Genomic DNA, 121,896 nt, shown 5'->3' with positions numbered 1-121,896 from the left:
CACAGGTTAGACATCCCAGTGAGCTCGCAGCCTGACAGCATGTTGATTCTCCTGAGACCTGACAAGGGACCAGCTGTGCTTCTCATTTATGTCTGACGAGCTCACTGCAATATCTCTCTCTACAGAATCAGTAGCCTCATACCGATACATCCATAACACTACCAGGAAGTAACTTAATAAAGAACCCACTATATTCTTAGAATATGTTTAGGATTTTGTGTCTGCATCTGGTTCAGTGGGCTTAGAAACGTCTCTGAGAGTGACATGAGTTACTGTGCATGTGAAAGGACGGAGATTGGACTCCAGTGTTTTCTCTGCTGAACAGTGTTTCTTTTTACGGCTCCATTCATAGTCTGTCATTTGGTTATCAGGAACAGACCCTTTGGACTGACCGCCAGCTGCTTCCTGGAAGCATTCTTCTCCTCTTTGGATCCCTTGTCTGGATGGATCTTACGAGGCATCTGTCGAATGAAATAAACAACTTCGGTAATAAAATGTGGACTCCACTGTAATATACTATATTCATATATCACCAATGAGCTCTGGCATTGATGGTAGGTGTGTGACATTTGCATGTGTTTGTTGCTGCATCTTGACATGTCGAGGAAATAAGGATATTGCCAAAACTTAAGTGTGTCAAAATCAACTGCTGGGTGCATTACTAAGAAGCCACTCCAATGTTTACATACCCGATTAATTCAGTCAACAAATCTCATTTAGTAGATCGGTTCACTGTTGCTTTGGGTCTTTTTGTTCGGTGATTTATCGACAAATAGAGAATATCACCAGACTTACACTTTAACTTGCATTTCTATAAAACGGCCCAAAATCTAGAGAAATACTCTCCAAGCAGGTTTTTCTTCTTTTAATAATAATACTAATACTAATGTTTTTATTCTCAGGGTTTGGTTGTTGGAAACATCACACAGCCTGGTGTTACAGCAGACAGTCAGAGAGCTGCATGTTCACAACACAATGCTGTGAGCTGGACAGAGAACACGTCCTCTATTGTGGGCAGCAGAACTTCCAGAATACTAACATGTTTCTTCAGACAGTCCTCATTGAATCTTATGGTTGTGTATTGGCGTCCAAAACACAAAAGCACAGGTGTGTGTAAATAACACCAGTATCTTTCATAAACTGCTCTTCAGACATTGAAGTCTTCCATGTATTTCCAGAAGTGCTCATGAAACAACAGAAATGTGGTGCTTGCCAGGGTGTCGGGTTAAGGATTGTGGGGTCAGACAATTTTCTGCAGGAGTTAGCTTGAGCGTATTCTACATTAAATCTACGTTATTTAATGAACCTTGCTTTGTGGTGGCTGGCTAGTCTTAAAGTTCACCGGTTTACCCAGTCAGAGCAATGAATGACTAACTGGCAACGGCAAAACAATTCTACAACATGTGGTTGGTAGTAAAGTCCCACCTTGAAATTTCCATTAATAATTTTAAACACCAAACAATTTAAACATGCGGTCCTTCCTCCACTGCATGATAGACTTGTTTTGTCATGTATGCCATGTGAAAGCTGTTAACAGCCGGAAATATTACCAAAACATCAATTGTGTTAAAATGATTTATTATAACATTTGTCAAAGTAGTTGTTGCTTGCTCCTGTTGTCCTTCATAACAGGATGTGGTTGTGATAAGGACAACATCAGCTTGCTTCTCTGTCTCAACAGCTCCTGCCGCACTGCCCTTGAGCACAACACCAAACCAGCTGTTACTCCAGTTGAGATTCCAACAGTCAAATATTACAGTTACTTTGTTAATTTCCTCTGTCAGTGAGCAGGTTAAACCAAGTGTCCCAGTGCACTCAACAAGTACAAAATACACTCAGTAGATCTCCGTTTGTGTGGAAATCCCTAAGGGGGGGGGGGGTTAAGCAGCTCAAAACACCTCCTTTAAAATGCTTGTTACAGTGTGAAAAACACACGAGCCTGCGCCAAACCATCAGTAGAGGAAACAAACGAGATTCAGGCACATGAATAAACATGAACACCTCCACTTGTCCGTGCCTCTGGCGCAACATTTCACCCCGTTTCCAGGAGAGTGTTTCGGTCCGGCAGCCGAATGTCAAATCAGCTGTCTCTTCCAAGACCTTACCAACAAGATGGATGTTTAAATCACAAGAAATCTGCTCCCACTGCCAAAACTCACCCGCACTTGGCTTGTGGTTTCATGCCATTGATTGATTTGAAAACCTACTAATTTGTCCATCTCCATTTTTCAGAAGTGCGCAGTGGGATGGTGATGATGTGTCGCCAGTTGTCCGCTGTTGGATTTGTCTCTCAGCATGGTCAGCGCCGTGTTGGAGAAATCCCTCAGAATGTCCACCGTCTCCCTCTGCAGCAGCAGAGACTCCTGCACAAACTCCTGCTGGCTCTCCACCAGCAGCTGGACGGACTGAGCCAAGATCTCCAGAGACTGAGACACCGAGGTCAGGAGCATCCTGCTGGCCCGCTGCTGCTGGAGGCCCTGAGAGGCCATCTGCGCCACATGGTCGTGGGCCCTGCGGGAGGACGCTCCGGACGGGAGAGGGTCGGACAGGTTGGAGCCTGAGGTGGAGGGGCGGTTGGGTGGGAGGGCCGAGGAGGAGGGGGAAGGTCCGTGAGGGTTGGAAGACAAGGTTGCAGTAGAAGCAGCAGAAGCAGCAGAGGAGGAAGATACAGCAGCGGTGAGAGCGGGAGCACCAGGGGCGGGTTGGATGGAGGAAGAGGGGGGCGCAGGGTGAGGGGTACAGGTATTGGCTGCGACAGATGTGGAGGATGAGGAAGGAGCAGGGAGGGAGGAGGCAGTCGTGTTGGAGCTTGGTGGGGACTGTGACGGGGGAGGGGCAGCAGAGGACGAGGCGGCGTCCGAATCAGACGCGGAAGGGAAAACCGAGGAGGTGGCTGCCACAGAGGAGGAGGGTCTGGGGGAGGTGTGGTTCTGACTGTTGTTCCGGGAGTAGGTGTGGACTGGTTTCATCCTCAGCAGGGCGTTGTCAGGCAGGGGGTCCAGGGAGGTTGAGGAGGGTGGGGGAAGTGAGGAAGGGTAGGAGGAGAACATGGAGTCGTCGTTTTCTTCATAGTCCACGGTACCATCTGGTAGATCACAGAGGGACAAGGAAACACGGCAGTCCATTTTACAACACTTGCAACTCGATCAAAACTAAAACATGTATTTGTTTTCGCTTTTTCACAAGAAACTACTGAAGTATGCGTATTATAGTATGTCAAAAAAAAGTCATAGTATAGTAACTAACTATTAAGCAGAATTTCGGTCCGATCTACTTCACACTTGGGTGTAACTGGGGTGATTTTTCAAACCTGGTGCTAATTGGACACGAGTCCCGCTCAATACTAATAAACGAGAAATAAATAAGCACACAGCGCTCTGCGTAGTGGCGGGGGCGGAGCTTCAAGGCTCTATGGGCTCGAACGTCTCGTCTGCAGCGGTTCACTTCCATAAAGCCCAACGAGCACAAGCGGATAGCCCACACAGGACTCGTGCACTCTGACATTGCAACTCAAATAGTGTTAGAAATTAGTAGGCAAAAACAGACACAAATTACATGCTAGAATGCTGTATAGTTAAATGAATAATAATGAATTGTATATATCGTAAAAAGTTCAATCAGAATCTGCAATGTAATGTAATGCGTTTAAAAGCTTTTGGGGCCTTTTGTAAATTATTTCGGGGTACACTGATTTAGATTAGTAACATTATTTCCCACCACCACCACCACTGAAAACACCAGCTGTATTAAACTACAGTCTTACCTCCATCGTCAGCCAGGTCAAAATCAGAGGAGGAGTGGAAAGTATCGCCTGCAAAACATCGTCAAGCAGTAGTTAGAAAAGGTGAGAACACCTCAAAACTTAAATGCAATTTAGTAGAAAAGAAATTCAACATGCATTAAATCAAACTGCTGTCCTCGCCCCCCATGTTTATTCCCACTGTCGTCACTGAGGTGTTGTCCAGTTTGTAAATCACGACTAGATTAGAGCCCGTCTGTGTCTTGTAGTTCAAAAGAGCAAAAGTTTTCTTTTCTTGTCTTGAAAAATATAGATATTTTTTCCACTGCCTGAGATTGTCCCGTTCTCCTTCCTACTGTGACGCTCAGAAAAAAGGGTTAAAAATGCACAAATCACCCGTCACACGTCAGATAAATGTGTACGAGTGAAGTGTGCACCGTGTGGCCGTTTAAAGGGTTAGTTGGGGTTGTGTGAGGTACTGATCCATAGTCAGCGTGTTCTACCTACAGTAGATGAATGTCGGCACGCCCACAGTTTGGAGAAACATACAGGAGAAGCAGCAAGTAAGCAAAGTAATGTACTGCTGCTAACAGAGGGAGCAACAACATGTATTTTGTAAGTCTGTATCCGAGTAGTCCACGCTATCTATTGAATCTTTCTCCCCTGTACCGTGCCGTCAGACAGCCCTTACTGACTGTAGTGACTGATTCCTGTAACTAGCCACTCGGCTGGGTGCGGAAGAAGATCGTGTTTTCTTACTCGCTTCGACATAAAGATTCCAGGCTTTTCGTATCTTTGGGTGAAGTTCCCGTTTAATTAGAGTTCACAATTGACAATACAACTTGATATCACTTAGCTTCCAGGGCCCTATTCCTCGTACGTGGTTGAACTAAGTCGATCAAATGTCCTATTATCCAGCTTAAATTAACTCGATGATTGACATCAGGCTATCTCGGTTCCTCAAAGGCTGATCCGCTCAAACAATCTCGTTAATTTGAACCAGATGTCAGACAACAGGATCGTTGCGCGTGTCCGTCCTACTTCAAAAGGGGGAAGCGTCGATCACCGAAACCATGATTTTCTAACAGTACAACGGCAAATAAACTCAAAGAAAGAGCCTCTTTTATCTCCACTGACGAGCAGGAGATGATCATGAACGCATACGAAGAATTCAAGACCATGATCATGGCGAAATCTAACGCTGCGAGGGCTAGACAAGAAGCATGGCGACATATCGCAGACTTCGTTAAATGCGCAAGTGTTGGGAAAATGTATCAGTTAATTTTAAGTGCCTCATCACCTCAATCAATCAGATGATATCTCTTTAAATGTGCTGCTGGCAGTAGGCTTAATGGAATGCATCATCCAATGAGATCTATAGCGAAAATAATTATCTCAACTCTTTCAGAATAAGTAGATAAAAACAAGCCCAAAGAGTATCTAATTGATACGAATTAATAGATACTTATGAGGATATATGTACTGTATGCGCTTATGTATCATGTATATATATGTGTGTATATACATGTATGTGTAGATTACCATATAGAATAGGAGTTTGAATATGTGTGTGTGAATCTGTTTATGGGCGGATCAGTATGTATGTATTATTCATAATAAGCAGTGAAAATAAATTGTGTGTGATTCTCTCTATTCTTATCATGAGTCCACCTTAATCATGTTCTACAACAATGATATCTATGGTGTACTAATAATACTGTCATATCATTATGAGTGCTTTCAACCATCATGTAGTTCAACCAGCCATCAAGAGGACACGGGAGCAAGTAAACACTAAGCACACACACATTATTCAGAATGGTGAGTCAATACAACATGTGCCATGGTGATGTAATGAACACATCCATAAGTTTCTTAAGCGCTAAATAAACTTTATGAACAGCACGGCATGCAGCGGCTTTCCTGATGTTCTCCGCGTCACCGACACTGTACAAACATGAACCACTCGCAAAAAAGCGCGAGGCTGTGATACAGTCCGTGAGACAGTAGATGGCGTGTGGTGTTCAATGTACGGCTCGAATCGCTAGCGCTCGTACAGGAAGTCATCATGATGTGATAACGGATCTTGGCGATCTCGAAGAACTCTCTCCCTATAAAACGCTAATATGACTAATATCGCTTCCTCATCGATGGATCTCTGAGGAAGGGAGCTGACACTTGTTTCCGGGGGAGTGGCAGCTTATCCAGCGGATCTAGCTCAAGCCTGCTCTGGAGCAGGTTCAGGCTTATGGATGTGTTGCTATGGTGATTTTTCCAAACGTGCTTCGAGGAACCGAAAAGCCTCACTTATGTAATCTCATCCTGGAAATTATCCGGCTAACTCAGTTAGCCACGTACGAGGAATAGGGCCCTGATCTCCCTCTGGTGTGTCTGGTTTTTCGGTAAAAACCGTGCAATCTCCCCGTCACCCATGCATCATCACCTCTGTCAGTTGCACCTGTGCCCCATATATAAACTACCTGCCACCCGTGGTCAACCTGAGATAGGCTCCTAATTCAAACATATGTAGCCCTGGGGTTAATAAGTTAGGTTTTGAAGAAAACAACTTAAAACAATATTAACGGTGTGCTCAATGTGTTTTGATTGGTTGTAGGTAAAGGAGAGGGCGGGGTTAAGAAAGAAGCGGGAAGAAAAGAGAACCACGAAGGAAGGAGGAGAGAGAAGAGAAGTGAATAGATAAAGAACGCCAGAGTAATGGGAGGGTAGTTAGTTTGTTTTTGAATGTTTAGTTCTTACGAGAACAAAACTGTGGACAGTTGGCACATTGATTGTTTTATATCAGCAGATTTTGAGGGTTTTTGTGAAAAGTTGTTCCGTTTAAAGTTAAAGTGTTTGAGTCGCTGGATCTGAGGACGGACGGTTGGTGTTTTTTTCGACGAGGACTTCACCGCTGTTGCCGTTACCTCCGTTTGTGAATGCGTTTTTTCAATTTTGGACTACAAAACTGTTTTTTGTTTTCCCTCCAAGACTGAACTGTTGAGGTTTTAGACTTTCATGGATTTTGCTCGGCTGAGGATCAGGACGCGGGAGTCAGCAGCGCACCGAGCTTACAGGCCTGCAACGTTTATTATTTTCACGAGTGAGTGAGCCCATTGGTTTAGAGTTAAGCATTGTGTTTATACACTGAGTCTGCTGTAGTGTGTTATTGTTGTTTTGTTCCCTGTTCCCCAAAAGGGTTAATATTATTTGAACATTTAAAAAAAACACTCACTAAACTTTTATTTCCTTTTCATCCCCAGAAAGTTGTCTGTGGTCAGTTATTTAATTTAATGCTAAGTTTAACAGTTTATTTGTTTATTCAGAGGGTAATTTAAATATCCCCCGAATCAGGTAAACCTTGGAGGTAGCTACCTTAAGGTACTGAACTCAAACACCCCATCCCTCCAGTGTAGGGTCACCTAGGTCTACTCTCTATAGAGTGAAGGGGTGCTACACATAGAATACACAGACATAACCAATGGCTCCCACACTGAGAGAGAACTGAAGCAGTTATCTACAACACTCCTTTGACATTTGATCTTGCAGAACACAGGAGTTCTACCATTGTCTCGATCGGTTAGTTTGTATTACTTTGTGACTTCTGTGTTTTAAAGGGTTAGTTCGGATACACCAGACATTCCCTCCTGTCTGTTTCTCTAAACTGGGGGCGTCCCAACCGCCATCTACTATTTAATATGCTGACTATGGATAATTACCTCATACAACCCCACTTCAAAAAATCTGTACTATCCCTTTAAGGCACGACAAACATTAAAGGCAGTGACTCACTCTAGCAGCCACTTTGGTACATGATGTTAAGATATCTTTTTACATCAGTGGACACAAGAACAATGTCCTGGCCTGTCACTGTGCATTTGTTATTATCCAGCTGTACTCACCACCAGGTTCCTTCTCTGGTGAGGAGAGAGGAGACAGGTCGTAGGGGGCTCCTCCAGGTATAGAATGGGAACTGTCCGTCAGGCTGAGGTAGGAGTAGGAGGGAGGGTTGATGGGTGGGCCTTTACCATAAAACTTTGAAAAGTCTTCGTCTTCGCCAAATTCCAGATCACTGTCGCCATCTGACAACCGACAAGCGGAAAGTAGTTCATTCATTAGGAACATTTAATTGAAATAAATGATTTTTCTGTTATGTAGGCATCTCTGCCCTCCTGTCCATTTCCATATTCTGTCATATGTTTTTTTTGTAAGACCTTTGTGTTCTTTTTTACCAAAACAGCGGTTTGATCTGAGCGTGTCCCGGTTTGATCTGCAGGACTGGTAGAAAGGCAGACTGATTGATTGTATCAGCTAACAACAGCCTGATTGAGCTCAAATACTGTGTCTTCTGACTGAGCTGGTGTACATGGAGCAAACAAGCAATGCTGTTAAAACCTCAACACAGCAGTGTTGAACCACAAACGCACAATAAGAAAAGAATCAGCCTCTCTATGCTGCTGAGTCAATTAACTCTAATGGGAGAAGTGAACATGAACACAGATTATGACCAATTCTTTTGCTCAATGGTCACCAAAGTAAATATTTATTCATTTATTTTCACAAGCCTCTTACCTTCCAAACATTCTGACACTAAAATCTAAGTTTTCAAACACAAATCAGGAGAAATTTAACTTCTCTGTCTCAGCAACAAACTCTTGTGAGATCTGACAACTAACGTTCTAGATCGCACGAGGTAACAAACTTCCTGAATGCTAGACATGGCTGTTAGCTGTGTAAATACCTAAAGTTAGCAAAGAAAAATCTAAATACATTACGCTAATATAAGCCAGTCTGCTTTCATCCATCCACAAGACGTTCACAACACTTCCAAACGAGGAGGGAGGCAAAGACGCAATGATCGCCCACTTAGCAGACAGGAAGTGTGAACAATTTCAAACCATGGACGGAGCTTGTAATGAGTCATCTTTGGTAATACCTACAGTAGATGGCAGCTCTACAAACTGGGGGCGTACCGATCGCCATCTACACACTTCAATGGAAAACTTTTAATATCAAAATCTGTCTTATGCCTCATTCTATGTAGTGAGGCTTTCACATACAGTACATTCACCACAAATACCATTTAGATTTCACACGCTCTCGGCCTGCATGTCCTCACCTCCTCGAGGACTCATCATTAGTATCTTGTTTACCATCCTCTCCACGGGGCCCATGTTCTTCTTCCGCGTGTTGCTGCCGTTGGGGCCCCGGAGGGCTATGGCGCGTCGCTTTCCATCACATTTGAGGTCCGCCCATTTCTTCATGATCTGACGCACCTGTGAGACAATTAAACCTCCTTTAAAAAGTTTGTCACTGCGACACAAACTGATTCATCCGAAAAGTAACACTACTAGAAGTGCTAATCCTTCATCCTCTGGGGCCCCTAAGGATTCACAAGATAAATCTGAGGGGTCGTGAGATGGTCAACAGGACAGAACATTTTTTTCAAATCTCTTATTTTTCAAATTTGGGCTGTTTCTCTATTAAATTAAAAAAGGACTATTTTACCTTAAAAGGCTTCAATAAATAATTCAAATAAAAGGATCCGAGAAGGAAGGATCAGTCATAACCCGTTAACAAATGCAAGTTGTTCCAAGTAGACAAATCTTTGTATCTATAAAAAGAACAAAATTATGTCCAAGAATGTACCTTAAATCTAAATAGTAAAAAAAAAGGAATGAATAGCCTGTGAATTACCACTAACATGACTAAAAGTAGACAGTGATCACAAGAACAAACCTCTCTGTGATTCTCTCCCAGGCTGTTTATCTGATTGGTGATTTCAGCCCAGGTCTGTTTCTTGGATTCAGCAGAGACTCCTTGGTTGAACTTCCCTGCAGGGAGAGACGTCATCAGTCCTATACAATGAAACATCTTACATGCTCTCACAATTGTGTACACTGGGGCTGGAGCGACGTAATAGATTAGAAGTCGATTTGCATGGAATGCGTGGAGTCGCACTGTTTAAGTTCCCCCCGTTCCCAGGCACGCAGAAAATGAGTCTTTATACGGATCTGATATATATTTATATCACAAATATTGATAATCTCAAATATTTTAACTTCAGACACTGACACATATCATGCAATACTAGAATTCAATACTATACATTTATGATGTTATCTTTTTAATGATATTATAGTCTTGTATTGTGCTATTGAGTTATCATATTCTATTATAGTATTGCATTACTTGAATAAAAAAGTGGAAAATGAATATTAGAGGTTAGGGTTATTATTAGTTAACCAAAGGATTAAAGAGGCACCACACTACATCCAGAGCATTGATAGCAGGCGTCACTGTGTTGAGAGGCAATCGAAATGCTCCCAAACCCATATCATGCACCTTTAATCGAATAATCAGAAACTAATCAATAAACAAATAGTCCTTAGTTGTAGTCTGCCAATAAAAGCATAGCAATTTCGCTGACGCTTTCAAGCATTGCTGCGAGACATGAATTTGTAAAAGAGGCAAATAATAAATCTGCTTTAACTGAGAGTCATTTGGTCAGAAATTATGACGGCGTGTTAGGCCCGTTGTATGTAAAATGAAAAATAAATACAAATACAAATGACGGAGCCGGGGGAGTAGTAGAATATTCTGTGAAAAAGCTCCTAAGCAAGTGTTAGCCTCTGAGTGAAGCATGTGTTGAACAACAGATTATGGTGAATTATGTCCTTAGAGTTTGTTTGGGAGACGTCTGGAATACCCTGCTGAGCACTGCTGCTCCTGTGAACTGACCCTGGATAAGCAGATGAGAATGGATGGAGAGTACTACAATATAATACGCACTTGCATGGAAAGCTCACCTTTTTTATCCAAGGCCGATGATATTAAGCTTAGTAATAACTAGTATACTGTGAGTAAAGCACCTTCTACAAGCTCAACCCCAAAGATCCAGCAAAACCAAATGAGTAAAGATAATCTCCTTCCTAAAGCCCTCACACTCACACTCACACTCACACTCACACTCACACTCACACTCACACTCACACTCACACTCACACTCACACTCACACTCACACTCCTTCCTACTCACGGAGGATGATGTATCTGTTCCTCTTCACCGCCTCCAGCAGCAGTTTCACCTCATTGAAGGAGAACCTGGGTTTGAGTCTCGGCCCTCCTCTCACTCCTCCCGCCTTCAACTCTTCATCGTCCTCACGCCAAGAGGCCGACATGGCTCCACCTTCTCCTCCTTCTCCTCCTTCTTCTCCTCCTTCTTCTCCTCCTCCTCCTCCTTCTCCTCCTCCTTCTCCTCCTCCTCCTCCGACGGCCTACTACAACTCAGTTTGTAGCCGACTATAAATTACAGGTGTGTCTGGTTCTAATCCACCTGCGAGTCTGGACTGAAGACACCTGTCTGACTGCACGGGGCCTGCAACGAATGAGAGACAGCGAGCGAGAGATTGAGGGAAGAGAAGGAGAGAAATGAAAGAGAACGAAAACACAATGTTAAAAGATGAACTGAGTAACTTTAAGTCAACAGAAGTAAGAGCTCTGATTCTCAAGCACACAATATACCAAATGTTTCACTCTACTATACACTTGTCCAAACTTGGCACCATCATTACTTTACTGCAGTGCTTTTTACTATGAATATATATTATATATGAGAATAATATATTATACTAAGTAGGGATGTCCCGATCAAGCATTTTTACTCCCGGTCCGAGTCATTTATCTGCCGATAATGAGACCCGGTTCCGATTCTTCTATTTTCCAAGATAATACAGCTGCACAGCGCTCACTTCAAGTAGCCTACATTCAAGTTACTGAAATCCATCCAATGTATGTGCTTGACAATTGCATAGCTCTGTGTTGCATTAAGGGGAAAAAGCTTTTCATTTTGATTTTAAAAGAAACCTGTGTAATCTTTTTGGTGTGGAGTGAGTTTCTCTCCTCTCTCCATTGGCTGCTTCAGTGCACCCTGTGCCTGAGTCAGCTACATGAACAGGGCCCTGTTGCAGAAGGCAGTACTTGTTGGACCTGCCAAGGGACTGCAGATGCAAATTAGCTTAAGCTACAATCTGGTACAGTGCATCGAATGGTGACATTTATATTTTAACTGTACATGGTCCCTTTTAAATAAATAAGTCAAATTCATTTTATTCTGTGTTGTTCTTTAATTCATTTACCAGACTTACGTTTCCTAAACGGATGATAAAGGGGTGACATCTGACTGTAGCCTACATTACATGACGGGGACAAAACACAGGGCCAGCACCTGAAGATGATTTAAAATATATTTGAAGAGAAATATATATAGCGATTAAAGACGTAGACATTGTTAGATCACAACCTAGTCTGGTAATAATGCGTTTGGGCATTTAAAGGTTAAAATACAGTGGATATTTAATGTACAACTACTTGGATCAACAGCGTTCAGTGGATTTATTTCTGTTCCTTCAATTATGTAGTAAAATGTAATCAGAAACTGAAATGCTGTTTCAAATAGACCAAACGCAGCTTTTTTAAAAACTCAATTATTAGAAGAATTATGTTCCATCAGTGACAACTGACATCAACTGTGTGCACAGAGTGACAGCGTTATATATATTTATACAAAAGAAGGACATGCCTGGGTCTTTTCTTAGCTGAGGAATGCTGTGTAATATTGAAATGTGAGGGGATGAGGGCAATGACTGATAGTAGTCACTACAGTCACTACACAGCAGTAACTTCAGATAGCCCTAAGCAACATCCCACCAGGATTTACATTGTGACATACAGTAAAACTTGACACTCGCTGTTATACCCTCAATAGCAGATACCGATCAACAACGTGCTAACATTACTACAACAATGAAAGGAAGTATAAAGGCCAGCCCACCTAGAAAAATAGCACTTTAGGAGTAAAAATGGTCAGAAAATAGTAAACTATTAACATGCTTTTTGGTGACACTCTGAAAATGACAGGTTTGTGCCTGTACTTTCACTTTTTGTGTTGTTTTTCTCAAATGTTGCTTTGGACGAGTATCTGCCAAATGAAGAAATATAAATAACGCATTACTTTCTTTATTATTAATTTTTACTGAACTGAACGATTACCAGTGAAATTAAAAATTTCATCTATAAACACAGGACATTTAAATAACAAATACAATGTGGTTTCTGTCCTGTGGGTCATGTTGTCCGACACTTGGTGGCAGTATAAAACAGTATTCAAGTGCAATATTTATTTATTTTTCTTTATCAAGATAAATAAAAGCATGTCTCAGAGCCAAGATTGCACAACTTTTAAATAACAAAAAGTAGAGAAAAGGAAGCCGGTGCACTGGTTTAACCACACTTTGATATCCTTCAGATAATTTAAAGGGGTCAAAAAGTCATGAGCTCAAAAAGGATTTCTCCAGACTCGGTAAAACAAATGAATTCAGACAGTACTATACCGTTGCTCTTTTCACACGAGTGCCACTGATGACTAAAGGTGAAAACGGGCCCTACATATGTAGATTACAGATTCAGATTTACTGCTTGATATCTTTTTAGCTGAGTCACAGTTATGCCCTCATACTCCACTAGAAGCAGTAACACACTCTGTGCACCATCTCCAAAGTCCCGACATCTAATCCTAACACCAGAGTTGGAGTCTTCTACATTGGTCGAGATCTCAAGAAGTCTCTTCCTCATCTAATGCATTATTTCACTCTGTTTTAGACAAAGAGATCTTTTTGTTTCATTTCAAGGTCGATTCAGAACACAACTGGTTCCTGTGCCTCAAAATGACTTCCTTTATTTTATACTTGTAATTGAACGAGTCCCCGGGCTTCAATACATCTCAGGTATTTGCAGCTTTTATGCTTTTTAAATGTTGACTGTTGGCATTAGTTGTTCCATTTTCTAGATTTAGCATGTTCCACATTTTATCGTAGGCGAGTCATGCAGTGTGGGACTCTTGGTCGTGACTCTGTCTCAGTCACAACCTGGTCTCGGTTTGGGTGGTCTTTACCTCGACAATGTGAAAAAACTCAATTCACCACAATGGGAAAAAACACGCCAAGGCTGGAGTAGAAAACAACATGGAACAACACAAATACTGTGATTTGAAAATCCCAAAGAAACAAAAGTAATGTTTTCACAGGAGTGTCCCTACACTGCTGGTTGGATTGTAAAAAATACCTTAGTTAGAATTACACCCAAAGATGAGTAATGTTGTATTGTTTGGTGAGAAGCGTTCCATCTATAAATTAGAGGAAAAATGTAATTCAAAAATTAAAATGTCTTCACAAAAGCCCTTGTACACAGGCCCTTAAATATCTACACAACATTACCGTTAAAAAGTTGTGATTTGTCTAACTTAATTGTGACCGTTCTATACAGTATGTCTGAATGGTGTTTCATGATTGTAGCTTGCAGAAAGTCATCATTGCATTGAGTTACCGGAGTACACAACACTGTACAATGGTTCAGACGACTGAAAGAGACAAAGGTCCCTCTGAGCAACAGTTGAATAAGAACAGAAGAAATCAGCAGTCACTGGTAACAGAAACTAGAAGCCTAGCATCTAAATAGGTGTCCTTTTCACTGCCAAGCGTAAAACAAACTTATAACAAAGCTTATAACGAGCTGGAATTAAGAGGAAACGTGTTGCTTTAGCAAAGCTCTTCTTCAAACCTCCCAATAGAAATAGAAGGTTGGTGTAGTGTTAGTTAGCACTATTGGAATATCAGCTCAACATACTATGGACTGACAAATCTCAGTCTAACCCTAAATGGAAGTTTGAATCATTCTGTTATTCTTCTTTAGGGGCCAAAGCCATTTGTCTGAATTATAGTGTTTTTTTATCTCTACTCAAATAGTTATTGAAGGAAAGAAATAGTTGTTAGTCTTTGTTTTTCTTGTCTATTTTGTATATATTCTCTCAATCCTTTGAGATGGTACATCTCAATGGGTTTCAACCTAATAAATCAATTTGAACCCAAAATACCTTGTTAGGCTAGTCAAACTTCTCACATCAATGCAACATTAGTTGTATTATTTTCAACATTTTCCTTTTTATTCGTCTCTAACTTAGCCATTCACACGACAGTATAATGTTAATACATGAAGTCAATCACTGTATACGATATGAACAAGTCAATAACTATTGAGAAGAACTTCTTAATATGAGATGATTTAAATCGTTTGCTCTGACCACGTGGTCCGTCTGAGCTAATCAGCTGTGAGCTTCCAGTCTTTGTTGAGCTCGTGCCTGCCTCTCCCCCTGCTGCTCGTGCCTGGCGGCTCACACAAGGAGCAGCCCTGGCCGATTCCGCCATCGCTGTACGCTAACGTCACACTGCGTTACGTTAAAACAGTGACACGGGAATCCACGGCGAGTTTCGGAAAAGATACGTGGATTTATCGAGGATTCAAACGCGCGTCTACAACGCGGCGTGTTGTTTGTGCGCCGACTAACAGCAAACGTTACACAACTATTGGTAGTCGAGCTCGAGTACGAGATGTCCTCTTGCTCCGGTGCTATGCTCTTTTTTTCGTCATCGTAGCTATCATTGTTAAACGTATTGCTGCGATAAATCACGCGCGCGGTCTGTTATCGAGAATTCTTTGCGGTGTGCGGTGTTAAAAAACGCTGAAAATAATTACCAGGAAAAATGGCGTTGTTCTCTCCCTCCCCTCCTTCCTCCGTCGGTTCTCCCGAAAGTTCGGAGTGTCGAGAACAACGGAACTGCGCAGACTCCGAATTTTTTTTTCTCTCCCTTGAACGCGCAACATTTTGTAGTTTGCTGCGCGCCCCCAGCTGCCCCAGATACAGCGTGCACCAATCACTAACAAACTCAATGAAATCTAGCACAAAACGCACAAATTGTGCGCAAGGAACACTATTGTTAGTATTTAATGAGAAACTGAAGATCAAACATCCTCGCGATGCTGATAATTCCCCCAACCCCCCCCCCCCCAACTCTTAACCCAATATATTCGCCCACAGCCAGGGCCCGTTTTTAAGCTTAACTTTTCATTTGAGCATTTCATCACTATTCATGCTCTGTAGTTGCGCCATTGAACGTACTAGTCTTAAACCAGCTGTGTGACAAGCATGGAGGGCTGCATAGGTCAACAAAGGTCATCAGCTAATTGTACTAATATATTAATAATAACCACACCATTAAACATGAACCATAGTATCTTATTTCTAACATTAGGCCCGGTCACACTACAATGTCGGTCAAGACCGGATGTAACAACAGTGATACCTCCACTTCCACAGCAGCTAATGAAACAATGTGAGCCCATGGAATTGGCTTTAATGAAAAACACACACAACAAGCACAAAATAGTAGCATTTCACTCTCAGAAAAGGTCTTGATGGTGTCAGCAAAAACCTTGATAAACTCAGATTCCTTTTCAAACGATGGAACAACATTATAAAGACACCACCAAGTCATCATCATTTCACCACCATTTTATATCAACGTGGAGAAGAAAGAAGATGGAGAGGCCACGGAGAAAAGCAGGTTCCATGTTCGTCCGCTTGGTGTCGCCAGAGATCTTCCTCTGGAGACGAATACGTGTTTCTCTCCTCTGGACGATATCCAGCAGCGCCTGCAGAGGGCGCCATCACGCACGTGTTTCACCCTCTATGGAGCGTTTTAGAGTAGAGAGGGGGGGTATTTTTTCCATTTTGGAAATTTGGTCATATATCCTGCACACATGACTTATTAGAGCTTTTTTCCCTTTTTTTAAATGATCTGCCCGGTAGAAGTTAAATGCCCGACCCAATGGAGGCGGTCTTCGCAGGGTTGTTTTCCACATGTTCACCTTTTGTGGAATGAGTTCTTGATTTGACTTGATTCTGCTCTCTGCTGCTGCTGGTGGTGATGGTGCCACTGCAGTGACCACATTTCCCCTACAGGCATCATTAAAGCTTCCTATGATAAAACACTCTGCCGAGTGACCGCAGAGGCCACCTTAAGGGGGAAACAAAGAGTGAAATGCAAGTGACGAAGGCCTTCCCGTGAAACAGTTATAATAATCCTATGACACGTAAAAGGATTTTGTCATATCAGGATCAGACTCCCCATCATGACGAGAGTAAACAGGAACACAAGATAATTAACACCTTACTAATGAGAATCAGTCCCCATAGGAATACCCCAGCAATAATGTCACACGGAAGAAAAAACTACTTAAAAAAACACCTATGTAAAGCAGAGAATAATAGCTGCAACACTTTGGCAAAGTATGCAGAAGCATAGGCTAATAGTAATTAGTGGAGAAAGAGTGAAATAAAAGAGCGCTCCTTCTATCGTTTAATGAGGTTGTTGGCTTTCTGGTTGGCAGCGTCGATGCGGGACACGTTGAGAATAGCCTGCAGAGAGAGAAAAGAAGAAACAGGAAATGTAAATGAGAACCCGAGTGACGGAACCACTGGAGCTCTCTGTCTATCTCTCAAATTTCAAATTTGCTTTATTGCAATGGCAAGTCTTCCAAAGGCAGGTTGTGCAAACCTACAATGTTACGAGGGTAACCAAAAAATAAAGCAATGGTAAAATATTACTACATAGTATGCTATTAAAATATTAAAAACTCATTACTGAAAAAAAACTATTAATGATTTTTATGCATCTCTTAAAGCAAGCCCACGAAAACAGGAGTGTGCTGCTTTCATCTCTTTGTCTCTTCTTCTTTTGCAGTTTATGCAGTCCATAATGTATTTTGTGAAAACTGAACCCTTATGAAAGCACACAAAGGGCCTGAAAGGTTGCAGATGTGGATATGAAAAAGTACTGTGGTGGTATTTAAAGACTCCAACAGTGTTCGTTTCTGGGTTTTTAAATGGAAACGCCCACTCAGTTAGCAAAAAGCTAAAGTAAGGTATCAGGTTATGAATAATGTAAACTGATCAACCATAGCTTTAAAGAGAGCAAAATTACGGCTTCAGTTCCCCACCAGAAATGGTTTTCTGATGGCAAGGTACAGCGGCTTCGGAGGGGAACAGCAGAAACCTTTGAGTGTACGTTATATTTAGAATATACAGTATATCACCGTTTTACCTTGCTGTCAGACAGCCCTTTCTGATGGGGAACTGAAGCCGTTGTATCAGTCGCTTCGAAGCCACCGGACTGCATTTAACCTCTTGAACCCTAGGCCTACCCTCAGCTCGAAAATTGTAACCCATACTAAAAAGACTGTAATTCTGTAACTACAAGGTCTATTTTAATAATGTTGATAGTTCAATAACACTACGAATTGTGAGATCTGTTAAGATGAGTAAATATTGTGTATATGTTACTGGTTAATAGTAGCTGAAGACAGAACACAGCAAACAGGGAAAATTCCTAGGTTTGCCTGAAGAAAAAGCGCTTTAAGTTTTTTAATGAGGACCTGGCTAGCCTAAAAACATTCCCAATTCATAGCAAAAATGGTGCAGGTGCCTTACAAAAAGATTTGGTGTAAATAAAGTGAAGCAAACCCAAGTTATAGAAGTTTATGTACGAAAAAACACGCCAAATTCTCATTTTGGAACCAGGAGTTGCAGTTGTTCCATTGTACTTTTACATACTATATAACTATATATTTCACTATATTTCACTTTGTTTATCACTCATATTGTACAATCTATCATAACAGAGCTGTTTGGCATCATTTTGAGCCATTTTGACCTCTCTGGGGGTCATCATATCTCTCCTCCATGCAATTTCCTCGTCTCTGTCTGTGTCTATGGAGCGCTTGATAAGCCTATGGTGGGCGGATTTTAGCATGTGACCCCTTGTTCGAACCGGGTGGTTATTTCGTGCCGCGTGGTTATTCCGTGCCGCCCAACCTCCCCAAGCCCCAAGCCCCTATATGATTCGCCGGCCAGCAAAATCACCACCGTTTTGTCTCAGATGAACAGAAAATCGCCATTTTAGGTTTCAGACACTCACAGTGAGCTAACGAAAACATTTATCATTTGGATTAATTTTGGTTTTCTCCGTTTTCGCCCTGAAAACCATCTCAAGGTATGATGCGGTTCTAATGTTGGCAGTGTTAGCGTTGTGATTTGTGTGGCTTTTGGATGTAACTTTTGAATGCTTTCACGGAGAGAAATTTGGATGTTATCGCTGGAATCTGTGTGGAATGCTCGTGCTTCCTGATGTGTGATTTGCCCGGGGGGATGCAATGGCCCCCATTTTGGAAGCATTTTCTGAGTACTTAGATAGCCGGTGGCTGCGTAAAATACATGATATTGTGGCGGATATTCTTAGTTAGTTAGTATAATAGTTTATAATGGTGTTTGAAGTGTGTAAAATGGTTTACATGATTAAGTTGCTGAGACTTTTTTCATAAAAAACTTTTTTTTATGTCTTTATGAAATTTGATTTCTATGACGCTCTCTTCGATTAAATGTTTCGCTCTGAACCCCAAATGGGACTCGCTCGGGTCCGAGAGGTTTTTAAAACAAGTTAGTTTGACCTCGCAAAACTTGCATATATATATATACAGTATATATATATATATATATATATATATATATATATATATGTTTTCAGGTTACGTGGTGGGAAATGTTTTTTTAGAGGGGCTAGGGAAAACAGCATGTTCGGGACAAAAACTTACTTCGACCAAAATTTAAATGTTTAGATTTGAGAGATCAGAGTGATATACACAATCCTCAAACAAATAAAACTAAAACTAACAAATCTTCCCTTTAATGGTGATTGGTGACCTATTCAGTCAGATTTACTGAATTTGTAGGAACTTTGTAGTCAGTGATATGCAGGTTAGGTGATATGGGGACCAAAAATTGGTGGTAGATGTGAAAGTGAAACTTGTCTGTCACGCTCCCACCCCCTGCAGCCCTGCACAGGCAAGCATGATTATTTTTTACGTTTTCTCATTTATTTCAGTTTGTAAAACTCATTGTCTTGGTGGTGATTCTTATCTGATTGGGTTGTATATTTGTTTTATAACATCCTGTCTGCAAACGGACATTTTCAGTGAAAATAATTCTGGTAATACTGTCATCCGATGCTGCTTGGTAATTTTTTTGTGGCCCACTGTGATGTTTGCTGACACTTTGTGAAACTTGCTAAGTGTTGTAATGTGGCAGTAATGTACCTTTCCCTGAATGCGTTCGATCTGGACGTTCTGTGTGTCTATCTCGTTGCCCATGTCCAGGGCCATGCTCTTCAGATTCCCGATGATGCTACCGACGTGAGACAGGTTCTCCTCCATCTCGTCCTCCCGGGCATCGTTAGTCACCCTGAGATAAAGCAGAGTAGAGTGTGTGTGTGTGTTTGTGATTATGTCCTGTGTTTGGCAGCTGCCCGTATGACTGATGACTGCTGGTATTACATTACATTACACAGCTGCCTCTCCCAACACAACAGACAAGCAGCCTACAATAACAGTTCATTAAATGCTCCCTCTCTCTCTCTCTCTCTCTCGCTCTCTCTCTATACCTTCGTATGTGTCCTCCGCTCATGATCATTTGCTCCCTCTCATCAACGACTCGGGACGACGGCGGCTGATTAGACACAACGCCGTCCTGACCGGATCCTCCGCCCCAAACTGCCTTGTACGCCCCGCTCTCCTCAAAGGCCTTCAGTCTGAGAGAGAGAGAGAATGTCTTTTTATCGTTCACTTGTTAAATGTGATGCACAAGAACCACACTGCACCCATACTGACCTTACAGCTGCACTATGGACTTTATTATTTTATAGAAATGCAAGCTTTAGTGGAAAAGTGTCTGTTAGGTAATGCATGCATGGAACCTCTCCAGTGTGGGTACAGCAGTGGTCCATTTATACAGTAGAGATGACAAACCAGTTGTAAAATGATATCCAAACAGCTGAAAATCAATACAAGCAAAGCAAGCGGGCAACAAAAGAAAGCTAAAGCAGGAATAAAGGGTGTGGTGGAAAAATCTGACACCACCTACTTATCACAGGAGCAGAGGCCACAGCACTTGCCCAGGTCAGTCAGGTTTTTCTCTGCCTCCTTCATATCAGAGTTGATCTGATCCAAGCCCTCCTCTATACGCTCCAGCTGCTCTATGAGTGGAGAGAGAGGAGGATGGAGGGGTAGGCAGGAGGAGAGGGTGAAAGGCAGAACAAAGGTGGACACGGAGAAGGAGTGGAAGGACGAGCAGGGGAAGGAAGACAGATGGAGTGGAGTGGGAGGGAGGAAGGCGGTGGAAGAGGAAGGTGAAAGTGTAAGAGGGGGAAGAGGACGTAGCAGGAGAGGAAAAGGAGGAGATGTGGGTGGATGGAGATGATGGGGAGAAGAAATAGCAAGGAAAGTGGTAAGCGAAAAGAGAAGGAGAGAGGAAAATTGGAAGAATAGAGGGAGGAGATGGTGGAGGGGAGCGGCAAAGTAAAATCACCAACTGTTTCCTGAAAGCCCCGCAGCTGAACTTAAAAAAACAAACAGTTACCAGCTACTGAACATGAGATGCCCACAACTAAAAAAACAAAGAAATCCACTGACAAATCATAAATAACATCACTAGGCCACACGTGGCAGAGCTGTGCCACAGTGCGTGTCGATGTGCCGGTTGTTTGCACCCTGACCTCAGGGCCCAGTTCCATCATGTTTTATAACTCAGTAAACTCAATTGAAAAGCAGTGTATAGTATTTTGAGATTGTTCATGAAAAAGTTTTTTTGCCGAGTTTTCTTAAAATAGTAATTTAGTGCTTGTATGAAATAATCATGTGTATGAATTTATCTACTTATCATTTCTTATGTATTATATTCATATTTGCCCAGAGTTTGATTTTGAAGTACTGGGCAACAAGTTTCACTTTCCACTTACTTTATTTAAGGTTTTGTGTGATTTTTTTCTCTCATGTCCTTAATAATTAAAACTCCTCAAGGGTTAATCGTGGAATACAGAAAAGTCCAAAGACGTCATGCAAAAATAACTGAGAGCACAACATTTGTAGAAAAGATGGCTTGGCAAATGACTTAAGCCCTTGTTGATTAAATTAACAGCGATGAAAGTGTACGTTGGACGTCATTAAAGCATCATAAACTGTACATCATCTGGATGGTCTTAGTTACTTTGATGACAAGAGTTAATGTTTTGTCGACAGACAGCTTTTTTAACCCGATATCATCAAAATGTATCATTTTTTGTTAATCATGGAAATAAAACATATGTAATATGGATGGATGGACAGACGGATTGATGGATGGATGGGTGGATGGGTGGATGGATGGATGGGTGGGTGGGTGGATGGATGGGTGGGTGGGTGGATGGATGGATGGGTGGATGGGTGGATGGATGGGTGGGTGGATGGATGGATGGGTGGATGGATGGGTGGATGGATGGGTGGGTGGATGATGGGTGGATGGGTGGATGGATGATGGGTGGATGGGTGGATGGATGATGGATGGATGGGTGGGTGGATGGATGGATGGATGAATGGATGGATGGATGATGGGTGGGTGGGTGGATGGATGGATGGATGGATGGGTGGGTGGATGATGGGTGGATGGGTGGATGGATGATGGGTGGATGGGTGGATGGATGATGGATGGATGGGTGGGTGGATGGATGGATGGATGAATGGATGGATGGATGATGGGTGGGTGGGTGGATGGATGGATGGATGGATGGATGGGTGGGTGGATGGATGGGTGGGTGGATGGATGATGGATGGATGGGTGGGTGGATGGATGATGGATGGATGGGTGGGTGGGTGGATGGATGGATGGATGGATGGATGATGGATGGATGGATGGATGGATGGATGGGTGGGTGGGTGGATGGATGGATGGATGGATGGATGATGGATGGATGGATGGGTGGGTGGATGGATGGATGGGTGGGTGGATGGATGATGGATGGATGGGTGGGTGGATGGATGGATGGATGAATGGATGGATGGATGATGGGTGGGTGGGTGGATGGATGGATGGATGGATGGATGGGTGGGTGGATGGATGGGTGGGTGGATGGATGGGTGGATGGATGGATGATGGATGGATGGGTGGGTGGATGGATGATGGATGGATGGATGGATGGATGGATGGGTGGGTGGATGGACCAAATTCTAAATATCAAAATCCTTATTCAAGCTAATTTAATGGAACTGGGCACCAGTATGTTGCTGTTCTTTAGGCCACCGTAGAGGTGCGGTTCCCAGAAACCAAGACCTACTTCCTGATTGGCCAGATACACAGACCACAGCACTGGGCCATGTCTGTCAGGTTCTTCTCGGCCTCTCTCATGTCCCTGTTGACGGAGTCCATTCCTTCCTCAACACGCTCCAACTGCTCTGTGAGGAACGGGAGTTTTATGGCACTGGGTTTAATGGTCGTAACAACAGTAGAGACGGACAGTAAGCTGTCGATGGTTTCAACCGACTGACCTGATTGGTCAGGGACGTGTTCAGACCGACATGTTCAGACTATTCTGACAATCCTCATAAATGAAAGCTCATATTTGAGATGTCCTTGAGTGTTCACAAGTTTCATACAACATGTGAACTAACTAAAAGGTCTTATGAATCATTCGTTGGACTGACTGGAAAGACATCGAGAAGTTAACATGTCCATTTGGCAATAATGAATCTGCAAATTCACTATTGTATGACATTGCAGCACAATAACAATACATGTTAAACCTTTGTAAAACCGGAACTGAAATGCTTGTGTGAACAGGACAACTTTGAAGTTGTTCGACAGCACGGCAGTTTGTCCTGCTTCCCGTCTTTGTGCTGGGTTTTAGTCACAGAACTACTGTAACACAATCAAGCTTGCAGAGATGAAAGTATTATTGATCTCTTAGATTTTAAGCAATACTGAAATATCAGAGCAAAACTTGCTCCGTCTTTAATGGTAAACACAGCTTTTCTTAGCGTACAGTTGAGAATACAGTGAACAAGACTAAACAAAGGAGAATTTAAAGAGGGACCAAACATAACTGATTACCTCCTTGTTCATCCAGCATAACCACAGCTCTGATCCCAGCATCTTTACTCTGCAGGAAGGAGCACATACAACTATGTGAATATAGAATACACATTACTATCAAGCTGTTATGGTCCAGAATTTCTCCTTTTCCAGGCAGCCATGGGTTTCTATCTGTGAAAATCAGCTCGCAGACACTTGTAGATAGATTATATACGATTGTCATGTGGTGATGCCGTCTGTCTCAAATGTTCAAGCGTCCTTGAATGCAGATTTCAAAAACACTTCAGGTCATCAATGTTATAAATTGTATATCTGCAGCAAGTTCAAAGTGACTACCAGGATGACAGACAACATAAATAGCTGTACTGTAATTCTTTTTCAAGATATTTGGGGTTACTGTACATGTACGTCTGACCAGGATGTAGTCTTTCCTATTGTGTCGTCTCAGCTCTTGTTTTCCACGTGTCAAAGCCCAAAATTGCTTCCCAGCAGCCTAAACTCAATCACATCCCAGCATCTGTCTTGTTTAAAGATATCTCTGGGTGTTTCCTCTTGTGAAAACAACTTATGTAAAGATGGCGCCGCTAACATACATAATAAGGATGAACTTCATGATGAGGTTCTCTCTCTCTGGCTCTCTGACTGTCTGTCTTTATGACTCTTAATCGCTGCAGGCCTCGCTAGTTATGTATTTCTATATATAACAATATAAGATTGTGTGCATGTACCTCCTCAACCAGCTGCATCATCCGCCTGGTGCTCTCCAGGGACTGAAAGACACAAAAAATGGATGCTTCAACATTCAATATTATCTACGGGCAAACATATAATTCACCTTGTATAAAAAAATGTAATTAACAATAATAAATTCACTATTAATGGATGTTCAGTTGGGTTTAAATTAAGCAATTTTCCCAATTAAAATCCTCTGGAAAAAATACAACAAATTAATGCCATCTTTCATCAAGTCTTTTTCTCATAATTTATATCAAAACACCTTTTTTTCAGGAAATAACTGACCTATAAAGTGTAAAGTATTTTTTTACTTAGAGTTTATCATTCCCAAACATTTTCTGAAGGAGAAAACATTATAAATATCGTTACGTGTTGTGTGTTTGTGCTCTCCCTCTGATTACCCTCAGTGTCCTCTCGGGTGCCGTCCTGTCCCTGCTGTGGGTGAGCCATTTGAGCATGTCATTGTTGACTGTGTGGGTCCATTGCCTAGAACCAAGTCAGGTAACCAGTTCTTGCTAACAGTGATGTGTGTTGCCACTCGTTTTCCTGAGGCCATGCCCTTGCGTAAGATCACGACGCCAGTAATCACTAAGGCACTGACGAAGTTTTTTACCACCTTTGGACTACCAAAGGTTGTGCAGACTGACCAGGGAACAAATTTTCTATCCAAGACCTTTAGGGAGACCTTGCAGTCATTGGGTGTTTCCCACTCTGTGTCTAGCGCTTACCATCCAGAGTCACAAGGTGCGCTTGAACGATGGCACCGGACTCTGAAGTCCATGCTACGAAAATACTGTTACGACACCGAGAAGGACTGGGATGAGGGAGTACCTTATGTGCTCTTTGCCGTGCGGGATGCGAAACAGGAATCCCTCAGGTTCAGTCCTGCGGAACTTGTGTTTGGTCATGAAGTGCGTGGGCCGTTAAAATTGCTGAAGGAGAAGTTGATGTGTGGGTCTAAGCCCAAGACTGATGTGGTACAGTTTGTTTCCGTGTGTAGGGACCGGTTGCAGCGTGCGGCCGGGTTGGCGAGGGAAGCCCTTGTTTCCTCCCAGGACAACATGAAGAAGAGGTTTGATAAGACTGCTGTTGAGCGACAGTTTAAGCCTGGTGATAAAGTGCTAGTGCTGTTACCAGGGGCTGGTTCTGCCCTCTCTGCCCGTTTCTCAGGTCCGTATGTGGTGGAAAAGAAAGTGTCAGACACCAACTATATGATTCACACACCTAAGCGCAGAATGAAGACAAGGTTGTGTCATGTGAACATGCTCAAACCTTATTTGTACAGAGAAGTTGCCCTGGGGGAGCAGGACAGAATTGTGGGGACTGCTGCCCCCGAGCTGGTTTCTTCTTCCATGATTTGTGTGGAGGCCATGGCTGACGATGGTCTGGCAGTGCCCTCTGAGGGTCAGCAGTGTGGCAGACTGACCAACTCTGAGGTTCTGTCCAGTTTGAAGTTGCATTTGTCATACCTGACTGACCTGTGTAGCCCGGCTGTTCCATTTGTGTGGACCAGTGACTGCGGTCATGCATTTAAGGCGGCTAAGTCTCCTCTGCAGTGCTCCGGTGTTGGCGGCTCCAGACTTCTCACGTCCCTTCGAACTGGAAGTCGATGCTAGCGCGTCAGGAGCTGGTGCTGTGCTATTGCAGGACGGAGGGGGGTATGTATGCCATCCTGTGGGTTACTTCTGGGTGAAGTTCAAGCACCCCCAGTTGAACTACTCCACCATCGAGAAGGAGACGCTGGCCATGCTTCTAGCCCTTCAACAGTTTGAAGTATATGTGGGCTCCAGTTCCACGCCAGTGACTTATGTGGTTATAACCTCAACATCAGGCACAAGAAGGGGGCGGACAATGTGGTGGCTGATGCTCTGTCCCATGGGTGAGAAATGTTTTGCTTCATATAATATGGGTCTGATGTGTTCTGGGGGTGTGTTTGTGGCCAACGGATGTTTGGTTTTATGGGAGGGGGTGTTACGTGTTGTGTGTTTGTGCTCTCCCTCTGATTACCCTCAGTGTCCTCTCGGGTGCCGCCCTGTTCCTGGCTGACAGGTGATTGAACGCGGCTGCGTTCGAGCCTAACTAGGCCGTGGTTAAAAGGAGAGGAGCGCCACACGGACGTGGTTGGAGCACAGCCTAGGCGTGAAGCTGGGGAGCACCATTGGAGCACTCACCCTGTCTATGAATAAATATCGCGTTAAACCATCCTCAGTTGCCCTTGACTCTCTTTCCCCGGTAAACAAACGCTGTTACTCCCCGCATCCCCTAGATGCCAAACGGGGAACGTAACAAATATATATACAGTATATACTATATATGTGTGTGTTTGTATGTAGTCATTATATCAACTGCTGCTTTGACCTGAACCCTGAACTGCGATTACACTGTACTCTCATACATGGAAAATTCCTCTCCAGTCTTTCCGACCCTTGCTGTGTGTGTGTGTGTGTGTGTGTGTGTGTGTGTGTGTGTGTGTGTGTGTGTGTGTGTGTGTGTGTGTGTGTGTGTGTGTGTGTGTGTGTGTGTGTGTTTGTGCGTGTATGTATTGTGTAAATATCATATTAATCCCTGGGGTCTTCCCCACCAAGGGGATGACGAGGTGACTGCTTTGACCTGCAGTAACCGTTAAACCCTGTGGTGTGTGTTGTGTGACTGAGTGTATAAGCTCATCCATGCCTGATGTCTCCTCTGCAGATTGTGTCACTGGGAGACCAGTTGTCTCTATGGCAACCAGGTGAGCCAGGTGTCCTTACAGGGACACTCCCCTCAGACAGCAGGTTGCGAGACATCAGCAACATCCTGTCTCCTGTGTGTGATGTTCAATATTCTGTGTATTTTTTTATTTATTATAGTAAATGTATAGCAAACACATTCTCATAAGCAACATAAATAAACAACATACATAAATATTGTTTATAAATGTCTGAAAGGGTGTATGAAGAAGTACATACTTTTACATTTTGTAAACAACTGATGATGCAGAGAATACAGACATTAAACACCAAAGATGGCAATTGCAACCTGAACAAATTGACTTTCCAGATCTGTTTCCTATTAGTGAGGAAGTAGAGTACATGGCCCAATATTTAGTGGCAGTATATAGACATGTATTTGGTGGAGAAGCCCAGCGTGTAACGTTACACCAGCGATCACCAGCAAACAAGTCGCTAGATTCTTTGTTGTCTGTGTTCATGTCCACAACGTCAAAAACCAAGACAGAGACTCAGAGGTTTGACCTTATTGAGCTCTTAGTCTGGGCTCTCCCCTGAGACCTGTTTGCCTTGGGAGACCCTACCAGGGGCTACTGCCCCGGACAACATAGCTCCCAGGATCACTGAGCCACTCAAACTCCTCCTTAACCACGTTAAGGTGGCGATTTGCCAGCAATATCTTGGTCAAATCTTTTGAAGGAGCCCATCCTAAAACCACAAGATGCACCAGTTTGGTTTGACATTTAGAATTACTGTAATTGTAAACTGTAATTTGAAGGGTTCGCTGGTGGGAAAAGACAAAGCTCCATAATGAGCTGAATCCACCAGCTCCCTTTTTAATGAGGAAAAAAGCGATCAACTAACTAACAGCACCGTATGCTGGATTTTAATTGATCAATTTTGGTTCGAAGCTCATCCAATCGCCTTCCCATTACTTTATTAAGCCAGTGAAAATGCACATTGAGTTTTGCCAGAATACAGTGAGGGAAATGAAAGCTGGGGCTTTGCGAGGAGACTTTGGTCAAACACAATTACAACTAAAGAGTCTATTACAATGCCTGTTTATCTCACACGTTATCTGATACCTTCATATTCTAAATGGGGAAATCCATCTTGCAAAAGTGGGTTTTTTATATTTATAAAAGCAACTACTTAAAATGGAGGGAAGCCTTAGATATTCTAGAAAAGTGTCCATTCCTCACCTCATCTGTGACCTGATTGGCTCTCCTCTGCAGCTCCTGCTGCTCTGTCAGTATGGGCGGGTCTGACGCCATGTTGTCCGTCCGTCCGTCCGTCCGTCCGTGTGTGTGTGTGTGTGTGTGTGTGTGTGTGTTCAGTCCCAGGTGACCAGATTAGGCTGCAGCATCAGGTGGTTTTGGCACCTGGAGAGCAGAGTGACACCATGATTATTTATAATGACTGTCAACAGATTCGACCAGAAAGAAGAGCCGACAGACCGACAAGGTTCTCATCTACATAAAAACAGTTCATTTAGATTTACTTTATTTCACCAGGATAATTCACTGGATGCTGCTTTATGAGTGTACATATTAAAAACAAACAATAAGACAACAAAAACTTCCCATTTCCATTTGAAAGCCTATAGATTGTTTTCCTGTATAGTGGCACCATATTACTGGAGGCTGCACTTGAACGCAGCATTCCTTATGAGATTACCACAGATTCATGCATTTTCCGAAGGGAGTTTCTGTTTAAATGAAACAGGTTTCAACCAAATATTCTACTTTGTGCAAAGATAAATCCAGATTTTCAAGCTCAGACTCCATGGCCTGTGCCAGAGAGAAGTACAGTATTTACAGTGGGTACGGAAAGTATTCAGACCCCTTTAAAATGTTCACTCTTTGTTTCATTCAAGCCATTTGATAAAATCAAAAAAGTTCATTTTATTTCTCAATGTACACTCAGCACCCCATCTTGACAGAAAAAAACAGAAATGTAGAAATTTTTGCAAATTTATTAAAAAAGAAAAACTGAAATATCACATGGTCATAAGTATTCAGACCCTTTGCTCAGTATTGAGTAGAAACACCCTTTTGAGCTAGTACAGCCATGAGTCTTCTTGGGAATGATGCAACAAGTTTTTCACACCTGGATTTGGGGATCCTCTGCCATTCTTCCTTGCAGATCCTCTCCAGTTCCGTCAGGTTGGATGGTGAACGTTGGTGGACAGCCATTTTCAGGTCTCTCCAGAGATGCTCAATTGGGTTTAGGTCAGGGCTCTGGCTGGGCCAGTCAAGAATGGTCACAGAGTTGTTCTGAAGCCACTCCTTTGTTATTTTAGCTGTGTGCTTAGGGTCATTGTCTTGTTGGAAGGTGAACCTTCAGCCCAGTCTGAGGTCCAGAGCACTCTGTAAGAGGTTTTCTTCCAGGATATCTCTGTACTTGGCCGCATTCATCGTTCCTTCAATTGCAACCAGTCGTCCTGTCCCTGCAGCTGAACCCCCCCCCCATAGCATGATGCTGCCACCACCATGTTTCACTGTTGGGATTGTATTGGGCAGGTGATGAGCAGTGCCTGGTCCACACATACCGCTTAGAATTAACGCCAAAAAGTTCAATCTTGGTCTCATCAGACCAGAGAATCTTATTTCTCATAGTCTGGGAGTCCTTCATGTGTTTTTTGGCAAACTCTATGCGGGCTTTCATATGTCTTGCACTGAGGAGAGGCTTCCGTCGGGCCACTCTGCCATAAAGTCCCGACTGGTGGAGGGCTGCAGTGATAGTTGACTTTGTGGAACTTTCTCCCATCTTCCTACTGCATCTCTGGAGCTCAGCCACAGTGATCTTTGGGTTCTTCTTTACCTCTCTCACCAAGGCTCTTCTCCCACGATTGCTCAGTTTGGCTGGACGGCCAGGTCTAGGAAGAGTTCTGGTCGTCCCAAACTTCTTCCATTTAAGGATTATGGAGGCCACTGTGCTCTTAGGAACCTTGAGTGCTGCAGAAATTCTTTTGTAACCTTGGCCAGATCTGTGCCTTGCCACAATTCTGTCTCTGAGCTCCTTGGGCAGTTCCTTCGACCTCATGATTCTCATTTCACTTTAATCAGTTTAATTAAACACAGCTGGACTCCAATGAAGGAGTAGAACCATCTCAAGGAGGATCAGAAGAAATGGACAGCATGTCAGTTAAATATGAGTGTCACAGCAAAGGGTCTGAATACTTATGACCATGTGATATTTCAGTTTTTCTTTTTTAATAAATTTGCATACATTTCTACATTTCAGTTTTTTTCTGTCAAGATGGGGTGCTGAGTGTACATTAATGAGAAATAAAATTTACTTTTTTGATTTTAGCAAATGGCTGCAATGAAACAAAGAGTGAAAAATTTAAAGGGGTCTGAATACTTTCCGTACCCACTGTATGTATTTATTTTTCCTGTGATTAACAAAAATGTATTTAATGTTCAATATAATACATTACATTTGAATGTAATCAAGTTCATCTTGCGTTCAACCTACTGTTTTATTATGATGCAAAATAATTAGTATTTTCGATGAATAACTTCCCTTGTGATTTGAGTTATTGGGATGAATAAATAAAACTGACTTGACTCTTCAGATCATTGAATAAATACAAGGTGAGCTTAAGAAAATCACAAAATAATTTCAGACTCAGCTATTACTTCCTAAAAATGAAAATGAACACTATTTAGCACTCGTGAGTGTTTACTGTAGCTGCAGGGTGACCATGCCGGTAATTGTAGGCTTCCAGGAGCTGGTTGTCCTGAAAGCTAACCAGTTAACACCAGGCATGCCAGTTAGTTAGATAGCCGGTAGCCAGTAAAATATTACAACAGACCTGAAAGTGCACTGTAAAGTTGAATCTGATCCTCTCGATCCATCTTCATTCACTTTGAGCAATAAAAAGCTGTTACATTTATGTTTGAAAAAGCAAATAGCTGCTAATCTGGTATTTTCCAACACTGATTCCTGTCTGTTTTCAGAGATCTCTGGAAACTGGATATCAGCGAGTTCATTTCACTTGTTAGTAGAAATAGTTCAACAACATTTTCAGAATTACTAGACCAAATGTAAAACAAACTTCCAATTTTGAAGTCTGACTCAAATGAGATGCTGTAAAACCAGACTTCTTCCATCAGGAATAGTTGAGGAATTTTAGTGGGAGTTTATGGCCCGTTCGTATCTCTGTATCTCATTTTCCTGGACAAATTTACAGTTCACAGTCTGGTTGATAAAGAGTTATTAGCTGCACATCTGGCTACCAAACCTACAGTATAAAATCTCTCCTCTCTAAATAGAAGATCAGACGTCCCCACAATGCGAGTGTCCAACCAGGTGTTGGGTCCTCACAGTATTATAAAAACAGGCCCCCCTGCCTACTGCAGCTCCTCCGCACACCCACTTTTCTTTTTCAGACATTGTGTTATCAGACTGGAGCATCATCATTAGGGCTAACCACTAATCACCACCTGCTGCAATAAAGAAGAGGAAGGAGGGGCAGCGGAGAAGGACAGAAAAGAAGAAAGACGCTTGATGTTCTTTGGTGCAAACTGGAATCACACAAAAACAGAGAAGAGATTGTAACTAAAAAATATATGGATTGTATGCCACTGATGAAACGTTTAGTCTGAAAAATGTACAAAGCAATGAGACATGTCCATCTTAGTTAGCAGATCTCATGACCAAAGGTATTCAATGCATATCATTACATTTGATGCAACCAGAAAATGTTTGGTATTTTTCTGGCTGACAGTTTAACTAATCACTTAATCAAAGTGTTTAAACACTAAGTAAGACTTTCCTTCTGCCCAAAAACACTCAAGTGCATTTCACACAGTCCAGATCTTTGATCTCTACTTCTATTTATGTAAATGCAGCAATTTACTTAAGTTAGTTCACAAGTTCCGGGTGTGATAAGTGTAAAAGTTTACTTGAATGTATCTAACAATCAGTCCGGATATAACGTGCCTGCTTTCTACAACATTCAGATTGCCCTTTGTCCTGCAGACTTTTTGCATGTTTGTGACTAACAACAGCAACAGTGGAAAAAGAAAGCAATACACAATCACCATGACTGATCGTAATAGGCTCAGACAACAGTCAAAACCCCAACATATTTCTCTTTAAAGGCACAATGAGGAGGATTTATTGCAGTTTGCAACATTCAAAGTTGGCCACTCCTCCCGTGGCTCAACGAGGGTTCGGGTGCAGCTCGTTCCAAAAACATTCCTGATACGTTCTCATCAATGTTTTGTATCTTTTATTTTTTTTTCATGTATTATCATGTATCCCTGTAACCTGTTGAAAACGCGGAATACGCGTCTGAGTATCATTATCACCCAGTGAGCACGGTGTGTCATAAATCCTGAGTACCAGTAGAGGTCGTTGTGTTATGTAACGATATGTCCATCAATGTATAACTAAAAGTAAGGGGGGGTTACCATGCCCATGTCATGCCTCACGAGGAAGGCACCCAGGGGGGGTTGAAACTTTCCCCCGGTGTTTCTGGAGTATAAATATTCTAGGTTTTAGAAGATCGAGGCAGTAGTTGGGGAGAAATCCACCAGGTCTTTACCTGCGTGGGGTTAAAACTTAAATCTTAGAATCTCCGGACATTTGAGAACAGCTTGCTCACTGAGTTCAGGGTTTTTTACTCATTTTAGGCACTGCACGCGACAAGGCTGACGCCCAAAAACTACCTGAACACAGCAACATAAGAAAGTACAGGATCTCTGCAGATACAAACACCACCACACACTTCTGGTAGGCCAGAAGTGAGGATTGAGAGGGATAATTTTTCTATACAAAAATCCTACCCGTTAGGCATCAAAGTCCTGCCACACTTCCTGGTCAAGTTAACAGAATAAAACAGTTCATGTTAAGTAATCTACAAGAAATAGGAACTTGCAGGTATTTCATTGGCCAACACAGTGCGTTAACATATGATGCAACACTGAGTTGCAGCAAAAGTTGTAATTTTATTCCTCCTTCATTTTATTAAAGTTTTCTTGCAAATAGTAAAATCAACCGAAATGTAATCAAAATCACTATATGGCGCTGTATTTGTTAAAGGTGAAATGTGTGTCAAGATACCATCTTAAATCATATATCATGGTGCTGTATAACACATCATATTCTACAGCTTCAGGAAAACATCTATAGTTGGTACAGAGCCAAGCAAAAAACACAACATAATCATTTTTATATGTTTATCAATTATAATGAGAATAATGATGCAAAAATCATCATTCATCCTTATATTGCACATCATATCGCAATAGCAATATGCTTACAAGCAGCATCTCATGGACGTGACAGGAACTGCAGCTAAATACCTGCATGTCAACATGAGCATCGCACCAATGAGGTGACAGCTGTCTTTGAAGGAGTTCATCTTCCAAAACTGTACATTAAAATCACACCACCATCTTGTCAGGCAGCACGGCACAAAGTCAACAGTCAGAGAGGTCGACCTGTTTGAGAGGCAGCCGATAGTAAACAATGAAGCCTTCCTGCCACCTGCTGCACACTGTGACGTCACCTGTACGCTACACTGCTAACACAGCGCCTACTGCTCATCATGTGTATGAACCTTAAACACTTGGGTGAACTCCCAGTCTACAACCTCTACAACCCGAGTTGGCCGGACAGCGGGCCAACAGCGGCCCACGGGGAATTAAATTAGATTGTTACATCTAAAGATATATTACATTTGCATCATTATCTTTTAAGTGGAGGCTTAGACCATGAACAGAAATCACATTGGCAATTTCTTCCTGTTTTATCTTTACTTACTCATAATCATAATCATAATAATTTAATTGGGCGCTTTTATGCCATGCACTGCATAATTATTATTATTCGAAATTAAATTTAAGAGCAGCAGATACAGAAATACTTGAAAAATATGTGCACACCTAAAGTCTAGGGGAACACCAATACATGACCGACACAGTAAATGTTTAGTAAATGTTTGATAGCAAATTAATTTTCTATAGCACGCGGGGTTTTCTGGTTTAGAAATGTCCTTGCAGTGTAAACATGCTGTTTGGCCCGTGACTCTTTATATTTTTCTGTATATGGGCCACAATTTTAATCGAATATCTGCATTTTTTGATAAACAAGTATGTTGTTCATTTCAAATATGAAATGTGCAGATATACTGCATTACAGGAAGATACAAGATGATGATTGAAGGTAGTTGATGAGCGATGCATCAGGTGGAATTGATCTTTAAAAATAAAATAAAAGCTTGATTCTTTAAAAATCGGTGTAACCGGACAGATCTGTTCCTCTGCTATTAAACACATCACTTACTGTTTACACTGAGAGACATGCAGACTATCGTCACTGGCTTTTACATCATACTCTTTTATAATTCATTTATGCTGATTGGTTAATTAACTAATCCAGTTTGCCATGGCTTTCCATGATAGTGTTCGTTTCAAATCTTTCAGTTAAAATCCTCAAACTATATTTCAACACCTCGCTGCGGCTTTTTAATTTCCACTCCACGTTTTTTATCGAACCACCAACTTGCATTGAGTAGAAGTGAACTCGACAGCAGGCGGGTGTAGAGACTTTAACGATATCTAGCTACATGTATATGTGATCTTTGAATGAAGTCTGCTCTATGGACGCAGACTTAGCCAGCCCTCCTACCTTTCACAGGCTCTTCTTCGGATTCTCTCGTGAGTTGTTGTCCAGATTGTCAAAATTAAAGCCACCGCAGAAACCTGTTGTTCCTCCGGTTGTTTTCCGTCCTCAGCATCCCCTCTGCTCTGCACCGCCCCCCTTCTCCTCCACACCGGCCGGCCCCGCCCCACACCAAACGCACCCCAGCATCGGTTCACTAAAACTCAAAGTTCCTATTAAAGTGATAACTTTAAAGTGTGATTGTGGGGCAGGTACGCGTTGTATCAAAAGTATGTTATACATAGTAGGAGTATTATAGCGGACAGATATGAACATAACATGTGATAATATTGGCTCAATAAAGTCAATACTAACATATACATACTATTGGCTCCTGGGTCCCGTTCCTCGTACGTGGTTCAACTAAGTCGATCAAATGTCCTATTATCCAGTTTAAATTAACCCGATGATTGATGTCAGGCTATCTCGGTTCCTCAAAGGCTGATCCGCGCTCAAACAATCTCGTTATTTCGAACCAGACTGCAGTAACCAGGATAATTGCGCGTGCCCGTCCTACTTCAAAAGGGGGAAGCGTCGAAACCATGATTTTCTAACAGTACGATGGCAAATAAACTCAAAGAAAGAGCCTCTTTTTTCTCCGCTGATGAGCAGGAGATGATCATGAACTCATATGAGGAATTCAAGACCATAATCATGGCAAAATCTAACGCTGCGAGGGCTAGATGAGAAGCATGGCAACATATTAAGTTAAATGCGCAAGTGTTGGGAAAATGTACAGGCTAATTTTAAGTGCCTCATCACCCCAATCAATCAGATTATATCTCTTTAAATGTGCTGCTGGCAGTAGGCTTCATGGAATGCATCATCCAATGAGATCTATAGCGAAAATAATGATCTCAACTCTTTCAGAATAAGTAGATAAAAACAAGCCCAAAGAGTATCTAATTGATACGAATTAATAGATACTTATGAGGATATATGTACTGTATGCGCTTATGTATCATGTACTATATATGTGTATATCCATGTATGTGTAGATTACCATATTATAGAACTAGGAGTTTGAATATGTGTGTGTGAATCTGTGTATGGGCGGATCAGTATGTATGTATGTATTATTCATAATAAGCAGTGAAAATAAATTGTGTGTGATTCTCTCTATTCTTATCATGAGTCCACCTTAATCATGTTCTACAACAATGATATCTATGGTGTACTAATAACACTGTCATATCATTATGACAGTGGTGGGCCATCAGGGCCTGCAAAGCCTTCTCTGCTGGCCTAAACAGAATCACAAAGTTATAGCTTTTTTATAATTTAATAATTTTTCTTAAATACACTACATGTATCATAATTTATAAAAATATTTTTCCCATTATCTTATTTTCTCATTACACAGCTACTGTCTTCCTCAGTTGCTCTGCTTCCAGTGCAGCTTATTTTAAGTAGAGCTTTTATCCAATCAGATTTCACCTCTGTGTCTCTAGGTAAGAAGAGAGGCCCCAGGCCTGCAGACTCACCAGTGCCTCCATGTGCAGTGTAAGTGAATGGGGACGATATTGTTGATTGTCACAGTCTTCAACCAATCAGATCTTTAGTTTGACATGTTGGGCGTATTCTTGGACGTGCCAGAGCCTTCTAGCTGGCTTATAAGCACGTCAGCATTACGTGCGACTCAGTTTTCAGGAGCAGCTCTGCAGTGAGGTGCATGTGCTGTGATTGGTCAGTGGGCGAGCACGTGACTATTGTGAAACAAAACTTACAGCAGACGCTTAGTCGGAGTAGTAAGAGTTCAAATTGAAAGATATGGAAGAAATTACATTTTTTGCATTTTGCTTGGTGTAGATTATTTTTACCTAGCTTTGTTTTTTAACACTCAATGGCTGAATAAGGAGGAGAAACGGATTTGTGAGTTGGGATTTAACTGTGGGATTAAACTCTTTGTCAACAAAGAAAAGAGGATGTGATCAGCATTTGGTAAATCAACTGGTTCGTTTTTTTACATCTAATATCTGAATGGCCCTCGAGTGTGTAGCAGAATGTGTGTTGCTGTTGTTGTTTTTCCGTTAAGCTAGTTAGCCTAGCCTCCCAGAACACTTGCGGAGCCCCAGCTGTTTTTGTTCCGGTTCAGAGGTCACACAGACCGCTGTCTCCTAGTGAGCCAGAAAACATTATATTTCCTACAATTTAAGCTTCTGCATTTTCCAAATGCACTAGTATTATTCAAACGTTTTGTTCGGTTTGTAAGCCTCGTACCGAACGGTTTAATACGAATACGTAACGTTATATAGTTACAGCCCAAGAAACGAATAATAACCCTAGCTGTGGCGCCATCATGTGGTTATAAGGTGGTATTTCAGCAGTGAAGGCCCAGGTATAAAATGCACGGCCCACCACTGCATTATGAGTGCTTTCAACCATCATGTAGTTGCAACCCAGCCATCAAGAGGACACGGGAGCAAGTAAACACTAAGCACACAAACATTATTCAGAATGGTGAGTCAATACAATATGTGCCATGGTGATGTAATGAACACATCCACAAGTTTCTTAAGCGCTAAATAAACTTTATGAACAGCACGGCATGCAGCGGTTTTCCTGATGTTCTCCGCATCGCCGACACTGTACAAAAAAAAATGTAGCCTACCACTCGCAACACAGCGCGAGGCTGCATCCAGTCTGTGAGACAGTCAATGCTCGACTGCAGCGTGTGGTGTTCAATATCTGGCTCGAGAAGGTCTGTAAATAAATGATTCCTTGTCGACAGAATCAATAGCGCTCGTACAGGAAGTCATCATGATGTGATAACGGATCTTGGCGATGTCAAAGAACTCTCTCCCTATAAAACGCTAATCTAACTAATATCGCTTCCTCATCGATGGGATCTCTGAGGAAGGGAGCTGACATATTTTTCCAGGGGAGTGGCAGCTTATCCTAACCCTAACCCTAACCCAAAGGAGGGCTGTTACAATAAATCACTACAATCTCAACAACCAGTCTCTCATATGGACATTCATTGATAACACACAAACTAAAGCTGTTGCCAACTTTATGAAGGATTTTCCCCCCCATGTCGTTGTTGTAACCTGGAAGCTCCTTTCTCCCACATTGAAAGTAAAACATCAGAAGTTCCCTTTTTTTGTTTAAAATGAACAGAAAAAGTATCAGGCAGTAAGTACGATTAGTGATGGCCACAATATCTGAAGTGATTTAAAAAATTCATAAATTCCTGTGTAGAGAAACACTACTAATCCAGAAGAAGTTGTCACACTCACAAACTAGCCGCAACAACACTTAATTGTCAGTTGTATCACTTTATTCGGTTTCTGATAAAAAAAATCAAGACCGTTTAAACTTTGCCCTAATTAAATATAGAAATCTGTAACATGGTTGTTGCAGCACCACTGCCTGGCAGCAGCAGGACAGTGCAACAGCAGCATCGGCTCCACTTTGGTCGCTGCACTTTGGTCCAAGTTTGATTTTTCCCCTTCGCTTTAGCTCAAATGCTGACATTTTGGTCCCGTTACCATGATCACGAGGGGGTTTTCAAACACTATTGCAAATCCACAAGCGCACACACAGACACATGAGAGGGAGTGAGGGGTGAGATGAAAGAAGAGAAGAAGATTTTTTGTTGTGGAGCAGCTTCCCTCCAACACTTCATGAGTACATCGTCAGCTGAAGCCACTGAGAGACAGAAACAAACACACTGTTAGTGTCAAAGTAGCTCTGCAATGTCATTGTTTCCAGTGTTGGAATAAGTATTTAGCTCCTTTACTGCAGTAAAAGTACTAATTCCACACTGTGAAAATACTCCGCTACAAGTAAAAGCTCTGTATTCAAAACCTTACTTAAGTAAAAGTATGTCATCTGTAAAATGAAGTTAAAGTAGTTAAAGTAAAAGTACTCATTGTGCAGTAAAATGTTTCCTGTCAGTGTTTTACTATTATATATGATGTTTCTGGATTAATATCAATGCTGCATTAATGTGTATGTTACATTTGACATGTTTTTAACTCCTTTATATTCTGTCGGCTGGTATAATCTACAGCAATGCATCATATTCTATAAGATCATCATATGTTTGTGAGAACCACACATCTCTAAAAAGAACAAACAGCCTGTTTTCAGCTTTGTGACGATGCATTTTCCAGCTGATCCAAGAGGCTTTTAAAGAGTTTATTTGGCTGAAGAAGTAGGAGGAGGACGTTCTCAACACATAAAGGAACACTTCATCCTTCAGTTTATCACAAATATTCAACATCAACAAGTAGTAAAAAGTAAAGTGTAAAAAATACAATATTTCCCTCTGAGATGTAGTGGAGTAATACAGTACTTGAGTAAAGGTACTAAGACATCCTTCAAACCACTGGTTATTTACAATAAAAATCCTATTTTCAAACCCTCACTTTTATAGTTTCAGGTTTATTTTCTTACTCAAGTCTCACTAAACGTTCTTACTGCCCGGCCTCCAGATGACAGATGATCTGACTTGATAAAAATGTTGACACACAAAAGTGTCCCTTTAATCATTACTATGCGGTCACAGCACTTTTTCAGGTTCGAAAAATCATTCCATCTCTATTTTTATTTACAGTTAATATTGTCCTAAATGATGCTAGAATTGAACATCAGTCAAAGCTCAGATAGTTAAACTCAGTGCTCTCTGTGGTAAGGTTTATAGGACACGTTGTCTATCAGAAAGTGTCAGATATGAATAAAGAAAACTATCCCGAGGAAAGATGTTGTGCAGCCGCTGCAGTACAGTGTTTAGAAAAACCCTGAAAACAATTGATTATTGCACTTCTCATAATAATGCATAATGCTAGTATAACTAACAAAAAGAACACATCGTAGACCGCTGTATTGTAATCCTAATTAAAACCATTGTTTCCTTCTTAATACCTGATACTATCTGATAGATCATTTTTACTATTGATTTACCACAAAGATTACAATACAGAGTTAATGTTGTCTTTTTGTTGTCGTTGTACTAGCAGTATTATGAGAAGTACAATAGACAAGTTGATTATAATTTGTATGGTGTTTTTTTTTCTTCACCCTTTGTACTGCAACTGCGGCACTAAAATTCCTCTTGGGATGGATAAAGTTGTCTCTAATCTTAATTTAGGAGAATTGATTGAAAGAAAAGAAGAGTGAAGTGAGCTAATTACCTCCTTGATGTCCAGGTCGATGGTGCCTCTGTTGTCCTTATCCAGGGTCTTAAAGGCTCCTGCAGAAACCACACACACACACAGACACACACATATCATTTACCATGTCTGATGACTCAATACAATCATATTAATCTTTAATATTTTATCAGTAAATAATGATTATTTTAAAGATTTAAACTGAAAACCCTTTAGTCTGAAAACCCATCATCACCCACTGAAAACCCATCATTACTTGATGTTAAATGAATACAGCACTTTGGCAAATCCATATTATAAGGAACAAAACATGATATTTATTATGCCTCTTTACAGTTGCAGAGAAAAAGCTGGAGAGCACTTTCTTTCTTTGGACATTTCATTCAAACTTTGAGGCTCTTTGATTAAATGAAGACGTATGATGATTTGCGACAAACTTTAAACAAGCTTTCAGAACCTTATTTTAAATGATTTTGATTGAGAAGACATACAGTCTGTCTGGTTGATTTTGTATAGCAATGTGTATAAAATGATGCATGACACATACATATCATTAGGGTGCAGTGATGCACCTTTAAAAACAGAAAGCAGAGAGGCTGAGGAAGGTGAGGATGAAGAGGGGGAGACTCACTGCACATGGCGTCGAGTCGCACCAGGCAGCCAATGAAATTGTCAAAGTCCATGCTGCCGTGCTCATCACTATAGCGACGGATAATCAGCTTGTAGAGCTGGTCATTCAGAGGGAAACCTGCAAACACACAGTTATTTGGAAACTTTACACTCTGTTCACACCAATGTTCCTGGTTATTTAAACACACACACACACACACACACACACACACACACACACACACACAGTTTCTCACCTGCAGCCTTGAAGGCATTTGGCAGTTCATGAGAGTTGATTGTACCTGAACCATCTGCATCGTATTTTAAATAGACAGCCTGGAGAAAATAAACAACAAACAAATAAACAATGCGGTGAAACAACACAAACTGTTTTCACTGTTATATCCTGAAAAAAATCTAAAAAAGGGTCAAATGAAAGAAGAAGACAAACGGACCTGCCATCTCTTGATGTTGTTCCACATGTATTTGAACTCGTGGAAGCCCAGTTTACCTGTGCTGTCACTCTGAAGGGAGTCAGGTCAAAGGTCAAGCTCACAAACCAGAGCAGAGTACACCAAGAACACACTCACACAACCCTGCAAACCCAACTAGTAAAGATACAACTACTACTGCTACTACTACTTTACTGCTACTTCTACTACCACGACTGCTGTTACTTTTACTACTACTTATGCTACGACTATGTTTACTTTATAGTCTATAAAAACTATTTCCCATGGGATACAGTTTTATTTGATCTACTCATACTGCTGTTGATAGTCTAACAACAACTATTACTTGAATTACTGCTATTGCTTCTGCTACTACTGCTACTACAGCTGTTACTGCCACTGCTACTACTACTGGTAGTATTACCTCTAGTACTAATGCTGCTACTGCTGCTGTTGATAGTCTTATTTTAACTGTTACTTCCACTACTACTGATGTCACTGTTATTGCCTCTGCTACTTCTACCATTGCTACTATAGCTGTTACTACTGTTACTACTGGATCTATTAGTACTAATGCTGCTCTTGCTGCTGTTGATAGTGTTACTGCAATTATTACTTATACTACTACTGATGTTACTTCTATTGCTTCTGCTACTTTAAATGCTACTGCTACCTCTATTTCTACAACAGAAATAGAGCTAATTGCTACTTCCACTATTACAACTGCTAATGGAACTGCTCCTAGCGCTGCTGCTACCACTGCTTCTACTGCTTCTGAGTTCCCTACTCCTGGTACTACTACTACTGCCACTGCTGCTGGTGCCACTGCTATTTCTAGTGCTTGTAGTATCACGGTGTTAGCACCATGTTTAGTGAAAGGATACGTCCATGACAGCCACCATGCTCCTGCAGGACTCAATGCTGAAACCGTCAGTCTTCAGGCCTCCATCTGAAACCAACATTAACTGATTCAACCTTGAAATAAAATACATCAGTAAGAAATACTGGTGAGAACAAAAAGTCTCAGTAGGTAAAACAGTTGCTGTGAGAACAACAGAAATAGAATTGCCAAACAGAAGAAATACCTTCATGTAATAGGAAAGCAGTAAAGCAGACTCACGTTTGCCAAGGACTTTGTTGAGGATGTTCTTCAGCTCACATGGACTCACCTCCATGTCCTGTTAAAACACACACATCAGAAAAGGGTGTTCGTGCTCGGGTTGTTTCTTTCCACAGAGGAAACCCCACAAACAAAGTGAGTCACAGCTGATCTGAGCGTGACTCAAACCAAACAGCTGTTTCCTTTTATTTCCTTTGATATTTTTCCAGCTTCTGACTCACTGCTGAAAAAAACTAAAAACCTCATAACAACTCTCAAATGTTCTCCCTGTTGCCCAAACACTGTGAAGCAGTGCCGTGCTATCTCTGGATGAGTCCTTTCACAGCACCATGCTAGCACAAGCAATGTCTTAACTCATTCCTAAAAGACACATCTTTGTGGTGAAACTGTGCAGATTAATGCAACTGAAAAGGAAATGGGCTAGAGAGAAATTTGGTTGAGACGGATTTGTTTTCACATGATGAGCAAGAAGACATTACAAGGTCATTTCTGTTGTGATTTTTGACATAGAGAAGATCCTGTATTGTTTTTGGTAAATAGTCAAACAAAACTGCCACCAAGTGGTGACCTTTGTAGGCCAAAGAAAACTATAAGACTACAACTCCCACGGCGCTCCAGCCAATTAGTCGGGTCAGGTCAGGTCAGGTGTGGGCAATTTGAAGTTGAAGATGCCCACGAAAGACAGTTCTCAAGCGTTCTCCACTGTTTTAACATAAACCTCTGGATGATTTATGTAAGCTTATCATTTCATTTTAGTTTGTCTCTTTTGGTTGTTGTAAAGGCCTATTTTCTTTGTTCTTTCAGCTTAAACAGTCTCAGGCGTGCACAACAGACGAGTCTGAAGTGTTTTAACAAGGATGCGTGCTGGGAAGTAGTGAGAATACGAGTGGATATATGAAACTTGGAATATCCTGCCCGAGTATGAGTTTGTAAACGTTGTTTTAAAATAGTTTTGCTGTTAATGCCAGCAGTTAATGCCAGCTGTTAATGCCAGCAGTTAATGCCAGCTGTTAATGCCAGCTGTTAATGCCAGCAGTTAATGCCAGCAGTTAATGCCAGCAGTTAATGCCAGCAGTTAATGCCAGCAGTTAATGCCAGCAGTTAATGCCAGCAGTTAATGCCAGCTGTTAATGCCAGCTGTTAATGCCAGCAGTTAATGCCAGCAGTTAATGCCAGCAGTTAATGCCAGCAGTTAATGCCAGCTGTTAATGCCAGCAGTTAATGCCAGCTGTTAATGCCAGCAGTTAATGCCAGCTGTTAATGCCAGCAGTTAATGCCAGCAGTTAATGCCAGCTGTTAATGCCAGCAGTTAATGCCAGCAGTTAATGCCCCCCCCCCCAGCTACATCAGTTCATCAAGACTTTTCTCAGTCTTTTAATTCTGTTCAGCGTTTTTCTTCAAAAGTTCAATGTAACAGTGGATGAGTCATTGATACACAAATGGTCACTTTAAGGATAAAGTATTCCTTTCGTGTCAACTAAACTAAACTAGACTAGACTAGACTAAAATGATCAACTTTCCTCCTAATCCACTGTTGATGTTTTCAAACTCAACTTCAATATATTCCGACAGAATCGAGGTTTGTGCCTTTAAAAAGCTCAGCCAGGTGGGTGGAGATACTTTACTACAACCACCTTCATCCTCTTCATCATCACTCTTATTACTGCTGGTGATTTAGAAAACCCGCCCACTGACAGTGGGCTGAGTTCTGGTCTAACTCGTGCACATATCCCTCTGATGAGTCAGAGAAAACCTCAGACACACAGTATATAAACACACACACACACACACACACACACACACACACAGCAAACGCCCCTCAGCTCGGGTGCCACCCTGCCAGACAATGGTAGGAATGCAGAGAAAGAGCTCTCTTTCCAACACTCCCTGGAGCCGACTCTGCTGAGGACACAGTAAATGGAGTCACTGTTTATCTGTAACAACACTCTGGTTCTGAAGTCCAGCTGATATGTTAACATTTGGTTATGAGCATTTAATCCTCCCTCAATGTCCCAGAATGCCACTGTGAACTGAAGAGGGATCTATAACAGAAACATAGCACTGCTTCTAGCTTTTAATACACAATAAGTGATCATTGAAAGATAATGTAAGTGGCATCAGGATTGTAATGTAATGAAAAGAAACATTTTGTATGTTTAAAATTGACTGTGCAACAAGAGTATCAACATTTACAAGAATATAAATTCCACTCCGGAGCTTTCTCTTCTCTCTCTGTCTGATTCAATTCAGAAGGCTGGAAATCACATTTCTGCTTAATGCATTATAAGGCTTCCTGACTGAGATAAGACAACATCCGTCCATCACTGACTGGCGTCTGCTCAGTCTGTCAAACCGTCTCTGCCTGTTTCTGGACCGATTCTCTGTCAATATGATATGAAAACACAGAGTTTCTGCTCTGTTTTGACCCTAAAAACTAAAAAAAAATGCTCAACAAAGTGGACAACAAAGAACACAGTACTTCAGAGTTCAGAGGACAACTTTCTGTTTCCTCCAACTCTCTCTTTCCATTTCTTATTAATGCCTTTCAGCAGCCAATACAGGGGTTGACACATCTTTTTGTTTCTTTTATTTGATGCTATGAATGCAGCTGTCCAGGGCTACCTGTTGGATTTGGTTGGTACGTATTTCACTATTTATAGCTGGCACTTTTAACTGTATTAAAACTAGGGCTGCACAGGATATCACTTCTGTTTTTATTGTCATAGTGATGTCCAGTTGTGCAATACACACATCAAGAAAATATTGCCATATTGCGCTTTGAATACAGCAAGAACATATTAAATGACATTCTGTCTGTAGACACTATTTTGTCTTCTTCTTCTGGTTTTACGGCGGTTGGCATCCAGCTTATTGGTGCATTACTGCCATGTTGTTAACTCTCTGGCCAATCAGACGTTTATTGTGAACATCACGACTCTGCTATTTTTAGAGTTAGTTGAAAGAATATCAGTAGAAAAGTGCACTTTACAATACACATTCTTTTTATTTTATTACTGGTGCCTTTTGTGCTCTGTTCAATGTTAAAGTTATTGGAATTCCTTTCTGTAAAGTTATTTTAATTCAACATACATTTTGTATTATTTGTTGGTGTGAAACAGAGCGGTAGAAGAACCTGCCGGGCACGATGGCGATGAACCAGACAAAGTGAGTAAAAGAGAGAGAGGAGGGGACAGTGGAGGGTGGAGTTTGGAATGCAGCCGACAGCAGGCAGACAGGTGTGGTGAGGTGAAGAAGGATCAGGTGAGAAGAGAGAGAACGACCGACTCATAGAGAGATAGACACATCTTTACTAAACGTGTCGAGCAGCCAAAGCAGGTCAACATTTCAGTTGAGTACTGAAACAGTAATGAAAACGTTCCATCAATGAAAACAAGAAAGTCCTGAAACAGGGTGCAGCAGAACGTCTCCTCCCTCTGATTAAAGAGAGACGGAGGTGTAAAAAGTCACAACATAGGTATGCAGACACATTTCAAAGACATGATTCAATTACAAACGTACACGTACTCCTCAGATTAGACAAATACTGATTGCGTTAAACATACTACATGTTACCCTGTTGTTTATTCTTAATAGCACTGACTAAAAGTACATCAAAGAAAAACTGCAAACTATCTGAAAGAAACTAATCAGCAAACAAAATGTGTCTGATTGTTGCAGTTAAGTTTGGTGTTTACGTGATTGTTTCGGGAAAGACGCACAACAGACCAGCGGTTCTCAAACGGGGGTGGGGAGCCCTGCCAAGGTGTCGGTTGATCGCGACTCTTAGTCGTGTTTAGTGATTATACACTAATGAAAACATAGTTGTGAATACTATGTAAATCCTACACACTGTTCCTTTAAAAACTACATCTACTTATTATCTGCTGAAGAAATAGTGCCCGGACGGTGTTCTCCAGGAGCATCTTCATGATTATTATCGAACTTTAGAGTCTAGTTTTGCAGTAATTACCTTGAACTCTGCACAGCTCCTAACAACGAAAAAGGGATTTTTGATTGAAGGAGGTCATCAGTTCAATTTTCAGCTGAGCCTGAACTCTAAGTGACTGTTATCTGACTGTTGCTGAGCGGTCTGTTACTGCATTTAGTAATTATGTACAACGAAACATGATGTTGTGATTTTATGGATAGTTTGTGTGTTCCTGTCATTTTCCAACCCACTATCAAGGCTCATTTGTGTGCAGGGAGGATAAATAGAAAGTGGGCAGGAACCACAGCTTCACTGGGATCAAATGAAACGTGCGCACAGTGTAACTGGGAGGGAAACAGACCTGAGAACAGACATGATTATTATGGACTCACCTCTCCAGCCAGCTGTTTGAAAACTCTCCGAAACTGTTTCTCCTCATCGCTGTCATGAGACTCGGCGAAGTTCAGAGGTCTGCGAGGAGGAGGCTGCACACACACACACACACACACACACACACACACACACAAAGAGCTACTGTTAGGCAGAGGAATGAGTGTGTGCCCTGGCTGTATTTAAACATTCAGTGTGTTTGTTTTCTTCTGAAATCTTCCACTGGGAGAATTCTGAGTGTCAGTAACAAGCGTTTCACAGTTAAGAGGTCGGGACACAACGTGGGGACGCTTGCTACAAGGACACGGACACAAACAGATTTACATCTAATCTTAGAATGTTTCTCTTTGTTATTGAGTGAGAAAAAAGGCATCAGCCACCGCAAAATATTTCCAATCCACAGAAAAGAGCATCAGTATCTTGAAACATTGCGATTTGCACCGGGAACAGGTTGGAATTGAAGCTACTTACAGCAAAGAGCAAAGTTCAAATTTGAGAGCAACTCTCAAGTGATCACATGATTAATGACATGTATACTCTGAGCCAATCAGACACAAGGATTTAGCCTACGTCTGCCATATTGTTCATTCTTTACAACACAATACATATCAAATATAATTAATTCATAATAGGGTTGTCACAATATCAGATTTTAATTGTGGCCAAAATACTTTGATTCTCTTGGTGGAAACAATAATACAAATCGTCGACACTCCTATTCATGATGTTCAAATATACAAATGGAGGTGAAATAATAGGAAGTTGGCTGAAATGGACAAAGAAAATAAAGTGGACCAGGAAGAGGAGGCGTGTCAGAGGAATCATACAACAAGGGAAGTTTACTGCAACGCTGTCAAGTTCACACAAAGAAGATGCATGAAAGTGACTAAAGAAACGACACCATTCTGAATCATACGCAACTCTGGATCTCGTAAGAAGTTTCATACCTAGTTTTCATTCTTAGTTTTATTTTTTTTAATCTCACAGACGTCTTGTATTTTACTTTTAGCAGTTTGATAAATACTGTACAATACTGTACCTTGATCTTGTGTTGTGTCACTCTCTGTCAACTGGACACAACATGTCAAAACATGACATTTGTTGGTTGAATACATTCTAACAAAGACACATTTTAAAATAGTGCATTTTCTTTTTCCGACACCATGACATACTTGGGTCTGAAGAGTTTATTAAGTGACAATAAGAACATCCATAGAGCATAGCATCAGATGCACACTCTGTGAGACGTTAGGATTAACATGTGTGTTTGAGATTCAGAGGATCAGGTTTTACACTCACAGGGTCTGAGGACTTAAACTGAGCCGGGTCGATGTTGCTGTTGGAGGGAAAAAACAAGACACGAGTCAGAGAGCAGCTGTGAAAAGATCAATCTGTGCATTCAGTACAGAGATAGTCACACGGGTAGCCTAGCTTAGCACAAAGACTGGAAGCAAAATGGACACTGTTAGCTCTGCCTAGCTCCATCAAAGAAAGGGAAATAAAAAAGACCTTTTGTGTGCTCACCTCACAACATCAATGATGCCGCCGATTAAATTCCTTGCAAAAAACATTTTGCCTTGTGTCTGAAAAAGAGACAGAGAGAGAACATCAGCCAAAATAAAACATCGTTTACACACAAACACATGTGGAAACTTTAAAAAGGAATACAACCCTGAAACAATATGTGGTCAACATAACATCAACAATGACAGATTCATGGATGGAGTCATGGTCACTTTGCTTTTTGATCTCTTTGGGTCCTGGTCTTACAGACTCTGGTTCACAATCAAATAATCAATAGATTAAATATAAATACTAAAATATAATGAAGTGAAATAAAACTAATATAATATATCATGTATTGTATTTTTGACACTCACAGAACTACTCTTAATTCAAGTAGAAATCCAAAACATATGCCATGAAAATGTGTCAGTCGACATCTTGAATATTTGAACTAAAAGTAATAATTAAAATACACGATGACATACAGTGTATGCTATGATGATTCTTCTGACCTCAAAGCTGTTTGTTGACTGTGCTGCCGACTAACTTACAGGATAAATATATAGAACACAGTGCCTTCAGGCGGTGCATGTATACAAGTACTTGTACTGCAAGTGTCCTTTTCATGCTGCTACTTCATCACATTTCAGAGAAGAGGGTTGTTGCAGTTATTTTACAGTCGCAGTTACAGGTCATTTTGCAGATTATAATTTTATATAAAGAAACACATAATCGGTTTGTAAGATATGATGTATTCTGATAGACTAAACTACCCAACAATATATTCAGTTCATTATCAATTCATACAGAAAATTCCATCAAATGTTCAAAATGACTTACTTAATCAATCAATCAATCAATCAATCAATCAATCAATCAATCAATCATCAAATCGTTACCAAATTGTTTTTGTTCAATGAATTAGTTGTTTCAGTAGTTTGAGTACAGTGAAGGCTACTGCTCCGCGTTACAACAGTGGACTGAAGTACACTTCACTGCCGCTCCTTAAGTCAAGTAAAACTGTAAATGCAGAACTGGGTCATTCTGTTCAATGCGATATTCTTTTTTTGTTGTACTTTTCCACCACTGGAGACGGGAGTGAACAATATGCAAACTTTGTATCTAGCGTCAGGTTTCACACACACACACACACACACACACACACACACACACACACACACACACACACACACACACACACACACACACACACACACACACACACACACACACACTTCATAAAGCTGCACACACGACTAATAGTTAATCAGACCTGCATTTAAACTCAACACTAGGAGGAAAAATATCTGTTTTTGTATTACTTACTGAGACTTGTGCTTCTGTCGGAGAGAGAGAGAGGAGAGGCTGACAGCGAGCGAGCGAGAGAGGTAAAGACTCACTGGGGGAGAGAAAGAGACGCAGATATTCTGGCAGGAGGACACTCCCACAGCCAGAGTCCAGAAAACCAGTTGAGCAAAAAGATCCGAGTTCTTTTTCAATGCATCATCAACCCCGCCCAAGCCGCACACACACACACACACACACACACACACACACACACACACACACACGCACACACACACACACGCACAAAGAGGTATGGAGAGTCGGCCTCCAGGTCCTGACGTCCGCTCTATTCTTGAGGCGCAAACATTCAACAGACACAGTTTATGATGCATTCAGGGGTCAGCGGGAGAAGTGGGACATCGCCCTCTATAGCTTTATTATAGATGAAAATTCCTCAATTCTGATTACTTGACCGACTTTCATTAACCAATTTACGTGGTTGCTGTTGTGTGTATTTGTTTACTGCACTATAGTGACATGGATGCATTACTGAACGGGCCAACCGGGCACAGGCCCAGGGGTTCCCATGGCCCTCCCCTGCAAAATGTCACTCAAAGAGACACGTACCAACCAAGAAGAAAGTCAAAATGACCACAAAGAGACACAAAACAACAAGAATAAGATGCAAAATTACTACAAGGAGACACAAAACAACCACAAAGAGACACAAAACGACCACAAAGAGAGGCTATAACGATAATGACTGTCCGGAATTACCGGATTACCGGAAGTGAAGACTTGGCATATATAGTATTATTTCTGACATGACGTTACTGCAGCTAACGTAGACATGTGACTCTTTGCTACAACCTGGTGGTCACATAGAACAACTGCATCAGTGGTCTACTAATGTCAGTACAATGGGAGTCAGTATCAACATGTATGGGTTGTTGTTAGTGCAATTTTTAGTATCGGTATAAATATTGTCTCATTTAAGAGCTGTTTAATGAACCGTTGTCATGGCTGGAGATCCTGATATATCATATCTGTGCTCCACGTAGAAACGTGTACAACTGCCTTCCAGTCGTCATAGGGGGGAACTACATAAATGCAAGAATTATCAAGTCAGACATGTTAGTGTAGTAAGACTTTCGGTGTATAATTTCAAAATAAATCGAAATACAAATTATTCGCGAACAGCATTACAAGTAAGGTAACTAACGAGATATTTTAGAGATAAACTTGATATTTAGCTTTGGTCGCTCGGTCGAGCCGGCACGCGCTCCGAACGGGCACGCCCCCCGTTTTGCTCCAGGGCAGCTTGGCAGGAGCTGTTAGGACAGAGCAGAAAGCACGTGCTGTCCAGCGCGTGCTTGTGGCGGGGTGTCTGTGATGCTACAACAGCCGCAAATGAACGATGATGCAAACACACAGTTCACATGTTTTGTTTTTTACTGCTGGTGTTGAAAAAAACCGTAGCTGTAATTTTCAAAGAGTTGAGTCATTGTTTTAAAAATGAAGTAATTGTCTCTTGTTCATCTGTTCGATAGTAACTGTGTCAGCTACTGCCCACTGACAGTGGGGTAAACAGTGAACATTGGAAACTTGTCAACCGGACAGCGTTGACAAAGCAAGGTGACTTTTATGACGTATTTAGTGTAGAAGAAGCTTTGACGTGACACCCTGAAGAGCATCACACGTCTGTTCATTTATGAGCCTTTTGGTAAATACTCTATGCATGTTGTACAAACTAGCAGTTTATGAAAAACACTGGCATTATATACGCGCACCAACACTAACCCTGTGCACCAGTGAACAGCGGGCTGGCCCTGGTAACGTGTTCGTTTTTTGGATATTCTGCTGGCCACAATAGACACACAGTTTGAGTACAAGTTTTGTGATATTCTCTTTAATTGTCAGCAAGTTCTTGAAGAGTAAAAAGGCTAACAATGAATGCATCTACTAACAAGTACTGTGTTAGCATCAAAGCCTGATATATCTTCTTCCTCTTCACCACAGAGCTCCATAGTAAAAACACATGAATGAGCAAAAGGATTTTGTGGAATATCTATAAACTACAGTGCATTCATTTTCTTAGGTACTGTATGAGAACAGCCTGCATTCATTGATGATATTTCTACAAGCAGACGACTAGAGCTTACCCATAATAATCACCTTTAGTTTGGCTGAAAGAAATCATGAATTTTAGTTTTCAGTTTTCTTAAATGAGAACTCTTTATTTTCATGTGCATTGTGTTTGTCCTCTCCTCAGGTAAAGTAGAAATAATGAAAAGCTGAGAACCAAAGTCTTGTTTTGCACTTTAATAAATAAATAAAAATGACTTTACATCATGTGCTAATTATTTGTGTCTCTGTTTAGCAGTGCCTGATGATGTCGGGTTGGTGGGAGGAGCCAGCCGCTGTGCTGGTAGACTAGAGATGAATCTCAAGGGAGAGAGGAAACCAGTGTATCCGCCTCATCCAGAGTACAGGCCTGAGCTTATCAGGGATAAGCGTGGACGAGTAGCAGTATGAGTGGGACCCGACATGGGCAGCTGAAGTGTGCAGACAGCTCAACTGGTTCTGTTGTTCCACTACGAACAATACAGTGGTTCTCTTGCACATGCATAAATGGCGCCCTCCACTTACTGACCTTACATCCAGAATGGTCTCGTTCCAAGGTGGAGATCACCTGTTCAGGTCAGTGTCACTTCCTTTATTCAGCAGTATACATTGAATTGAGTTCCAGTGTGAAGGCCACGAGTCTGCTCTCCTGGACTGTGACAGCTCAGGTTCAGTAACACCTGCTCACCTGTTGGACTCACCTGCTCAGGTAAAAGAGGAGCTGCTTTGGTTTGCCGGACTGGCTCACTTCCTCTACCATTTATTGTCATGTCTGCTCAGATCCAGACAATATCAGGTTGGGGGGCGAGGCCAGCCGCTACGCTGGCACACTGGAGATGAAAAGCCAGTTAGAGTGGAGACCAGTGGCTGACTGTGATTCTGAATGGGACCAGACGTCTGCTGATGCAGTGTGTGGACAACTGGATTGTGGTTCCGCTGTTTCAACATTTAAATTGTATTATCAACAGTTAGCCAGACCTGTGAGGCGGATCAACTCCTCCTGTGTTTAGTCTAAATCTGCCCTGAAGGAATGTGTGTCAACAACGGATGCGTTCAGCTCTTCCAGACTGGAAATCACCAGCTCACCACTATTAATGACACCAATGGTAAAGGCCGTGTTACATTATATAGCTTTACCGATGGCCTGTTGCCACTGCCACCCGGACACAGATAAGCTTGAGCAAGATAAGCAGTTTGAAAAAGGACGGATATTTAGAATATCAAAAAATCCTTTGTCTGTCTTCCTGTCTGGTTCTTGATGTATGAACACGTAGGAGGTATGAAATCAAGTGTTGTCATTGAGGATGATTTAATGTGTGATTTCAAGTCTCTGGGCTCTATTTCCACAGCTTAGTTTAGTTTAGCTAATGATCTTCCTTTTTGTTAACAGATTTGCTGGCTCAGCCAATCATCTCTCCTTCCAGTAACGGGGTGTCCAAGGCCAAGCAGCAGGGGCTCCAGGTGCTCATGGGCTCCGACTTCACCATCACGTGCTCTATCGAGCCACAGTACTCATCTCCTCCACCTCCAGCACAGAACTACACTCTGCCAGCTGTCAATCACTCTGCCCATTTCCTGTTTCCTGCTGCTGACCCCACCCACGGAGGAGAGTACCGCTGTGTTCATCACCTCTATGTTTTCTCCCACAACTTGTCTTCTGAGAGCCAGCCGCTCTGTCCCACTGTCTCAGGTAACTTTACAGACAATCTGAGTTAAACACAAATGATACTGACCATCTCAGCATGCAGCTTTACATCACTAAGTTTGTCTAACTAAAATAAATCATGCATTTATATGACATCAAGTCTAAAATGACATCAAGTCTAAGTTCCACTTAGTAAATTGGTAAATGGTACCTACATTCCTGTTCACTGTAATACTTGTGAGACTACTGTTTCATGCAAAGGCCCAAACCTGACAGTCAAACATTATGGATATTAGATACTTCTGCATGTACCAATAGTGTGTGAAATTAATATTATTATAATAGCTGACAATGTGTTATTTAGCCATTTTTATTCTCCCAAACCAGGGTTTTCACTTTCACTATTCTGTTCTTCTCATGAATATCAGTGCAAAATGCATACAATGAACTTTCTTAAGTAAAGAAATAGGTTACCTTTCTCTGACAGTCAATCCTTATCTTAAAACGTTCAGAAATAGAAATGCTCAGATGATACACAAACTTGATGAAATTTTCATCTTCATCATTTTACAATGTAAAGTGGGTTCATCCATGCCCAGAACCTTTTGAGAGGTCCAATTGATCAGCTATGGGTCTGCTTAGAAGTGTGGTGGCAACGATCCAAAGTGCGAAGGCATCACCAATCACCAGCATGTGTTCATTGAGTCTGTACATATGACATTTCATACAAGACTGCACCGCTTCTCTCAACTTGTTTGCTGGACTAAAATGAAATTATTAAAACACACATTGGGAAGTGGGTTTAGATACATTTAAGGCAGATTTAGTAAATGTGTAAATGCTTAATCTTTACATAATTCCTAGAGTTCTGCACTGACGTAAAACAGGACCCAAACCCAGCTCAGACCTGTTGGACAATGTGGCGCGTGAACCCAGAGACAGAGGCTATATTTGATTTGTATCTTGTTCAAAAACAAATATATATGCATGCATTGTGCTACATCTGTCTACCACAAATATGTATTATTTTATTTGACATATTTCATCTCAATATTTTTTTACTTTGCACTATTTTATGTCTTAGATTCTCATTTTTTTACTTCCGTGATTTTCTTTTCATACATATTCAATTAACATTGTTGGAGGGAGCCTGAGATCTAAGATTGCTTCACAGTTAAAAAAGATAACGAACATTTTGTTTCATATTACAACGGATGCTGCTTGTTTAATAAATCCAAGAATTTAATGACTAATAAACTTTTATACAAAAGTCGCTGCTTTTTTATTGATTGATTGATCAGTGTGACTTGAAGGTCCTGAGACTTGACGTTGAAGCAGCCGGTCACTGAAGGAGCTGTCAGGAGAACTGAAGGAGAACACCTCCCACCCCTCATGGGGTGGGAGGTGTTCTCCATCAGGGATGACAGCTTGACCATCATTCTCCTCTCTCCCACCACCTCCACTGGATCTAGTGGTCATCGCAGGTCACAGCAGGTCACAGCTGGCCTTCTTTACCAGTCTGTTTAGTTTTTTCCTGTCGGCAGTCGAGATGCTGCTGCCCCAGCAGACCACCAAGATGGCTGATGCCACCACAGACTCGAAAAAGGTCCTCAGGATTGCTCCCTGCACTAGAAAAGACCTGAGTCTCCTCAGCAGATAGAGTCTGCTCTGTCCCTTCTGGTAAAGTGCGTTTGTGTTGTCTGTCCAGTCCAGTTTATTGTTCAGGTGAACTCCAGGTAAGATCTCACCATCTCAATATCCATTCCCTGGATGTTCATTGGTACAGGAGAAGAGCATTTACACATGCGGAGAGTCCACCAGCAGCTCTTTGGTTTCCCCTGAGTTGATCTGGAGGCAGTTCCACTGGCGCCAACCCACAAAGTCCTGGTTTAGTTCTAACCCAAATATAATCTATATATATATTCTCCTAGAGAATTGTCTTGTTGCTGCTTAATTGAAAAATCAATTGCATTCAATAATTAAAACCAACGTTTGTTGGAATTTTGTAGGAATGCACTAATGTTTTTGTTTGGTTTTGTATGTTTTGTTTTTCATGTGTTTCCATGCATTACTATTCCTATTATTAATAATGTATTTACTGTATCCAGGAAGTCTCCATATAGTTTGAAGTAGTAGGATAAGAAAAAAATTTATTTCTTTATTATATTTATATAATATCTATTATTTATCTCTAATAATATGTATTATAATTGTTGTTATTAATATTATTATTATATAAGAACTGCAATATCACATAAAGTAAATCCATGGTTAGCACAGTGTTTTTTGTTAGCATAACATTATTATTATGAAGATGCAAATATTATTTTTTGTGTGAATAATAAAAACTTCTGAAATGGTACAAATTTTAAAAAGTTGTTAAAATATGTTGTCTGGTCTTGAGCTCTAATCCGGGTTAATGCTGCTCTTTGGTGGTCACGGTGGTGAACTACATCAACGTATGTCAAGCTAGACACCATGGCATACATCCACTTTCGGTTAATTCGGTAATTCAAAATAAACCTAGAGGGCTCAAGCTGAAGCAATGACTACTGAACGAAAATAAAAGAAATTAGCGTTAATTGTTATCTTGTGGTCACAGTTAGAGACTACAACCCTACATTTGTCAGCGTGAATAATACAGATTATTGTTGTATTTTTAAAATAAAAAACATCATCTTTATAAAACAAATTGTTAAACTTCCCCTGGCTATTGAAAGCATCATTCCTCCCTGCCAACGTCATCCGGAACCAGGAAATGGCCAACTTGTTGTGAGTTGTCGCGTTGGTTTTAGCTGTTTCTCTTGTTTGTTTTTTTTCTTCCTTTGTCACAAATGGCTAGCTCCGCAGGTCTGGGTAGGACCAGACCGGGACTCTGGTCTTTGGCGCTGCTGCTGCTGCTACTGCTGATCGGGACGGTCGGTGCCGTGTCCGAACCGGGAAAATGGATCCTGAACATCGACAGCGTGAGTTTCCTGGTTGTGATGTCAGTGTCGGGGTGTTTTAGCCATGGATGTAAAAAGAGAGCAGTTTTAGTGTTAACTGTTAGTTCCATATGTTAAACAGGTTGGAGAGGAAGTTAAACGTCGTGTTAATGTGGTTCAGGTAGTGTTACTGTGGTATTAAGGTGGTGGTTCAGGTGGTGTTACTGTGGTGTTAAGGTGGTGTTACTGTGGTGTTGTTACGGTTGTGTTAAGGTGGTTCAGGTGATGTTAAGGTAGTTGAGGTGGCCTAACGTAGTGTTACGGTGGTTCAGGTGGTATTAAGGTGGTGTTAAGGGATGTTACTGTGGTGTTCAGGTGGTGTTAAGGTGGTGTTACTGTGGTGTTACTGTGGTTCAGGTGGTGTTACTGTGGTTCAGGTGGTCCAGCGGGTTAGAAACATGTAAACAAAGTAAGCTAACCAGCTAACTACAGAAGTGACACACAGTACATTTACTTACATCTACTTAAAGTACACATTTGAGGTACTTGTACTGTACTTGAGTATTTCCATTTTATGCATCTGTATACTTCTACTCCACAACAATTCAGAGGAAAATATTGTACTTTTTATTCCACACGTAACCATTTTTATAACCTTAGTTACTTTCCAGATTCAGATTAGCAATACAAAATATAATCATCAAATTAGTGTTATTGTTAATGAGGAGGAGTAGCAACATTCATATTTTCTTTAATTTACTTTTCCTTCAGTAAAATTATAAATGCAGGATTTTTACTTGTAGCAGAGTATTTCTACACGGTGGTATTACTACTTTTACTGAAGTACAAGAGTATTTCTGCCACCACTGAATGTCATGATATCAGCTGATTTATGAGAATTTATTCATCTGTGATAATTAATCTGCAGCTATTTTAATAATTTATGAATTGCTTCAGTAATATTTTCTAATTAAAATGATTTTCTGCTTTTCTAGCTATTTATAATCGTGCGTATCTTTGGGTTTTGCACTTATAGTCGAATAGGCATTTTGACATATTATAGACAAAACAATCAATTAATTAACAAAGTAATTGCCATTTTAATCTATAATTGAAATCAACGTTTGTTGCAGTCCTATATCTGACATCAGCTTAAACTAGACTCCAGTCTCAGCTATAACATATCTCTCCATCTATTCATATACTGGTACTCTCGTATAAAGAACATTATCTATATTTGTGTAAAATGTAATGAGCTAAAATCCAAGTATTATCAAATATTATTTCAATATTTTGTCATTTTGTACCTTACAAAACACGAATCGATCCATTAAGCTAATTGGTTCTTTCAACCTTTATTTATATGGGGAGGACCACTGTCTTTTAAAATCCATTAATTATTTTTAAGCTAGATCTTTTTAAGCTGTTACGTGTTTTTCCATCAAATCATGACAGCCATTTTCCAAAAACGAAGAAAAAAAGAAAACGTTTTGAGGACAAAATGATCTTATTAAAAGTATGTCTGGAATAGCATCACGGCCCGAAACTCTTTTTGAAATAATTTGAATCAGCAGATTATTTATGGTCTGAAAAGTCAAAATGAATTAACCGTTAAATCAGCGGGAGGAGCGCACAACAATCGTATTCCCTCCATCTTCTTATTCTGGTTTTAGTGGTTTTAGTAACTGTGAGAAGTTCCTCGTTCTCACAGTTGAACAGGAAGCTTGGCTCTTCTTCCAACCGCTGTGTTTGTCTTCAGAGGCATATTCACGTGTAAAGTCAATAAGCCACAATATATCACTCAGTTGACTAAGATTCAATGAGGGAAGCACTGCTGGTGTTAAACAAACTCTGCTCATGTAAACACGAGGAGAAGATCAGGTATTTCTACAGCTTCCATCAGGCTTTGCAGTGACGAGGTGTTCGGATTTCACTGTACAGTATAGTGGTAGATAATACTTTAGTATAGTGGTAGATAATACTTTAGTTTAGTGGTAGATAATACTTTAGTATAGTGGTAGATAATACTTTAGTTTAGTGGTAGATAATACTTTAGTTTAGTGGTAGATATCACTTTAGTTTAGTGGTAGATAATACTTTAGTTTAGTGGTAGATAATACTTTAGTTTAGTGGTAGATAATACTTTAGTTTAGTGGTAGATAATACTTTAGTTTAGTGGTAGATATCACTTTAGTTTAGTGGTAGATAATACTTTAGTATAGTGGTAGATAATACTTTAGTTTAGTGGTAGATAATACTTTAGTTTAGTGGTAGATAATACTTTAGTTTAGTGGTAGATAATACTTTAGTTTAGTGGTAGATAATACTTTAGTATAGTGGTAGATAATACTTTAGTTTAGTGGTAGATAATACTTTAGTTTAGTGGTAGATAATACGTTAGTTTAGTGGTAGATAATACTTTAGTATAGTGGTAGATAATACTTTAGTATAGTGGTAGATAATACTTTAGTTTAGTGGTAGATAATACTTTAGTATAGTGGTAGATAATACTTTAGTTTAGTGGTAGATAATAATTTAGTTTAGTGGTAGATAATACTTTAGTTTAGTGGTAGATAATAATTTAGTTTAGTGGTAGATAATACTTTAGTTTAGTGGTAGATAATACTTTAGTTTAGTGGTAGATAATACTTATTTAGTTTAAGGTATGGACAGAAAAAACACAAAACCACAGCAGCTCAATTCCAGAACATTTCTGTCTTCTTAATGTTTTATTTTGACAGGATGTGTGAGGTCATAACGTATTTTAAGCATGATAACACACACAGGTCATTTTTACCAGCTGAAGTGTGATCAGTTGTTTGTGTTGGTTTGTTCCAGGAAACTTTGAAGAAACAGAACGTCTTCTTCTTCACTAAAACTCTGTTCAACAGCAGCTTCATCCATCTCAAACGTAAGTAGACAAAGACAAAGACCTAACCCTTGCACCTGAAGGAAACTATGAATGATAAAGAAATGTGGACATTTTGAGAACTCGTGTGTTAACGACAACATCGACAACGTGAATACAAGGAAAGTTCTGCGTATTGTTGATCAAAGAAACCCTGTCCCACATGTATTACGTCATTTACTGCGTCACGTCTCGCACATGTTTTTGTACAGACCGGACTGGGTGAAGATCTCGATGTGACCTCAAAACTCCCAGTTCCAAGACATCAAGTTGTGTAGTGTGAACAGTACAGCAATCTGACCACTTTGAATGTTGTATAGTGGGAATTGGCTTTACATGGCAAACCAAAGATGCGGACTGTTCCTTTAATGTGATTTTTTTGTTTCTTTTCCCCTGCGTGGTCAGCGGTGTCAGAGACCTGCAACTCGTCGTCACCTGTCCAGCTGAACGTGTCGTGGTATCTGAGGAACTCGCACTGCTACGATGAAGTCTTCAGCCTGGACGTGAGACCCGCTGTTTTCTCCTCCACTGTTCTCTACTCTGTTCTTCTCTTGAGCCGTTCAGAACCTCAACCCAACCTCTCAGGTCCAGATTTGTAGCTCTGGTTTGCTCTGACTTTAGGTCTGTAACCACACAGGTGTACATTTAAACACCTAAAACTGACGTATTAATCCATGCAAGCAGGGAGACAGAGTTGTTTAATATATTATTTAAAAAATGAAAGAAAAGGGTTTGAAATAGATTTGAAATATATCAGCATTTCACTTCCATACTTAAATCAGATTGCAAGGGGCCAGAACATAAGTTCATATTCATTTATTTATTAAGTTAACTTTAGTTTATAAAGTTACTTATCAAGTTGATATTCTCTCAAAATATCAACTTCAAATTTTGAATTCCTATGATCACTATTTAAATCAGTGTTATTTATTTACTCATTAATGATCGGACAGCTTTGGCCATAATGTACAGGTCGTTATTGCCAAATCAACCCTGCCAGGGTCTTGAATCAATATCCTGCTTATAACACTACAGAAATCAATCATTGATACAAAATATTGTTTGAAAATGCTATACATTCATACATTTTTCTATTGCTTTTGCTAAAAGAAATAGTTTGCTTGCTGTGTACCATAGCAGTGGTGTGTTATTGGTACAGCGGCTGCTGTCTCTTTGTCATGTGTGATTGTTTGTCCGTCTCCAGACGGCGCGCGCAGGAAAGTACTTCAACTCAACGGAGGTCAAACAAGGAGGAGGAAGTGGATATTATGTTTTTCACCAATATCCTGCCGTCACCTGCCAGCCACACATAAACCCCAACACGGTGATACACACACACACACACACACACACACAGCGTATATAAATTGACTCTCAGTGCAAACAAATAAACAAATAAGTAATGAGTGAGTGTATGTGTATTGTTTTTTTTTTAAGTGGGTGCGTTTGTTTTATGACACAGTTCGACCTGGATGAGCTTGAGATGAAAACACGGCTGACAGAAGTGACACATCAACAGGTGAGACACTTTGTGCTTCTGTCTCTCTGCCCGTCTGTCCCAACCAGAGCTGCTCAAAAACAAAAAGAAGAATCAAATGGCTGCCAAGGCTGAACAGTCCCAGTTCATGTTGCTGCTCCCGTCAGCGGCTGTGTAGCTTTAATGCAAGCCGCTATCATAATGCACAACTGTAAATACTTTCAGTATTCTCCAAGGTGAATCCAGTTAGACAGGAGTTTGTCTTTACAAACTCTACGGGCCTGTTCTGTGATAACAATCATTCATAGCTCTCTGGCCTTTTGATTCCACACTTTCTGTCAGATAACATCGGTTCTTGCTGCCCACGCACGTTAATACAACAGACGATAGTGATGTGTCCTTCCGTGTCGAGGCTTCGAGGCGTGTGTCGAGTAATCCAGATTTTTGTGAAGCGCGTATCGAGGCTTGTGTTGATGACGTATGTGGTGACGTTCGCGGGTTTGGCGTGCGATTCGAAATATAAGGGGCAGCGAAACACAATGGATCCCACCTCACATTGGGTGGACTTTGGACTTTATAGCGCGTTTGTTTGCAATCTATTCGAGCATCACAAACATTAATTCATTCAATTCAAAGCTTCACACACTCATTATAATCACTCTGCCTGTTTCACATTTATTGTCCACTTGATGGCACAGTAGAGCAAATGAAGCACTATGAAGCGGCCCATGAGTGAACCAATTGGATGGAATGCTTCATAAAGCTTCATCTCGCCATCACTAACGGGCGATGTGTTCAGCAGAAATGGTCATGTGCGTGTACGATAACTCTAAAGCGTAGTTATCACGACGGGCCTAGTTGTCAGAGTGCAAGTACGGAAAGCGTAGCTTAGTGTCATCTACACATTTTCAATGTCAGCTGAATATTTAGCTGATTTTGACAATGTTGATGCGATGCAAGAATTTAGTCCCTAAGACTTGGACCCGTTTAAATAATGTTGTCACTTAGACATAGAAACATGGTCCAGGTTTAAATACCAAAATAGCCCTTAAATCATGCAGCCTATATTTCTTCTAAATCATAAGTAAACAAAGTAACTAACAGAAACTTCAAAAACATTTAGTAGAAGAAAATAAGATCCTTTAAGAAAACTAACATCTTTAAGAATCCCTTTGTTTATTATCATTAACTGTTTCAAATATTTGTCTTTTTTCCGTGTGTTTATCAGCCAGTCACAGAGAAGACTTCAGGTCGGAGGAGAAGGAGTGATGCTTCTTCAAAACGTACAAAGCCAAAGGTGTGCACATCCAACAAACTCATCCTGCAGTACAGGAAGCAGAACAGGCAGTAGATACAAAAATAACTGCAGTATAGTAGAACATGACGCGGGTACCGCCAATGAAACCTGCAGCAGAACCTGCGGTAAAGACTGTAGAACGTCCTGTTAAAATGAAGCAGCTCGTAGGGTAGAACACAGAACATTCAAAGCTCCAGTAGAACATTGATTTACAGATTTATTCAACCTTTCTGCAGAATAAAGAGCAGAGCAGGAGAAAGAAAGAGGACACATGGTTCAGGAGAGCATAGTTAGAAGAGAACCTGCATCATGAAGCCCTTATGGGTCCAGTAGAACACACAACAACCTGAATAAATCCAGTTGTTTGAAGGAGATGTTTTCACAACATAAAAAGAGAGATGAATTATGAGCTGTTTACACTAGCTATAAGCAGCTTATAATACATCATTACAACTACTAATGACAAGATTTGTTTTAATCAATAAAATACAATCTTTTATTTCCTTGTCATTTGAACTGTGTATTTTCATGATGAAACACAAACATTATAGGTGATTATAAACAAAGTAAAAGGACAACATTTAGAATTGTTCATGGTTTACTGACTTCAGAGTGGTGGAAATAATTCTTGGGACGGTGGGAAAAAGCAAAAAGAGTCTGGAGCCTTGTAGACCAGCTGCTATAATCAAACAACAATATGGATCAGCAATTAGTATCATCTGCAAAAGTTACATTTGCTCCCTTTTTTTCTTTGGTGCTGATCCGTGACTCTGATCCGTGACTCTGATCCGTGACTCTGATCCGGGACTCTGATCCGTGACTCTGATCCGGGACTCTGATCCGTGACTCTGATCCGTGACTCTGATCCGTGACTCTGATCCGTGACTCTGATCCGGGACTCTGATCCGTGACTCTGATCCGTGACTCTGATCCGGGACTCTGATCCGTGACTCTGATCCGTGACTCTGATCCGTGACTCTGATCTGTGACTCTGATCCGTGGGTTTCATGATCCGTTGCACCACTAACTAGAACACACAGGAACATGCAGTAGAAAATGTTGTAGTATGGAGTTTTAGCCATTTCTTTACATATTTAGTGACTCAATGCTTTGTCATTTTTCTCTGTTTCGAACTAAAAAGACATTTAAATGAAATGAATGTGTTAATAGAATCAGATGATGTTGCTGTGTGTTATCTATTCTCTGTGTTCCTATTGTTTCTGTCCTACAGTTGAAGACTCTCTACAACGTTTCCTTTGACAAAAACCTATGGATTTTGATGTTCTTCATCTATTTTAGATGTTTAAATGTTAGACTCACTGATTCTATTGCTCTCTGTCTCTCAGGCTGCTGCAGCACAGAAGGAGGGGGATTCAGCCAAAAAGGAAAAAGCTGCCGTCCCTCCTAAAGGGGTCAGTCAAGTCTGTTCAGTATGGTCAGCTAAACTTGCTTGTTACAGCAGACAGAGAGAGACGTTGTGACTTTGGGAGGTTCCTGGATATATACGTAGTGTTTTACTGAGCCGTGACGCCTAGCCGGCAATCTCATGTCAGCTGACATTTTTCTGCTGCTTATCCTGCTCCTCCTGTCTGACTCCTTTTCAACACGAAGGAGCAGCCGTGGATGTAGTCATCATGACGTCACATGTTGGTTTGTAGCCAATCATAGTAAGCCCGCCCTAAATCATTCCCTGCTTTATGGTCTATTTGACTCTAACTGGACCGTCATTTATTAAATGAACATCAACATTTAAGCAACTAAAAGGTTCCTTCCTCTCATTCACTGCACCGCTGCGCTCTCTCTCTGCCCACCCTCTCAGCTCCTTCGCAATATCTCTCTCTTTTTCTCTCGCCCTTTTTTAAATGAGTTGGAAAGCCGACAGCAAAGCTTAGCTTTACTTTTGTTTCTATCAAACAAAGAGAAATGCTCTCCCCTCATCTTAAAATGGTCCAGTAGATACTGGGGTACTTCCGTGTTTCTATGAAGCGCTACATGAGTTGAAGCAGCGGCGCTGTGTGTGTTTGAGCAATCGGCTATGGTCATCCCTACAAACCACGCTCTGAAAGTTCCCATACTTTGAGAGAGTACTAGCCCTGACCAGGGTGTCTCCTGGAATCTAATTTACGTTCCTCAAAAGGTTCCCAGTTCCTGGGGAAAAAGGGGCTTATGTTCCAAGTTGACAGAAACATGGTGTCAATTTTCATCAACCTTTCAATGAGTCACTTTCTCTTTTTATCTGCTTGTAAACAATCTCTCAACGCCAAACACAAAAATGTACTCAATAAGGTGGTCAGCAACACTGGCACTGCACAGGAAACTGTTTTTTTAAAACAAACAGTTCTATAAGAAAGAAAGAATCCATCCTGTCTGATTGTTCCTAATCCTTTACATCAACGGTTTCAGTTTCTGCCATCTGGAACCCTCCTCAGACTCCCACTCATTACAATCAATACATTCAAACACTCCTTTGTACCCTCTGCCATCTCTGAGTATTTCTACTGTGTATTTATTGGGTGGTTGTTTTTGGTCTAAGTGTTGTAATAATGTGCCCTAAATGGGGACCACTGGGGACAAATAACGCTATTGATTGATTGATTGATTGACTGTCTTTGTTACTCAGATGGCTGCATCTTCTCACTTCGATGTGGTGGCTGAGAGCTGGGAGGACGGACCGTACATGTTCATCCTGAGTATCAAAGAGATCAAAGAAAAGAGCAGAGCCCCTGACCCCGCTAACCCTCCCACACCCTGGACTCTACAATGTCAGTCACACACACACATACACACACACACCTACCAATACAGTGTAATGTACTACCTGTACAACCATTAACCATTAGAGATTTCCTGTTTCCACTGCTGGAAAGCTGATGATGCAGTGCTGAAAGTGTTCTTAAAGCCAGATGCTAGATTTATTTGCAACATTATACTGTAGGTTCTTACGGATGTTGCCATCTTTACGCTTTTTGCCCCCAGGCACTGTATTCTGACATTTAAAATGACCGTTAATGCAACTTTTAGAAAAATTGAGTGACGCAGTTTTGTTTGACAGATGAGTGTTTGAAGAGTGAGTTATTTTCAAGTTCATTCTGCTAATTACTGCTTTTGCACTTTGTTGCTGATGCTCTTGCTTACAACACTACATGGATCAAGTGTTTTGAGGTTGCACATTACGGCAGTATTGAAACATTACCTAGAGAGCAAACAAACAAAATGGATTTATATAACGACCCTTGCGAATCAGCTCTGAATGTCTCAAAGTGATTTATAATGTTGTGGCATGACCAGCCCTGTGTTCCTCTCAGATGTTTCTCCAAGTCTGGAGTTTGAATGTAGAAAACCAGTTGATCTGATAGCGTCTCTTTGTGTTTGCAGTGCAGATCAGCATGAAGGGTCCTCATGACTACATATCAGCCGCTGAGTGGCCTATGATGGTGGTAAGAGGACACACATACGCAAGACAAAATAACACTTTAGGAACAGCAATCAAACATAGGTTAGTCCATCTTCTTTCATATTCTCTCTAAACAATTGGAAATAGAAATATAGATCATGGGAAATATAGAATATCACCAGATTTATCCTTTTAAAAGATTATCTAACCAAAAGAAGAGTTAAACGCTGTGTAAAACGCCCAGCCAGGGAACACAGGATTAAATGAGCACTGCTAATCCCAATTAATAAATCCATGGCAGAGACTTCAAGATCAACTTCGTTGTCATTCAAACTATTAGGACAAGTGCGCAGCAGAACGAAATAATGATGCATCCAGGTCATGACTGCAGTGGCGGGCCGTGCATTTTATACCTGGGCCTTCACTGCTGAAATACCACCTTATAACCACATGATGGCGCCACAGCTAGGGTTATTATTCGTTTCTTGGGCTGTAACTATATAACGTTACGTATTTGTATTAAACCGTTTGGTACGAGGCTTACAAACCGAACAAAACGTTTGAATAATACTAGTGCATTTGGAAAATACAGAAGCTTAAATTGTAGGAAATATAATGTTTTCTGGCTCACTAGGAGACAGCGGTCTGTGTGACCTCTGAACCGGAACAAAAACAGCTGGGGCTCTCCGCAAGTGTTCCGGGAGGCTAGGCTAACTAGCTTAACGGAAAACAACAGCAGTAAGACGCATTCTGCTACACACTCAAGGGCCATTCAGATATTAGATGTAAAAAAACGAACCAGTTGACTTACCAAATGCTGATCACATCCTCTTTTCTTTGTTGACAAAGAGTTTAATCCCACAGTTAAATCCCAACTCACAAATCCGTTTATCTTCCCGTTTCAGCCATTGAGTGTTAAAAAACAAAGCTAGGTAAAAATAAAAAAAAAATCTACACCAAGCAAAATGCAAAAAATGTCATAATTTCATTCATATCTTTCAATATGAACTCTTACTACTCGACTAAGCCTCTGCTGTAAGTTTTCGTTTCAAAATAGTCACGTGCTCGCCCACTGACCAATGACCACAGAATCTCACTGCAGCGCTGCTGCTAATGCTGACGTCGTTGTAGGCCTGCAGGCCGCTCTGGCGTGTCCAAGAATGTTAAACTAAAGATCTGATTGGCTGAAGACTATGCCAATCAACAATATCGTCCCCATTCACTTACACTGCACATGGAGGCACTGGTGAGTCTGCAGGCCTGGGGCCTCTCTTCTACCTTGAGACACAGAGGTGAAATCTGATTGGATAAAAGCTCTACTTAAAACAAGCTGCACTGGAAGCAGAGCAACTGAGGAAGACAGTAGCTGTGCAATGAGAAAATAAGATAATGGGAAAAATATTTTTATAAATTATGATACATGTAGTGTATTTAAGAAACATTATTAAATTATAAAATAGCTATAACTTTGGGATTCTGTTTAGGCCAGCAGAGAAGGCTTTGCAGGCCCTGACGGCCCACCACTGCATGACTGTAATAAAATAAAGTGCAAATGACAGTAAAAGCAATAAGTTAATACTGTAAGCATAAATGGGACAAAAGAAATGCACATATCAGATACAATTGTACATGTGGGATGAAGATGAGGTATTTCTTACCGATTTCTCACTACTGTCGGGAGCCAGTGCAGCCACTGTCAAGCAGGGCGCCGCCATGAGTAGGTCAAAGTTCAAGTAATTTAAACTGAAACATTCATTTAAAGGGCACTGAAAGCTATAGTTTGGAAGTTGAGGTACTTATCCATAGTCAAGGTTACATGGTTATTTATTGTCTCTGTAATTGTGTCTCCAGTTCTACATGGTCATGTGTATCGTGTACGTGCTGCTGGCGGTGTTGTGGTTGGCTCTGTCGGCGTGCTACTGGAGGGATCTGCTCAGGATCCAGTTCTGGATCGGAGGAGTCATCTTCCTGGGCATGTTGGAGAAAGCCGTCTACTACGGCGAGTTCCAGAGCATCAGATACGACGGCTTGTCAGGTAGGTGAAGACACAGAGGTGGTTTCTCTGGACTGATCTAGGGGTGAACGTTTGACACAGCGGAGCGTTGAGAGATAACACGTTGCAATGTGTCCTCCTGCAGTCCAGGGGGCGGTGGTGTTTGCTGAGGTGCTCTCTGCGGTAAAGAGGACTCTGGCCAGGGTGTTGGTGATCATCGCCAGTCTGGGATACGGCATCGTTAAGTAAGTATTTTCCTTCTCACAGCTCTCTTTGTAGTTTTAACATCATGAGGTTTTCTTGTATTTTTCTGATAAGAAATTAATTTAAATATTTTTTAAATATATTTCCACTTTTGAGACAAGGACTGAAATTTGTGCTATACTACATCTAATGATTATTTTCAGATAATCCTTTAGTCCAGAGGTCTTCAACAGGGGGTCCGCGACCGCTAGGGGGTCCGCGGAGGTACAGGGGGTCCGCGAAATGTTTTTTTTTTTTTTTTTTCCAAACATGAATCTTTCCATTATTTTAATAGTTAAGTATTGTATGCAAGATAACAGGTATGTTTATGCATGGCAGTGGCACTAATGGGTAGGGGTGGGGGAAAAAATCGATACAGCATAGTATCGCGATATTTTGCGTGGCGATATTGTATCGATACATGGAAGCCAAGTATCGATCTTTTATTATATAAACTTTTTGGTACTAGAAAAATAAAATCAATTGCTTTTTCGGTCCACTAGATGGTGCTGAGTTGTTTTCTGGTGAGGTCAGCAGAGCTCCCGGGTCAGTGTGATTGGTCAAAACAAAGATGGGAGACATCGGAGAAAGAAATCAGAAATGCTCCGTGCTCGTTTAAATCAGACGTCTGGACTTATTTTAGATTTTTTAACAAGGAAGGGAAGAAGCACATGGATATAACTCTGTCGCGGCGTTTTTTCACCGACACAGCCGTGCCCAAGCTCTACAGAGAAGTGCAGCTTAAAGTGGAGGAATCTTTGAGTACAGCAGTAAGGGTTGCATTAACTTGCGATGCGTTGACGTCAAGCGCAGTGGATTCCTATGTGACTATAACAGCACAATATCTCACAGAGGACTGGCGACTGCTGTGTCACGTTCTCTAAACTAGAGCAGTACACGTAAGTCACACCGGGGCAAACATTACAGACCTCCTGCAAAATGCAGCACAAGAAAACCGACAACGCTTCTAACGTGGGCGTTAGTGAAGTGTTTCGCTCACACGCTCAATCTGGCCTCACAACGGGCGTTAAATCTGCAAACAGTAGCCAGGCTCATGGGGAGAGTGCAGTGAGTTATATAACTCTTATATCGTACTTATAGAAGTTATAGACACGTTTGCATTCAGTTAAGTTGGACTGTGTAGACTGTAATACAAACGGTTCAGTTTGTCAGGTGCAACATTTATGACAGGTTTTTATGACAGTGTTGGTCAGTCTGTCTGCTTGACAATCCCATTTTGCTGCAATAAAAATGATTGATGTGAGATGAACAGACTGAAAACTTTATCTTATTAGATAAAACATGTTGACACAGTTTTCCTTTGGGGACATCATTTGAAGTTGAAAAAAGTGATAAATCGCAATATATGTTATCGCAATACTCAGCATATTGCAGTATTGTGATAATATCGCAGTATCGTGATAATATCGTTTCGTGACCTAAGTATCGTGATAATATCGTATCGTGGGACCTCTGGTGATTCCCACCCCTACTAATGGGCCATCACTCATTGTTGGTTTCCACATTTATGTTTAAAATGAAAATGTCAATTTCAATAGCTTGTATGCATGATTATCGTGCAATTGACAGACAATGTAATATTTGAATAGCTTAGTATTGAATGCATAATAAACTGATCCATAACACTCTTTTCTGTCCGTCTGTCCACCAGGCCCAGACTCGGTGCGTTGCTCCACAGAGTAGTCGGAGTTGGTCTGCTCTACTTGATCTTTTCCGTCATTGAGGGAATCCTACGAGTCAACGCTGTAAGTTGCGTGCGTGTGCGTGCGTGTGTGTGCGTGCGTGCGTGCCTGCATCTTAACTTTTTTCTCTCTCTAGGATCGAGGCGACCAATCCAGCAGTAGACTTTTGTGTGACATAGTGCTGGCCTTCACTGACTCCTGTGTTGTCTGGTGGATATCCTTTTACATGTGCAAACATGTTGAGTTTCCAGGTTCTTTTATCGCACATAACTTACACTAAATCACATATTATTTTTCAAATACAGGTCTATATTCACTGTCTATCGCTTTTAAGTGTGCAAGTATATGTATTAATTTAAATGATCCCCATTATCTGATGGTCGTACCATCTAGTCTTCCTGCGGTATAGGACGTGCAAATTCTGTGCACAAAGTTTGTGCAATACATATTGCCCTCAAATATTACAGCAAAAAAGGAACAGTTAGGCAACAGAAGATACTGGTGCTGAGAGAAAGTTAGTGTTTTATAATGACGTCCACCACTAAATGATGTGCATTTGCAATAAATTATGATTTAATCTAACGGCTATTAACAACTTTAACCAGGGTTAAAAGCAGTTAAAATCAAGGAAAGAAAAAGGGCGCACTTATGAGAGAGAGAAAGGCAGTGAAAAATGCTGATAAATGCAGCGCGATAAGAATACAGCACTACTCTGCCAAACCTCAAACTTTTGAGCAATTTTTAATGAAGATCCACCACTATTCAATATGCCAACCAGCTGCTGATTTTGTACCAGCTGCCACTAGAGGGTGATAAAATATGAAAGCCTGCTCTGTCGTCTGTCTTTTGCTATTTCTCAATTTCATTTGGATACTTCCGTTCGTGTACTTAGTGTTCTACTCGGCGGTGCACTTTTTTTTTAGGTTAGGCACTGACCTGGTATGGTTGAGGTTAGACACTGACCTGGTATGGTTGAGGTTAGACACTGACCTGGTATGGTTGAGGTTAGACATTGACCTGGTATGGTTGAGGTTAGGCACTGACCTGGTATGGTTGAGGTTAGGCACTGACCTGGTATGGTTGAGGTTAGGCACTGACCTGGTATGGTTGAGGTTAGGCACTGACCTGGTATGGTTGAGGTTAGACATTGACCTGGTATGGTTGAGGTTAGACATTGACCTGGTATGGTTGAGGTTAGGCACTGACCTGGTATGGTTGAGGTTAGACATTGACCTGGTATGGTTGAGGTTAGACATTGACCTGGTATGGTTGAGGTTAGGCACTGACCTGGTATGGTTGAGGTTAGGCACTGACCTGGTATGGTTGAGGTTAGACATTGACCTGGTATGGTTGAGGTTAGACATTGACCTGGTATGGTTGAGGTTAGGCACTGACCTGGTATGGTTGAGGTTAGACATTGACCTGGTATGGTTGAGGTTAGGCACTGACCTGGTATGGTTGAGGTAAGGCATTGACCTGGTATGGACTTCGAATGGTTGAAGCTAGGATAGGTCACCAGGCAGCGAGTCTCACAAGAGTTTTCACATGTTATGGTGGGTAACCATCTATTATTAGTACACCATCTGGGTACTCACAGAGCACTGTATTTTGCCATACTTGTCGGTGTGAATGCATTTATGCACTCAAAATAACAAGTACAGAAGGTGTATGGAGACACAGCATTTCTGTCTGGATTCAGGTTAATTTCTTCTTGTTTGTTGCTCTGCAGGTTTGAATCCAGGACGTTCTCTGTGTTTGTATTTTGTTCAGGTTTTTTTTGTGGTAGGGTGGGTACCATCACATCAGACTGTACTATGGTAAACCCCACCCACCTAGTACACCCATTTGAACCAAACTGAATTAACTGTAGCTGCTTATTGAGTGTGGGACTGTCTGCATTTCTGTTCTTCTCCCTTTCAACCCTCTCTTTTCATTCTACTTCCTCTGTTTGCCTCTCCACACTTCTGCATCTTCCTCCTCGTCTTCTAAATACTCATTCACCCTTTTTTCATTCCACATTCTGTTTTCTTGCTCTCCGTACTCTCCCCTTCTTCTTTCCTACTATTATGTTGACTTTTTCCTCTTCTGTTATTCTTTTTCTCTCCCTGTAGGCTGAAGGTGATGTAGTTCTCCTGGCTGCTATTCCTCTGGCTGTGCTCGACTCTACCCTCTGCTGGTGGATATCTGCGACTAAATCTTCCCCCTTTTAGTAAAACTGAAACTCTCTCTCTCTCTCTCTCTCTCTCTCTCTCTCTCTCTCTCTCTCTCTCTCTCTCTCTCTCTCTCTCTCTCTCTCTCTCTCTCTCTCTCTCTCTCTCTCTCTCTCTCTCTCTCTCTCTCTCTCTCTCTCTCTCTCTCTCTCTCTCTCTCTCTCTCTCTCTCTCTCTCTCTCTCTCTCTCTCTCTCTTTTTCTTTTTCATTTTCCCTATTTTTCTGCTTTGTTTGTCTCTGCATATATATTTTGTGTAAAAACTCCTGGACCTACACTGTCTTGTCCCTCGTGCAAATGCAAACCTTACCAACCACAGGAGGTGGGATGGTAAATATCTCACCTTAAATTCAAGGGTTAAACCTTTTAGTTTTGGCTTCATTGTACAATAATTTTTCATGAAGAAAAGGTCAGATACAGTGATCTTAAATTGGAGATGAAAACCCAAATCTAGCTGGTAGTGGTTACTGTCGTCAATGTTCCTTGACTGTCGTCACATCTTTGTGAGTCTGGCTCAGACGATGAAGCTGCTGAAGCTGAGGAGGAACGTTGTGAAGCTTTCTCTCTACAGACACTTCACCAACACGCTCATCTTCGCTGTCATAGGTACAAACAATACTCAGTTAGTCTTCAATATTTGCTGAATATTTCACGTCTTTAAAGCTTGTATTTGTGTTTTCCAGCATCGGTCATCTTCATCATTTGGAGCACTAAGACCTTCAAAATATCTAAATGTCAGTCTGTGAGTACATCAGCAGGATTTATTATAAACTGTGTTACTCGGTTTGATGTGGTGTTGTTGCCTGTGTTGTTTTTTTATTTAATTATATTTAAAGGACAAACATTTACTGTCTAAATGAAGAGATGATTAATTGTAAAGTCCTGACCTTAAACACAGGTCAACCCTTTTTAAATTTACATTCATATACAGCAAATTAGTTTTGCCAAATATCTATTGGTGCTGCTTGAATGAATTTCAGCTGCAATTTTATTTCCGGTCCTGGAAATGTTACGTTGTTATTCTAAACTTGACTTCATTCTAAATGATGTACTTTGAGTAGCCTAACGATACCATACAACATTTATCATGCTTCAGATGCAACAAGCAAATATTGTAGGAAACAGATTGTATATATTGCGAGGAACATTTTGCCACTGTGTTAATGGTTCATTACAAACATAAGAGTGTTGATAAAAAACTCAACAGAAGCATTACATCTCTCCCAAAACACATTTGCTGCTGACAATTAACAGTTTTTAAACTATATATTCGAGGTTACAGGGTTGATACAATTATAGTTCAGTTGCAGTTCTTTATGAAAGTCAAGTTATGAACTTTTTAAAACTTTATTATGTCACCCTTCATATATTCAGTTCAGTAGTGTCACAGCACTTTTCTAATATCATTTTTCCAATTTGGATTTATTCTCAGAATGTAAATGAAGATTTTCTAATGCTAAAGTGTTTTCATTAAAAAATCTATTTCTCTCCCTCTCTGCAGGACTGGAGGGAGCTGTGGATCGATGACGCGTTCTGGCGCTTCTTGTTCTCCATCATCCTATTGGTCATCATGTTCCTGTGGAGACCGTCAGCCAATAACCAAAGGTAAGGGGGGATGGCAGGGCTGTTTTATTCACACTTTTTTCCGTTCCAACTGTAAAGTAAAGTCAGTTTCTTTCTCCCTGTGTGTTTGTCAGGTATGCCTTCAGTCCTCTGTTTGATGAAGAGAGTGAGGAAGAGGAGAAAGAGCCCATGATGAACGAGGCTTTCGGTCAGAAGCCTTCCTCCTTTACTCCCTTCTTTCCTTCCTCACCTGTTGGCTCCTCACTTCCCTTCCTGTGATATTTCTGTCTCACCTCTCTACCATCCTCAGTACCTTCCTATCTATTTAGTTATTTGTTTAGTTTATTTCTCAGTTAGTTTGTTAGTTAATTGGTCAGTTAGTTGGAAACACAGTGCATAACATCACTGTAAATGTCCCAGATGTTAGGTTTCATTTTAAATGTAAAAAATAATTTAACATAGTAGAACCATCGTCAGTATGTGATCCGCTTTCAGTGAAATATGCATCATGGAATGTTCTGTATGTGAGTTCATGTCTTTGTTTTACTCCTTTGTATCTCCAGAGGGGGTGAAAATGAGGGGCATGAAAAATGAGACCAACGGCACAGCCAAAGCCAACAAGGTGGTAAGTGACGATCAACAGCTGCCATTTTTAACAAAACCATTATTGCTCGCCAGCAATCTTTTAATTTTTTAATTTCTTCATCCCAAACTAATTTGACATATGGAATTTGTCAGCAGTAGTTCCAGTTTTATTTCAGATTTTCCTCAGATTTGATTATTTCACTACAGTTTTGAGTGCAGGAGATGTGTAAGTAGCTCATTGGGTTGTGACACTGTTAAGTGTACATTCCAAAGAATATATGCAGACGTCCATGTGGTTTTCTTTCTACCACCACTATATACTGACACATGTTCACACATGTTTATCGGTGCTCACGGCCTATTTGACCACAAATTCTGGGCTGCACACGGATTGTTCGCACGGAGGGATGATGAAATTTGCGTCATGCCGACCTTCACAGCCACGCAGATGTTAGAAGTATAATTTGAGCTTCGCTTCCATAACTGGGGTCTAGGTAGTCTCTGGGGATAAAAAGATTACTTCTAATACAATTTCACTATCGCAGGTACAGCTCAGTTATTCAGCAGTGGCTTTTAAACCGAGTGAAACAAAGGACCAAAGTGACCTTTCAGGTCATTTCAGTAACTCAATCATATGGAACATCATGAGTTTGACCGACCTCAGTCAGTCAAAAAATGATATCTACACATAATATAATCTTGTTCTTTTTATAAATTCTTGAAGGAGGAAATGTACACATCAGCTGACTTTGTTGTTTTTCCAGGATGAGGATCTGAAATGGGTCGAAGAGAACATCCCATCATCTATGGCAGATGTGTAAGTCAGCATGTTGACACTGATTATAACATAACAGAAAAGATCATAAATTGAAATTATTCAAATCTTGTGCTTTTCCTTCCGTCTCACAGCGCCCTGCCCCCCCTGCTGGACTCTGATGAGGCAAGTCGTCTGCTTTTCTCATTTCACTTCTAAACTAAGATGTAACCACACACAGACAATCAGATAATAAGTATTTCACTTTCAGTTGTTTGATATGACTCGTAACCGGGCGGTCAGTCTCATATTTCCCATTTATTACCAGTCATATTTACACACACAGGCACTGATGAAAATGAGTTGTATACACTATATCAAGTATTAATTGTTGCCAATTTTACTAAGATACCTTTAAGAATCTCTTTACTCTGAAAATAATAATGATTGAAACCAAGTAAAAGAAAGACTAAGACACTTTAACAAAGACAGAGACGCTTGTTTTTTATGCACTTGGGCCTTTTTTCAGTTATTGTTCAATGTCAGGTTGGGAAAGATATTTATATCCTTTAAAGAAAACTTCTTTGGCTCCTTCAAAAATACGATCCAAAGTACTGGATGTAAACACTACAGAGGAAGAGAAAATAACAATATATAAAAGCTAGTTTGTGTCATAAATACTTGGCAAACACGTTTTTTCTACAAAGAATTTGTAATAATTTTTGTTTTACTGACATTTTTTAAAACATGCCAGTCTGCAGCAGATGCACACAAACACTTGTTTCTACTGTTTGTAGTTCTGTTCTGTGAGCAGCAGGGGGGGCAAACAATCAAGGCAGTGAGCAGCTGTTGCCACGGTTACGTCACAGTGTTTAACCTCTTCTCTGTGGTCATGGCGAGCAGAACAATCTGGCGCCATCAACCTTGTGTGTTTGACATGTTAGTGCTGCTGCAGCCATTACTGATCATCTTGAAAACAAAAATGCAGAAAATATAAGAAAACATCTCTTCTTTATCTGATATTAAACATAAATCCTCCGAATCTCTTTAATATATTTCATATCTTTTTCTTATCTTGTTTCTCCTCTGTTGACTGCTTTTCGTACCATTTTCCAAATTATTCACTCTTTGATCTCTAAGCTGAACCTTTTTTTTATTTTTTTAAATGATCCAGCAATCAACAAAGTGCCTCTTATGTGGAATCAACTTCTTATGTAAGCTGCTGTGTTAACACTGAGAGATATTACAATCCATAGAGAGTATGAAGTACTTCCTTTATGCTGCTTTATTCTGCTTCTGAGCAAAGAAGGGAGGCAGGTTTGGGGCTTGGATTAAAATGGCGCTTCCTTAAGATCTTTTCTCCGTTTTTGTAATTGAAGGTTGTAGCACTTTTTTTCCCTGTCATTTCAATGATTTTTAGTTTTTAACTGCAGGGTGTTTGAAACGTGAGTGAACACTAACAATGTCATGAATCTCCCTTATTAGATGATGAAATTAAGGGGAAACAATTGCCCTAACTCCCTACTACTCATATCCTTATGGCAGATTATATAATGCGCTCTTGTTATTCAAGAGATAAATCTGACTCTAACCTGCACATTATATGCACACTATAATAACACATGATGTAATTCATCACAATTATGGAGGAAATGAAAGCGAATAGGCTTTACCCTGCACCGCCTCCATGCCTGGATGCTCTTTTGATCAGAGCACAGGTTTGGTTTTTATTCCTTCAAGAATCGGATTCTTTCAACTTTAGATGCATTCACACACACACACACACACACACACACACACACACTCCTTATCATCATTCATCTTGCACATGTGTTTAGCCAATACAGAGACTCTGATTTAAGTAAATAACTACAAATGACACACTTGGTTCTTTCAATTTTTAGGGAACAAATGAGAGCGCTCCTTGAAATTTATAAAGAAGGATTCTTTTTTTGTAGCCAGCTGACACATTTCTCCACCTGTCTGCCAAAAATGATGAATTTGTTTTGAAACCAAGAAGCACAGCTAACTGTCTGACGGAGCAGACTTCTTTGGCTTCTTCATGTCGAATGGTGTATGGGGAAGGATGAAGGATAGGGTGATTGAGAAAGTCTGAAACACTGAGTCCATGAAACAGTCTGCCACTGATGAAAGATGGAGGGAGAGCGGAGGGGAAGAAGATAGTAACCCAGCTCATTTTGAGCCTGACTAGGAAAACATCAAAATATTCACCCCCCCTGAGGTCAGACAGAGGTTTCTGAAGGGACATTACAAAACCAGGAGTTTGGGTTTACAGCAAGACATGCTTTCTTTTGAAAGCTGTAGTATCTCATTAATTATTATTTATTCATTTTTTTTAATAAAAGAGGAAATTAATTATTAAAGGCTTCTTGTTCAAACAATGATATACAAGAGAGATTATTGGTGGTTTCTATGCCAAAGTTTCTCTTTTCCAAGGCTTCAGAGTGGACTGTGGGTCCAGGAGAGAGCTGTGCTCTCCTTATTATGTAGATTATATGTAAATCACGCTCTCTTTGCCCCTCCCCTCTACGCCAAAACAATGACAAGATGTTGAAAAATACTGCAGCAAAAAAGTTATTTAGCATGATGTCGTGTTTTTTGTTGCAGGAAACCTTGACGACTAAGTTTGAGATGTCCAAGATGGAGTAAAAGCAGAAGAGGAAGGACAAACGGACGGAGAGGAGTGTTTGTAAAACAGAGTCTGGTGAACAGACGGGTGTATAATGCAGATTAATGTTGGTGTACAAGGTGGATTAAAAGAGAAGGATGGCTGTTTCCGGGCACATGTGAAGAGGGTTAGACGAAGTGATGGATGAAGGAACGCCTAGAAGGAGTGTTTGCTTTCCGAGGCGGCGGTGTCTGTGTGTGATTTAACCCCTGACTTTATGAGCTTTGTAAGCCTTGATTGTATATATGCTGGGAGTAAAATCGGTCACAGCAGCACAAAGATCCTTTTTATTTTCATTGTTTGTATTTATATTTCGATATGTTATTATTATTATTTTTTTGACACATTTGATCTAATGAGGTTCTCTGCTATAGAGTGACTTGTTTGCCTTTTCACATGCGGAAATCAGATTTTCCAAAATTGTCTCATCAAATATTTAGTGTCTGAGCTCTGTCTGTCAGTGCTGTTGGGTTTTTGTTGAGTCAATGATTGAGAAAGAAAGAAAGAGAACATTTTTTTGCCAGCTTTGGTTCCAGTGTATTTGTATTTGAACCATTAAAACTGTTCACATTTGGATCATTTTATTCAGACTGCGTATGACAGTTAGCATATTTTCTTGTTTTACTTTTTCTTCATGTCTGTAACAAGAGGATTGATATGTTGCATCAATTAAAATGCTGAACATCTTTGATTCAGGAAATTCGCCCCTGGTTTCATGATCAGCATTTCACTCTACATCCTTCTTGGTGATGATGTGTGTGAAGATGACTTGTGAGGCCTCCTTTTTAAAGTGTGTTTGCAGAGCCTTGTCATACGCGGACCGCCCCAGCGGCTCATGGAATGTCAGTTGGTCGGTCCAGCACCAGGGCAAGACTGCAGTATCGCAACAACTGGATAGATCATCATTACATTTCGTAGACATTCATGTTCACCACAGGATGAATCCTGCTGACTTTTGGCGATACTCTGACTTGTAGGCCACCAGCAAGTTTACAATTTGGAACTTTTACTAAAATACAATTAACTATTGGATGGATTTCTGTGAAATTTGTTCTCAGCTATTCATGGTGTCCAGAAGATCAACCCTAGTGACTTTGATCATATCCTGCCTTTGTCAGTTCGTGGTTTTAAATGAAATGTCTAAACAACTATTGGATGGTATGCCATGGAATGCCGTACATATTCATGTGTTCCTCAGTATTAACTTCAGCTAACGTCCTCATCAGGTCAATATTTAACGATAAAGCTATGAGAGAGGGCCGTGTCAAATTTTCCAATTTAGTTTAATAGTTTAATAAACTTTAAACAAACAAGTGAAAGCGCTCTGTGCAGCTTCAGGGTCGGCGCTTCAGGTCGAGTATGTCATCCACAGCTAACGTACTATGCTAACAATATGCTAATGTTATAAACAAACCCTTCTTCACCTACAGTCATTGAGGGGGCCAAGCAATCGGCTTGATGGACAGGCTCTGCACTACTTTTTTTAAATACTTGCAAAACAGCAACGGCAACGGCATTTCCCTCAGCCTCAGCTGTAGTTTGTGTAAGAAGCAAATGTTAGCATGCTAACACTAAGATATGTTATCGTTTATCTTACAACACTGTTGTGTCTACGTACAGCTTCACAGAGCTGCTAATATCTGTCCTCCACGCACACAGAAACAAAACTATTCACTCCATTGTATTCATTTTGCTTGACCACACACAAACATGGCCGCTTACAGTGTCTGCTGCAACGTTTTCTATGACTGTAGCCATTATGGCTCTGAGTCGCCTGTACAGCCGTGTATGTGTGTGTGTGTGTGTATGTGTGTGTTTGTTTCAGCCTGCTAAGTGTTGACAGTGACTTGTCTGAATGGACTAAACGCTCCATACATTATCCAGTTCAGGCGCATGGAAAAGTCCACTCTCACTCTGCTGTCGGCTCCATCAGCCTGCAGCAACTCGCTGTTATCAGGAACATCACGTTTTTTTTCAGGTTCATGAAATAGATGTTTTTTATTTAGCATAATCCTGATCTGAATATATTTAATGTCTGATTCCTTATTTATATTTTCTTACAGCTGCTTTATGAAGTAGTTCTCTTGAATACCTATGTTGAATACACTTATTGTAAGTCACTTTGGATAAAAGCGTCTGCTAAATGACAGTAATGTAATGTAAATTAAGTAGATTTAGATAAGAAATGTTTGACAGCTGGTAATGTTTCCTTTTAAATCCGATGTGCAGGAGCACAGGGCCTTTACAATGAAAAATGTGGCACTGTCTATGTACTGGATATTGTGGTATAAAATCCAAAGTAATGCGAGTGTTAGGATTTAAGAATTTATTTATTTTTTTACCCACATTCAAAACTCATTACACCAAAAATATCTTTGGTGTAATGTAATGTATTTGTTAGAAATAAAAGTGATGAATATGGTTTTAAGAATTAAACATCTGTTCCTTCTGAATTGTTCAGTTTCTAGTCTGAAATGTGGAGGCAGGCGTCACTTAAACTAATTACATTTATTCAACTTTAATTACACTTATTTGATGTCTCTGGGTTTCATATCACACAGCAGCATTTGTTTGTTGTCCAATAACACTGATTATGTTGTGTGCTGTTTGGTTTGTAAATAAATCAAAAGTCGATAACAATTTGGTAAGTCAAATATTGGCTTTATTTTTCGTTTGTTTTATTTGTAAAAAAAGAAAACCTTAAAATCATATTTGTAGCCTTGTAGTCATCTATTTTCTCCTGACTTAAAAATATGGTGCAGATGATCAATCTGAATTCTGTTGAATCTTATACCAGCAGGCCCATGAAGTCAACAATGAGTATTTTCTCAGAAGGCCCTTTAAAAAGTAGAGAGAGAGTGAGAGAGCAGTGCCACTTTTCTGATCAGCATTCCATAAGTGCCGAATGCCAGGAGTGTAGTGTTGATGTACCAGAGACACCTATGACGAGCATGCACTGTTAACATGGTACTATGAGCTACTTAAGACATGATGGTGCCTGAACAATTAGGGCTTTGTAGGTGAGAAGAAGAAAATATTTTAAATTATATTCTAGATTTTACAGGGAGTCAGTGCAGAGAAGCTAATACAGAAGTAATATGATCTCTTTTCCTAGTTTTTGTTAGTACAGCTGCAGCATTCTGGATCAACTGGAGAGATTTAAGAAACGTATTAGAGCAGCCTGATAATAAGAAATTGCAGTAATCTAATCTAGAAGTAACAAATGCATGAACTAATTTTTCTGCATCACTTTGAAACAGGATGTGCCTGATTGTTGAAGTGTTACGTAGGTGAAAAAAGGCAGTCCTTGAAATGTATTTAATGTGGGAGGTAAAGGATAAAGGTATTACAAAATGATTTACAGTGGTGCTGGATGCCAGTGCAATGCTATCTAGAGTAACTATATCACTAGATCATTTATTTCGGAACTGTTCAGGTCCAAGTGCAATAACTTCAGTTTTGTCTGAACATCAGGAAGCTGCAGGTCATCCAGGTTTTTTATGTCCTCATGACATGGGTTGAGTTTCACTAACAGGTTGGTTTCGTCTGGCTTGATCAAAAGATATAATTCGGTATCATCCGCATAACAATTAAAGTTTATGCAGTGTTTTCTGATAATATTACCTAAAGGAAGCAGTGGCGGGCCGTCAGCCTGCAAAGCCTTCTCTGCTGGCCTAAACAGAATCACAAAGTTATAGCTATTTTATAATTTAATAATTTTTCTTAAATACACTACATGTATTATAATTGAAAAAAATATTTTTCCCATTATCTTATCTTCTCATTGCACAGCTACTGTCTTCCTCAGTAGCTCTGCTTCCACTGCAGCTTGTTTTAAGTAGAGCTTTTATCCAATCAGATTTCACCTCTGTGCCTCTAGGTAAGAAGAGAGGCCCCAGGCCTGCAGACTCACCAGTGCCTCCATGTGCAGTTTAAGTGAATGGGGACGATATTGTTGATTGTCATAGTGTTCAACCAATCAGATCTTTAGTTTGACATTCTTTGACGCGCCAGAGCGGCTAGCTGGCCTACAACTACGTCAGCATTACGTGCAGCTCAGTTTGCAGGAGCAGCGCTGCAGTGGGGTGCAGGGTGTGCTGTGATTGGTCAGTGGGTGAGCACGTGACTATTGTGAAACAAAACTTAACTTGCCAGCAGAGCTTAGTTGGAGGAGTAATGCCGTGTTCACACCAAACGCGATTGACGCGACGCAAATCGCGTTAATCGCGTCATTCGTGCCATTCGCGCCTCCGGTCTCACCGGGGACTATTTGTGTTCATTCGCGTGAATCACGCTGGACGTGCCAGAGAGGGGGCGCGGCTTAGCGCCCTGAAAGCCGTTCAACTGTACGCCATCAACCGTGGAAAAAATAACCTGTATTTCTGCCTAGTACGTGTTGAGGAAGTCTCAGATATCACGGGAAACTAAACGCCGTCATGTCTCGTTCATAACATTGTCCAGAGGAGCTCTGTGGATTTCATCGAACTGTATTCACTGTGTCTAGCAAGCCACACATTGGCTGTTTACTACAGCTGTATGAACACAAAATAAACTGATTTGGCTGTGATTTAACGGCAATAAACCGACAAAAAGGGACTCCGAAATAACTGCGTAATGATGCCGATTTGTACTTGTTTTCTCAATGGAGCTCGGATCGATCGGTGCTATTCTATGCTAACATTGTAGCAGCTCCATCAACACTCACAATAATGTAATATAGACGTAAATACATTTATTCATTGTTTGTACCATATGGTTTACACGCACACATTTATACACATAATTTGGTCCGGTCTCCACTGATATGAGGGATCGTAGAGCTCTGGGTGAACACAGACGGCTACAGTATTTATTTCCTGATTCAACAACGGCAGGACGTCAGTGATGACAGGAGAAACATTTCAACGCTGATAGGCTATCGCGCCACAGCGTCACGCGATTTTTTCACCGAAGTTGAAAAATTTCAATTCATGTGTTTGGGGCGATTCGGCGTTTGATGCAAATTCGGCGTTTGACACGAATTTGCATCAATCGCGCCGCGCCATCGCATATTCGCATCACTCCAGTCTCATCGCGTCTGTGCAAAGACTTTCTATGTAATCTACTCGTGTGAATAATTTGCGCCATGTTTGGTGAGAACACGGCATAAGAGTTCAAATTGAAAGATATGGAAGAAATTATAACATTTTTAGGGTTTTGCTTGGTGTAGTTTATTTATTTTTTTACCTAGCTTTGTTTTTTTAACACTCAATGGCTGAATAAGGAGGAGAAACGGATTTAGTGGCGGAGTTACTGACAACGTCTTTCTCAAGAAAGACATTTCAGAAAAAGCTGGACATCGTAAGAAATGGTCAGTCAACACCACAGCTGGCAGCCCTGACTCAGCAGTAAAAGGATTTGTATGAACGGTATTTCTTGCTGACAGCATTGGAGAAGCGAAAGGAAGTAAGGTGAACAGAATTGGTCCAAGTACATAACCTTGTTGAACTTTGTGACTACCTAACTTCGGTGTGCTTAGAGAATTCATTGTTCATCAGTCAGGAGGGTGGATTTGTGGTTTAACGTGTTCAGTGTAGGAAATGGACACGTTTCATGTGAGAAAACTGTGAAATTAAAACATTTTTGGGTTGTTTGGATGTTTTTGCATTTATAACACATATAAAGGTGAACGGAAATGTCGCTCTTGTTCTAGGTAATCTTATTTCAATGAAATAACATTTCATTTTGTTTCCCCTGCATTATAAGCTGTTCAGATTGTGTCGTGTGGACTGTGTTTGTTGGTGTATATTCAAGTTTCAAGGTAGAATTTGTTGACATTCTTTCTATATATATTATCAGTATGTAGGGGAATGACATTGTGTTTTTTCAATGCAACAATTAACAATGAAAGATCAAATAAAATGAATAAATGAAAAAAACAAGTAAAGACATTAAAGTGCAGGTAGCATTAAAGTGAGTAAAGTGCAATGAATGAAAAGTAAAAATGTACGGAATAAAAGAGCTTAAACAATATTTATATATTTAAAGTTGAATGGAGCTGATCTGTAACAAGTTAAACTGTAGACATGTCCATGTCCTAACTTCCCAGCAGCAATAATAACACACGTCTAGCCGTCTGAAGTGCGTGGAGTCAATTCCCTACTGTCAGTTGAAATCAGCAGCATACTGTCTTGCTGTCAGGCCAAATCTCTGGGATTATGTTATTACAGCCGTATGCCAGAGTACAGTAGCTGCACACACGCATGCATGCACGCACACAGACACTAAAACTAAAACTACCTCAGGAAAACTGATGCTTTGTGGTTTAAAAAGCGATTTAATGGACAAAGTGTGGTGATAATAATCATGTCAGTTTTGACAATGTGTGGGAGTGTAAATGAACAGCAAGGAAATCCAGACTAACACAGAGTTTCCTCTCTAAACTGGAAGCAGTTTTGAATAGCAGATGGAGAATATGTCGGGCTGCTGATAATGTCTTAGTGGTTACACTCGTCTTTCGATGTGTCTTTAATTGGGTTGGGGTTGAGGTCAAAGACATGGAGACAGGCAGAACAGATGGATTACATGTCAGGATTACAACATAAAGACACCAGCTGCTAAATGTACACCTACAGTATGTGTACTGGGCTGACATACCAGTATTCTGTCTGTATGCTTAGATTAAATTACATTAGCAGATTTAAATATGTGAAGTGATTAGTAAAGTACTGACTCAGGCATTTAGGCTCACTGCTATCATTAGATATTAGAATCTGCAGGAGGATTTGGGCTCAAGTTTAAAGACATTTTAAGCACAGAGAGGATGCTAAAATTCAGCGCAGTGGAACGTTCATTACACTGCACAACAGTGTGACTGAAGGCACAACATACTGATTATATAGCTACTCTTTTCTGCAACACTCATCGGCCGAGTCAGTCATATGGGCGACTTTCAATCAACGCACAAAGCAGAAACAACAGATTTTCCTGCAGCCAAAATGTAATATATTGTATATATATATATTGTACCCCAATATGCAGAACGTGGCCACAACAAGCGTCCACTGGGATTATACATTTCTATTTGACACTTATCCAAAGCAATGTACCAATATACAATGTGAGCTGCAGCCTTCAACAATGCCCGGTTTCAAATACCACCTGACAAAGAGTCTGACCGACACCAGAGGTACACTCATATCTCACAGGTGCTTTATTTTATCGTCCCGATCTTTCTTGACTGTTAATCAAATTGTTCCCAATGACTTTATATCCTTGTTTTCTGTTTTAATTCGGGCTTTTTGAAAATACAAATGTATTGGGGTCCTTGGGGACCTACATAAAAAACAATAGGTATGTAAGGATTACAGATACTTGAACCCAAAAGCACAACTCGGAGACAAGAAATACAAGTTAGCTTTTTACTTGTTTTCAGGCAGGGTCAAAACCAGGAGGTCAGTCCGAACAGGCAAACAAATCCGATAAGGGGCAGGCAAAAATCCAAGGTCAAAAACAGGCAGACAGGGTCGGAACAGGCAGAACAAGAACAATATAAAGATACGCTGGAGAACTTGGCACTAACACACAAGACAATCTGGCAGGGAACAAGTGCAAGTGAGGGGTCCTAAATAGAGAGGGCTAACGAGGGAATGGGCTGCAGGTGAGATGGGTGTGGAGGACCAGGTGAGGGGAATCAGAGGTGAATGGTAGGATCTGAAATGACAGGAGAGTTAATAAAACAAGCAGACATGATGAAAACAAACTAATATGAAGGGGAATTCGTGACAAGGTAGATAAGATGTTTGCCATGGATTGTAATTTATCATACACTTTCCGGGGGTTAGGGAAACGCTGTCAGTCATTTTGAAAGAGACAGACCGGTCTCCTGTTTCTCGGAGAGAAGTCAAAGAATACCCTTTGAAAGATTTCAGGCTCAGCCAGGCCTCTGTCCGTCTTTCTCACCCTGACTCTTGGCATTCTGTTGGTGAAATATGACATACACATATTTTAATAAATGCTGTAATACACAGTGTGACCGCATTAGCGGCAGGGTGAAAAACCTTCTATTATTACAGTTTTTACTGTTTAAGGACATAGGACACAGACAATGAACCCTGACAGTTAAACCTGACTTGCTGTTATACTGAAAAACGGCACTGCACGTGCTGACAGACTATGGATTTATCAACATATCAGTCCTCCATAAAGTCTTTCTAACATTTTATTGTGTGCTCAGTTATAGTTGACTAATGTATGTAAACGGTGGTTACTTAACCTTTGAAACAAGCCACAACTTAACCCACTAGAGCACTACGCTATGTGGGTTACTTGTAGTACCTTAAGTCCAAAAGTAAGATCGGAGCCAGAGCCTTCAGCAACTAAGCTCTTCTCCAGTGGAAACAAGCTTCCAGTTTCGTCCAGGAGGCAGACACCCTCACTACATTTAAGAGTAGGTTTAAGACTTTCCTCTACGATAACACTTAACGTTTGGGCTGACTCAGGCTTGCAGGCTGCTATAGGCCTCGACTGCCAGGGGACTTCTTATAATACACTGAGTTCTCTCATCTCCTCTCCATCTGTATGCATTCATGTCCCATTACACATGTTACTTACTAAACGTGGCCCTGCCTGACACCCACTGCTACCATTATTTTTATTATTTGTCACATTTCTATTACTATTGCTGATACTATTACTGTTTTTATTTTCATTATGATTCTATTATATCCACTGCTGCTGTAATTATTAGTAAACATTTTTCTATTATTAGTTCTGCTATTATTGCTGCTACTACTGCTATTACTGCTTCAATATGTTGATCATTCCGTAAACACAACATCTATTACACTTCTATCCATCCTGGGAGAGAGAGCCCTCCTCTGTTGCTCTCTATGAGGTTTCTAAAATCGGCAACATTTACATAATCACTAAACTAAACTACAAATTTACATTGAAATACATCAAATTACCATATAAAGTACAATTTCGCCATCGGTTTCCTCTCTGCACACTTGCAATCTTTGAGTTTGAATTTTGAAAAAATTGCATAAATGTCAAATTAAACAGATACATTCCTATCCCACAACATATTTCTGATGCTTCAGAAACAAACATGTCTTATGGGTCGAAAAATATATATCCTAACATTTAAAAAAATGTACAGTATATGCTAAAATTTGCAAAAAAATATCCTAGAAAGACAAATATACATCCTTAATATATACACCGGGAGGTTAAGCATACAAGTTCTCCCCTCCGGTAGGCGCTACAGAGCACTGTGCGCCAAAACCACCAGACACAGGAACAGCTTCTTTCCACTGGCCGTCACTCTGATGAACAATGAATCAATCATACTGCACTACTACCACCATTCTGCACTAATACCTCAATTCGATTGTCATTCAGTGTGGCTTTGTGGCACAAAGGCATTAAAACTGCCTGTGCCAAAGCACACTGACTGTAATCCTGCGGGCTTAATAATCTTTATCCAGAAAAGTTTGGCGCGCTTCTCCTCACACAGCGTTGCCAACAGTGGCGCGAAAAGTATATCCAAACGTGCAGCCCGATCAGGAATGGTGTGCTATGACTTTTATAAGAGATTCGCCCAGCGGTTTTCCCGAAAATCCCGAAAAACGGAGCAAAATCGCCCCATAGACTTGAATGGGGTTTCGGCGTGAGGAGAGCAAAAAAAACACTGAACTTTGGACCCATATTGACAAGCCATACTTTAACGTAGAAAAATGATTTAAAGTTTCAAACGTAGACAAAACGCTGGACGTTATTAAGCCAAATGGACATTTTGATAGCTAGCACAGTTTTCATAAAGTCGCAAATTAAGTTTCAGGAACATTTTGGGTCCATTTCAGATTTTAGAATGTAGTATTGCGCAGCTCGTTAAGGGCTAGAGTGAGGGCATAATTGTCAGAGTGGAGCGGAGCAGGAAAATATTCTGTGATTTCTACAAACAAATTGCTCAGAGTCCCACAATGTTCACTCTTCATGCATTATTTTTTGCAAAAAGTTAGCTAATCGTGTGCTGGTCTAGAGAAATGACTGTGGAATCGAGCACATTTACACATTTTGCACTACAGACCTTAATATCTATAAGTGATGTGTGTTTGTGTACACTAATTAGCTCACTCACTATCACCTGTCCATGGGAAATTTGCCTATTTCAGTTTAACCATTCATGGTTCAAGACTCTGATCTCTCTGGCAATCTTTGTCATTTGGAGATTGACCTGTGTTTTAACATTTACAGCTTACCCAACTGTTGTCCTGCTCTGCCTAGTATTTCCTCGTCTCGCCCACTTGTGTCATGGTGTGTGTACATCTCACTGGAATCAGGAAACTTGTCAGAATACCCATATTTGATTGGCTGAGCTGCATCACATATATCTCTAAGTCATGTGAGTCTGTGAGTCTCCGTTCACTAATTAGCTCAATCTCAATCAGAATCAACCCCCATAACCGTAGCTCCTATTGGTCCGATATGAATACATGAGAGGAAGGATGAGCTGAAGAGCAGATCATGTGAAAAACGTTACTGGAGCGACGGAGCCTCTCCCAGCTGTTAGCATACTGTTGTGCTAGCAGGCGAGTGAGCTGTACCCAGCATGCAGTTCGGCGGTGTAATTTTATAAATGTAAAATTATTAGTGTTACAAATTGTTTGTGTCACAGACTGTTGTGTCGTGGTGAATTGCTCTGTTAAAGAGTGTTAGTTGTGGGTTGTTAATTGTTATAAAGTTATGACCATGACTAGGGGTCCCTCTCAATACACACAAGAAAACTAGCTCCAATGCTAACACCGATAGATAATGGCGGAGAATATGTTCAACTGCCTGATGAAGACAGACAGCACTTGATCTGGCTCTCAATCGAACCTCATTGGTAACATTGGCTAGCTACATAATGCGACGTCTTCGGGCAGTAGAAGCCACACTGTCAAAATTTCTTGTGAAATTTTCTAGTTGTTGTTGTTCTTCATGTTCTTATATATACTTCTGGATATATAATTATATTGTACATAGTAGTTACATGTTTATGCTTACCTCTGTTCTACTTTGTTGTCATTGTTTTTATTTTTTCATATATATATGTATTTTTTAAATAAAGCTGATTCTGATTCTGATTCTGATAGCAACCTAAGCGCCAGCTGGGTTATGTGATATTCGTCAGGCAGCCTTGCAGTGACTATAACATCAGTGGACACGACAAATTACGGCGATTAACTGAAATATATACACATTTTTTTTTTTCCATTTTTCTCCGCTTATCCAGGGTCGGGTCGCGGTGGCAGCAGGCCAAGCAGGCTGACCCAGACTTCCCTCTCGCCCGCAACATTTTCCAGCTCATACTGGGGGATCCCGAGGTGTTCCCAGGCCAGCTGGGAGATATAATCCCTCCAGCGTGTTCTGGGTCTTCCCCGGGGTCTCTTCCCAGTTGGACGTGCCCGGAAAACCTCCAGTGGGAGGCGTCCAGGAGGCATCCTAATCAGATGCCCGAACCACCTCAGCTGACTCCTTTCGATGCGAAGGAGTAGCGGCTCGACTCCAAGTTCCCTCCTGATGTCCGAGCTCCTTACCCTATCTCTAAGGCTGAGCCCGGCCACCCTACGGAGGAAACTCATTTCGGCCGCTTGTACCCGCGACCTTGTCCTTTCGGTCACGTGACCATAGGTGAGGGTAGGAACGTAGACCGACCAGTAAATTGAGAGCTTTGCCTTCCGGCTCAGCTCTCTCTTCACCAAGACGGTCCGGTGCAGCGCCTGCTTTACTGCTGCAGCCGCACCGATCCGCCTGTCGATCTCCCGCTCCATCTTACCCTCACTCGTGAACAAGACCCCGAGATACTTAAACTCCTTCACTTGAGGTAGGCACTCCGTCCCCACCTGGAGGGAGCAATCCACCGGTTTCCGGCAGAGCACCATGGCCTCGGATTTGGAGGTGCTAACTCTCATCCCCGCCGCTTCACACTCGGCTGCAAACCGCCCCAATGAATCGCCACCTTACCGTGGTGGAGGAGTTTGCGTGGCTCAGTGATCCTGGGAGCTATGTTGTCCGGGGCAGTAGCCCCTGGTAGGGTCTCCCAAGGCAAACAGGTCTCAGCAGAGAGCCCAGACTAAGAGCGGTAGACTAGCTCTAGGGACGTGGAACGTCACCACACTAGCGGGGAAAGAGCTGGAGCTGGTGCAGGAGGTGGAGCGATACCAGCTAGATATAGTTGGACTCACCTCCACACACAGTACTGGCTCTGGAACCAAGCTCCTGGAGAAGGGTTGGACTTTGTCCTTTTCCGGAGTTGCCCAAGGTGAGAGGCGCCGGGCGGGAATGGGGATACTCACGAGCCCCCGGCTGAGCGCCGCTGTGTTGGAGTTCTCCCCAGAGAACGAGAGGGTCGCCTCCATGCGCCTACGGGTTGCGGGGAGCAAGGCTCTGACTGTGGTTTGTGCTTATGCACCAAACAGCAGTTCAGAGTATCCGGCCTTCTTGGAGTCGGTGGGAGGGGTCCTGGAAAGGGCGCCGCCTGCCGACTCCATAGTTCTCCTGGGGGACTTCAACGCGCACGTGGGCAATGATGGAGAAACCTGGCGGGGGGTGATTGGGAGGAACGGCTTGCCCGATCTGAACCCGAGTGGTGTCTCGTTATTGGACTTCTGTGCTAGCCATGGTTTGGCCATAACGAACACCATGTTCGAACATAAGGTGGTTCATAAGTGTACCTGGTACCAGAACACCTTAGGCCGGAGATCAATGATCGACTTTGTAATTGTATCATCTGATCTGCGGCCGTATGTCTTGGACACTCGGGTGAAGAGAGGAGCAGAGCTGTCAACTGATCACCATCTGGTGGTGAGTTGGATCAGATGGCAGGGGAACCGGTTGGAAAGACCCGGCAAGCCCAAACGTATAGTGAGGGTGAACTGGGAACGTCTGGCGGAGGACCCTGTCCGGGAGGTCTTTAACTCCCACCTCCGGAAGAACTTCTCACACATCCCGAGGGAGGTTGGGAACATGGAATCCGAATGGACCATGTTCAAAGCCTCTATTGTGGACGCGGCCGCTAGGAGCTGTGGCCGGAAGGTCATCGGTGCCTGTCGTGGCGGCAACCCGAGAACCCGATGGTGGACACCGGAGGTGAGGGAAGCCGTCAAGCTGAAGAAGGAGGCCTTCAGGGCCTGTTTGGCCCAGGGGTCTCCTGAAGCAGCTGAGAGGTACCGGCAGGCCAGAAGGACTGCAGCTGCGGTGGTCGCGGGTGCCAAAACTCCCGGCATGGGAGGAGTTCGGGGAGGCCATGGAGAAGGACTTTCGGTTGGCCTCAAGGAGGTTCTGGCAAACCATCCGACGGCTCAGGAAGGGAAAGCAGGGCCTACCCCAGGCTGTTCTCAGCAGGGGGGGGAACTGTTGACCCGGATGGGGGACATCGTCGGGCGGTGGAAAGAACACTTTGAGGAACTCCTAAACCCGACCAACATGTCCTCTGCAGAGGAGGCAGCGCCTGAAGACCTGGGGGGCTCACCCATATCCCTGGCAGAGGTCGCTAAGGTAGTCAAAAAGCTCCTTGGTGGCAAGGCGCCGGGGGTGGATGAGATCCGCCCTGAGATGCTGAAGGCGCTGGACACTGTTGGGCTGTCTTGGCTGACACGCCTCTTCAGTGTCGCATGGGGGTCGGGATCAGTGCCCATGGACTGGCAGACCGGGGTGGTGGTTCCCATTTTCAAAAAGGGGGACCGGAGAGTGTGCTCGAATTATCGGGGTATCACACTACTCAGCCTCCCGGGGAAAGCTTATGCCAGGGTGCTGGAAAGGAGGCTCCGACCGTTTGTCGAACCTCGGATTCAAGAGGAGCAGTGCGGATTCCGTCCCGGCCGTGGAACAGTGGACCAGCTCTTCAGCCTCGCAAGACTACTGGAGGGGTTCTGGGAGTTTGCCCAACCAGTCTACATGTGTTTTGTGGACTTGGAAAAGGCTTTTGACCGGGTCCCTCGGGGGTTCTTGTGGGGGGTGCTGCGGGAGTATGGGGTGCCGGACCCGTTACAACGGGCTATCCGGTCTCTGTACGACTGCAGTAGGAGCTGTGTCCGCATTCTCGGCAATAAGTCAGACACGTTCCCGGTGGGTGTTGGCCTCCGCCAGGGCTGCCCTTTGTCACCGGTCCTGTTCGTGACTTTCATGGACAGGATTTCTAGGCGCAGCCGGGCGGTGGAGAACGTCAGGTTTGGGGGTCTCGGGATCACCTCTCTGCTATTTGCAGACGATGTGGTCCTGTTGGCCTCCTCGGATCTTGACCTCCAGCATTCATTGGGGCGGTTTGCAGCCGAGTGTGAAGCGGCGGGGATGAGAGTTATATACTAATTATGTCAGTTAATTAAGGATTGTATAACAAATAGCTTAAGCTAGGTGAGTGTGATTGTTAAAATAGGAAGTTGATGGTCTTGCTTCTGAAAGAAGAATATCCACACTGTGGGTCAAGACACCTACGCTACGGTTTATTGTTTATTAACAGGCAACTTTGTCGTAACCTATGTTAAAACAATAAATATTGAAACAGCTATTCAAATTTATACCTCATTCAACTTGTAAGTTAATGTTGTGTAATTCCAGTTATGTTTCCCAGTGATGTTCCAACATTAGTGTCTGGAAAGCAATCCTCTTCTTTCCATTGAGCTTCTAATCTCCATTCTTCATCACTACTATGTAGCCTAAGGAAACACACAAACACACACACACACACACACACACACACACAAACACACACACACACACACACACACACACACACACACACACACACACACACACAACTATATGATTTGAAGTCACTGTTGTTTTATAAATGTAATTCATGGTGCTGTTAGCAGTGGGTTAATATGGTACTATGGGCCAGTCAACCCAGTTAATACAGGAACGTGCTGGAGAGCAAACTGTTGTTTGACTGCAGTGAAAATGTTGTTTTTGAAAGGCTAACCGCCAACCAGTGGTGGGCCGTCATGGCCACCTAAGCCTTCCCTGCTGGCCTAAACAGAATCCCAAAGTTATAGCTATTTTATAATTTAATAATTTTTCACAAATATACTACAGGTGTTTTTTCCCATTAGCTTATTTTCTCATTGCAGAGCTACTGTCTTCCTCTGTTGCTCTGCTTCCAGCCTGCAGCTCTGCTTCCAGCACAGCTTGTTTTAAGGAGAGCTTTTATCCAATCAGATTCAGCCCCTATGTCTCTATGTAAGGAGAGAGGCCCGAGGTCCTCTAGAGAGCCTTTGCAGTTTAAAGTAAATGGGGACGTTATTGTTGATTGTCCTAGTCTTCAACCAATCAAATCTTTAGTTTGACATGTTGGGCGTATTCATTGACGTGCCAGTGGTATCGAGGTAGCCTTAACGTGCGCCGTGATTGGTCAGTGGGCCAGCGTGACTTTTGTAAAACAGAAAGCTAGCTAGCAGATCTTAATGTTTATTTTTAGCGTTTTGCTTTTTTAACACTCAATGGCTAAAGAAGGAGGAGAAATGGATTTAGGAGTTACTGACTTTGTTAACAAAGAAAGGAGGATGGACTTTGTCTTTAAGTGAAGGCAGCTTTGGTAAGTGAAGTGCTGTTTTTTTACATCTGCAGTAGCGTTTCTACTGTGTTCATTTGTTTATCGTGTCGTTTTTATGAATAATATAAATGGCTCGTGCTCTAGCGCTGCTGTGTTGCTGGGTTGATTTGTCATGCTTTGTTGTCATATAAATATATGTGACTGGTTCTTGTGAGTTTGTTCTTGTCATTGTGTTGATTACATTGATTCTGACTTGTCTGTTAATGACGAAGCATCCCATCATCGTGGGGTTAGGTTCGGACATTTGATTGTTTGGGCTGTTTCCTTTTTACAAAGCAAGAAATGGGGATTGTGTGGCAATTGCTTTAGCCCTGTTTGAATAAGTAGCTGCTGTTGTTTCCTCGATAGACTAGTTTAGCTTAGCCTCCCTGAAGACACATGCGGACCTCAGCTGTTTTTTGTTATTGTTCCGGGTTCAAAAGGTCACACAGCCCATAGTCTCCTACATGAGCACAGTCCACCGAAAACATTATATTTCCCACAATTTAAGCTTCTGCATTTTCCAAATGCACTAGTATTATTCAAACGTATTGTTCGGTTCGTAAGCCTCGTACCGAACGGTTTAATACGAATACGTGTATTGTTACACCCCCAGAAACAAATAACCGTGGCTTGCGCATCATAATGAGATTATTAGGTGATGGTTCAAGTAGGACAGCATAGACGGCCCAGGTATAAAATGCATGCCACTGCCGCCAACACATATGGATTGAAGCAGCATATTAAGTAATTTAAGATAAAAGTTAAGATAAAAATGTGTTTTGATGGTAATTATTAAATGTATCTTCTTTCAGTCAAAGTTGACTTTTGAACCTATCAACCCTCTGGAGTTATTCTTTGGAAATGTTTGGATCACACGAGTCAGAAGCAACGCAGCCACCATTGAAATATGATTCTACAAATAGTAAAATACAAATAACACATGCAACAAAAACAAGCTGTGCAGCATTGAAATGGAATATGCTTTAAATGAAGGTTAAAACTATTTGACAGTTCTAATACAATTAATGAAAATCCTTGCTGGACTTCTTGGACATATCCCACTCATGGATGTTTGTCCAATAACTGCATCCAGTCTCTGATCTCGAGCTGACAGATCAGACGTTCCCTGTCCTCCTCCTCCACCTCTTTCCTTATTTTTTCTTTTGTCACAAAAACTCAAACCATTTCAATTTTTTATTTTTTTACCTGAGCCACTGTCCTTACCTCAGGAGATACAACATTCCCCGCATTGCAGCCCAAGCCTCTTATTATGTCATTGTCACTCCCGTGGAAATACTTCAGAAAAGTATGACGCTTCTGCCTTCCAACTCTGACACTATTGTCTGCATTTCTTCAGAAGGGGTATGCTTCTTTTATAACCGCTTCACCGCTTTCTCCATGATAAACCTCTTCGGCCAACTTATTTCCTAATGTAGAGAAATGGGGGAGTGGCAGTATGCTGATTGCAAATAGCAGCCACCTGTCAGTCAGGTCATAGAATGATTGTGATTTTGTGAAACAATATTGTCCAAGGTAGATGAGTCCCACTTTTTGAGTCAACACAGAGTCTCAATCACGGGTCTCATGGTTGAAAGTCCTATGTTAGACCCCTCCCATAACATAATAACATAACATAACACATAATACATCATTTCCTCTGATCGTTGCACATGTAGATGCGTTTAATCTGTGTTTCCACCCTGAAAAAGGAATCTAATTGACTTGCCATTGGCTTTATTTTTGTGCTGAGCGACAAGAAACAAATGGAAAATTTGAATCCATGTCTACAAACACTAGGTTTCAATTTTGTGACCATTTCACAATTGCTGTGAGACTGGGTTGGAAATGAAGCGGTTCATGAAAGGGCAGATTCTGCAACAAACTGGTTCTTCGACACTTTTCAAATCCTAAATATAATTCTATCTTGCTAACCATCTAGTAACCCCTCAGATTTTTCTGGTGACCTTTTGGATAAATCAATGGCCTACTCTTAAATAACACTTTTTACAGAGAACATGGTTGTAGCTCCTCCGCGAATCGCCACCTTACCGTGGTGGAGGAGTTTGAGTGGCTCAGTGATCCTGGGAGCTATGTTGTCCGGGGCAGTAGCCCCTGGTAGGGTCTCCCAAGGCAAACAGGTCTCAGGGGAGAGCCCAGACTAAGAGCGGTTCAAAACAACCCTGATGATAAGCAGCCCACGGACTTCAGCCACCTCGTCCGGACCAGGGAAACCGGGGCACCCTCCCGGAGCCAGACCCAGGAGGGGAGCTCGTCGGCGAGTGTCTGGTGGCCGGGCCTTCGCCCGAAGAAACAACATGGAGCAGCCACCCTGTGGACCCACCACCCGCAGAGACAAGAATCGGGGTCGGGTGCAATGCAGACCGGGCGGCAGGTCAGGCCGGAGGCCTGGGCAAGCCGATCGCCGGCAGCATAGACTAGCTCTAGGGACGTGGAACGTCACCTCGCTAGCGGGGAAAGAGCCAGAGCTGGTGCAGGAGGTGGAGCGATACCAGCTAGATATAGTTGGACTCACCTCCACACACAGCACTGGCTCTGGAACCAAGCTCCTGGAGAGGGGTTGGACTTTGTCCTTTTCCGGAGTTGCCCAAGGAAGGTGAGAGGCGCCGGGCGGGAGTGGGGATACTCACGAGCCCCCGGCTGAGCGCCGCTGTGTTGGAGTTCTCCCCAGAGAACGAGAGGGTCGCCTCCATGCGCCTACGGGTTACGGGGAGCAAGGCTCTGACTGTGGTTTGTGCTTATGCACCAAACAGCAGTTCAGAGTATCCGGCCTTCTTGGAGTCGGTGGGAGGGGTCCTGGAAAGGGCGCCGCCTGCCGACTCCATAGTTCTCCTGGGGGACTTCAACGCTCACGTGGGCAATGACGGAGAAACCTGGCGGGGGGTGATTGGGAGGAACGGCTTGCCCGATCTGAACCCGAGTGGTGTCTCGTTATTGGACTTCTGTGCTAGCCACGGTTTGGCCATAACGAACACCATGTTTAAACATAAGGTGGTTCATAAGTGTACCTGGTACCAGAACACCTTAGGCCGGAGATCAATGATCGACTTTGTAATCGTATCATCTGATCTGCGGCCGTATGTCTTGGACACTCGGGTGAAGAGAGGAGCAGAGCTGTCAACTGATCACCACCTGGTGGTGAGTTGGATCAGATGGCAGGGGAACCGGTTGGAAAGACCCGGCAAGCCCAAACGTATAGTGAGGGTGAACTGGGAACGTCTGGCGGAGGACCCTGTCCGGGAGGTCTTTAACTCCCACCTCCGGAAGAACTTCTCACACATCCCAAGGGAGGCTGGGAACATGGAATCCGAATGGACCATGTTCAAAGCCTCTATTGTGGACGCGGCCGCTAGGAGCTGTGGCCGGAAGGTCATCGGTGCCTGTCGTGGCGGCAACCCGAGAACCCGGTGGTGGACACCGGAGGTGAGGGAAGCCGTCAAGCTGAAGAAGGAGGCCTTCAGGGCCTGTTTGGCCCAGGGGTCTCCTGAAGCAGCTGAGAGGTACCGGCAAGCCAGAAGGACTGCAGCTGCGGTGGTCGCGGGTGCTAAAACTCGGGCATGGGAGGAGTTCGGGGAGGCCATGGAGAAGGACTTTCGGTTGGCCTCAAGGAGGTTCTGGCAAACCATCCGACGGCTCAGGAAGGGAAAGCAGGGCCTACCCCAGGCTGTTCTCAGCAGGGGGGGGGAACTGTTGACCCGGAACACTTTGAGGAACTCCTAAACCCGACCAACATGTCCTCTTCAGAGGAGGTAGCGCCTGAAGACCTGGGGGGCTCACCCATATCCCTGGCAGAGGTTGCTAAGGTAGTCAAAAAGCTCCTTGGTGGCAAGGCGCCGGGGGTGGATGAGATCCGCCCTGAGATGCTGAAGGCGCTGGACACTGTTGGGCTGTCTTGGCTGACACGCCTCTTCAGTGTCGCATGGGGGTCGGGATCAGTGCCCATGGACTGGCAGACCGGGGTGGTGGTTCCCATTTTCAAAAAGGGGGACCGGAGAGTGTGCTCGAATTATCGGGGTATCACACTACTCAGCCTCCCGGGGAAAGCTTATGCCAGGGTGCTGGAAAGGAGGCTCCGACCGTTTGTCGAACCTCGGATTCAAGAGGAGCAGTGCGGATTCCGTCCCGGCCGTAGAACAGTGGACCAGCTCTTCACCCTCGCAAGACTACTGGAGGGGTTCTGGGAGTTTGCCCAACCAGTCTACATGTGTTTTGTGGACTTGGAGAAGGCTTTCGACGGGCGATCCGGTCTCTGTACGACTGCAGTAGGAGCTGTGTCCGCATTCTCGGCAATAAGTCAGACACGTTCCCGGTGGGTGTTGGCCTCCGCCAGGGCTGCCCTTTGTCACCGGTCCTGTTCGTGACTTTCATGGACAGGATTTCTAGGCGCAGCCGGGCGGTGGAGAACGTCAGGTTCGGGGGTCTCGGGATCACCTCTCTGCTATATGCAGACGATGTGGTCCTGTTGGCCTCCTCGGATCGTGACCTCCAGCATTCATTGGGGCGGTTTGCAGCTGAGTGTGAAGCGGCGGGGATGAGAGTTAGCACCTCCAAATCCGAGGCCATGGTGCTCTGCCGGAAACCGGTGGATTGCTCCCTCCAGGTGGGGACGGAGTGCCTACCTCAAGTGAAGGAGTTTAAGTATCTCGGGGTCTTGTTCACGAGTGAGGGTAAGATGGAGCGGGAGATCGACAGGCGGATCGGTGCGGCTGCAGCAGTAAAGCAGGCGCTGCACCGGACCGTCTTGGTGAAGAGAGAGCTGAGCCGGAAGGCAAAGCTCTCAATTTACTGGTCGGTCTACGTTCCTACCCTCACCTATGGTCACGAACTCTGGGTCGTGACCGAAAGGACAAGGTCGCGGGTACAAGCGGCCGAAATGAGTTTCCTCCGTAGGGTGGCCGGGCTCAGCCTTAGAGATAGGGTAAGGAGCTCGGACATCAGGAGGGAACTTGGAGTCGAGCCGCTACTCCTTCGCATCGAAAGGAGTCAGCTGAGGTGGTTCGGGCATCTGATTAGGATGCCTCCTGGACGCCTCCCACTGGAGGTTTTCCGGGCACGTCCAACTGGGAGGAGACCCCGGGGAAGACCCAGAACACGCTGGAGGGATTATATCTCCCAGCTGGCCTGGGAACGCTTCGGGATCCCCCAGTATGAGCTGGAAAATGTTGCGGGCGAGAGGGAAGTCTGGGTCAGCCTGCTTGGCCTGCTGCCACCGTGACCCGACCCCGGATAAGCGGAGGAAAATGGATGGAATGGATGGATGGTTGTAGCTTGACTGTGACATTGTTTAACATAAGCTGCATGTTCTTTATTATCAACTAAATTAACTTACATTTCAATGGTAATTAACGTACTAAAACATGTGTAGTTAAAAGGCTAAGGGTCACAGCGTCCTTTTACGGTTTTATCTGAATGTGAGAAATATAAACACAGTGTAAGTGGTGGTGTGCTGGCATATGGACGCCCACGCCTGTCTACAAGAAACACTAGCAGCCTGCTGCCAGATAATACACGCAGATCTACTTTAATACAAAAAACTCTTGTATTATTCCGCCTATTACGTAAAAGGATGGGATTATCGATACACAGATTAATGAACATCCCCCGCTCTGCCCTGTCCCTCCAACCCGCCCGTATGCACACAACACTTCAATTATCTAGATAAAAATAGAAAAGCCCACAATGACTTGCAGTTTAGTTGTTAGATTTTAGTCTTTATTGTACTATTTTTTTCTTGACAATTTGCTAGCGGACATGTGAAAACTTTGACCAACAAAACATCATCATTATTATTATCTTTTTTAATTACAGCATATCGCCAGACTGCGGTAACAGTGAAAAGATGTGTTTTTAAAAAATAAAACAAGAAAGAATAAAGAGAATTCAAACCAAACAGGAAAAAAAACATTTTGACTTTAATATTTGATGGTGTTTTTTTTTTTTCTTTCTTTTTTTAAATTCATGTACACAATTTAACAGTCTAAAAACATTGAACACACAGAGCTGAAGACATTGCAGTGTTGGTTGGGAAGTGGCAGTCCTCAGGGCAGTTTATATACTGTAGCAACATGATCCTGCTGTACTGTCAGATATCTACTGGGGCAGATGGGGAGAGGGGGGCGGAGAGGGGTTTGACTGGGGACTACAAACCAAAATGGCCGTCAATACAAAACTAACAGTCTTCTTTTTTCTTTTTTTTTCTTTAAATCCACCAATCAGGAGTAGAGACAGAGAGCAGAGTTAAGTAGCTTGAAGTGTTGGAAAATAGGGCAGTGGGGGAAATAGGTGGGGGGGGAATGTCTCGATTTTCTTTTTTTACATTTCAGCTTTTTTCTTTTCTCTCGTAGACAATATAAAATCTCACAGACAAGCAAAGAAAAGAATAAAAACACTGGATGTACATGTTTGTATGTATGTATGTTTGCATGTATCGGACGGAGGGGATGAATGAATGGATGGATGGAGGGATAAAAAGAAGGGCTTGAATTATTGCTTTCTGAGTAATTATTATTTTCACTTGTCATCTACATGAATTGCATCTTTCTCATTCTCTCAATCTCTCTCTCTCTCTCTCTTTCTCACCATGGTGTTCTGTTAACACGTGATTACTCTGTTTATTTGGGAGGAAGGAGGAGGGATGAAGGGAGAGAGGAGGAGGAGGGGAAGGAAGGAGGAGGGGTGGGGGTGGGGGTGGGGGGGCTCAGAGCTCCTTGCTCAGCGAATCCCGGGCAGTTCTAATCCTCTTTGTGTGGCCTCACACGTTTCCCGCCTTTTGGTCTGGTAAATGATAACAGAAGAGATTGAAAAATGTATTAAAAAATAGGTCTTGAAAAAAAAGGATAATAATAATAAACAGTCATAAAAAGGGTTATATGTTGTATGTGCGTTTAGTGGTTTAGTACAGATGTTGGTCTAGTGTTGGGTTAGTTTAAGTTATTTTTTGTTAAGGACGTACCCAAAGCAAACAACAACAACAAACATTTCATGTGAAAAGTGTTGTCAAAATATAATGGAGGATCATCATCATATCTGACAACCAACAGGAAGACGTACAGTCTGTCCATCTCTCATTTCCCTCACAGACTCTTGACCATAAGGAGATTTTCCCTGAAATCAAATAACCTGACCATCGTCTGATCTGTCTATATTTATGTCTTTCTGTTTGTCTTTCTGTTTGCTTCCCCCCAGAGATAGAAGGCTAGTTAATCTGGCTTGTTGAAGAGGCTCCGCGACACTTTGATTTTGCCCACTAATCCGTTGATGGACTGAACTCTATTGATGTCTGCTAAACCAGCTTTTCGCTTCCACAGCAAACAGAGAGCTAACTACCTAAGCTACAGCTAGTTAGAGCTAGCAGCCAGCTGCCTATCAGCTGGAAGATTGAGGAGGGAGGCCGAAACACAAAGGTCGACGGTCTGCTTTTGGTGGTTTTAACCCTTATTGTAGGTCACACAAATGGTTTTCATGTTTATAAACTGCATTTACTTTTTTTTAATCAATGATAAGTTGTTTCTGTCTTTCTCAGAATGTCCATTGAAAAGGCAAAACAAATGTATTAGCCTACTCATACGAAAAAAGAATAAGGAGTTGTGCAGCTTCCATTTTTTGTTAATTTTGTGATTGCACGAAAGGCATGGATGCTGAGCATCATTTTTACTAAAACATAAACATAATCACCAACTCAGTCGACAGAAATAATTTTATATTGCACGTTTCTGCAAACAATGGGATTAACGTATGTTGTCTGATTCATTTTTTAACATCATTACTGTGATTGCTCATAGAAAACTACGGCACATTTCCACACCTAAAATTCACCTCTGCAATGTCTTTTGATTATTTTATCAAGACATTTCTCATGTTACACTTATATGCATAAACACAATAGAGGTCAATGAAGAGGATTTTGGGTGTTTTTATTGGAATGTGGATCTTTCAGATCAATTTGAGGATTGTGCATGTTCATCGACAAGTCGCACTGATCTGGTCCTGTCTAGGTCTCGAAACACTCTGGTCCTGGTCATTACTTGGTCTCGGTTTAACTGGTCTTGACTTCAACACTGATGTATCCCATGGTTTGCAAAAATGTGCAATGTCAAAATCTTTCCTGGCGATTCAGCTGTTTATCACACACTCAATTTGAACATTTGTAGTAAAATTGTCGGCAGATAGCCAGTTTATCTTGCAAAACATTTCCTGAGACAATTATCCTTTTGGTGTCATTGCAGCCTGGGCTCATTCAGCGTTAGCATGGAAGACGAAAAGAAAGAAAGAAAACTTTTCCTGTCCAATTCAAATATCTTATAGTAACTGAAATGGGTTAGCAACAGTCCACAGTCAACTGTTTCTGTAAGGACTTTCAGCATTGGCTGGAGGACTTTGATTACGTAGATAGGAAAATAAAATATACAAAAATCTATGTCATCATTTGTTATTGTTAAATCATTTCCATCCAAAATGGATGGTGCATGGCCAATAAGCTTGTTTCTGACATACTGTGGGAGAATAATTGCATATGTAAATATGCATATGTAAAGAAAGTAGTTTGAGATGACAAACTTTTAACTTAATTGATTTAAAAACTCTATTATAAATATCATTTTGGTTAATAATACAAATGTGCCTGAAAAATCGAACAAAAATGGCTGCTTTTCATCAGCCAAAGTCCGTTGTTTAAGAAAATATAACCCAAATTGAATGGACAAATAGTGCTAAATTGTGATCACACAGTATTTTAGCCCTCAAAGACTAACTCTACAATCATGCAACCATTTTGAGTAGCCCGATGACGCTTGGAAATTGTAAATGGGAAGCCGTTCCCAAAGCTAGCACCCCACATGGGAAAGCGTCAGTTACAGTTTTGGTCTATAAAACCACAATTACAAAAAATATATCTGAAACTAACCCGATCTCATGGGAAGGCATATAAATAGCCCGTCATTTACTGATCTCTCCGCGTGTCATTAGAAAGGATTTTAGGTTTTTCGCATGTCCATTATATGTTACAAGGTTAACATTGTGAAAAGGCTTTTAGCCCGTCACTTAATGCTACGTAGTTACAGTGAAAAGGTTGTGGTTGTATTTAGGCAACAAAACAATATTAGCAAAGAAAACATAATGTAACTTGAAACTGATCTCATATCAGTCTCCTGGTTGAAGGTCCTATGTTTGTTTGAGCCATCCACCATAAGCGGCCTCTTGAGAGTGTAGTTACACGGATGCATTGATATTGCAGTCAGTGCAGACTACATGCATACACTCAAAATGACACGCTAAAAGCAAGAAAGACGTTCTTATTGCAAGCAAAATGACTTACCATTGGAACGTCATACATACGCCATTTGGTGAGAGTAGGCTATTCAACTGAATTTATACAGCCCAGTATCACAAATCACCCAATATCACAGATCAATTATAGTTCAGAGCCAAAGCTAGGTGTTAAATGGAGTTCAATTTTAGCAAAAGAGTTTGAACTTCAAAAGGGCTTCTAGTAAATCGCACTGCAGCAGGTTTTGCGGTGCTCTCCACAAACATCTGCTGGGCTGCATGAGATCAAAGCGAGGTGGGTTGCTGGACATAGAGCCTCAGACTGCACTTGAATGGAGAGGGAGGCTGGGACTGATAAATAATGGAGGAAGGAACAGAGCACCTTCTGGATCACAGGCACTTCACCTCCTCATACTCAGTGTCCAGCAGCTTTCGAGCTTCGGGTCCCAGGTGGGAACGAGTAAAACGGTACAAAGAGAAGTGAAGCTGTGCTGGAAAACTGCTTAGAAACAAAATGGCCAAAAGCTCAAAATGTCAGAAGATGTCAAATTGCATCTCTGTCCTTGTATTTCCTCACATCAATGCCAAATCCAATTCATTTCTTCAGGTCATGACTGCACCAAATAAAAGTGGAGAATCAAACACGTTACTGCTCTAAAATGACTGTTTGGTGGGGGCTGTAGTTAGCTTGTGACCGAGTGTGCCATGTAGCAGTAGCAGTAAAATATATGTGTACAAAAGTTCATGAACAGCCAGCCTCTAACCATAGCTGCCCTGGGAATCTGCACTCACCATCTGAGTCCTTGTAATAAGTTAAATAGTTTAGATTGTTTGTCTGTTCTTGAACTTGACATGATAATGAAATTAGCAGTCACTAAAGTAAAAGGGATGCTTCTCTCTCTTTCCAACTCTCGTTCTCTCGTCTATCGAACACACACGGGATATTTACAGGTGAACAAACACTTTTTTAACAACTACAATTTCATTAAAACTCAGGAAGAACTGCTACATTATTGTGTCATGCAATCACCCAGGTAAAGTTGACATGCCTATGTGGTTCTGCACATACAGTGGCTTTACTTATGTGTGGACAAAATACATATATAGTTCATCATGTTGGGAAATACGCTTCTTCAATTTTAATCCTGTGTATGTTAAGTATGGAGCTGGAGTCAGGATGTGGTTCACCTAGCTTAGCACAAAGACTAGACGCAGGGGGAAACAGCTAGCCCGGCTCCAAAGTTAAAAAGAACACACCTACCAACATCTCTAAAGCTCACTAAGCCACGTTTCCACCAAGAAGTTCCTGTTCATTTTAGTCCTGTTACTACTTTTCAAGGAACTAAAAGGTTGCCTCAGCCCATTGTTGTTTGAGTTTCCATAGCGGACTTAAGACCTGCGAATATTAGACAAACAACGTCTCGCCCCAGGCTAAACACACTGCAGCCTGAAGTTCAGTATGCCTACTCCATAGTATTTACTGATGCATGTTGAATGTAATGTCTGTCTCTACATAGAATCATTGTGTGAGTGTTTGATAGTTATTTATTTGTGCTTTAGAGCGTAACCGCCATGAAACTATCAGAAAAAAACTTCCCTCTCATTTACAGCATCTATTTCTCTTTTTCTCTCTGTTCTTTTTATGATTCTGGAAAAACCTGACTTTACTTTCACTGTTATCAAACAAAGAGAAATGCTCTCCCCTCCTAAAATGGTCCTTAATCCATTCTAGAGCACTTACGTGTTTCTATGAATGACGCAGTAAACGAGTTGATGCAGAGACGCTGTGTGTGTTTGACCGATCAGCGACAGTCATCACTGCAAACCCCACTTCGAAAATTCCTGTACTTTCAGAAAGTACTACCCCCCAACCAGGGCCTTTTAAAGGATGTTTTGAGGGTGTCCCCACAACATAACATACAATATACAATACAATATAATATAGGCCCTAGACCTGCGGTTAAAACGCAATGAGTTCCTCAAAAAGTTCCTCGTCACTGGGAAAGGTTTTAACATTTGTTAAGGGGCTTTAGTGAGCTTAAGATATGTTGGTGTATTTTTCTTTTACTTTGGACAGAGCCAAAGGTAGCTGATTCCCCCTGCTTCCAGTCTCTGTGCTAAGCTAGGTTTACCACATCCTGACTCCAGCTCTTCTATTTAACCACAGACATCCTAACTCTTGGGAAAAAAAGCATATATGTGTGTTTCCCAAAATGTTGAAAAGTTAAACGTGTGTTTGAATGTGTATAGCCTGTGCTAATATGTGTGATTATACATTTGGCACAATTTAAGTAACCTGTGCATAAATGTGTGTTTGTGTTATGTGTGCATGTTTTTAGTATCAAATGTCGGCGTCGTAACACCCATTTAGACCGTTGTCGACGCACAGCTCCCTCTCTAATTGGTCAGCTGCGGCTGACACCACGTTCTGAACAATGGCCACCGCTGCCTCTCGAAGATCCCTCTTCCTCATCTCCTCCTCCTCCTCATCTTCCTCCTCCCCCTCCCTCTCTCCCTGGTCATATGACTCTGCACCATAGTGACAACCTCTGTTTTGTGGAGACTCCGCCTCCCTTCCTTCCCCTTCCCCCTCCTCCTCCCTGCTAACGGCTAGTGCTAGCTCAGGTTCTTGACAGCTGGTTTTAGTTTGTTTACTGCTACCGTTTATTAGTGCTGGCGCTTGTTGTTGTTGTCTGTTGTTAGTATCTCCTTCTTTGCTGCTGGTGCTGTTTTGTGTCTCATCAGAGTCCCGGTCGGCGTGCTCTAACTCACCGCTGTTCACGGCTGTGGCATTGATGATCTTGGCGTTGCTCTCCTCTTTTGCTCCTCCTGCCTCTTTGCTCTTCTTCACAGGGCTGCCCCCCGTCGTCTTCTCCTCCTCCTGGTGATTGTGTTCGGCATTCTCTTCCCCCGTGCCGTTGGAGCAGCCGTTCTCCCCATTGGTCACGGGAGCTTCAACTGGCGTCTTCTCCACCTCCTTTGCCGCCTCCCCTCTGGTCTCCGCCGCCGGTGTCTTCTCCTCCTCCACTGCATCTTTGTCATTGGTCTCCTTGGCTGCTGTATCAACTTCACCATCAGCAGCTCCTTCCTCCACTGCCTCTTCTCCCTCTCCTCCCTCCACGAACTCCTCCTCCTCCTTGGCAGCCTCACCCATGTCCACACTAGTGGACTTGCCCTTTCGCAGGATGAAGTTCTTCAGAGAAACTGCACGGCCAAAATGTGTGCGCTTGGCCTTGGCTGACTTGCCGTCTTTGCCTTCCTCTGCTGCTCCATCCTCACCTGCAGGGAAGAAAAGAGTTCAGGGTTAAAGCTTCCTTATGACTAATGAGATTTTCATTGATTACCTCTGAAAGGTAATCAAAGGATCACAAAGGATTAAAATAAATTAATTGATAGATGAGTTTATGATTTTCCCAAGCATAATAATTAGTATACCAGTAACTAAATTTAAGGCTGCCTTAATTAATTGTTGGCCACTAGGGGGAAATAAATAAATCTAGATATACTGACCTGACACATACAGCCACACCTGTCACTGGCTTATTAAATTGTTATGGATGAAGATCGTGACCAACTGATGAATACAAGTCCAACTTTTACTCTACTTTTAGCTCCTTTTAGGTCTCAATGTAGCAACTCTGCAGGCTCTTTAGCTGCTAAAGGCTCAACTTTCCTCACCAGACAAATTTCTTTACGGGAAGATGAGCTGTGCTCGTCACAAAGAGGAATTCAGGTTGAAAGTGAATATGTTTATACCGATCTCCTACCAAAATGTATATATTCTCTCTTGAAAATCAGTTTAAAAAAATGAGCCAAGGGTTCTCTATTTTTGTACATTCAGACTTTGAATGTTTGAATGGTGTCCATGGTAAACTCTGTGTCTGGCCTTCTTTAAAAGGGTCACAAGATAAATCTGGAGGGGGGTCAGTTTTGCTACACTCTGATCTGTGGATTTATTTGAGAAATATTGGATAATATAACCTTTTTGGGTTACAAACAGTTTTTGAAAGAAATCTGAGATGTTTAGAAATGTGACACGTGGCCCCAACCAGATGCTGTGTTTTGGTACAAAGTCACAATTTCTGTCATCTAACCTGTGGCTGCAGCTGTAGTTGCATCCTCCTCCCCACTGGGGGCGCACTCTGTGTTGGCACGTTTGGACTTGGGGATGACGCGCTTCTTGAAGGAGGTCCAGATCTCGTTGGCGTGTTGCGTCACAGTCACACCTCCCACCGTTGCTGCCTTCTCCTCCTCCCCTCCCCCAGCCTTTTCCTGCCCTCCCTCCGTCTCAACCTCCTCTGCTCCTCCCTCTGCCTTAGCCTCCTCTCCTCCCTCCTCTCCTCCCGCCGCTGCCACCTCCTCTGGCTTTGCGTTGTCAGCAGAGTCTTTGTCAGAACCCTTGGCCTTACCGCTGATGCCGACCATGGATGGGTCCCTCTTCAGGCCCTGGAAGGTCCAGGAGCGTTTCAGCTTCCATCTCTTCTGCCCCGACTCTTTGGAGTCCAGCGTGGAGGAGTCTCCGCCTCCTTCTCCTCCTTCAGCTCCATCCTCCTTAAGGTCTTCTACTCCTCCTCCTCCACTCTTCTTGTGAGCCTTCTGAGCCATGAGCTTCTTGAAGGAGTGCCAGCGTTTCATGTGCTTGGTGGCTGCCGAGGACGACGATGCTTTCTGTTCTCCCTCTGCGCCTCCCTCTGCACCTCCCTCTGCACCCCCCTCTGCGTCCCCCTCTGCTCCTCCTGCTGCTGCACCCTCCTCTATGTTGGAGTCTGCAGTGGTGTTAAGTGCTTCAGGATCTTCCATCCGGTCCAAGGACTTGGATCGGACCTTTACTTGTTTCTGGGGTTCTGCTGCGGCGCCGTCCTTCTTCTCGGTGCTGCGATGGGAGAAGATCCTCGCCACCGGCTTCCTAATTAAATCTCGAACTGTGGATTTAGCCTCGGCCGGTTTGCCCTTCTCTGCTTTCTTCTCCTCCTCCTTTTCTCCATTTTCTGGAGCTTTTTCTATCGCTGCATTTCCCTCTGCACCTCCCTCTGCTCCGTCCTCAGCTGCTACACCCTCCTCACCTCCTTTCTCTCCCTCTTTCTCCCCTCCTTCAGTGGCATTCTCTTCTCCTCCTCCAGTGGCTGTGCTCTGCTCTTTCTTCTTCCTTCCTCCCATCACCTTCCCCAGGCCGCTCTTGTTGAGGAAGGAGTCCAAGAACGAGGTCTTGGGCTCAGTAGAGGAGGCATTTTCCAAACTCTGAGGAGGAGCTGCCTCCCCAGTCGCTGCTGCTTCTCCCTCCTCGGCTCCTGTCACCGCCGCTGTGTCGTTATTCACTGTCTCTTTGTTATCAACAACCTCGCTGTTGACAGCGGTGCCATCTTTATCGACAACTTCACTGTTGACAGTCTCTGACTTTGCGTTGGCGTCTTTAGCCTGTTGCTCGGCCTCCGCCGGCTTGCTCTCCGGGGTTTTCCCGTCTTCCTGGACCACAGGCGCAGCGCTGGCCTCCGTCGCCGCCATTTTGGAAAGGGAAAACAAACAACAACAAAATAAAAAGTGTGTTCTTTCCTTCCTTCCCTGGCCTTCTGCCCTCCTCTTCCTCTCTCTTTCTGTTTTTTTTTGTTCCTCCCGCTGTGGTGGCGCTCTCAGGTCATGGAGAACTGGGTGGAGAACAGTGATGAGGAGGAAAGATACTCAGCATCCTACTAGTCCTCCAAACTCCTGCAGAGAAAAGAGGGATGAGAAGAGGGGCAGAGAGAGGAAGAAGCGCAGATGGTTAATAGCCTGAATCAACACCATAGACAATCAATTAGTCTAGTCTAGACTGTGCATTGAATGGGGAATGAAGTGTAACAAAATAGAGAATCTCAGAGGGAAATGGAATGCAATTATGATGTTTCCTAATCAGTCACGCTTCCAAAATTCACACCCTGTGTGATCTGCTGTGGGACACACACACACTCGTACTTTGACTTTTTGAAATTACATGGCTCAAGAGGTTTTTGGAGATGCAAAATGTGTACCACACAGCAGCAATAAAAAGGCCTTGCTTCCTAAAAGCCTCATTATTATTCTGTTCAGAGTTTGACGCTTAATTTTCATCAGTTGGTGTTTCAAAACCACAGATGGACAGTCCTGAGCTGGTATTTGTCCAGATATTGAACATTGTTTTGTGTTTGACAGTCTCATCAAGCTCAGAGACGTTATTTAAGCAACATGGCGATTCATGAGTTGAATGTTCATTCAAGGGATTTGGTATCGCACGGACATAAAGTTGACTTTCTGATACAACTAAAAACAGAATGGTCAAACTTGAGAGCGTTTTTGTCACTAGTATGGGTAAAGCTCTAAAAATATTGGATACTATGTCCATTAGCACCTTAGACTCTCCTTCCTTGGTGTACATCCACAAAACACCCACATCTTTCAAGGGTTCATCCCATCATCAGGCTTGATTTCCTAGACTTGACAAAGATCCTCTAAAGTACCAGGAGACATTATAGTTCCAAAGGTTTGGTTTCTACTGAAGCCGTAAATCTTTAGAAACGCCTCAAATATTTCATATTTATAATAACATGTTACCCAGTGCAACAGTGCATTTATGTGTTTTTAAAGGAGCTCTATGGCACAAAGCAAGAAGTTATATCAGCCTTTGATACCTGCACATTACTATAGTATTTTCATGGGATTTGTTGATATATAAGAAAAAATTACCAGACTTCTCCTTTAAACACTGCTGCTTGGTTGTAACACCTTTGGAGAATTTAATGAATGAATCAGCAGATCAATGAATTTGTGAGTCACACGCTGATGCTTTTCAGTTGTGTGAAACTGTGAAGAGTCCAGACGTTTAGTCACACACTCTCCAAGGAGAAGGTGAGTGAGTCAGACTGCAGGAGGCAAAGAGATGCAGAAAGAGAGGCACTCGGGTGGAGAAACAATCACACAGGGGAGATGGAGGGGTGAGTGAGGGAGGAGAACACAGACAGACAGAGAGAGAGAAAGAGAGAGGTGTAAACACATACATCACATGCTCCAGATAATCTCACTATGTTGTTGCCACAACTGACTGACTGATTGACCAACTGGATGGCTCACTGGTTGACCGAATGCTATATTGGCTGGCTTGCTACACTGGCTGCCTGTTAGATTTAATGGTTGATTCACTGGCTGGCTGGCTGGTTAGTTTACTCAGTTCAAACTGTTCAATCAGTCAGAGCACTTCGGTAAAAACTAGAATTACCACCTCCGCCAACCAGTCAAGTTGCAGTGTACATCCATGTCTGTCCAAATCATTTTATTTCTTACTCAAATCAGCCTTTCATGATTCCTATTTCCTTGTCTCCTGAAACAACACCGCCAACCACCACACCGATAAATGGTAATGGTAAATGGACTGCACTTGTACAGCACTTTTCTAGTCTTTCTGACCACTCAAAGCGTGTTCACACTAGTTGTCATCATTCACCCAATCGCACACTGATGGCAGGGGCTAAGATACACCTGCCATCAGACTATCACCTTCATACACCGTAGGCACAGCTACGGGAGCAATTATAAGGTTAAGTGTCTTGCTCAAGGACACATTGACATGCGACCAGCGGAGCCAGGAATCGAACATCCAATCCTCTGGACGACCCTGCTCTCCACTTAGGCCATGTCCACACTACTCCGTTTCCATTTGAAAACGCATATGTTTTGCTGAGTTGTCCACACTACGCCGGCGTTTTCGAGCAACGAAAACGGAGGACGGATACGTTTGAAAACAATCACGCCCAGACCTGCGTTTGCTACTTGCTTGGTTCTTAGCAGTCATGACGTGTCCTTCCCTGATTCGTCATGCCTATCTGGATGATGGACTTCTGAGCTCTCTGGCATGCTGTTCAGAGGGTCAACTGGCTGGCTGATTGGTTAACTTGTTGACCTGAGGCAGCATCAGACTCGCCACTATAAGCAGACACGTTGTTGCCAACTTGTTGCTGAGTAGGGGTATGTTTTATTAACTTTATGGCAATCATGTTATTCGTCCCTCTTGCTGTTCTGACATGTTTTATAAGTTCATTTCTAGGTTTAAATACACTTTGTGTCGTTCAAGGGGGCAGCATTCCTGCAAGTAAACATGACCTGACGAGGTCGCCAACTATCTTGTTGGATGAATGGTCAGTGGCTCCCTCCTCCTGGCTTAATGCTACACTGTCTCTTGCTTACTATTCTGAGCTGTTAGCCTGTTAGCTCTGATGTACACAACTCATTACTATGCCTGTTACTACCCTTAGAATATAAATGGACACCTCAACCGCTGCACACAGAAATAGCTACACACTCTTAGTATCAGGCAGTATTAGAATCAAAGTGTTATTCAGGTGCATGCAGGTTATGCAGGTGCAAAGTAATGTGCACATATTAGTCTCAGCGACACCTACACAAAGGCTAATGACAACACCAAAAGCAGCATTTACTTTCAGCTATCTGCAGTTAAGTTTTTTTTTTGCTGGAACTGAATGATGAATTATCTCTCAGAGTTCATTGAACTTGAGCAGTGAGTCATTTATCCCACATCCATTACAAACGAGGAAACTGCTGGAGCTGCTAAACGCATTTCAAGTCTTCAGGTTGGGTTTGAAGTTACAACAGACGATGAAAGGCTTTCATTCATTCAGCGACACGTTTGCTCAGACTGTTCGTACATGCAAGTCACATTAGCAGCTGAATTTGCAAAGAAATTATGAAGCATTTGGTCTACTATTCTGCTCATCAATAATTCAGCCTTTGATTCCTGGATTTATTAAAATACTTCACATGCAATTGTAGAATCTCCACTGCTGTTTTTTTCAATTAGTCTCTATTGGCTTTATTGACCTTCAGCATTACTTTTTCTTTTATTCAAACCCCTGCAGGACCTTGAAAAATCTTAAAATATCTGAAATTGTACCGTACATTTTCGTTTTGTCCAATTTTGTCTCTTAAGTTTTGGCTTTGTTTTCTGCATGTTTCTTTCTCCAAGTATTAAGACTATTTTATTGAAGCTGCTTTTTGGATCATGTTAGTCTTGATAAACTTCTAAATTGAAGGCAGAATTATTGTTTTAACACTCGATAGATTTCAAAGTTGATATCAAAGAAGTGAGCTAGTCAGAAATTGTGTGACATAAGGGTGCTCATTGGCACTAAAACTCACAGTCTATCTTTAAATATTTAGAATATAAATTAGACCGGTCGTGATAAGACTATCAGCCTCGAATGGCTTTGTATCCTGTAATTTACATGAGCTATGCCATGTGGAGGTAAATCTCTTGAAAATGCCAAATGGATGGCACTGTTCTTCCAGAGCAAACTGAGCCAGTGGTTGAATACAATTAACTACCTTCTGGACTTGACTTTGGCCTTATAGACTTCGGTGGCGTGACATGTCTGAGGTGCTTTCTGTCGGCACTTCAAGTCTTCAGGGGATAAAGTGAGCAAGCGCTTCAAACTTCAGTTGTCTCCATTAATCTGAAGTCAAGTTCTTAACCCATCAAAGCCAACTCTTTGGAAGAATTCACAGAAAGTCTTACCAACACATTCTCACACACTTGTCAATGAAAAGTCTACTTAGTTTTTTAGGTTTACTTACACAACAAAAGTACTTGGTTCGGTTCAGGAAAAGATCGTGGTTTGGGTTAAAATAACTTGGTTTGTTACATAAAATAAGTACATTTTCTACGTCACTGTTGTTAGTAAAGTATGAAAGTTACCTAACGAAAATAAGGTCAAATAAGTCAACTTTGACTTGGTTTCACACAGGTCACAAACAGCAGTCTCTTGGGTGAAAGTCCTGTGTTTGAACCATCCTAGCATACTCACCATACCTACGGGCATTTCCACATGAACTGAAGGCTGCTAAGTTTATTCCATTATTAAAGAAAGGGTATAAAGTAGATCAAAATAACAACAAACCAGAGCCAGTTTTATGTATTTTATCTAGAAAAATAAAGAACACTTGCTACTACATTACATTCTTCCTTGGAACTCACCAGATAAGGCACCGGTTTGCTCCAACTGAACAACATCTTAAACCCTCTGCACTAGCACACCTCCGAGGTCGGAATTGGATAGGAGGCCTCGACAATTTCTGTGACTTTCAAAAACACAATCCATGCCAGGTGTATGGAGGCGAGAAATTAGGCTGGGTTTAAAGTTCTCTCTCAAGCTACCTTTTTCTTTCCTTCAGAATTTCTATAGCAAATACATTCCCCCATAAGTGAATCATTATTAAGTCTTGTTTCTCTTTTTTAATGTGGCCGTATAAACCCTTTTGCCTGATAGTGTAGTCAGATGACACGTTGTATGAACTAGTTATTATCAAACACACCCCCAGCATTTAAATCCAAGATTCTATACAGACCGGACGTTTGGATTCAGCCAGAGCTTGTGTCATAAAGTGTCCCAAGAAGCAATGGAAAAAGCAGTGGTGGGCCGTCAGAGTGTCTCTTCCGTGATGGGTTGCCAGTTTGAGCGAAGTCCACTGAAAACATTATATTTCCCACAATATAAGCTTCTGCATTTTCCAAATGCACTAGTATTATTCAAACGTATTGTTCGTTTCGTAAGCCTCATACCAAACGGTTTAATACAAATATGTGTATTGTTACACCCCTAGAAACAAATAATAACCATAGCTGTGGCGTCATAATGAGGTTATTAGGAGATGGTTCAACTGTAGAAGGACAGCACAGAAGGCCCAGGTAAAAAATGCACGGCCCGCCACTGGGAAAAAGTAGTCTGCATTTGTAGAAAATGGTAGCTCAGACAATACAGGAGGCGACTGATCACCTCAACCATGAATTCACTGGTTTCAAGTCATTAAAACGCATTTAAGAATTAATTGAACAGCAATACACAGGAATAAAAATCACCAAAATTGCAGCTTTAAACATAATTTATAGTATTAATACATGTGAGTTTCTCCTGGATTCTAACCAGGCACGTTCAGCCACACGAGACGAAGCTCCACTGCGGTCGTCTTTGTTTTGGTTTCTCTTTATTTTGGGTTGATTATATTTGTTCTTGTTGGGTGATTACGCTGCTGCAGCAACAGAGGAGCATTAGCGTGTTGGATGGTGGATGTGAGGCTGAAGCCCCGAGGTGTTGGAACGGCATCAGACAGAGGAGGACGACAAAATGGAGGGATGGGATGAATTGGGGGGAAGATGGGGAGGGGGTGCAGGATGGGGGGAGGAAGAGCAGTGGTGCAGACATGGGCTCATTGTAAATCGTCTGTTTCAATTCGTCTGTCTCTCTGCCTTTCATTCTTCACCTCCGTCTGTCTTTGTCACCGTATGACTGTCTCCATCCTTTTTTTGCTCGTCTTGCTTTTCCTCATCTTTACCTATGTCTTTCTCTGTCTCTGTCTCCTTTTACCGACCGTTTCTTCCATCGCTGCTGAGTCTCTCTTTCTTTTCTTTACTCTTTGCCTTTTTGTCTCTGGCTTTACTCTTATTCCATCTCTGTCTTGTTTTCGGTCTTCCCATTGCCCTTCTTACTCTCTCTTCCTTTTCATTATCATTATCATCCTCTCACCATCTTTTTTTGTCCTCTGCATTAGTTGTCTTAATCACCAATACGTCCTCTATCCATATTTCTGTATCTCTCTCTATTTGTGTCTCTCGATTTTTCCCCTGCTGTCAGTCTTTATCTCTCATTCTGTACTTCAGTCTTTCTGTTTATGACCTTTCTGTCTAACTGACTCTCTTCCGTCCAAAATTCATCATATTTAACTGATCATAGCAGAGAGCAAAGGCCGTGCAAATGTTCCCATAACCCTAATATATATAGTCACATTTAAAAAAGAGAATCAAGGACACACTGTGTCATTAAAGTCTAACAGCTTGAAACCAGGTTCCCATCTAACCTGTGCCGCCACCTTTTGGCAAGGAAAGTAAAAGCTGCTGCAGTTTAAACAGGCATTGAGCTGTGTGTGACAATTTATATTTTACTAGTTATACTTGTTAACTGGAGAATACTTTCTGCTACAGCAAAGAGAATTTGTCCTGTTTTCTTTTTGTTGGATGTCTGAAATAAGGTCTGTGCTTAGCACAAGCTTTATTCCGATGTTCTGTTATCTGACATAAAAGGAATCAGTAAAAGTGTCTTAAAAAAGGTTGATATATATGAGACTACTACGTGTCACCAGGCCTAACACTAGCCCGCCTTTAGCTTAAAAGTGGTGATGTGAAGTCATGCAACCGCGGCGTACCACCTTTATAGCTTATATTGGCTTTTTACTTCTGGCAATTGCATTTTTGCTTCAAAAATCATTAAAAAGTGTTATATTCCTGAGCAACACATGTAGGTATTATAAACAGATTTCTTTCTCAGCTCTGTTTTTTAATATTCTGCTGTTGTTGTTGTTGTTGTTGTTGTTGTTGTTGTTGTTGTCTTGAATGCACTCTTTATGAAATAAGTAACTGCTGCTAGTGACATTGGTATCTTGAAATTGTTTACACAGATTAAACTGTGGATTTGTGTTTTCAACCGACGTAGCTTGTCAATGTGAAGCGAGATTCAGGCGGATGCCACCCCAGTTAACATCATGAACCCTATTCCAACCTGAAGCTTGTTTCACTGATGTTTAGAAATAATAATACATTTATTTTTCAAAACCTTCCAAAGCCAACATCTGGTGTGTTCACACATGCAATTACAAAGAACAAGAAGCAGTAGGAGGTCAGTCACTTTCTATGGAGGACTGATACTCAAGGAGGCAGTTGCAAAAGCACAGCGACTGCCCAATCAGTACTTAATATGTAAATAATGATGTCAGTGCTCGTATAATACAAACTGAGTAAACTGCCTCTTTGTATTTGTTTACAGCCAAAGTTGATCTACTAATTTGCAACTGCAAATACATTTTGAAAGAAATGCAATCATTAGATATTTTTTTCATCAACATAATGAGAAAACATTTTAAATGAATGTATCTGCAATGCCACAAAATGTCCACTGACAATGGACTTTTTTTCGTTTTCTAATAACATCTGTAGTGACGAATGCATACCTAATCATTTCTGTAGCCATGTTTAGGTAGCTCTCAGTATGGATGAGGTTCTGAAAAGACAACACGTTCCTACAACTCAGAAAGCAACACCTCATATACTGTCATTTATACTTCACAGAGCCAACAACTTATTCATATTAACATCATTTTTAGGAACACAGGGTTACAATATTGAATTTTAGCTTACAGGCGGCACATGTCGTAAATTAAAAACCTCAATAACAGCATCTACAAGTATCAAATCAGCCACCAAGTCGGCACAAAAACTTGTGGCGTTTTTTACGTTTCCGCACACCATGAATATGTTGAATGTCAAAGTTTTTGCTTTCAGTCAGAGCAAGTGACGTAGTGTATTGAGCAACCATTATTGAAAATGACATGGTAAAAAGGTTATAGTTTTAGCAAGCAAGCCAGTGGAGCACAGTCACATGCACTAATATGCACTAATATGCACTAAAAGCACGTCAGTAGAAAGAAAAGCTGTAATAATAGTAACACACACAGAGGGAGAGAGACTTCATCCTCTACTAAGGTAGACATCACTCAACTATATTTTGACATATCTAATAGCTGTTTGTTGCTTTATGAATGTACAGAATGTTAAATACAGCTCCTTTAAGGTTAGAAAAAAGATAATGGTTTGTGTTAAAATAATAACTTAACAACGTAACACCAAAAAAATAAGAACCGCCCTTAGCAGACTTTCTCCCGCAGCGTAATAACATTAAATAACAAGGAAGCCAACATTAACTTGTGGTTTCACACAGGACACTAACAGATGTCTCTTGGGTGAAAGTCCTGTGTTTTTTCACCCACCCTCCCTGAGTGGGCTTTCTAACTTGTTATACTTGTTATTATACCATGTAACTTTCAATAAAGCGGCTAGATATAGTAAGTCACTTGCTCTGACCAAATGCAAAAACGTCCACATTCAACATATCTGTGGTTTGCAGAAACGTGCAATGCTATGTTTTTTTTTTCCTGGCGACTGAGCTACCATTTCCTCTACAGTGTTAATAGTTCACTACATTAAACCAGTAACAATGTCTTGTCATGCACTTTTTCACAGATGCACTCTATTTATATTAGAACGTTTCAAAGTTCTGGAGGCAAAAAGCTTCTGCTGCAGATGACTTTGTTAGTATGTGAGGTCTTTCAATGCCTCATGGGTGCATTTCCAGCTGCATGTGTTTTCACTATCTGATGGCAACCTAATCCTCCAGTTAATGCAGCTATAATGGGGGTCAATAGGGAGGTGGCTGAGTGGCCAATCACAGTTTCCCTCTTCACACTTTGATAATAGCCCTCATCTTCACACCTTCCTCTTATCAACATGTACTCAACCCTGTGCATTCACACACAAACACACAGCTTTGGTTCTTCAGTTTAACCTTTTGTGGTGCAGATGTGTGACCTTTCAGGGCCTGAATATGGAAAGTCTTGTGTGAAGGTGAGACATGGGCTGTTTGAGATAGTTAAAAAGCAGAATGTGAGTTAAGATAGAACTTTATTTATCCAGAGGGAAATTGTTATGCAACAGTTCCAATGCAAAGTATAGATTACAAATGTAATTTAATAAACAGATATGCGAAATTCCATAAGGTCCCATTTTCACTGCATTAATGAAATGAGACACTACAAACAGCTACAGTCAGACTATATCATGCACTCAATAGTATAAGTTATAATCTTGAATTGCTTGACAAACAAATAAAGTATAGTGATCACATACATTTTGAATTTGAGGCAACGATTTGTATTATTATTATTTTTTTATTCCCAGCATTACCTGCTATGGGCTCAGTAGATTTCCCATGGACATTTTGAATTACGTGCTTCTAAATAAAATCTGAGGCCGGGTCTCACGTTTTTTTTCACCACAAACAAAGTTTCTATTGATTTCATTTTTGAATTGAACTGAAGTGCTGAATGTGAATCTAATCTCTGACACAACAACTAAATCTCTGACAACTACACTTCTCATTTCTAGGAAAAAACTGCTGCTGGCAAACAGTTTCAGTCATGTCAGTCCAAACTGACAATCACCAGTTTGTTAGTGTGACAGTGACGCACGAAGCTTCGACACTTTGTCCTAATCAGAACATACTGAAAAGTAATCAGGCAAATAACGTTACGGTGAGTTTTAATTTGAAATGCAAAAGAGCAAAAGCATAGCAATCAATTATCAATATCAGATATTTACACTGATGTCCAACATCCAGTTTGATATAAGTGAGCCCATACAAAATATTGATCAGGCAGAAAGTTTTGGTAAGGGCGTTGGATGACTTTTGAATTTAAAAAGGATTTTGCAAAATGTAGCCATAATGACACTTAAAAAAGCCTTAATATAAATAATGTAAAGACCACTGAAGGTGATATTTCAGGTGATGTATGGAGTTGTACTTGTGAAATATGGAGCTGGGAACATGAAGTGTCTGCAGCATTTTGTAATAAAAAACCATCAGTCAAATTGAACGACATCAGGCCTGCAGGAAAACTGCTCCGCTCCGGTCCGAGCGTTCACACTTCACGGAGCTGTCAGAGTTTCACTGATAAAGAGCTGGTAGACATTCAGCCTCTCGCTCCACAGTAGCTGCTGTGGGAATTGAACCTGTGACCTGTCAGACAGAGCCCAAGCAGAACGGAAACTGTGTCCGGACAGAGACGAGCGGGTCACATTCATTTGTGCGGTTTATAAACCGACTAGCATTAAATCAGGTCTTTCACAGCGATCCTGTGACCAGATAAAAGATCGCAACAGAGAGACGATTTGAGGGAAGACATGGGAATAAGTTTCCCAGGACTACGGCATATAATTAGCATGATTATATATGAAAAAATCTGACACTGACACTAATTGGAGGAAAATTTACAAATTAATGTGCTTCATTTGTACGGACAATGTGAGAAAACGCATTTAAACCCAATTAAAAATGTATTACCAATATTTGTTGAATATTTTTCACAATCTAATGGATAACTGCATCATTTTGGAATCCATGCTAGCAATTTAAAGTCAGCCTGCTGTGTCGGTGCCCTTATTTGCCTAAATGTAACCATATCTTAAAGGCATCAGTGTGCTTCAAAGAAAGTTATTCTCGGATCGTCTTATGGGTTCAGGGTGCTCCAAATGGGCTGTATGAGTATTTTTCTGAAGAAGGAAAAAGAAAGCCAGAGAGAGAAGTTCAAACCTCAGCTGCTTTCTCTTCCACACACCGGACCAATCTGCTTAAAGGGGCTGCCGGTTTTCCCCACTCCAGTTTTGCAAAGACAGGGGGGTACGGGGGTTCACTGAGCTGACGAGCCTTTTACTTCAACAGCAAGTGAGGAAATGTTCTCAGGGCCAAGAGTGCGGAGGTGTAAAATCAATCTCAACCTTTCTTTCTTCATTCTGCATCTTCGAGGAGAGACTGTTAGAAAGTGTGCAACATTATCCCTATTTGTACAATTCCATGTGTTGAGAATTTAAAGACAAAATTCTTGCAGAGGGGAGGAGGATATGACTGCAGTCCATATTTCCGTCTGATTGGTCAGTCTTGGTCACATTGGAGGAACATAACAGATCCTACACGTAGAGCACAAGTGGCTCAAGACTGAGGAGCAGCAGAGATATCACAACCTGATTGCTGAGTAAAGATCCAGCTTACTGTTGCACCCAAAACATGTATTACTTCTATTTAGGATTAATTAAATCTATTGATGCTGAAAACATCCCCGCAGGAATCTAAGCCTCCTTTACTTTCACAGCTATACAACAAAATCCCAGAAACAAATCACTATAAAAAATCGAATCAATTGTTCATTGGCTCGAGGCCAAACTGTCAACTGCCAAATTTCACGGAGAGCTGCTCAAAAGGTTTTAGAGAAATCCTGCTCTCAGACAGACAAACTGATCTTGCAGCAGCTCCTGCTGATTCAGAGGATTGAATGGTACATGCAGTGTAATACTCATACAGCAGCTGCCTGTGTAATGATATCTCTAACAATGCTTTCTGCACAGTTGCCTCGAAGCAGCAACGGCATCTCATCTCTACTGTTGCTGCTTTAACCGCAAACTGTTCTGTAACAACTGGGGTTGTTTTACACAAAAATGGTCATGATTATTAGGAAACTTGAAGAATAATCAGATCTCATTAAATTATTGCTTTCGGAGTTCATTTGGCCTCCAGCACAGCATTTTATATTGTATGATGTCTAATATATATGATATATTTTATGTCTAATCTTTGTTCTTTTCCCTTCAAAAACAAAGGCTCCTGATTGGATGTTCTGGACAAAGCTGAGAGATTGATCCAGACCCTGATACAGTTTTTAAACAATGATGATGTACTACGTAACACATGCAGTTTGGCAACGGTGGTAGGGCAGAGTGCAATAGCTTGTCGAGCTATGCAAGGGCATTAACCACAAAAAATGGCGAACGCAACCTAAACAGCCGTGTGCTTTTAGTGAGTGTGTAGAATACACTAGCAAGCAGCCCTAGATATGTATATATGTATATACATGTATTTGGTGGAGAAACCCAGCGTGTACTGTTACACCACCACAACTACATCTGTGGTCATGTACAGATAGTCAAATACCATGACATAGACTTACAAACACAAGCATTTTCGGTCCAGTGGTAGTCGACACGTATTGCAGCCATAGAAGCCAGCGGTGTTTCGGTTTAGCGAGTGATGGTGTGAACTGAAAATTTCAAATATAATACTCATCTGTGTCAGCTGAAAGTCACCAATTAACACAGTCCCTCATTAAACTGAAACACCTGTTGCTCTGAATCGGGTTGAGAGTCTGTCGGATTTCTGTGAAACTCTGCTGTTGAAATATAGATTTTGAAAAACAAACATGCAACAACCAACAACATTTTGATTCTTGTAACAGTTTTTTCAGCTTACTAATTAATCTGGATGACTGGAGCGAAACGCCACTTCCGTTGCCAACATGTGCGCGTATATTTTTGATGGTGTTGGCTGTGAAAGGGTCCATAAAATGAAGCCTGGGACCCAAACGGACGGTGGCTGATATACAATAGAACATTCTCGAAAAGAAAGCATTTGTTTATGGTCCTTTGTTAAAGATCTCTTCAATAATTGCAGAATAGTCATTCTCACCTATAAATTGGGCTACCATGACACCCTCCTTCAGGACTCCATTGTGAAACAATTCAATCTTCCCAATGCTCCATGATCGTGCACCCGCTAGTGAGCCTTTCGGCAAGAGCAGATCAGATTTGACTGTTTATGTATTGTACCCCATTGATGCAATAGGAGGCTTTGCCTTCTCTTTTAAGCCTCCTAGGATTGATCTAGGAAGTGAGGTCTCAATGAAGGTGGTATTTATATTGGTGAATTATTTCACTGTAGAATGTTTTTTCTTGGAAATGATTGAGCCAAGACGTTGATTATAGACACTCCTTGTAGACTTACCCGTGGCACAGAGATCAAACTCCCTGATCTGGACATAGACTGTATATACAACCTGTAAATATTCAAACCCAACTCATTGAATACTGATGCGTTGGTAGTCTCTTCAAAGGATGCAACTATCATTCATTTGATGCATTTTTTTTAAATTAACCATTCAGTCAGACATATTAGTACTGAAATGATTGGATTATTAATTGATCAGTTGATTTACAGAATATTAATTGCCAACAATTTTGATAACCAACTATTTCAGTCATTTATTCTGCAACAAATGCTAAACATGTTCTTACTGCAGCTTCATAATATGCACATTTGCAGCTTTTCTGTTTTATATCATTGCAAACTGAGTAGTGTTGGGTTTTGGACTGTTGGTCGGACAAAACAAGATGTTTGAGGACGTCTCCTTGGGCTCTCAATATGGGTTGCAGCCCTATATATCAGGAAATCGTTAAACCACATCCATAGTGAGTTCCCAGAGCCCAAGCTGACATCTTGAGATGTCTGGCTTTGTCCGACCAATAGTCAAAAACCCCAAAATATTATGTTTACAAAGATATAAAGTAAAGAAAAAGAGCACATTTTCACATCAGGTCATCTGGAAGCAGAAAAAGTTTGACATTTTTGCTTCATAAACAAATAATCTGTTATCAAAAAGGTTGTTCATTCAGTCAAGTCAAGTAACTCATCTTCTTGGCAGTCCCTTCTGTCCTGCTGCTGTTACAGACCTCGAAATCCTTTCACAAGCTGCTTCATCTTTGGCCCAAACAAAGATGGCTGCCAGAAATGGAAGCTGCTTCCATTTGTCTGGTTACTCGTCTTTTTCATATGCTGATTTAATCAGATCTGAGGCATCCAAAATGGACTACAAAATGTTGACATGGAGCGTGAATGAGCAAGCCTGGCGTGGTGTGATCTGCCCCGCCGAGCTTTAGCCAGATAAACTGTTGTTGTTGTTGTTGCTGTGGATTAAAGCCTGGTGTGTTCCTGCAGCAGATTGCCCTCGGAGAGAAGGGACAGGCCTTTTAGTGTAAAGGTATTAAACCCAGTTCTAATCCAGAGCTAGGAGAGCAGCCAATTTAAACTGGATTCAGCCCACGGGACGACACATCACTCATCTATCCTTCTCTAGTCTCTAGGGCCTATTTTACAGTCTCTGTGTTCTCTGAGATTCTCCCTCCATTATGTCTTTGATATGCTTTCATGTCCACCACCACCCTTTATTTTCACATATTTTATGTTTTTCTTATTGTAAATAAATCTCGTAAAATAATTACAACAACTGTATTCTGATATATCTTCTTCCTCTGTGTCACAGAGCTCCATTACAAACGCATCAATGAGCCACACTGTTGCACTGGTTAACACGCTCCTTCATTACCATGAACTCAATCCCACATACACCTTCCTGCTGCCACCAATACAGAAGCACCAAATGTGGATTGATCCGTATTTCATCAATAAATCCGAGAAAACAATCAGGAGGTTAATCTGGACTAGAAATTCTGAGTTGCAGCTCTAAACATCTATATTGTTCTCTGTGATCTTCTTTAATAAGTTGTGATGTTCAGTTATTCAATTCCTGCAGATGTCCTGGTCCTGTGAACATTTAACAGTGTGTGATCCGTTTTTAATCCACAGTAATACTTTTTTTTTTCTCAATATCTGCCTTGAAGCCATTCGTCTTCTTTGCAGCTCTCGAGCAGTTTGAGCTGAATTGAAGGTTTTTTTTGTTCGGCTGTATGCCTTCATTACCTTCAGACCTATATTTTCAAAATACAATTCACACTAATTATCCCTGCTGTCGTAGTTTTTATGTGGTGGGGGGGTGGGGGGGGATTAAACTTTAGGGAGGATTGTTAAAGAATTTATTTTTTGATTTCAAGAGAGCACATATAAAAATGTATAAAATGCCAGGTCATTATATAAGGGATCGTAGGCCAAAAGGGAAACAGACTGAAACATTATTTGCTCAAGCTTCTAAGGGCCC

General features: G+C 41.8%; 5 protein-coding genes across 6 annotated transcripts; 1 reads left to right on the top strand and 4 right to left on the bottom strand.

Annotated features, from left to right (window-relative positions):
* Window positions 1-1,571: 1,571 nt before the first annotated feature.
* Window positions 1,572-15,382, bottom strand: LOC306701251 (uncharacterized protein). Its single transcript, XM_079166509.1, has 7 exons — window positions 15,326-15,382; window positions 10,776-11,114; window positions 9,476-9,570; window positions 8,856-9,012; window positions 7,639-7,818; window positions 3,764-3,811; window positions 1,572-3,085 (listed from the first exon to the last, which is right to left on the bottom strand). Exons 2-7 carry the CDS (start codon window positions 10,915-10,917, stop codon window positions 2,229-2,231), a joined length of 1,479 nt encoding a protein of 492 aa, XP_079022635.1. The 5' UTR covers window positions 10,918-11,114; window positions 15,326-15,382; the 3' UTR covers window positions 1,572-2,228.
* An 827-nt stretch (window positions 15,383-16,209) lies between these two features.
* Window positions 16,210-34,757, bottom strand: LOC306701386 (synaptosomal-associated protein 25). Its single transcript, XM_079166684.1, has 8 exons — window positions 34,670-34,757; window positions 28,228-28,407; window positions 24,311-24,352; window positions 23,601-23,649; window positions 22,828-22,945; window positions 20,125-20,271; window positions 19,781-19,925; window positions 16,210-17,048 (listed from the first exon to the last, which is right to left on the bottom strand). The coding sequence occupies exons 2-8, from the start codon at window positions 28,297-28,299 to the stop codon at window positions 16,983-16,985; spliced, it is 639 nt and encodes a 212-aa protein (XP_079022810.1). The 5' UTR covers window positions 28,300-28,407; window positions 34,670-34,757; the 3' UTR covers window positions 16,210-16,982.
* A 3,207-nt stretch (window positions 34,758-37,964) lies between these two features.
* On the bottom strand, window positions 37,965-49,292 carry capns1b (calpain, small subunit 1 b). Its single transcript, XM_079165996.1, has 11 exons — window positions 49,151-49,292; window positions 47,843-47,901; window positions 47,618-47,654; window positions 46,321-46,413; window positions 42,001-42,058; window positions 41,765-41,829; window positions 40,884-40,952; window positions 40,686-40,764; window positions 40,451-40,567; window positions 39,841-39,899; window positions 37,965-38,353 (listed from the first exon to the last, which is right to left on the bottom strand). Exons 2-11 carry the CDS (start codon window positions 47,887-47,889, stop codon window positions 38,327-38,329), a joined length of 651 nt encoding a protein of 216 aa, XP_079022122.1. The 5' UTR covers window positions 47,890-47,901; window positions 49,151-49,292; the 3' UTR covers window positions 37,965-38,326.
* A 6,347-nt stretch (window positions 49,293-55,639) lies between these two features.
* LOC306701629 (transmembrane protein 87A) lies at window positions 55,640-79,203 on the top strand. Of its 2 annotated transcripts, XM_079166984.1 has the most exons (21): window positions 55,640-55,846; window positions 58,643-58,715; window positions 59,118-59,215; window positions 59,917-60,036; window positions 60,175-60,231; window positions 61,418-61,486; window positions 62,833-62,898; window positions 64,107-64,248; window positions 64,862-64,923; window positions 66,732-66,915; window positions 67,019-67,118; window positions 68,789-68,882; window positions 68,956-69,035; window positions 71,528-71,634; window positions 71,712-71,770; window positions 72,530-72,633; window positions 72,726-72,799; window positions 73,155-73,216; window positions 73,941-73,993; window positions 74,086-74,116; window positions 76,559-79,203. In XM_079166984.1, exons 1-21 carry the CDS (start codon window positions 55,715-55,717, stop codon window positions 76,598-76,600), a joined length of 1,809 nt encoding a protein of 602 aa, XP_079023110.1. In that variant the 5' UTR covers window positions 55,640-55,714; the 3' UTR covers window positions 76,601-79,203. The 2 variants fall into 2 exon arrangements, with proteins under 2 accessions (XP_079023110.1, XP_079023111.1); XM_079166985.1 differs by lacking the exon at window positions 61,418-61,486.
* A 25,345-nt stretch (window positions 79,204-104,548) lies between these two features.
* Window positions 104,549-106,962, bottom strand: LOC306701111 (uncharacterized protein; the record flags this gene model as incomplete). The annotated part of the gene is made up of 2 exons (XM_079166358.1): window positions 104,549-104,739; window positions 105,591-106,962. Coding segments are annotated over 2 exons (1,563 nt in total), but the record flags the coding sequence as incomplete, so codon positions are not given.
* Between the last annotated feature and the right edge of the window lie 14,934 nt (window positions 106,963-121,896).

The sequence above is a fragment of the Pholis gunnellus genome (genome assembly GCF_910591455.1).
Source record: "Pholis gunnellus genome assembly, chromosome: 9".
Taxonomy (NCBI): domain Eukaryota; kingdom Metazoa; phylum Chordata; class Actinopteri; order Perciformes; family Pholidae; genus Pholis; species Pholis gunnellus.
This window is presented reverse-complemented; position numbering and strand designations above follow the sequence as displayed.

Excerpts from the sequence above, each read along its gene's own strand:
- capns1b (XM_079165996.1), bottom strand. The coding sequence starts at position 47,889 with ATGTTTTTTGCAAGGAATTTAATCGGCGGCATCATTGATGTTGTGAG. Across the intron at positions 40,568-40,685 it reads AAATGCCTTCAAGGCTGCAG|GTTTCCCTCTGAATGACCAG; the intron begins GTGAGAAACTGT and ends GTGTGTTTGCAG. Across the intron at positions 38,354-39,840 it reads TCGACCTGGACATCAAGGAG|TGGCTTCAGCTGACGATGTA; the intron begins GTAATTAGCTCA and ends TCTGTCTCTCAG.
- LOC306701386 (XM_079166684.1), bottom strand. The coding sequence starts at position 28,299 with ATGGCGTCAGACCCGCCCATACTGACAGAGCAGCAGGAGCTGCAGAGG. Across the intron at positions 23,650-24,310 it reads TGATGCAGCTGGTTGAGGAG|AGTAAAGATGCTGGGATCAG; the intron begins GTACATGCACAC and ends TCCTTCCTGCAG. Across the intron at positions 19,926-20,124 it reads AGCGGAGGACACATACGAAG|GGTGACTAACGATGCCCGGG; the intron begins GTATAGAGAGAG and ends GCTTTATCTCAG.
- LOC306701629 (XM_079166984.1), top strand. The coding sequence starts at position 55,715 with ATGGCTAGCTCCGCAGGTCTGGGTAGGACCAGACCGGGACTCTGGTCT. Across the intron at positions 64,924-66,731 it reads CTGAGTGGCCTATGATGGTG|TTCTACATGGTCATGTGTAT; the intron begins GTAAGAGGACAC and ends TTGTGTCTCCAG. Across the intron at positions 67,119-68,788 it reads CTGGGATACGGCATCGTTAA|GCCCAGACTCGGTGCGTTGC; the intron begins GTAAGTATTTTC and ends TCTGTCCACCAG.
- LOC306701251 (XM_079166509.1), bottom strand. The coding sequence starts at position 10,917 with ATGTCGGCCTCTTGGCGTGAGGACGATGAAGAGTTGAAGGCGGGAGGA. Across the intron at positions 9,013-9,475 it reads TGGGAGAGAATCACAGAGAG|GTGCGTCAGATCATGAAGAA; the intron begins GTTTGTTCTTGT and ends ATTGTCTCACAG. Across the intron at positions 7,819-8,855 it reads AATGATGAGTCCTCGAGGAG|ATGGCGACAGTGATCTGGAA; the intron begins GTGAGGACATGC and ends GTCGGTTGTCAG.